At 41.6% G+C, this 144,179-nt stretch overlaps 10 protein-coding genes across 14 annotated transcripts in view; 6 read left to right on the top strand and 4 right to left on the bottom strand.

Annotated features, from left to right (window-relative positions):
* Positions 1-10,805: 10,805 nt before the first annotated feature.
* Positions 10,806-12,024, bottom strand: LOC306937903 (protein S100-A4-like). The gene is made up of 3 exons (XM_079521929.1): positions 11,904-12,024; positions 11,330-11,525; positions 10,806-11,013 (listed from the first exon to the last, which is right to left on the bottom strand). The coding sequence occupies exons 2-3, from the start codon at positions 11,486-11,488 to the stop codon at positions 10,867-10,869; spliced, it is 306 nt and encodes a 101-aa protein (XP_079378055.1). The 5' UTR covers positions 11,489-11,525; positions 11,904-12,024; the 3' UTR covers positions 10,806-10,866.
* A 2,135-nt stretch (positions 12,025-14,159) lies between these two features.
* On the top strand, positions 14,160-16,847 carry s100a10a (S100 calcium binding protein A10a). The gene is made up of 3 exons (XM_079522449.1): positions 14,160-14,292; positions 15,912-16,071; positions 16,550-16,847. Exons 2-3 carry the CDS (start codon positions 15,931-15,933, stop codon positions 16,706-16,708), a joined length of 300 nt encoding a protein of 99 aa, XP_079378575.1. The 5' UTR covers positions 14,160-14,292; positions 15,912-15,930; the 3' UTR covers positions 16,709-16,847.
* Positions 16,848-24,854: 8,007 nt separating this feature from the next.
* Positions 24,855-27,652, top strand: LOC306938266 (ictacalcin-like). Of its 2 annotated transcripts, none has more exons than XM_079522353.1 (3): positions 24,855-24,993; positions 26,646-26,794; positions 27,319-27,652. In XM_079522353.1, the coding sequence occupies exons 2-3, from the start codon at positions 26,657-26,659 to the stop codon at positions 27,460-27,462; spliced, it is 282 nt and encodes a 93-aa protein (XP_079378479.1). In that variant the 5' UTR covers positions 24,855-24,993; positions 26,646-26,656; the 3' UTR covers positions 27,463-27,652. The 2 variants fall into 2 exon arrangements, with proteins under 2 accessions (XP_079378479.1, XP_079378480.1); XM_079522354.1 differs by having other exon boundaries at positions 24,868-24,993; positions 26,649-26,794.
* Positions 27,653-30,345: 2,693 nt separating this feature from the next.
* snx27a (sorting nexin 27a) lies at positions 30,346-55,245 on the top strand. Its single transcript, XM_079523430.1, has 13 exons — positions 30,346-30,910; positions 36,160-36,391; positions 39,456-39,648; positions 40,793-40,857; positions 41,557-41,661; positions 41,890-41,968; positions 43,388-43,551; positions 45,290-45,379; positions 45,910-46,059; positions 46,861-46,989; positions 47,634-47,693; positions 47,852-47,900; positions 50,187-55,245. Exons 1-13 carry the CDS (start codon positions 30,582-30,584, stop codon positions 50,258-50,260), a joined length of 1,719 nt encoding a protein of 572 aa, XP_079379556.1. The 5' UTR covers positions 30,346-30,581; the 3' UTR covers positions 50,261-55,245.
* A 17,649-nt stretch (positions 55,246-72,894) lies between these two features.
* chrna11 (cholinergic receptor, nicotinic, alpha 11) lies at positions 72,895-96,462 on the bottom strand (the record flags this gene model as incomplete). Its single annotated transcript, XM_079523466.1, has 10 exons — positions 72,895-73,644; positions 76,418-76,527; positions 77,224-77,310; positions 82,107-82,301; positions 83,804-83,971; positions 90,180-90,259; positions 90,744-90,853; positions 91,147-91,191; positions 91,353-91,492; positions 96,411-96,462. 10 exons carry the CDS (start codon positions 96,460-96,462, stop codon positions 72,895-72,897), a joined length of 1,737 nt encoding a protein of 578 aa, XP_079379592.1.
* An 8,143-nt stretch (positions 96,463-104,605) lies between these two features.
* Positions 104,606-112,376, top strand: LOC306938027 (small conductance calcium-activated potassium channel protein 1-like; the record flags this gene model as incomplete). The annotated part of the gene is made up of 10 exons (XM_079522050.1): positions 104,606-105,487; positions 106,605-106,700; positions 107,324-107,614; positions 107,944-107,979; positions 108,333-108,454; positions 108,776-108,917; positions 110,195-110,305; positions 110,684-110,811; positions 111,070-111,139; positions 111,812-112,376. 10 exons carry the CDS (start codon positions 104,606-104,608, stop codon positions 112,040-112,042), a joined length of 2,109 nt encoding a protein of 702 aa, XP_079378176.1. The 3' UTR covers positions 112,043-112,376.
* Positions 112,377-112,486: 110 nt separating this feature from the next.
* LOC306938481 (small ribosomal subunit protein eS27) lies at positions 112,487-114,538 on the bottom strand. The gene is made up of 4 exons (XM_079522693.1): positions 114,460-114,538; positions 113,464-113,572; positions 113,232-113,342; positions 112,487-112,742 (listed from the first exon to the last, which is right to left on the bottom strand). Exons 1-4 carry the CDS (start codon positions 114,463-114,465, stop codon positions 112,714-112,716), a joined length of 255 nt encoding a protein of 84 aa, XP_079378819.1. The 5' UTR covers positions 114,466-114,538; the 3' UTR covers positions 112,487-112,713.
* A 226-nt stretch (positions 114,539-114,764) lies between these two features.
* Positions 114,765-120,710, bottom strand: lrrc71 (leucine rich repeat containing 71; the record flags this gene model as incomplete). Its single annotated transcript, XM_079522051.1, has 16 exons — positions 114,765-114,887; positions 115,200-115,291; positions 115,838-115,949; positions 116,043-116,069; positions 116,190-116,269; positions 116,369-116,447; positions 116,644-116,757; positions 116,962-117,036; positions 117,133-117,216; positions 117,488-117,647; positions 117,767-117,835; positions 118,761-118,835; positions 118,925-119,000; positions 119,304-119,411; positions 120,183-120,320; positions 120,632-120,710. 16 exons carry the CDS (start codon positions 120,708-120,710, stop codon positions 114,765-114,767), a joined length of 1,491 nt encoding a protein of 496 aa, XP_079378177.1.
* On the top strand, positions 116,695-130,751 carry LOC306938480 (14-3-3 protein zeta-like). Of its 3 annotated transcripts, none has more exons than XM_079522691.1 (10): positions 116,695-116,744; positions 116,980-117,051; positions 117,565-117,662; positions 120,061-120,104; positions 122,427-122,519; positions 124,967-125,287; positions 126,584-126,707; positions 128,746-128,909; positions 129,750-129,845; positions 130,004-130,751. In XM_079522691.1, the coding sequence occupies exons 6-10, from the start codon at positions 124,994-124,996 to the stop codon at positions 130,046-130,048; spliced, it is 723 nt and encodes a 240-aa protein (XP_079378817.1). In that variant the 5' UTR covers positions 116,695-116,744; positions 116,980-117,051; positions 117,565-117,662; positions 120,061-120,104; positions 122,427-122,519; positions 124,967-124,993; the 3' UTR covers positions 130,049-130,751. The 3 variants fall into 3 exon arrangements, with proteins under 3 accessions (XP_079378817.1, XP_079378818.1, XP_079378816.1); XM_079522692.1 differs by lacking the exon at positions 116,695-116,744 and adding an exon at positions 117,150-117,244; XM_079522690.1 differs by lacking the exons at positions 116,695-116,744; positions 116,980-117,051; positions 117,565-117,662; positions 120,061-120,104; positions 122,427-122,519 and adding an exon at positions 122,533-122,650.
* A 2,178-nt stretch (positions 130,752-132,929) lies between these two features.
* The window catches only part of LOC306938183 (polyadenylate-binding protein 1), a 16,810-nt gene continuing 5,560 nt past the window's right edge, over positions 132,930-144,179 (top strand). For both annotated transcript variants that reach the window (XR_013791684.1, XM_079522244.1), the window contains exons 1-7: positions 132,930-133,703; positions 134,673-134,866; positions 137,138-137,253; positions 137,820-137,959; positions 139,225-139,319; positions 140,322-140,459; positions 142,966-143,061. Coding sequence is in view for 1 of the 2 variants with exons in the window: in XM_079522244.1 (XP_079378370.1) it covers positions 133,511-133,703; positions 134,673-134,866; positions 137,138-137,253; positions 137,820-137,959; positions 139,225-139,319; positions 140,322-140,459; positions 142,966-143,061 (972 nt within the window). In the remaining variant the exon portion in view is untranslated. The remainder of the gene's footprint in view (positions 133,704-134,672; positions 134,867-137,137; positions 137,254-137,819; positions 137,960-139,224; positions 139,320-140,321; positions 140,460-142,965; positions 143,062-144,179) is intronic.

A 144,179-nucleotide genomic window follows, 5' to 3' on the forward strand; every position in this document is an offset into this window, starting at 1 on the left:
CAGTACCCCTGAAATGCATAGAAAACTGCTTTTTTGGCACAGCCATTAAAAAAAAATGGGGGTTCAAAAAACCCCACAGTACCCCTGAAATGCATAGAAAACTGCTTTTTTTTGGCACAGCCAATAAAAAAATTGGGGGTTCAAAAAACCCCACAGTACCCCTGAAATGCATAGAAAACTGCTTTTTTTTGGCACAGCCAATAAAAAAATTGGGGGTTCAAAAAACCTCACAGTACCCCTGAAATGCATAGAAAACTGCTTTTTTTTGGCACAGCCAATAAAAAAATAAAAAAAACCCCACAGTACCCCTGAAATGCATAGAAAACTGCTTTTTTTTGGCACAGCCAATAAAACAATTGGGGGTTCAAAAAACCCCACAGTACCCCTGAAATGCATAGAAAACTGCTTTTTTTTGGCACAGCCAATACAAAAATTGGGGGTTCAAAAAACCCCACAGTACCCCTGAAATGCATAGAAAACTGCTTTTTTTTGGTCAAATCGCTAGAAAGGTCAAAGGTCAAAAGGTCAAAGGTCAAAAGGTCAAAGGTCAAAAGGTCAAAAATCAAAACGTCAAAGGTCAAATCGCTAGAAAGGTCAAAAGGTCAAAAGGTCAAAGGTCAAAAGGTCAAAGGTCAAATCGCTAGAAAGGTCAAAATGCCACGATGCGCTTTTTTCATCGCTAGAAAGGTCAAAGGTCAAAACGCTAGAAAGGTCAAAGGTCAAAAGGTCAAAGGTCAAAAGGTCAAAGGTCAAATCGCTAGAAAGGTCAAAAATCAAAACGTCAAAGGTCAAAACGCTAGAAAGGTCAAAGGTCAAAAGGTCAAAAGGTCAAAGGTCAAAAGGTCAAAGGTCAAATCGCTAGAAAGGTCAAAATGCCACGATGCGCTTTTTTCATCGCTAGAAAGGTCAAAGGTCAAAACCCCCAATTCCAAAATCAAAACGTCAAAGGTCAAAACGCTAGAAAGGTCAAAGGTCAAAAGGTCAAAGGTCAAAAGATCAAAGGTCAAAACCCCTGAAATGCATAGAAAACTGCTTTTTTTGGCACAGCCAATAAAAAAATTGGGGGTTCAAAAAACCCCACAGTACCCCTGAAATGCATAGAAAACTGCTTTTTTTTGGCACAGCCAATAAAAAAACTGGGGGTTCAAAAAACCCCACAGTACCCCTGAAATGCATAGAAAACTGCTTTTTTTTGGCACAGCCAATAAAAAAATTGGGGGTTCAAAAAACCCCACAGTACCCCTGAAATGCATAGAAAACTGCTTTTTTTTGGCACAGCCAATAAAAAAATCAAAAAACCCCACAGTACCCCTGAAATGCATAGAAAACTACTTTTTTTTGGCACAGCCAATAAAAAAATTGGGGGTTCAAAAAAACCCACAGTACCCCTGAAATGCATAGAAAACTGCTTTTTTTTGGCACAGCCAATAAAAAAATTGGGGGTTCAAAAAACCCCACAGTACCCCTGAAATGCATAGAAAACTGCTTTTTTTTGGCCAAAACGCTAGAAAGGTCAAAGGTCAAAAGGTCAAAGGTCAAAGGTCAAAAGGTCAAAGGTCAAATCGCTATAAAGGTCAAAAATCAAAACGTCAAAGGTCAAAACGCTAGAAAGGTCAAAGGTCAAAAGGTCAAAGGTCAAAAGGTCAAAGGTCAAATCGCTAGAAAGGTCAAAAATCAAAACGTCAAAGTTCAAAACGCTAGAAAGGTCAAAGGTCAAAACCCCTGAAATGCATAGAAAACTGCTTTTTTTGGCACAGCCAATAAAAAAATCGGGGGTTCAAAAAACCCCACAGTACCCCTGAAATGCATAGAAAACTGCTTTTTTTTGGCACAGCCAATAAAAAAATTGGGGGTTCAAAAAACCCCACAGTACCCCTGAAATGCATAGAAAACTGCTTTTTTTTGGCACAGCCAATAAAAAAATAAAAAAAACCCCACAGTACCCCTGAAATGCATAGAAAACTGCTTTTTTTTTGGCACAGCCAATAAAAAAATTGGGGGTTCAAAAAACCCCACAGTACCCCTGAAATGCATAGAAAACTGCTTTTTTTTTGCACAGCCAATAAAAAAATTGGGGGTTCAAAAAACCCCACAGTACCCCTGAAATGCATAGAAAACTGCTTTTTTTTGGCACAGCCAATAAAGAAATTGGGCGTCAAAAAACCCCACAGTACCCCTGAAATGCATAGAAAACTGCTTTTTTTTGGCACAGCCAATACAAAAATTGGGGGTTCAAAAAACCCCACAGTACCCCTGAAATGCATAGAAAACTGCTTTTTTGGCACAGCCATTAAAAAAATTGGGGGTTCAAAAAACCCCACAGTACCCCTGAAATGCATAGAAAACTGCTTTTTTTTGGCACAGCCAATAAAAAAATTGGGGGTTCAAAAAACCCCACAGTACCCCTGAAATGCATAGAAAACTGCTTTTTTTTGGCACAGCCAATAAAAAAATTGGGGGTTCAAAAAACCCCACAGTACCCCTGAAATGCATAGAAAACTGCTTTTTTTTGGCACAGCCAATAAAAAAATTGGGGGTTCAAAAAACCCCACAGTACCCCTGAAATGCATAGAAAACTGCATTTTTTTGGCACAGCCAATAAAGAAATTGGGCGTCAAAAAACCCCACAGTACCCCTGAAATGCATAGAAAACTGCTTTTTTTTGGCACAGCCAATACAAAAATTGGGGGTTCAAAAAACCCCACAGTACCCCTGAAATGCATAGAAAACTGCTTTTTTGGCACAGCCAATAAAAAAATTGGGGGTTCAAAAAACCCCACAGTACCCCTGAAATGCATAGAAAACTGCTTTTTTTTGGCACAGCCAATAAAAAAATTGGGGGTTCAAAAAACCTCACAGTACCCCTGAAATGCATAGAAAACTGCTTTTTTTTGGCACAGCCAATAAAAAAATAAAAAAAACCCCACAGTACCCCTGAAATGCATAGAAAACTGCTTTTTTTTGGCACAGCCAATAAAACAATTGGGGGTTCAAAAAACCCCACAGTACCCCTGAAATGCATAGAAAACTGCTTTTTTTTGGCACAGCCAATACAAAAATTGGGGGTTCAAAAAACCCCACAGTACCCCTGAAATGCATAGAAAACTGCTTTTTTTTGGTCAAATCGCTAGAAAGGTCAAAGGTCAAAAGGTCAAAGGTCAAAAGGTCAAAGGTCAAAAGGTCAAAAATCAAAACGTCAAAGGTCAAATCGCTAGAAAGGTCAAAAGGTCAAAAGGTCAAAGGTCAAAAGGTCAAAGGTCAAATCGCTAGAAAGGTCAAAATGCCACGATGCGCTTTTTTCATCGCTAGAAAGGTCAAAGGTAAAAACGCTAGAAAGGTCAAAGGTCAAAAGGTCAAAGGTCAAAAGGTCAAAGGTCAAATCGCTAGAAAGGTCAAAAATCAAAACGTCAAAGGTCAAAACGCTAGAAAGGTCAAAGGTCAAAAGGTCAAAAGGTCAAAGGTCAAAAGGTCAAAGGTCAAATCGCTAGAAAGGTCAAAATGCCACGATGCGCTTTTTTCATCGCTAGAAAGGTCAAAGGTCAAAACCCCCAATTCCAAAATCAAAACGTCAAAGGTCAAAACGCTAGAAAGGTCAAAAGGTCAAAGGTCAAAAGATCAAAGGTCAAAACCCCTGAAATGCATAGAAAACTGCTTTTTTTGGCACAGCCAATAAAAAAATTGGGGGTTCAAAAAACCCCACAGTACCCCTGAAATGCATAGAAAACTGCTTTTTTTTGGCACAGCCAATAAAAAAACTGGGGGTTCAAAAAACCCCACAGTACCCCTGAAATGCATAGAAAACTGCTTTTTTTTGGCACAGCCAATAAAAAAATTGGGGGTTCAAAAAACCCCACAGTACCCCTGAAATGCATAGAAAACTGCTTTTTTTTGGCACAGCCAATAAAAAAATCAAAAAACCCCACAGTACCCCTGAAATGCATAGAAAACTACTTTTTTTTGGCACAGCCAATAAAAAAATTGGGGGTTCAAAAAAACCCACAGTACCCCTGAAATGCATAGAAAACTGCTTTTTTTTGGCACAGCCAATAAAAAAATTGGGGGTTCAAAAAACCCCACAGTACCCCTGAAATGCATAGAAAACTGCTTTTTTTTGGCCAAAACGCTAGAAAGGTCAAAGGTCAAAAGGTCAAAGGTCAAAGGTCAAAAGGTCAAAGGTCAAATCGCTATAAAGGTCAAAAATCAAAACGTCAAAGGTCAAAACGCTAGAAAGGTCAAAGGTCAAAAGGTCAAAGGTCAAAAGGTCAAAGGTCAAATCGCTAGAAAGGTCAAAAATCAAAACGTCAAAGGTCAAAACGCTAGAAAGGTCAAAGGTCAAAACCCCTGAAATGCATAGAAAACTGCTTTTTTTGGCACAGCCAATAAAAAAATCGGGGGTTCAAAAAACCCCACAGTACCCCTGAAATGCATAGAAAACTGCTTTTTTTTGGCACAGCCAATAAAAAAATTGGGGGTTCAAAAAACCCCACAGTACCCCTGAAATGCATAGAAAACTGCTTTTTTTTGGCACAGCCAATAAAAAAATAAAAAAAACCCCACAGTACCCCTGAAATGCATAGAAAACTGCTTTTTTTTTGGCACAGCCAATAAAAAAATTGGGGGTTCAAAAAACCCCACAGTACCCCTGAAATGCATAGAAAACTGTTTTTTTTTGGCACAGCCAATAAAAAAATTGGGGGTTCAAAAAACCCCACAGTACCCCTGAAATGCATAGAAAACTGCTTTTTTTTGGCACAGCCAATAAAGAAATTGGGCGTCAAAAAACCCCACAGTACCCCTGAAATGCATAGAAAACTGCTTTTTTTTGGCACAGCCAATACAAAAATTGGGGGTTCAAAAAACCCCACAGTACCCCTGAAATGCATAGAAAACTGCTTTTTTGGCACAGCCATTAAAAAAATTGGGGGTTCAAAAAACCCCACAGTACCCCTGAAATGCATAGAAAACTGCTTTTTTTTGGCACAGCCAATAAAAAAATTGGGGGTTCAAAAAACCCCACAGTACCCCTGAAATGCATAGAAAACTGCTTTTTTTTGGCACAGCCAATAAAAAAATTGGGGGTTCAAAAAACCCCACAGTACCCCTGAAATGCATAGAAAACTGCTTTTTTTTGGCACAGCCAATAAAAAAATTGGGGGTTCAAAAAACCCCACAGTACCCCTGAAATGCATAGAAAACTGCTTTTTTTTGGCACAGCCAATAAAGAAATTGGGCGTCAAAAAACCCCACAGTACCCCTGAAATGCATAGAAAACTGCTTTTTTTTGGCACAGCCAATACAAAAATTGGGGGTTCAAAAAACCCCACAGTACCCCTGAAATGCATAGAAAACTGCTTTTTTGGCACAGCCATTAAAAAAAAATGGGGGTTCAAAAAACCCCACAGTACCCCTGAAATGCATAGAAAACTGCTTTTTTTTGGCACAGCCAATAAAAAAATTGGGGGTTCAAAAAACCCCACAGTACCCCTGAAATGCATAGAAAACTGCTTTTTTTTGGCACAGCCAATAAAAAAATTGGGGGTTCAAAAAACCTCACAGTACCCCTGAAATGCATAGAAAACTGCTTTTTTTTGGCACAGCCAATAAAAAAATAAAAAAAAACCCACAGTACCCCTGAAATGCATAGAAAACTGCTTTTTTTTGGCACAGCCAATAAAACAATTGGGGGTTCAAAAAACCCCACAGTACCCCTGAAATGCATAGAAAACTGCTTTTTTTTGGTCAAATCGCTAGAAAGGCCAAAGGTCAAAAGGTCAAAGGTCAAAAGGTCAAAGGTCAAAAGGTCAAAAATCAAAACGTCAAAGGTCAAATCGCTAGAAAGGTCAAAAGGTCAAAAGGTCAAAGGTCAAAAGGTCAAAGGTCAAATCGCTAGAAAGGTCAAAATGCCACGATGCGCTTTTTTCATCGCTAGAAAGGTCAAAGGTCAAAACGCTAGAAAGGTCAAAGGTCAAAAGGTCAAAGGTCAAAAGGTCAAAGGTCAAATCGCTAGAAAGGTCAAAAATCAAACCGTCAAAGGTCAAAACGCTAGAAAGGTCAAAGGTCAAAAGGTCAAAAGGTCAAAGGTCAAAAGGTCAATGGTCAAATCGCTAGAAAGGTCAAAATGCCACGATGCGCTTTTTTCATCGCTAGAAAGGTCAAAGGTCAAAACCCCCAATTCCAAAATCAAAACGTCAAAGGTCAAAACGCTAGAAAGGTCAAAGGTCAAAAGGTCAAAGGTCAAAAGATCAAAGGTCAAAACCCCTGAAATGCATAGAAAACTGCTTTTTTTGGCACAGCCAATAAAAAAATTGGGGGTTCAAAAAACCCCACAGTACCCCTGAAATGCATAGAAAACTGCTTTTTTTTGGCACAGCCAATAAAAAAACTGGGGGTTCAAAAAAACCCACAGTACCCCTGAAATGCATAGAAAACTGCTTTTTTTTGGCACAGCCAATAAAAAAATTGGGGGTTCAAAAAACCCCACAGTACCCCTGAAATGCATAGAAAACTGCTTTTTTTTGGCACAGCCAATAAAAAAATCAAAAAACCCCACAGTACCCCTGAAATGCATAGAAAACTACTTTTTTTTGGCACAGCCAATAAAAAAATTGGGGGTTCAAAAAAACCCACAGTACCCCTGAAATGCATAGAAAACTGCTTTTTTTTGGCACAGCCAATAAAAAAATTGGGGGTTCAAAAAACCCCACAGTACCCCTGAAATGCATAGAAAACTGCTTTTTTTTGGCCAAAACGCTAGAAAGGTCAAAGGTCAAAAGGTCAAAGGTCAAAGGTCAAAAGGTCAAAGGTCAAATCGCTATAAAGGTCAAAAATCAAAACGTCAAAGGTCAAAACGCTAGAAAGGTCAAAGGTCAAAAGGTCAAAGGTCAAAAGGTCAAAGGTCAAATCGCTAGAAAGGTCAAAAATCAAAACGTCAAAGGTCAAAACGCTAGAAAGGTCAAAGGTCAAAACCCCTGAAATGCATAGAAAACTGCTTTTTTTGGCACAGCCAATAAAAAAATCGGGGGTTCAAAAAACCCCACAGTACCCCTGAAATGCATAGAAAACTGCTTTTTTTTGGCACAGCCAATAAAAAAATTGGGGGTTCAAAAAACCCCACAGTACCCCTGAAATGCATAGAAAACTGCTTTTTTTTGGCACAGCCAATAAAAAAATAAAAAAACCCCACAGTACCCCTGAAATGCATAGAAAACTGCTTTTTTTTGGCACAGCCAATAAAAAAATTGGGGGTTCAAAAAACCCCACAGTACCCCTGAAATGCATAGAAAACTGCTTTTTTTTGGCCAAAACGCTAGAAAGGTCAAAGGTCAAAAGTCAAAAGGTCAAAGGTCAAAAGGTCAAAGGTCAAATCGCTAGAAAGGTCAAAAATCAAAACGTCAAAGGTCAAAACGCTAGAAAGGTCAAAGGTCAAAAGGTCAAAGGTCAAAAGGTCAAAGGTCAAATCCCTAGAAAGGTCAAAATGCCACGATGCGCTTTTTTCATCGCTAGAAAGGTCAAAGGTCAAAACACTAGAAAGGTCAAAGGTCAAAACCCCTGAAATGCATAGAAAACTGCTTTTTTTTGGCACAGCCAATACAAAAATTGGGGGTTCAAAAAACCCCACAGTACCCCTTAAATGCATAGAAAACTGCTTTTTTTTGGCACAGCCAATAAAAAAATCAAAAAACCCCACAGTACCCCTGAAATGTAATGTACTATCACTGCACTTTAAAGGAAAGTAAATACAAACCAAAAATGACATTGAACCTGTGGACAATGTGTTTCTTTTATCTGTGTACATCCATAGTCTCTGGGTGCATCAGTGGGTTTGTTGGCTAAGGTAGAAATGTTTGGAACCAACAAAGAGCCACAATAGTGGGATTAGATAGATTATCAGACTGAATGTGAGAAGCGGTCCACTCAGTGAAATGGGAAGAATCTATGGTCTGGAGCAAGACTACAATAGTGGATAACTTTGTGGCTGAATATGAATGTAGATGAACAATACTGAACTGGTCAGGAAGTTTGTTTTTATTTATTTTTTGTGCTACAATGATAGATCTATATAAAATCAGAATATTCTTTCTTGATGCAGGAAAGATGATTCCTTGTTTTTGTACTGTACTCTATACTCTTTTTCCATTTTTAGAGAAATCACGATGATTCATAACTTGTCAAACTCACCCTGAGCCTGTCTACGTTCTCCCTCAAAACATCATGTGGTCCAGTGACAATGTCACAGCTTCTGAAATCAGCCACACTCTCGTAGATGTGCACCACTCTCTCCTCCGCTTAAATATCTGTTTGAAAAGTAGTCATTAACTACAAAATCATTGTTGTATATTCCTTTCCTTTCCTTTATTCCCTTCTGTTTATTAAATTAGTTTAGATGATTTTGTTTACATATTCAGAGATAAATTAAGTGAGACAAACAGAGTAACAAACAACAAAAAACAAAATAAAAGCAAACAACACACACACACACACGCATACACGCACACGCGCACAGACGCGCGTGCATGAAGAAAACAAGCATGAAGAAAACACAAATCAAGACAACAAAACGAAACAAGGAAATAATAGTAAAAAGTTTTAAAAAATCATTACATGATTACTAGTTAATGCTAAATATACTGGTTTAGCTAAAAGTTAACATGTCTGGCTGTTACTAGGCAATGAAGAAGAGAGAGATTTGTCATCCAGGACAGGCAATTCAGACACTTCCTCAGGAGACTTGGCACATATCTGAACACATTGATTTGGTGTTAGGAAAACAGCCGTTGCAGCCGCATGCCCTTGCTGACGTCGACCCCAGGCAGGGTTTGAACCCACAAACATCCGCATGAAAGGCACATGCTCTAACCACCACAGGCAATTCAGAAGAACAACAAGTCTGAAATATACACATAATCTCTCTCACGCATGCACACACACACACACACACACACACACACACACACACACACACACACACACACACACACACACACACACACACACACACACACACACACACACACACACACACACACAGAATCGAATAGAACCGGAATAGAATATTCTCAAGGTTTTACAGCAGCTAGGGAAAATGTTCAGTATGAAGAGAAGGTAGTGAGTGCATGCACATCCGTGGCCCACGTGCAACAGGCAGAAATATCAAAAAGAAGAATAGAGTCTGCACACTGCATGGTGATGTTGAAAAAGCTCCTCTGAAGTCAAATGTTAATGAGCAATAAAACAAATGCCTTTGTTCAGAATAATCATCACTGTTCATCTCTGTGTGATTGTTTACAGGCCAAGCAGTGTACAGTGATATTGGTCTACTTTTGTGGCGAGATGCAGTATATAGACAAACTCTGTTCTACATTGCTTGGATTACAGCCACTGTAAAAACGTGGGTTACATTATAAGTTATTAAGGAATCATATTCTCACTATACTATTCCACAATCTTCAAATTATAGTACCATAATGTCCTGGTGTGATGGGGACCCTCATTCCAGCTACTCCTCTCCCACATCTTTGAGTCATTATAATAAGGCCCACCCCCCTCCCAAATATGATGAGAAAGCCTGATAGCTCAAAATTGGATATATCTATTGCATAGATTATGGTGAATTATAGAATGTTGGTTCTTTTCTTTTCCTTAAGTTTTAATTATGCTCTTATCCAACAGCCTTTTTCATTTTCTCCTCTTTATTTTCTTCACTGTCTTCTCTTCTCCTTCATTGTGTTCCTCTTCTCCTACTCCTGTCAGTTGGTGGTCCTTCCATCACAAGCAAATATCTAGAAGACTAGCGAAAAGACTGGATTGCCATAAGATTTAATGTACACCTTCAAGCTCCCTGGAGGATGCACAAATTGCACACTACAGATTTTACAGCCATGACCTTTCATGACCTTTCGGTCACCATTAGGCTAACATTTCCAGTTACACAAAGGATATTTCATTTGAAAACATACAGTTTAGACTGCCATGAAGCTGCTCAATGCATTCATGCTCCCCAGAGAATGATCTGTATTTGACAACCCTGATTTCTCTAGAGTCTATAGTATAGAGTAGTCTAGCACCACCATAGGGCCAAAATGTCCACTTGCACAAATGCACACAAGATATCTCATAATAGTAAACTCATGACTAAGTTTGTATATGTAAAGTCATTACTGACCTTTTAGAAAGTAACTACTAGTTATTTTAACCACTCAAACTTTGTGTTAGCTAGTGAATCCTTATTAATGGGCAAATTAATTGATTGCCTACTTCCAAATTTGACATTTTTTTTTTCATTTATTTTATAGCAGGGCCTGGTCCCTCCATCTACCTGTAGTTTTTCTCAGTGGCAGCCAGAGGGTGCACTGGTTCTCAAACACTTGGTGGGGACCCATGTGGGTAGTGGACACGTTTTTGAGGGTTTTCATTATTATACATTTTCCAAAAACATTCCCAAAAAAGCTAATTCAATTATGTTTTCAGTAATTTCAGGAAGAAATAAAAGATAAATCAAATACATTCTATAAATTAGAAAACAAATGTTTAAGAAGTAGTGTAAATAGTCGACTATTGCACTTGAGAATGTTGTATAAAACATTGGAGCAAATATACAGTAGGCTATAAGGAAGGACCCACTCTTGTATACATATGGGATGTAATGGATGTAACAAGAAAATGTTGAAGAACTTACAATGTGTTATACAATTATATGTACTACGTAAGAAACGTTGTGTAGGCTATATTATACACACTGCCATAGAAAATGTCCCTGTCATAGCCTATAAGCTGTGACAACCAGAAAAGAGATAGAAACAACACAATTATAATTGATTTATTTTATTTGTCAACCAGTGTCAGCACGTACAATAATGGACTCATTGGTCAGCATTGCTTAGCAGCATCACGGTCACCCATACACTGATGCAGCCCCATAGCCAAACCGCAGATCATAGCGCAGTACTCCAGGAAGTCCACAGAGCCACTGCCATCCATATCCAGTTTGGAAAACGCCTCACAGGCGCCAGGCCCCTGCATGAATGGGGAATAAAAAAATAAAATACAGTAAATGTTGCATTCTCCATTATAACGTTTGACTAAGTCTCTCTGTTATTGGTCATTAATTCTGAGAGTGCTAAGCATGCTGTATTGTCCAAAACTTTACATTTTAAGCTACGCATACAGTACTTTTGCCAAAACTATTGTAAGAAGAACCTCTTGTCCTTATTTACTGTAATGCTATGCTGTTGATCTCCCTGCACCAATGATGACAAACAAATGCCTGACAGATGCATACCCTACTACACAGTGTATAAAACATTGCAAAGAAATTGAATCTGTGACTTACACCAACATGTGGCAGCTGTTCTGTCACAAGTTTTTTAAATGCTTCCTTCTTCAAGGTTGCATCTTTGCCAGTTCCTTCTGCATACTTATGGAACACTCCAGCCAGGGTCATCAGCCCACATTCCAGAGGAGGTATGGCTTTCAGTTTCTGCTCATCCATGTTTCTTTACAGAAAGGACCAGGTGGGTGATGTTGAGCTAAACACAACATTAAAATAAAAATAAAAATAAATAAATACATGAAAATGTGCACTTTCGGTACCTATAGGCTTACTTAGTGCTACTATTCTAATGCAAAACTATGCTGCACTGCCAAAAAAACATCTCTCAAAGACAAGGCCAGATATATGCACAGTAGGCCTACCTTCTGGAAGAAGAAAAAGTATGGCATGAAACTAAGTATAGGCTCTGTATTATTGTACAAATGAGTTGTACAATAATAGAGATGAGGAAAAACATGATTTTTAAATACTGATCATCATTGTTTTCAACCCCAAACAGATACATTGCATAATGTAATAAGAAATACAAATGCCTTCATTAATATTCATACATACTCCCAATTTGCTTTCCTACCTGTGAGATGAAGGTGAATCCAGCTAGTGAAGAGGAGAGAATGTGGACGGCATTAAATAGCTGAGTACCAGCAAAGACACCCTCCCACTATTCTCCGTTGACAACACCTCAAACCTTCACGTGCGTGCGTGCGTGCGTGCGTGCGTGCGTGCGTGCGTGCGTGCGTGCGTGCGTGCAAACAAAGGTTCTTGCAATGTCACACCCTCACGTGCACAGGTTGTCAGTGCAATAAATGCTTACAGATTTTAATACTTGTATGGCAGTTTATATTTTAAGTTGTACACTGCATGTATATTCTGATGGAAACGTTATATCAAAACGTTTCAGCCTGGCGACTGGGTTGTCTGATAGTAGGCAACTATTCCACAATCTCTGAATGCTATCCATAGAAGCATTTGAAAATGTTGCGCTTCGTGAGACTATCCTGATATAGTAATCATTGCTGTGTTTGTTCAATAGGGTGTCCTGTAGGGGGTTACACCACTCACACTAAGTTCAAACTTAACCCAGTTATAGCTTAAATGGCTTTTAGTATGCATACGTGGAAAAGTGGAGATATTTGACTAAATACACGTTTTCTGCAAGAACTTTCAAATGAATAATGAAACTAGTCCCCAAAATGACTCCAAGTCTTAGGAATGAATTATTTGGAGACCACCTGATGACCTCTCTTCCAGGCCAAGGCATCCATTAGAAATGGATTATATTCGCATCTTTGATGTATTTACAAACTGAACTCCCTGGGCAACCAGTGACCTCCAGGAAAGTCTGGATGGCAACCGAGGAAGGTCGGTGACGCTGGAAAGACAGCTGACCTCCAGGAAAGTCTGGCAGGGCAAGATGGCACCACGCAAACTACAGACCGTACAAATGAGCAATACCCCAGAGTCTCCAGAGAGTGACGAGAGACTCGATAGAACAGATTCAACGACAACAACTATGACAGTGACACAGACGCAGAGAAGGCTCCCTTGACTCAAATACACCAGAGTAAGGCCAAGTGTGGAAAAGGACGGACACATGCACACCGCACAGACGAACAGTCTGGTGAGACGTAGGAGGACACTAGGCAGGAGGCAAACCATAGTCCTAGAGACCTCTCAGTGCCTGCTGTCCCCCTGGAATACACAAGGCAGAGAGAGCTTCCTGTTGGTTCTGGCAGGAGAGAAAGGACAGCGGGCGGGTCCGCGCGGGGGGGTGCCCTGGGCGCGGCAGTTGCTGGAGTGTGGCCAGCACTGGTTTGCTGCACCTGGCCGGCAGGTTTCGATCCACAGCCTGTTGGCCGGGTGTGGCCTTCCCTCCCCGTGCTGGTTGTGCCTCTGTGATGGCTGCGCCCGGGGTGCCCCTCCGTGGACATGTCTATAGCTGGAAGCCTGGAGGAGAGGAGCAGTGACTTGGCCAATCACTGCTGACCCACCAACTGGAGAGTGTAGTGGTTGAGGGTTGAAACATACTAAGAAGGTTGGAGACCACCTGATGACCTCTCTTCCAGGCCAAGGCATCCATTAGAAATGGATTATATTCGCATCTTTGATGTATTTACAAACATTGTGTGAGTGCACACGCAGGATAGGATAGGATTTTCATGAAACAGATGGAATGATCTGTAGGCTGCCCTGAAGAGATGATAATGTTTTGGGTTGAAAACGTCAAGGTGTATAGATGTCCACTCTATACCCCACAAGGGGAAATCATTTTGCTCAGGTCAATACAGACAATTAAGTCGATAAATAAGACACACACACACACACACACACACACACACACACACACACACACACAATCACAGGAACTTGGAAGTGCATAGACCATTTGCATTTTATGTCCATAGTCCATTATAGGCCTAATAATCTTTATCTATATAAGTTTACAGTAGGCCTATAGTCTATACTAGATTCATGCTAGAGCTAGACTATAGGCTATATGATAGGGCCTATATAACACACACACACACACACACTGTACACGCGCGCAGCGCACTCACGCGTTTTGTAGGCATGTGATGTCTGTGGCAGCTAAATCACTGTGGTTTAGGTTGTTTATAGGTTTAGCATATATTGAATTATGACATTTAATTTAATCATCTGTAAAATAGAAGATACTACGTACGTTATATTGACAGACACGTATAGTTGAAATGGAATCAGCTTTATTCAAACTGATCAAATATGTTTAAGTGTCGTGATCGATATTGGCGGATCAATTAATGGGCATACATGTGTCTGACTCTGCAGTCTTTACTCTTTGCGCTAATAATCTACAAACCGTTGCTACAGTAGGCTACGTTGTCCAGGGCGGTGCCTAACTATAAAATACCGACGGCTGTATTTCCCAACTTCTGCATTTCAACGTCTCCTCCAGTCAGAAGTCAACTTCCAAACCTCGCACGGTAAGATTGAACATAACTGGTCTGTACTGTCTAACTGGTCTGAGTCTGACTTTGCCCCACGTAAAAATGTAGATAAGTAGGGTAGTTTAGCGGCAAAATAAATATAGGCCTTACATTAATCTCTAGCCCTTTCAACAAAGTGTAGGATACCCTCTGGCATTCTTTGTGGCAGTCAGACTGGCAGCGCACTTCAATTACTTAATCTTAGCCTACTTCTTTTTTTTGTGCGGAACATGATCTAGGACAAAATAAGGCTAATAAATCAATACTATGATGAATTGAAAACGGTGGAGCTTTATGGTGTCGTCCGTCCATCACAGTTTTTGTATTGAGTTGTTGCTTGAAATGTACAGATGTACTGTAATTCTGCAAACATAATAAATACTACTAATAATATAATAATATCAATCAATCAATCAATCAATCAATCACATAATACTTTGGTCCGGAGTCTCCGGACGTCTTACTTTAATAAATGAACTCTTCTCGAAAGTAGAAACTATAGTTCAAGAATGCATGCTGGGCAGTGTAGGCTACAAGTTTATTTCAGCGTCCTAATCTTATTCCTGTCTAGGTAATTTATTCTGAGATCATGTATCATTAATGGAGTGAAGTCCAGCCAGGTTACTGTAGTGTAGGTATAGGGACAAGGTGTGGCTGGTGTTTTTCAATGAATGGGCGCTGAGTTGACATGTACAGTGTACACACTACATGCAGGCACATTAGATGGATTGGGTGGATTGTTGTTGGATTAGCATTTGCGCTCTCTTCCCTCCTGTATAAGGTCATTACTCATTCTAGTAGAATGAGTAATGAACTTAGTGAACCAGGAGGGAAGAGGGAAGAGAAAATTTGGTAGAATGATTCTACCAAATGTTCCATCCCCTCATACCAATGATGACCCAGACACCCTATATTTTTCTCCTTAGCTATAAGCCTACTGCTGTTGTTATGTAAAACTATGTAGCCTACTGTTTGTCTGTAGGCCTATATTATGTGGCTTATAGCTATGTGTGTATTGGTATATGTATATGTTGTACAATTTACAAAACTCTGCTCTTAAAACAATCACACTCATGTGAAGTGAGCGGCTATAGCACAGCTCCTTTAAATCCAATTCTAACCAGAATTGGACACAGCTTTCCCAGTTATTAATTCCAGCTGTAGCCTACATGCACAACAATGTAATAACACTATATTCTCGTTCCAATCTCCATTCTCCACTTTGAAAATATCTATATTTGACCCAAGAACCCCTGACAATTAAGAGTTATGACCGCTAGCAATCATATGAATCCTCTCATTGAAGGACTTTAGGTCACGTCACAATATGCCCAGGGTGTTGGATTTGTATAGGCTCCCACTCCAATCCCTATAGGAGGATATAATGTACTATTGACAATGTTAATCATAGTTAGGGGATAACTATTTACTCTTGGAGGGACACGGCAGGGACATTCTCAGCATCCTCCACAATTCTTTATTCTGGGATGTTTGGAGGGTGAGCTGGAACAAAAGTAGCCTAATAGAAATATCTCTACATTTTCAACTTCCTTCTTTCTTTCACTACACTACTTCTGTCTCTCTGTTATCCGTATCTCTAATGTGTCCCTCTCTAGTGCAACCACAGTCCGCACCATGCCTTCAGAACTGGAGACCGCCATGGAGTCCATGATCAAGGTGTTTCACCGATATGCCTCTAAGGACGGCAAGCCTGGCACGCTTACCTCCCGGGAGCTCCGAGAGCTGATGGAGAACGAGCTCTCTGGATTCCTCAAGGTAAGGAGACCACCCCACCCCACGATGCTGCTGCTTTCTTACACTTTAATATGTCAAAACTGGAAGCAGACATTCTTTTTGTAGGGTGTGAACTATTCTTAGCGTCTAGCTCTGCTTCTACTGTAGATGTCTTTGAATATTAGAGTCATACGTCATACTGTGTGTGACTGACATCACAGGCTGGCCACATTAAGTCTAAAATCCACATTGGAACCACACCATTCCCGCATATGGATACCAAGATCTTTCAAAATGTTTTTTTGCAAGTTGTGAAATCTTGTCCAACACTCATTTTGTATTAAGCTGGTTTCCTCAATCCTCCATATTGCCTCACTGCTCATTGTACTGTTGCAATTGGTCATTCTCAATAAGAAAATGCCTGAATGAAAGTAGTCAAGTGTTAATATAAAGATCTGTTATTTACGGTAGTGACAAGTGGGCCAAGTTTAACATTCCCCTGTGTCCCCTCTGTGCCCAGTCTCAGAAGGACCCCTCTGCCGTTGACAAGATCATGAAGAATCTGGATGCCAATAGAGACGGTCTGGTAGACTTTGAGGAATTTGTCTCCCTGGTGGTTGGACTTTCGATTGCCTGTGAGCAGTGTTATCAGACGCACATGAAGAAGGGGATGAAGTAAACGATGAGGGGAGGAAGAGGAGATGAGGAAACATTTCAACTTTATTAGGGAAAAAAAACTTTACTTTATTTCAGAAGAACTTTTCTACTTTGTAAAGATTGCACAACTTCCCATTAAACAATGCTGAATGAGTTCCCAACATTGTGAAAGTTGTCTTGTGATTGTTGCATGGATGGGTGTGTCTTTGTCTGTTTGTGTGAAAGGTGTAGCATACATTTTTTGTTTTATCCACCTCTTGGTTTCTATATCGGCTTGAATCATTGATGTTGTGCCGTGCTGGTGAGAGAGACAGTGTGGTGAAAGAGACAGTGTATGTTATAATAGTAGGTTATGCTTATGCTGTATAGTAAATAATCCACTGAGTGTTACTGTGTTAGAATGGATACAGTACAATAATAAGGGTAATAATAATAATAATAATAATGTAATTAATGTAATAATAATCATAATAATAATAACAGAGTAGGCCTAAAGTAAACATGATTTGACCATGCACGGTACATACAACCTAAAGATCTAAATGTACCCTTCAATTTCTTGTTTATGACCATACTGTTTTTTTTTTAACTTTGTTTTTATTTTCCAAACAACAATCAAAACGTACATACATACATTCAAGAAAAACAAAAGCAAGACAAAAACGAAGACAAACCAGTACAAGGAACAAAACAAACAAGGACAAAAAGCAAAACACACTATTCACTCTTTTTCCCAACGTTTTTCAAATAGCTCCGCCTTGGTCCTCAGATTATAAGTAATTTTCTCCATGAGATATATTTCTTCAATAATTTCCATCCAGTGCTCCTCTCTAGGAGGGTCTGCTTTCAACCATCTCCTCGTGATGGCTTTCTTAGCTGCTATTAGCAATATTCTGAACAGGTATAAGTCCTCATGTCCTATCATGTCCTCTGATGTCAGTCCAAGGTATAAACTACGGGGTTCACGAATAATGTTATATCCCATAATTTTCTCCAGGTTCTGGTGAACACAGTCCCAAAATGCCTGCACCTTCTCACACAGCCAAAATATATGGGAGTGATTGGCACTCGAACACCCACACTGTCTCCAGCAATATTGCTGCTCTCCCATTTGTTTGCTTTTTATTTTTGGTGTAATAAAGAAACGACCATACTGGTTTTAAATGTCAAATGTTCAAATCATATACTTTACATTACTTCGAAACAATTTCCAAATTCATTATCTTTTTTTTTTTGTATAACATTTGGAAACAATTGCAACTTTAACATGGAGATGCACACTTCTCCGGTTAACGCTATAGAGTCTGTCCTCTGGGTGTGTATCAGAGAATACTGTGTGTTTAGAGAATGGCACTATCCACCTGTCTTCCATGCTGTGCCAGTGAGGTTTAAGAGGAGCCTCTCTCTGCCAGACTGATAAAAATCAGCTTATCACCATGCTCAGGAATCCTCACATGTTCACTGAATGACCACACCTTACATTAACAACTCTAGTATACTGGTCTCCACGTGTGTGAGTCTGGCTGCTGGCACACCAATTAATGCAAAGGCATGTTCAAAATATGTACGTATTCAAAATAATTTACGATATGCCATGTTTCTGTTTGCTGTTTTACTTTTAGACCAATCTATGGACTTTTTTTTTAAATTCCACTGTACTCAATCGTATTCAGCACAGTCTTTTGAATAACTGCGGAGAGTCTGAGTCACAGGACATAGCTGATGAGTTATTTGCAGATTGTTATATTTACACAAGGCCCCTTTCATTGTGCATGCTTCATGGTTTGGTGGAAGATGTTTGGATCTCTGTCTGTCTGTCTGTCTGTCTGTCTGTCTGTCTGTCTGTCTGTCTGTCTGTCTGTCTGTCTGTCTGTCTGTCTGTCTGTCTGTCTGTCTGTCTGTCTGTCTGTCTGTCTGTCTGTCTGTCCGTCTGACCGTCTGTCTTTCTCTATTTTCTGTCTCCCTTTCTCGTCTGTTTTACTGTATAGTGTATAGTATATCTCCCTCCCTTCATACTTGGGAAGGGCCTAACTATGTGGTCAACCAATGTTACTGGTTAAAGGCAAACATGGTGGTTGCTAGGATACAGTTGCGTGGGTGTGTGGATAGAAGGAAAGTTTCCATTTAATACCAGATTTACACAAGGGCCACGACACACCCTTGTGACACATAGGAGTGGTTGAGAATGTGGAGTTCCTATTTTTTCCTCTTTTTTCCTATTGAAAGGGAGTGTCTTAAAGGGGAATATACCTTTTCATTTGAGAATTCAATATATGTTATTCCGCATTATGTTCTAGTTTGGAAAAAGTTACAGGAACAAACTGAATTGAGCGTACAACATAATAATCTGCATTTGCAAACATGAACATGAGAATATATCCAAAAGCAATTTAAATACAGATGTCTGGGACTACAGTCTAACTCTATGATGTCACCGTTCAGTGACGTTCAATTAAAGAAGAAAATCAAATATTAAACATTACTCTTCATCTTCAAGTATTAAATATGAATTACTTTATGCAAGAAGCAAGCGCATGCTGTGGAATATGTATTGATCAATCATGCGTTCAAAATATGACTGACTGAAAGAATATGTGTCACTCTTTCACCTTCTTCTCTCTGAACACTAGATGTCAGGATTACATAAGAATGAAACAATATGTTAACAATACTGTCACAGGATTGAGGAACAGAATGAAAGCATTGCTATATTAATATTGTAATAATCCTAATTATTAACAAGACAATTATTCAACCCTGGGGCTGTTCAACGTTTTAAGCCATTTGAGAGCCTGCAATTGTTCAACAATGTTTTTTGATATAACTTCACTTTTCACATTTCTTTCAAATAATCCTAATTATTGTGCCATTGCAAATGTAATCAAATTATAAAAATTTAAAACAGAACCAAAAACAGCATAGGCACCTATATAGATATGTTATCCCTATTACTTTGTTGCTGAAAGTGGACGGAGGAAAAACAGAAGATAGACGACAGATTTGAAAGGACCACATTGAGAAGCAATGGTTATGTATTGTCAGAGAGGATAGTCTCTGCTGGCGCCAGCTTTCCAATTACTAGATTAAGACGTTAAACCAAGTGTGTGAATAGCTGCTATACAGAATTTGAAAGTGCAGAACATCCAAAAATTCCAACAAGCAGAAACACGTTACAATTTGGATAGCTTCCATTCTTTAAATAAGTGAACAAAACTGTGTCTGTATTCAGTCAAAATAAATGACCTTACACAGAATGTGTTTTTAATATAAAGGAAGGTTGTATTGTCAGAACATGTCCATTGTAACTACTGTACTTACTGACAATTGACAATTGCACTTGAAATTGTAATCTTTGCAATATTGAAATTTCTTTTAGGAAACTTGAAGATATAATTATACCCCAAATCTAGATGAGGAATGTGTGTCCCAAGCCATAATAATAATAATAATAATTCAAAAACCTAACTTTTCAGATAGAAATCTGTCTCACACACGCACACACGCACACACACACACACACACACACACACACACACACACACACACACACACACACACCTGGAATTGCGTCTTTTGAAATGTGATTATAGTTAAATTTAGTTTTTGTTTGGTGTGTCCAGATGTGAGGTGTCCCTTGAAAAAGACACACACACACGCACGCACGCACGCACGCACGCACGCACGCACCCACGCACACTCTTCTGGTTGCCATGGTGGAGATGTTTTTGCTGGTATATCAGCTCTTTTAAGGCATGTCAGCCGTGTGACTCATCAGGATTCTGAGTCACACATTGAACCACCAGAAGAGTAGAGCTGGAGGGGATGCACGCACCATCTGACAACCCTGAAAACATGAATAAACAACGGCTAACTTATCCTCATCGTTAGTTTGATTCATGTGCTCGTGTTGCAAAGCAATGGAAGTCATTGTGAGAGTAATAGCGCATTGTAACGATAATCAACTTTATTTTGAAAATAGCCAAATAGACAATCTCTCGACACCCCAGGTTGTGAGCTTGTAGATCTGCTATTTTTGAAAAGATTAAGATGACTTATGCCATATCACAATATTATTATATACAACATTATAGTCTCAGATCCTGATAATATCATCGACATATTGCCCAGCCAGCCCTAATTTCAAATGACTCTGAATAGCACACATTTCCATTCCAAGCGCTTCCTTGTCTCATAGGAGGAAGTAATCAATCCATGCAGGCTTCTGTGACAAATTTGTTTGTGATATGGAGTAGTGCTGGTTATGGTATCCATAGCAATAAGTGTCATCAGGTCTCCAATGACATTTACCTAATAATTGCTTATACGGTGTGGCTGTTAACACAGAAGCAGGGGGCTTATATTGTGTGTGTGTGTGTGTGTGTGTGTGTGTGTGTGTGTGTGTGTGTGTGTGTGTGTGTGTGTGTGTGTGTGTGTGTGTGTGTGTGTGTGTGTGTGTGTGTGTGTGTGTGTGTGTGTGTGTGTGTGTGTGTGTGTGTGTGTGTGTGTGTGTGTGTGTGCGTGTGTGTGTGTGTTTATGAACTGGATGCATAAGGATCCAGTTTACTTGTTAATATACAAACTATTTAGTTGCATAATATGTCTTCAGTCTAACCCTTTGCCCTCATAAAGATCCTCATCCAGGATAGTGGGTTATATAGTGTATATAGGCAATTGCATTGTACCAAGTTGGACTTAAGTTGGACGGGTAAACAGCAAGTTTATTGGATTCAATTCTATTTTAATATAGTACCAAATCATAAGTGCCTATAGTCACTTCACACACAAGATCAGAGATGCAATGTTTTCCCCCTCAGCACTTTGTTGACAGTAGCTATAGGAAAAACTCCCCTTTAATGAAAAAAAGAAAAGAAAACTGTTTGAGCAGAACCAGGCTCTAGGGGTGGGCGGCCAGAGCAGAACCAGGCTCTAGGGGTGGGCGGCCAGAGCAGAACCAGGCTCTAGGGGTGGGCGGCCAGAGCAGAACCAGGCTCTAGGGGCGGGCGGCCATCTGCCTTGTCTATAGCCTAATAGGAGGTAAACCCAGTTACAGGTGTTTTTTTTGGAGGTACAGCTACAGTGAAAACTGTGTTTTTTTTAAACTCTCAAATGAACTTTCTGGATTTTACTGTGTACTGTAGGACTGAAGTATATCCTCTTTGATGGATGATGGATCATTTTGTAAATATGCTGTATAGGTGAACAGGTTTCATTACATGTACCAATGGTCTGACTCTGGGTCATGTTACAGCAGCTGCTGAAAGCAACCTAATGTCCCTTGTTGTTTGTTCCACACATCACTATTCCCAAACCGTTTGGTGACATCCTGTTAGTGTGGAGAATGGAGATTGCATCTCAAACCAGCGAAACCCTACAGAATATACTTTGTTGATCAGAGTCCATTAAGGGGACTACAGGCCTGCTATTTGTTTCCCTACAACAAATATCTGATCTACAAGTTCACAACGTGTTACAACCTACAACGCAATAGGGCAAAAATATCTGCACACCAAATAGCTCCCCGCGTTTATTAAATGCAACAATGTTTTGTGCAACACAGGCTCTTCCACAGGCCTCTTGTCTGGTTCATGCAAGTTCATGCATTCAAGGGCTGAAGTCATGACTGACACTCATGACAGAGAATGATACAGTTTTTATACATCCCTGTTTTTGCTGCCCATGATGAACTGACTCATGCTGTTCAATATGTGGATAATCCTGCTATGGCAACAACTGCAAGATGATTCCACACAGAGAGCTATATCTTGCCACCTGTTGGAGAAATGCAGTTACAACATATTTGGCTAATAAGAATTAACTAATTGTATCTTACTTTCTGTCTCTATCTCTATCTGCACAAATGATACAATGCAAATTACTTTAAAGGCAAACGTAAACATCTCATTGAATAGCAAGAAAAAATAAAAAATAACTTCTAATCTCACATACTAGTTTTAACCATAGGTTAAAGGCTTTTGTCATTAACCTTCATAACCAACTAAATGACAGTGATTATAAAATGTAAGATTTTGTTTAATATTTAACCCATTTTTATGACAGGATAGGATCACAGAATCACCCAATTGATAAATATTATAGAATATCCAGTCCAGTTGGCCAAGTAGTCCAGGCGCATGCCATATATAGGCTTTGGCCTGACAGTGTGTCGCGTGTTCGAGTCCCGTTCATGATGACCTTTGCTGCATGTCTCTCTCCCTCTTTCCTGTCCATCTTCACTATACTATATCGATAAAGGCAGAAAAGCCACACAAAATAAATCTTAAAAAAAGGATCAAGTCCAGTGTCCAGTTTTGTAATCTGAATCAGATTTCTGTTATCCTATCTGATAAATTTAGAAAAACTGGGAAAAGGTCAGCCAGTGAGCACATTCTCTAGTAGTGGCAACCATAACATGCTGCTGTACCTACCTGTTCCTCTGAGCCTGCGTGAAAGGTAACTTGTTTTATACCCCAATTCCTGCCTACTCTTTCTTGAGTCCTGCTTAAAACCATGACACAGCTACTGAACAAGGTCAAAAGAGACTGAGAACAATATATGTCAACACAAGCTTAGTTACAGTTAGTTAGTTACACTGAATAATAATATTTTGTGTAAGAGTAATGTGAGATGGCAAAGAGTTACAAAATAATATTTAACTGTGCGTTTGATGAGATTACTTCTTGGAAAAGGAACTGTTAAATGACCCAAGGTGACATTCGACTGATAATTAAATCTGTTATTTGTATTTATTAACTGATTACAGAAATAATCTGGTATTTGATTTAGAACTATATGTTTCTGAAGAAAATGATGAGACTATAACGCAGTTTATGCTCAACATATAACCAGGACAAGCGTTCCATCATGGCCCGTAGCACTTGCTCTATAGCCCCTATAGCCCCGACGCCTTTTTCGGAAAAACGCAGCTAAAAATCAGCAGTGTGCAGCAGTGTGCAGGGACCTTTACTGTAGACTTAAGATAGCATTTTATACAGACTTATAGCATTTTTATGTAGACAGCACTAGCTGTAACCGGGCTGGAACCGGGCCTCCCCCAAGGGGGTGTTCCTGGGGATCTGGATGATGCGGGGACCCCCCGGGGACCCCCCACACGGTACAGCTGCACCGCTCACTTCACACAGGTGTGATTTTTGTTCTTGCTTAATGTAAGTCGCTCTGGATTAAGAGCTTCTGCTAAATGCCTAAATTGTAAAAATTGTAAATTGTAAGCGTGTGCGCAATATTAGTGTGTGTGGAACAGTGAAGTGGCAATCTGGCTGCTGGAGTTTTGAACAAGTTGTAATTTGTTCAGGTCTGCCTTAGTTGCCTGAGTATCATACCACTCTGAAACAGTGATCCATTCATTATATTATCACCACTAGCATCAGCTAAACTGAACAATAATAAGTTCATAAGTGAGTGTTTGCGTGAGAATGGGATGTGTGATATTTTCTTAAAGGGCCCCCATGAGAATAACTTGTGACCGAATCTAATTTTGCGCAAAGGAACCAGTGACTGTTGACGTTTCACAGGACATTTAAGTGATACTGCATGACACAGATGAGGTGGGAGAAATACCAAACACCAAATTTGGTCAACAAACTGAATCACCAGTACTACTACACATGTATTATTTTTGTAGTCCTGCAGAATGCAATTACCCTGGTGGTAGTTTACAATAACCCAGACTAAAGCATCCACTGTCTGAATCAAGATAGTTTTTGATAAATAACACCACTGTGTAATAATCCTAAAGGAATATGGCTTTTGTACATTGGAACCAGATCACCAATATTGAAACTTGGCCTGGAAGTTAAAGGAAAATATGAGTACAGTATTGTGTGCCTGTGGGGGCTGTATGGTGGTTCAACTTCTGTGTGCACTGTGTGTGCGTGTGTGCACTGTGCGCACGTGTGCGTGTGTCTGTCTGTCTGTCTGTCTGTCTGTCTGTCTGTCATCGGAGGATTGAAAGTGGGCACCTCCCATCACAGATGTGTATACATTCAACAAACAAAAAGAGAAACTATGAACGTTTGAATGAGCTACATTTATTAACGTATTGTATATTGATCATGAAATAACATAACAATGGGTTGTTTGTAAAAGGTTAAGGCAGGCAAGAACAAGGGTACAGAAAAGAGGGATGGCAAGAGGGATGGCAAGAGGGAGGATCCCTTCGAGATGAGAGGACCCTCTCAGAGGGAGGGATAAAGGGTGTGGTGGTGGTGTATAAAATATCCATGACGTCCTTTTCTCCACACTCTCTGATTTAACCTTCCATCCTTCATCATTCCCAACAAACCAGCCTTGGTGAGTAAAGAATGTACTGAATGTGATGTATTTGTTCTATTTGAATTACAGATTTTCAAAACTAGCGACTAACATTTCTGCAAGTCGGAACGTTTGTATAGAAGTTAATAATGTGTGTGCTTGTGTTAGCTTTTTGCTTATAAACTATTAGAACAAAACAAATCTCATTTGTCACTCAAAAGTCACTTGTGAGACTTATTGAGTGTTATTTGTGCCCGTAGTTAATGTAATCTGTTACATTGAATACTTCATGCATTTAAAATCCTGAATACATCACCCAGCTGTTTTCACTTATTTCAGAGGAGAGCATGCCACTCGGTTGTCTCAAATGATTTTATGTTTAATCACAAAATTACGTGGTTAAACTCAAAAGAATGTGAGAAAACTACAGCAGTCAACATAGCATTAGAGTGCAACAAGTAGCAACGTTACTTTTCACATTGAAAGAGGACAGCAATCGTGATTCCAATCTTGCTACGCTGTCCTCTTCTATGTGAGGAGGAGTTTAGAAACCCCCTTGACACCACAGTTTCCTCTCTGTACCGTGCCCTGTAGCGGATTAGTGTCATTAGTTGAGACGAGGCTGTGAGTGGAATCGGGCATTCAAAATATACTGTTCCAAAGTGCACTGTAAAATCACGTGTAAAATGTCACATTTACACTCTCAGAATTACTAATGGATAAATGAACACTGAGGATTTTACTTTGTGTGTTGTTAGGGGGAAGGACGTGGGCGGGGGGGTTGGTGAGCTCTGTTCACTTGTTTCCTTACCTGGCTTTGGCTGAACAACCGTGATACATGGGAGTGGTTGCCATGACAATGGCAGTCTCTCTGCTGAACCAGAGAACCTGAGATGCGTAACAGGACTGTAAAAGAGGCTGAGACCAGCCAGGCCCCGATGGAGACCCAGGGTTTATTTTTATCCAGCTCAGTGGAAACTCCAGAGATCACAAACAGAAAACAGAAGTGACGTTGACACCTGATTACTGCCTCAGCACAGCAACCAGATGAAAAAGAAAGTGCATTGAGCATTTCTCCCTTTAGTTGTATTCCCCACATAGGTGTGAATTAAACGTTGAAAGCAATTTTGCACATGGGGACAAAATAGCACCATGCACTGGTGATAGCACCAACACTGCAAAAAGAGTTTGTGAATGGAGTGTTCTCCATCCTCTGGAAACCTCTTTTCATGCTCAGAACAGATACTTTTTAGAGGCCCTTGAGCATGGCACGCAACTAACTGTACCAAAATGAAGGCCCACATTGCTGTGGTCTTATCTTGTAGTCAATATCCTTAATGTTTATTTTTTCCTTATTTAATTATGAGTTACCGAGCTTCCCTTTCAACATAGAGCTTGCAACCATAAACTCTGCCATGTGGCTCAATTTCACTTCTCACTTTCGTTTCTCATGGGATTTAAAGTTACAACAACACAAAATGAGTGCACCGCCCTTCAGCGTTTTAGCAATTTGACCTGATAATTCCCTGGAGACTGACAGGAATAAGAAAGAAAATATGATTAATAATATATTCTGTATAATATACAACATAGGTGACAAATACGGTATAAGTACCGTACTGAATGCATGCATCACAGTAAGTAACAATTTTCTTGTTTTCCCCTATTTTGTTCTCTGGCCTCCCTTGCAGCAGCCACCATCATGTCTGGGGTTCAGAATGCCATGTCCCTCCTCATCTCTTCCTTCCACAAGTACTCTGGGAAGGAAGGAGACAAATACACCCTGAGTAAGACGGAGTTAAAGGAACTGCTGCAGAACGAACTTGGGGATTTGCTCGGGGTAAGTGACCTCTCTGGTCCATTTCTACTCTGAAAAATCCTCAGTGTTAATTTAACAACTCAAAAGTGGATGAATTACGGTAATATTGAAGATGTCATGTCTAATGACACTGAACTAAACAGCAATAAACGTGTATGTACTGACACCTCCTGTATACCTAAATACTCATTTAATATGTATGCATTGTGTCTATAATTTCAGTTCAGTGTCTTTCACTGCCCAGTCCAAAATAGGGCATACAAAAGTATTGTTGGCGGCTAAAAAGCAAAGTACATTAAAGGGTTAATATTATAGTCATTAGTTAAGTGCTTTGCTTACAAAATAGACATTCTTTTGAAAATGAAATCATCTAGGCCAGTGGTACTCAAGGAAAGCGAAAAGGAAAGGAAAACATTTAAAAATGTTTTCTGCTAAGCAACTGAGCTGTGCATTTGTGTATAAGATGATTTGAAAATCAAATATTAATGTGAAACAAAATATCCTAAATGTCAGTCAGCTTTATCTGTTTGACCTCACTCTTGCAGAAGGCCACTGACAAGGCAGCAGTGGACAAAATTTTCCAGGACCTGGACTCAAACAAAGACAACACTGTGGACTTCAAGGAGTTTGTCACTCTAGTCGCCTGCCTCACTGTGATGTGTAACGACTTTTTCATCAAGAAGAAATAGAGCACTGATGCCATCTTGTGGCCATTATGGGAGCTACATAAGAGTGAGAAGGACAAAAAAGTCTGTTTCTTCACAGATCCTGTCAAATATTATATTAATGGTTCATTGAAAAGTACTAAAATACACATTTGAATTGAGTGTGGTGGCATAATTTACTGTAAAAATGAAACAATAAATGTTTAGAACTGGACTGGTACATTTCCTCAGTGTCATGTAATTAATATTTGTGTTGTGTTGGGATGCTTATTCTTTTTCCATGCCTTTCTCCTCCCTGCTTTTTCAACAAGCCCTTGTCTTTTGTCCTGGCTTAATTTCATTGTGGTACAATCCATAAGATGTTGCCTACAGCTCAACACCAACACAATGATCAGGTCTGTCTGTCTGTCTGTCTGTCTGTCTGTCTGTCTGTCTGTCTGTCTGTCTGTCTGTCTGTCTGTGTCTGTCTGTCTGTCCATCTGTATATCTATATGTTTGTGTGGCATTACTTGAAAGAGCTGTCTGTTCTTATCAAAACAAAAAAAATTATGCTGATTATGTAGTTCCATTGTCACAAGTAAACAAGCCAAGGGCTATAACAACAGTGAACACACAGAAATGGCTCTGGAAGTAAACATAAATGTTTTCCATGACAAAAAAAACAAGCAAAGATCTGTCAGGAAATTGGTCCGACTCCTGACAGATGTCAGGAAAACCAATACCATGTGACCATTTGTGATAAGATTCTTGAACACAGCATGCTCTCCACACCTATACATTGGTTTAACCCTATAGAACACAAAACCATCACTAAATCTGGGTATATTTTACCCAATGTAATATATTCCACTAAAAATATTTCTCATCACAATATATTGAATGGCACCATGGCACTGGATGAGTTAATATTTCATGACTTTTCACAACAAAATAAAAATAGATATCATGGGGGGCCAAAATCTGTGAAAAATGTGGGTATTATTTTAAAAATATTTCCAAAAAACAAAACAAAACAATATTTGGGAAGGAGAAGTCTCATTTGGTCCACCGATTCGTGGGACATGTAAGAATGGTCCAGTAAAAAAACAAACAAACAAACAAACCAAAAAAGCCCATTGTGGGTGTATGGGATTTTCCCCACTAGTCCCGATTGCACTAAACCCGGGTGAAATTCACCCAAACACCTGCCTGTAGAAAAAAACAGGGATGTGGGCAGGGAAACAAACCTACCTTCTATGATGTCACTGAGCATCATGATGATGAAGGTAGTCAAGGTACTGAAAGACCCACCCCCATCAGCTAAGTCAAAACACTATGAAGTCAATAAAACACAAGACTGAAGTATAGTTACCAGCAAATTATCAATGTACAGAAGTTCGCAACTTTGCATACTATACATCTTCCTATAGACTTCTCCTTCGGGGAGGGCCAAACAACCTTTTGGCCTGCATATATGTTAAAAACAATTTGAATATAAGAAAGGTGAAATATCATATAATTTTGTTGCAATCTCCATACACAGCCTTTGTCAATTGCACAAAAACAAAAAAGGGTACCTTACCATTGATAATTAACATTCAAAAAAGAGCATTAACATTAACAACAAGTCAGATCAAGCAGCTATATCAAAATTTGAAAACCTAAGGAGTGGTTGAATTAAAATAAATGAATTCCAAAGGGTTTGAAAAACATACAGTTATACATTATCAAAGCAAGTGTGGAAAAACTAAAAGTATGTCAAATTAAAGATATAGGCCTTGTAGAATAAAGGACTGCTGCTGTGTTGCAACATTTTTTTGTTGCAAGAATGCAAACAATTGTGCTTTTGCTATCAAATACCGGTAGGCCTATAGGCCTACTGTGTTACACACTATATCTAGTATCTATCCACACGCACACGCACACGCACACACACACACACACACACACACACACACACACACACACACACACACACACACACACACACACACACACACACAAAGCAGATTTACATTAAGCAAGAACAAAAAGCATGGCAATACATCACATACATAAAAAGTATAGTAGAAACATGCATAAGCTGACAGTGACAGTGGAATATCTATATAATGAAACACATACTATACTATCCCAGCAAGCCAAATGACGTCATGATAACGTTATGATGACGTCCTACAGTGACTCCGTTGACGTTCAGGACTAGGCCAGATCACAGCCCATATTGGGATGATCTTTATGTCATTTCCAGGACGTCTTCACCAGTTTAAATAATATAGCTTATTCTGGCCTCGATCGGACTCTCTGTGATTCATCCAGGGACATCCGTCTTAATGGGCAGAATTTATGTTGGTTGAAATCAGATGATATTCTGGGCCAGATCTGACTAGTCTTGGTTTGACTTGATCTTGCCACAATCGAGACCTCACTAATTCGTCCAGGTCCTGACCGTGCTTTCTGGGATACTATACATATACTATAAAGTGCTATGACTACATAAAATGCAATTGTAGTGCTGTCTACGTAACATGCTATAAGTCTGTATAAAATGCTATCTAAGTCTACATAAAGTGCTATCTAAGCTAAGGGCTAGGGCAAGTGCTACGGCCCCACACACACCGCACGCACGCACGCACGCACCGTTACAGCTCACAAATGCTTCTGTTTGAACATGTTCCCAGGTGGTTCAGAGCTTCTTCTTTCAGGCATTCTTAATAATACACTTGTTGTTAGTGTATTATGAAGTTAATGGTGCCATAGGGTTTTTTTTGTTTTGTACAGCATGCATGCATGGCTCTCATGACCCAGAAAGAGAGAGATGGATAGACACACAGACAGAGGCTGAGAGGGGCATAGAAAGAGGGAGGGGGAGGGAAGGGGGTGACTGACTGTAGTCGACTATCTCCGGATATTTTCGGCGCACGTCGCACGACGACACTCACCGTCGTACGCCGAAGTATCCGCCCTCGGCGAGTGAGCGGCGGCGGGTCTCGTGATGCGTCGGAGGGGCGGGTTGTTCACAGCGGCCAGCCACTGAGGCACACAGAGCACTGTGTTGTTTTGAATTCGCTAGGAGGCACCGACCGACCGACCGACTGGAGGAGGGGGTAGAGTAGAGAGAGGCAGGGTCCTGTGTGTGTGTGTGTGTGTGCGTGTGCTTGAAGATGGCGGATGTTGAAGGCGAAGAGATTCGGTCGGCCCATCACCACCCCTCACTGGCATCCCGTAACGGACCCGCCGCGGTGGGCTCGACAGTCGGAACAAGCACCGCAGGCCACAATGCGACCACGGTGACGTCAGGTCCACGGATGGTGAGGATCGTCAAGTCGGAGTCGGGCTATGGATTCAACGTCCGCGGTCAAGTTAGCGAGGGAGGGCAACTGCGGAGCATCAACGGGGAGCTGTACGCTCCCCTCCAGCATGTCAGCGCCGTCCTGCCCGGCGGCGCGGCCGACAGAGCGGGCATATCAAAGGGGGACCGGATCCTTGAAGTGTGAGTTTTTGCATTGAACGGTTTCACGTTCGTTATTGGCTAGTTAGTAAGCTAGCTAGTTAGCAACCCCCTCTACCCCTGGACTCGAATAGCCATTTTTTTTGCTATTTAAATACAAACGTTACGTATTTCTGCTGTCACCCACAACAAACTGTGCAGTTAGAATCATAGCCATGGCCATATTTGCCCAACCAAGTTAACTACCTGGCTTGGGAACGTCCCTACTGTCGCTGGCTGGCTAATCAGCTTGCATAAGTTGAGCAACACACGGGCTATGCATGCTGATTAGCCGCAGCCACTTGGAGCTAGCTAGCTCTGTGGCTAACTGCTTGTTTTGCGCAGTGACTGACTGATCTCAGCAGCACTGTGTTGACAGTGAGCACAGCAAATGAAACGTTGACATGAAGGTAAACGCTCGAGAAACACTATTGTGATGCGTGTCTGTTTGCTGTTTCAATAGTAAATGGAAGACAGAGGTGCTGACTGCTGAGGTCCATCAGCTGTGTGTGTGTGTGTGTGTGTGTGTGTGGTCATGTTGCTTGGGTCAAGACGACCAATGCACCTCATACCCATTATTAGACAGACTGTCCCTCGACCCAGAGACATGTAAAACTCCAGCTCTGGTCCATAGCCTGATGCAACGGCATTAAGGATATGGACCAGCGCTAGTAAAACCCTAATGTTATTTCTACTCTGAAAGTGTAAGTTTGGTTGCATTGGTACACTAGTCGGAGTTCCTAATGGCTCAATTCTAACGCCAATGATTTTACTGTGTAGTCTTCTTCATGTTGTTGTTGTTTTTGTTGTTGTTTTACTGCTGTCCATTGTACATGTTTTAAGGGTGGAGTTGACAGGCATGGCTGGACCCCAGAGACATGGTACAAAAGTGTTTTGTGCGTTGAGCAAGGACAGTGGCTCATGCCAGGGAAAGCCTATTCTTTATGAAAAACAAACAGACTTTCAGACAAGAGTGCAAGAATGTATCACTCCATGTAGCAAGATTGAGTTCATAACTGTGTGTGTGTGTGTGTGTGCGTACGTACGTACGTACGTACATACATACATACATACATACATACAATACATACACTCACAATAATGGAACACTGTTGATTTGCAGATAGTTTATTTATGACTTAAATTGACAAAGTGTTTTCCACCAAGGGCAGAGTTCGCGCTTTTCTCTGCATTTGAAGTGAGGGAAAACATTTATAGAGAAAATAACCTTAATTGTTAAATTTATAGTGATGGAAGGGCCTTGAGTGGGATTTAATGGATTGCTATTCAGTGTGAAATGGAACAGTCAAAAGGATAAACTGTTGTGTGAGTGACTGTTGAGTGAAAACGGCCACAGGCCAAACTTAGGTTAAAATGAGGAGGGGAGGAGGTAGAAGAGCACACTGACCTTCACTGAGGAAAGCCAACTTGCTGAGGCATCAAAAAGGCTTCATCCTAATGTTTTCTTCATTTTAAGAGCTAAACCCAAGTCGTATGACCTGAGCAGAAGTTTCCATGTCACATATTAACCAGCATGGCTGCTTGTCAAGAGCACAGAAATAGTGCTGAACCCAAGAAACTCGTCGGGTTGCCTATTTCACATGTCAACATAAATGTGACATATGTTCCTTGACCGTAAGAAACAGAACTATAGTATCTTAGCCTATTCTCGCTAATATGAAGGGAACAATCAACACATTTCTTGTCTTGTTTGAAGGGTGTGTGGCGCCTGCATAAAATTGCTTGTTTTTTGGTTTGGCCTGAGAAATAGAAATAATGTGTTTTTTTGTGCATTAGGCTTGGCGAATGAATTGGGGTAGGTAATTATGCTTATTCTGTGGGGTCTCATTGTTTGTCTCCCTTTAGTTTGTCCTAACCTAATTCATATTCCAACAACCTCCTTTTTGGCTGAATAGCAACTGTGGCTGTGTTCTGGCAGAAGTCCTGTTTTTTGTTTTGGCTGATAGTGACAGGAGGATGATGATGAGATCAGAGTGGCTGTGAGAATAATACCATGTCCCTTTTAATCTTCACATTGCTCTTCACCACACACAAACACAGTAATTATCACTTTTTAATTATTCACTTATACATGAATTTCCACAAATCTCCAGATTCACATGGTCTTCACTCCCATTTCATTGTTGACTTTCTATGCCGTCTTTTCCTACGCCTGACTGTTTGTCTCCACTCCCCTTTTCACATTGGGTATTGCTGATATAAATGAATAAGTAATGATGGAAACATGGCACATGGCAGAGAGCCCTACACTCCTTCGCCTCTCCTCTCTGCTCTCCTCCCTCCGTCTGTCACTTTGGTTCTCAGAGGAAGATTAGCAGAGACACCTGATGCTGCTGCCATCTGGCCATGGCAAAGTGAGCTAAGGAGGATTCTACTTGTAGCGGCTAGCCAAGGGATAGGTATCGGTATATGTCCGATACAGACCAAAACAATGGGTCCATAGTCCAATATGATCCATTGGCAAATCTTGATTCTTGATTCTAGCCTGAAACTATCCTAAATGCTTGTAGGCTTGTACTGTAGCATACTCTGAACAACAGGCTGTAAAGAGAAGTAGCATCATGTGTCATGTGATAACAATAGGCACTAGGCACTGAGGTCAGACATTCCTCTGAATCTTTGGGTGGCAGTTCCTCTTTGAGGGCACATAACCTGGATGTATGCATTATATATGGGATACTAATATATTAGTCAGATTGGAAATTGTATTATTGTTCCAATTATTACGAAAACAGCAGAAAATATGGTATATGTGCTTGTAAACATTGCATAAACACCTCCTTTGGCCTGACTATATAAATAGTAGTGGAGCGCTGCCGCTACGTCACATGCACACACACACCGATTAAAATAACCTCTTTAATATGTATGCCTTTTTAACCCACAAGATATATTGAATGTTGTTCTGTTTACTTGCATAATGGGGACACTTGTGTTGTCACATAATTTACCTGGCAGACGTCACCTCTGTAATTTAATTCATGATCCATTATCCAAACGTCCATTATCTGACTGCTTCAGAACATTAATGTCTTTACTCTGACTAGTGTCTAGTTGTCTTATTCTAATGTCTAGTTGTCTTATTTAATCTATTTTACTTATCAAGGAATGAATCAATGAAGGAAAGCATTTGATATTTGTTACTGTATTGTTAGGCCCTCAGATTCTATTAGGAGGAAGGAGGAAGAATACCTATTTACATTTGAAGAAATAAGTCCGGAACAAGTAAATGTTTTGCTACTGTCAGTGTCAACTGCAAATAAGCTAAATTATTGGGTATTATCAGCCACAACATGCAGATAATTTGGTTTATACTGTAAATTCAATATGGGTGCATAGCTGACTGTTGCTTTGCATAACTGCAGACATTTACAATTACAATCATACTGTTTATATTAACATTTTAACACATTTCCTTTCCTGCAGTTTTTGATAATAACATTAGGTTAACTTGTCAGCCCTTAGTCAGCCGTTATGACTGCTATTGCCATGGAGAGGGGTTTGTTGCCCTGCAGATTTCTTTGCTCTGATTTGAGAACTGGTACACATCTAGACAATCTCAAAAGGCTAGGCTTGACAGGCGAACTTAAACCTAAGCGTTTGTTTACTGCACTGGCTGCTACACAGCCTGGGACTAGTGCTGCCTAGATGCAAAGAAGTCCTTTAACCACGAAGGCTGGTCGCACCTGATCACTTGAAGCTCTGGCAGTGAAACTACTTAGACTATTGTATTGTCAGCGGGTGCAATATATCCTGTACAAGTTCAAGAATGTGTTTAATAGAACAATTTTATAGTTGACCACCATTTGATTGCTGGGGCTTGTGCACATCCACACAGTACACACACATCATGCTCTAATGATGCATATTCATGGTAGCAAACTTACTATGCAATCCAAATGTAGTCTTTCTACACATTTCTAGCATACATAACATTTTCTGTCAATTAAAATTGGAATGGCCTTTTTATGCCCAACACAAATCCTGATTCACACTATGGTCCCGGGTGCGCACTCGGGACCACTTTGCAGATGTTGTGGTAGTGTGAATGATGCGTACCGTTCCCGGGAGCGGATCGCCCAACCGTACCCGGGATCGCAATCAATTAAGTCTCGGATACGGATCAGCTAGGACAAACATACCAAGGGTTAGTCAGTGACGTCACTGTTAACATACCAATGATATGTAGGTGATGTCACCGTCATAAAGACGAGAGACAACGTTACATTGCGCTGTTTAAGACCATAAGCGCACACTTCTTTAGTTGTGTTGTATTGTTGTTATGTTATGTTAATAATATAACTCAAGACAACGTCTTTATTATTTGCTCTAAACTCTGAAAGTGACTCTTTTTCTGTGACATGACATTTTCTGTCTCCCAATAGTCCCATAGTCCACAGCGCCCCTCTGAGGCACATAAGTTGAATAAAGTGTACCCGGGTGCACCCTGGGCAAGACCTACACTGTAGAGGCTATCATTTGTTTGGGCGGAAGTTGCAGGATTTTAGCGGAAGTATCGCCCAAGGAAATTACGTTGATGCTTTACAAATCAGTTTACATTCTCCGCGAATGAAACAAGTGTTGTGATTGGTCGGGAAAATATCGTATCCGGGGGAAATAAATCTGATGGATGTTCCGGAGGAACATACCGCCGATAGCTTCTCTGCCCACGAAAAGAAAAGCCTGGTATTTGGGAACGGTTCGAATCAAACAGACTCAGTCCGTCTCATTGTGAATCCCCCATTAGAGAGATACAAGGCATTAAAGTATCTCTTGAAGGTTACGGGTTGAAAAAGGAAACGGAGCCCATTTGTGTGGACATTGTACCATGAAAGTCACATGTTGGCCCCTCTATCTCTCTGTCTTTCTATCTATGTAGTATTATGTATGTACTATGAAATGAAGCTAAACATCTGTGAGGGTCGGAGATACTCATGTATTTCAAAAGGGTAAGGCAAAACAAAACCTGGGCACTTTCTTCTGAATTCTGTCACCTGGGACTGTTGAAAGACTGCTGCTGTGTATGATATGCACTGTCCCTAGGGACACAAAGCATCGAGTAGGCTATGTATTACGCTTGGTGACAACATCAGAGAGACCACGATCAAACAGTCAACTATTGGAGGCTCTTTTTCATTTAGGCCAACTATGAACCAATAAATAACAAGGACAACGTCTTCTCTCACTCTTTTCCTACTCTTGTCACCCTCCTCTCTCTCTTTTTTTTCCAGTAATGGGGTGAGTGTGGAGGGCGCCACCCATAAGCAGGTGGTTGACCTGATCCGGGCTGGGGAGAGGGAACTGGTCCTGGCTGTGCTGTCTGTGCCTCCCCAGGAGGCTGATGGGCTTGAGGCGGGGGAGGACACCGCCATCCAGACTAACTATGACTACAGTGACAAGCAGGCTGTACCAATCTCCATCCCCACCTACAAACATGTTGAGCAGCACTCGGAGAGGTTTGTGGTGAGTACTGTTAGCCTGCGGTTAACGTATTTTTAAGATATAGATTTGGGCTAAGAAGGATCAGCTTGCCCCTATCGTCTGCCACCTGTACCGTCCATTGGTCTACTCTAGACACTTCTCTGAAAGAAAAATGTATATTGTTTATCACCCGGCGAGCATTCACCTGAACTTTGGCGAGATAAGAAGGGCAACGACGAGTATCGGGTGATAATTTATTTGACACAATTTATTCACAAACAAATTAAGACATTACGTTAATTGATTAACATGACTGTTAATGAGGCACTCTACCGTCTACCGGTGAAAGACATGGTATAGCCAAGGTTGGAGGGAGCTACCATTACCTGCCAAGCTGACAGTGAACATAATCCACCGCTTAACTGCTAATCAGAATATTGCGAACACAACATTTTTGTCATTTAATATTAATAATGAACTCAAAATTAATTCTGACTGTGGAGAAATGTTTTGTGCACATCAAGAAATGGATGTCCACTGGGATTCTCCAACATTGGGCCATGAGTCAGCTCAGAACACAGTTTGCTGCTGGCGTGTCTCGCGTGATTCGTCAAAGGTTGCTGTTTTCCGCTCTGTTTCGGTAACTTACTTTTGCCCGTTTCTTCCCTCAGCCATGAATGTGTGCGGATATCAACTGCCAACTTTATTTGTTAAAAGATTGAATGTAATTTATGAGGTTAAACAGAGTCTGCACAGTAAAATCACGAGTGTTCATTTAACTCTGAGACGAATCGATCCAAAGGGACCCTTGCCCATTTGTAACTCTGAGAGTGTACAAGTGGAACCGCATTTGTTTCCATTTGTACACTCACTAGAATTTCGCGGGCCTTCGGCCCGCTCATCCCAGAGTTGCGTTGCCCCGCGTTGCGATACAGAAGTCCACAGATACAGAAGTCCACAGTGACACGCGTTTTATGCAGCTGTTTTGTGTTGCAGCGCGTGCGCGCGCGCGCGTGTAGTGTTGTTGTTCTTATCCATATATGCGCCTCGGTTCGTCCCGTTTGTTCCACGCCAGGTGTCGACGCAGTAGTTCGTGCGATTTGCGTGTTTGCATTATTTTAACTGTGTAGGCATACCATATTCTGAATTACCAAAAAGAGGACACATGCGCGCGTGCATGTGGATGTGGATGTGCACATGCGCGTGCACGTCGTGCACGTCGTGCATGTGCCGTGCGTGGGCGGTTGTGTTAAATTGAGATGTCAAAAGAATCTAGAGCCTAACAATAAATGCATCAAATATGCTCTATATTAGTTATGTATTTATTTAAAGCAGTGGCTCTGAAAGGTGTGATCCAGGGACCCTCATGGTTCCTTGAGGGGGTTCCAAATGGACCCATTATAGGTCTGTAACTCTGAGAGTGTAACACATGGACCCAAATGGACCCTTACAGGTCTGTAACTCTGAGAGTGTAAAAATGTAACCAAATGGAGTCTTTTATAACTGTTAACTCTGATACTGTGGAAATGGAATGAAATGGGACTGTTATGGGTCCATTTGGTTTGACTCTCAGAGTTATGGGGGTCCTTGAAATTAAAAAGTTTGAGAACCTGTATGCAATGGCTTATCTGTTGTAAAAAGAGAGACCAGCCTATTCTCCAAACCATCATATCTTATGCTTTGCTAGGTTGTACAAAATAATATTGGGTCATTATAATTTGCAGGACTCACCGCGCGCACAGCTGCCTTGTCTGTGTTGACATGACATGGGCTTGCAGGACAGAACTTGTATTTGTGACAGACACATAGTTCCTTTGCAGACAATACAATGTGCTTCTCATTGGTCAGTCAGAAAGCTGAGAAAACAGCAGGCTACTTTTTCTGCATGTCAATGATGAGATAGTTCTCCGCTGTCTGTCTATCTGCAGACAGCGGAGCAGCCAGCGAGCCTTTCTCTGATCTGCGGTCGGGACCAGTGGTAGTGGTGTGAGCGTGCAGCGCATGCAGAGTTATGAAGAATACACATTCCGGGGTTGGGGCTGAAAGTCCACCTCTCAGTGTTTTTCCACTACGAACCATTGAACGTGCATTGTAATACACATTGGTGTGAATGGTCTGTGAGCGTAGCGATACACTACAGGCGATACGTGTAAAACCCCGGACATTTGAAGGTATTTATAAAACCACCCGGACTGGCCGGACAGGCCCCCAAAAGAGGACGTATGGTAAACTGTGTATGTAATCGCGGCGCTGTCCATGCAAGTTAGAATGAGTGTGTGTGTGTGTGTGTGTGTGTGTGTGTGTGTGTGTGTGTGTGGCTGGCTGCCCTGTGGTTGGCTGCGTGGGGATCGCCATGTGAGGGGGCTAGCCAATAAGGGCCCTGTGTTGCATGTGGAGAATTGTGTAGGTTAGTGTGTGTGGTGCAGCCGAACGGGGTGGTGAGAACATGAGGGGGATGTAGCACAGCAATCGGTGACCCCTACATTAAGCTGTGTTGCTCCCAAGATGCAGTGCAAATGCGTGTTGTAAGCAACCGTAGCCAATGGGAAAACAGGATGCAGTGTTGCCAGGTCTGCGAATTGTAAGCGAGTTGTAAGTAGCGTGTTGAATGGCATATTTTCTGGGCTTGTTTTCATAGACGTGGCAACAAATTAGGCGGGGGTGTCGGTGCTTGTGGCGTGTTTGTGTTTATTATTGATATTGATGTTGTTTGTGAGTGTGGACGGGAGGCGGCTCTAGTGGCAGTGCAATGACAGTTTTTACGCGGGTGTTGTTAAATGTGGCCGTGCGGCGCGACATGAGGAGATAGCCGTGGATCGACGCGGAGGGTAAGGCTGTGTCGTGTTAGTGTGTTGTTGCAGTGTGTGTTGCAGCGTGTTGCAGCGTGTCAGTGACGTAGTAGCTGGTGCCTTTTGTTCCTGTGCGTGCTTTTGGGCACATGTTTTCAATTGTAATATAGGATGGAGTTACGTTTTAAATTGAGGAGTATGTTCTGCTACAGAAGTGTCTTAAACCCATCCAACACCATCTTGCATCAGTATTTATTTACCACTCTTTCCTTCCACATAATGTCTCCACCCCTCTGTCTCTCCACCTGTGGCCACAGGTGTACAACGTATACATGTCGGGAAGACAGCTGTGCTCCAAGCGCTACCGGGAGTTTGCTATCCTCCACCAGAACCTGAAGAGGGAATATGCCACATATAGCTTTCCCAAACTCCCTGGGAAATGGCCCTTTTCCCTGTCAGAACAACAGCTGGATGCTCGGCGCAGAGGTCTGGAAGAGTACCTGGAGAGAGGTGGGACACAATGCATTTTATATTTGAGTGGTGTAAACCACTCCTACAACTGGCTTTGTTAGTTTACGTGTCTGTCTGTCTGTTTGTCTGTCTGTCTGTTCGTACCAAAAAATGAGCATGGTTGCTATGGTCACCCAGTTCACACGGGTGTGATTTCATTACGTCAGACATTACGTCAGACCACAGCTGATCAGTCTATATAAAACCTTACACAACTCAGTTCACACAGGTGTGATTTTCTTCTTTTAGATAGGCTGTCGTCTGGTTAATGTACATTGAAGACGAATAGCGGCTAGCTGACTGTGACATGACATCAGGTACAGCATGCTCAGGCAAACGAGCAGCAGACGTGACACTCTTTGCCTCATTGGCGACTCTCATATTTCATATTTAGACCTCAGTTTAGCGTCTCATCTGAAATATGGCATATCCTACAGCACAGTGTCCCCATCAATGCACTTGGGCATTGGCATATTTAATTTGGACCAGAGGGAAGACTGCCCCCTAATGGCCCACCAATACCACGTCCAGCTGCAACTGGTTTTCCAGTAGAAGGAGGGAATCTGCTATCCCAAGTACAAACCAAGCGCACGCCTGCTTACCTAGCTTCAGTTACTCAGCAGAAGCAGGGTAGGGTACATGCTGCTATTGGCTGCTCGCTTGGTTGCTATGGCTCTTCACATGATAAAGACAGAAGCACATAAATCACAGTTTGCAGAAGTGAAAGAGCAAGTATGTCACAATCCAAGGAAGGGGGGGGGGAGGGTTCCTTAAAGGGCTACTTCTCTGATTTCTTTTTCAATCTGTTGTGAGGAGTATGTGGAAATCTGACATAAGAACAGTGCGTTCTGCGCCCTGAGAACTCGACCTCCTGCTTACAATAAATAAATACTTAGGACTCGGGTTAGAAATAACTAGAGTATTGCAGTATTTACCTGTGGAATGTACTGTTTGTCTGGATGGAATGCCGTTGCATCTTGTCTGACCTCAGAAGCACAAATCATGAGGACACTGAACACTTACGACCTCTTCCTCCTCTTGCTTCTTACTTTATTGCTTTGCTTTCTCTCTAATCTGTCTCTCTCTGTCTTTTCTTTCTGTTTGGCTATCTCTTTATCTTTACTCATGTTTGTCTCTTTTCTAGTTTGTTCGGTGCGGGTGATTGGGGAGAGTGACATCATGCAGGAGTTCCTATCTGAGTCTGATGAGGTAAACTTGTGCTTTCTGTGCAACTGTATTTTGAGGTTTGTGATATTTTCTGTTTTAAAATTATTGCCAGAGAAGGTGTAACTATGCGGCTGGTCATAGTTATTTCTAACATCTGAGAATGTACAAATGGAACCAAATGGGCCCTATGGTGTCCTTTTCTTTTTACACTCGTAGACCCATAAGGGTCCATTTGGAACCCCCTCAAGGAACCTTAATAGTCCCTAGACCCCACTTTGAGAACCACTGTCCTAGATTTATTTTATTTATTTTTTATTACACACTATCGGATCGGTACAGAGGGACAGAAATGGGTCGCTGATGCGTTGGATTCACTCAGGTCAAATACACTTTGGAGGTTTCCACCAAAGTGTAAGTGGGGTTTTCTAGGCCAGATTTTCTGCACAGCAGCAGAATATATTATATAAGGGGTCGAATGAAAGACCTTTCCTCTTGAGTTGAAACAAAACACAAAAGTGCAGCCTCTTCCAATTTAGAATTTGCAGTAGTGATTTTCCTATTTTATCACGTAACACCCCCCCCCCCCCCCTACACACACACACACACACACACACACACACACACACACACACACACAGACACACACACTCTCTCCCATTTCTCTTTCACACGGAATCACATGCAAATCAGACATGCATGCTTCCTGCAGTAGCTGACTATGTGTTTTGCCTGGCTATGTAGAACTACAATGGGGTAACAGATGTGGAGTTGCGAATAGCCTTGCCTGACAAGACTACCATCTCCGTCAGAGTCCGCAAGAACAGCACCACAGACCAAGTCTACCAGGTACACCACTGTTGTTGATGATGCTTTCAACAACCCAGAGTACCATAGTTAAGATGTATAAATAACAGAAACATAATATAAGAGATTCAAGTCATTGTAAAATCTACATAAGTAAATACCAAGCAACTAAATCAACAAGTTTGATTGATTTTAAAATACTGAATTAACTGAATGTCAATACATCCCCTCTTTATAACAATTTGTTCTCTCCCCCTCTTCATCCTTTAGGCTTTAGTGATGAAGGTTGGAATGGACAGCATTATGGCCAGTTACTTTGCCCTCTTTGAAGTCATCAACCACTCCTTTGGTAAAAACTCTATATTTTATGTGTTTTTCTATATTTGATGTGTTTTACACACAAACATTTGGTCAAATCATTGCCCTGTCCTCCATATCATTATATATGTATACCCTTGCGAGACCAGCTGTACATCAGCTACATGTATAGCTACAGCTATAGCTATGTATAGTACAAGGCGGAGCATGTTGTGATTATGTTATATTTCCTATAACAAGCTTCCCGTGCTTAATTTGTTAGCAGCACACAGACGTCCTATGACTGGTAATAATATGTCTATTGAGCCTGGTGTCAGATTTCCCATTCCATTAGACAATAAAGGCAGATAATGGTTACAGTATACGGCATGGGAGTCCATTACTATCACTCTCATCAGCCCTAGGGATGGGTACTGTGAACTGGTGCCTGTTCCTGATTGGTCAGACACAAAATATCAATACGCTCCTGGACAAATGCTGGTGCTCTCTGTATTTGTCAAATTTACTTTAATGAATCCTACAAGCATTTCCCACACATTGCAGTGCCAGGGCGGGCTGCACAAGTATATTATTGGTCAGCAAGATATATTTTTGGAAACGTTTTAATATTGTTTTGTATCCGTCCGAGAAAACAATGGCATCAATAATCAATTAGCTAGCAGTACCTTAGCTCTACCCTCCTGTCTCTATACACAGTAGTCCAGCCTACACAGTATGACGTTAGAACTCTCCCCGGACCTGTGTAATTATTATCTGATTTAGTGGATTTGAATTCCACAAAGAAATGCTGCAACTATGTCAACAGTGGCTGAGCATGTTTATAGTCTAGAGATCTCATGACCCGAATGGACAGTCGCATTTGTATTGGCTAGTTGATAGCGGATAGATCCCATAGTCCAAAGAGATGGTTGTGGTGTAAAATTGATATTTGGTTGACAAGCAATGGCTGAGGTGTATCAGAGTTGTAGGTCTTGAGGCAGTTGAATTGGTCTTATTGACTGTAGCTCAGTTGACTACAGTTATATTTAGAGATAGCATGGATTAATAATTTCTCACAAAAAACGAATCGCATTATCTTATTAAATAATGTTTGCTTCTGAGAAGCTCAAGCATTAGTATATGTGTTGCATACAAGGCCGCTGGGTTGCAAGACAAATTTCATTGCAAGCTGACAATAAAGTACTATATCATATCATTGATATCTAATCGTGTTAGATAAAGTTTATTTTATTGATTGTAAGGAACCAGACACTACCAGACCCTTTATCTACTGTATATAGCATAACCAAATTAGTAATCAAAGAACTGTGAATTACTTAAGGGCATTATGTGGACATTTATTGCTGAATATCTGTATTATTAAACAGCATTGATTGTGGTATATCGATATCAATAAAATGCTGATGATTCCCATCCCTAGCTGCTCTTCATGGCTTATCTCTCTTAACAGTGCGGAAGCTGGCACCCAACGAGTTCCCCCACAAGCTGTACGTGCAGAACTACACATCGGCGGTCCCGGGGACCTGTCTGGCTCTCCGCAAGTGGCTGTTCAGCTCGCAGGAGGAGGAGCTGCTCAGGGACAACCCCCTGGCCCTGCACTACTGCTTCCATCAGGTATTTACTGTTGTTGGTAGTAGTTGGGGAGGCCTTGTGTGTGTGTGCGTGTGCGTGCACACACACACACACACACACACACACACACACACACACACACACACACACACACGATCTATAAGCAAACAATGCCTTGCATTGCAGTAGATTTGTTATTTTTTTAAACGTGCGCGCGCACCGTCCGTCAGTGTTCTCCTCCCTTTCTCTATAATGTACCCTACATTAATATGCTCTGCCAAAATTCAAGAAACTTCCATAATGACAATTTAAAGTGAATCCTACTTGATGCGACGTGCGTCCATTGATGGTAGCCTACTCCTTGTAAACTGAGTTTGAAACGTCGCCACGTTCAAAAACGTATCCAGCAAACCAACTCCAGCAAACCAGCGAAAAGGTTATAGTATTCCATGGAAGCAGATGGGATCAACACTTGCAAGCATATCATTTTAAATCCCTTTTAGAGAAGGTAAAACCCACAACATAAACCGGAGTTTCACTTCTCTAAGGAATGACATGAGGTATTATTTTTGCCTTGAAGTGCAGTAAATGTATTTACAAAGCTTTGCTTTTGTTGCCTTGAAAATCATGAAAGGCAGACGTTTTGGACCCCTTAATTAACAGGTTGACTCCATAAAACGCTTTACCCGCTATTTAATCAAATATTCTACGCTGCTGAGATTGTTTTATTACCTTTAGAGCATACGCTGAAGTATTTGCAGCTTTCAACAACAAAAATCCGGCGAAAAATGGTCTGTCAGCTTGTTATGATCATCAGCACCAGCGACCATGACAATGCGGAACGAAACCACAGTGCAGAGCAAGTTGTAGTCCAAACAACCCCCCCCGTCCACTTGCATAGGGCTCAATTTCCCAGAAGCCCTAGCAGCCCAGATGATGACTTGATTTCCGGTTTCGTCGTCATAATGTGACGGACTCGTCATCAGGTCCCAGATAAATCCCCTGTTTCTTTTTAATTATTTTAAGGGCTTGCACGCATCCGCCTGGGAGATGGCAGACTGCTGGGCGAGCCCTGGTGCTTTGGGATGGGGGTCACATCAACATATGGAATGAATTCTGTACTGGCCATATATGGAGCGTGTCTTGAGTGTACAGGGTTTGATGAGGTCAGATCAACAAATGGAATGTCAGAACAGAACAGATCTAAGGGTTTGAGGTCAGATGTAGAGTTGCTGGCCGGCTTCATATATGCAGATCTAGGTGATGATCCAGTCTTCTCCATGTATGGTTATCCAGGGTTAGATGAGGTCAGTGTTGTTTGTGATCTTCATATATGGAGATGGCCATATATGGTGACATGACATGACATGACGTGACGTGTCACGAGGCGTAATGTCACGAAGCGTGACCATATATGGAGGTGTGATGTCACGAGGCGTGGCCATTATATGGAGGCATGTTGTCACAAGGTGTGACCATATATGGAGGTGTGATGTCACGATGCGTGACTAACACACAGAGATGCAGGTTTTCATAGTAAATGCGACCTATGGTCGCAATAATTTATAGATATAATCGTATCAAATTATCAGGCTGATACTGGACTTGATTAAATCAAATAAAGAAGTTTCCCTGATACAAAAATCCAACACCAGGGATCTATGTTCTAAATACATTCACATCATGTGTACAATTCTCTAGTGAAGATAAAATAGCTTCAGCCAGCACTTGTATCACATGCTGTCCCTCCATCTCTCTCTGTCTTCTTCTCTCCGTCTAGGCGTTGGATGATGTGAAGAAGGGATTCATAAAAACGGAGGACAAGTCCTACCAGCTGCAGAAGCTGGCAGAGCAACGCAAGATGGCCACGGTCAGTCCCTACAGAACAGTCTTTGTTCAGGGAGGGGGATTGGGATGATGGCGCTGTCTAGTTTCCTCCTTTCCTACCACTGCTATCTACCTTCTAACCAGGACTGCAACTATCTACCAAAAAATTAGCATGGTTGCTATGGTCACCCAGTTCACACAGGTGTGATTTCATTACGTCAGACATTACGTCAGACCACAGCTGATCAGTCTATATAAGACCTTACACCACTCAGTTCACACGGGTGTGATTTTTAAATTAAGTCCCATAAGCCCTATTTATACTTTAGCATTAGCATTACGGAAAGCGAAAATAGCCCATCTACAAGCTTCATGAATTACAGTGTCATGTGCTTGTACAGTAGCTTGTACACTATTTTCGACATAACATTTCCTCCCGGAATGGATTGTTAAAAATAGCCACAGGGGGTTCACAGACACACTCATGGTTCAGAGTGAAGGTGCAGTGCAAAAGGAAGGCAAGTGAGATTGATCACGTCGGTTGTGTAATTGAAATGACGTGTGTTGTCACAGTACCTGAGCCTGTTGCGGGCGTGCGAGGGCTACAACGAGGTGATGTTCCCCCACTGCTCATGTGACTCCCGGAGAAAGGGCCACGTTATCACCGCCATCAGCATTCATCACTTCAAACTGCATGCCTGCACCGAGGACGGCACACTGGAGGTGTGTGTGTGTGTGTGTGTGTGTGTGTGTGTGTGTGTGTGTGTGTGTGTGTGTGTGTGTGTGTGTGTGTGTGTGTGTGTGTGTGTGTGTGTGTGTGTGTGTGTGTGTGTGTGTGTGTGTGTGTGTGTGTGTGTGTGTGTGTGTGTGTGTGTGTGTGTGTGTGTGTGTGTGGATACTGTAGTGTGTGGATACTGTAGTGTGTGTGTGTGGATACTGTAGTGTGTAACACAGTATAGGCCTACCGGTATTTCATTGTTCTGTTTGCATTTTTGCAACAAAAAAATGTTGCAACACAGCAGTCCTTTATTCTACAAGGCATATCTCTTTAATTTGACATACTTTTAGTTTTTCCACACTTGATTTGATAATGTATAACTATGTTTTTCAAACCCTTTGGAATTAATTTAATTTAATTCTTTAAAAATGCTGAGTTTATATTTGTATCGGGAGTATACACATGTATTTCTTATATGCCAGCGAATCGACAGAAAATAATTCAGATGCATGTTTTATCATTGACTAAACCAATTGGTCCGATTCACCACTTTGTTGTACAATGGTTGCATTGAAAAAAGTGAAAATGGCCTGCTATTTTCACTTTAAAAACAATATATATATATAATCGTTCAATAATTCTTATCAGACCGTTTTGCACCAGGAACCTTTGCTGTTTTCCTTTGTGCCAGTATGAACCGGCAATGTACAGGACACTCGGTTACGTTTCCTGTGTGACTTGTTGTTCATTGTATCTTGAGTTGACTGCATGGATTCTTTTCTTAACGACTCTCTTCTAACCCTCAGAACCAGGTTATAGCGTTTGAGTGGGGAGAGATGCAGCGTTGGGACACAGACGAAGAGGGCATGGCCTTCTGCTTTGAATACACCAGAGGAGAGAAGAAACCCCGCTGGGTTAAGATCTTCACTCCATATGTAAGTCTGACTACATCTCCTCCAGTCAAAACAACATGCATCATCTCATAAATAACTGTGTGTGTGTGTGTGTGTGTGTGTGTGTGTGTGTGTGTGTGTGTGTGTGTGTGTGTGTGTGTGTGTGTGTGTGTGTGTGTGTGTGTGTGTGTGTGTGTGTGTGTGTGTGTGTGTGTGTGTGTGTGTGTGTGTGTGTGTGTGTGTGTGTGTGTGTGTGTGTGTAACATTTTCAGATACAATATGCAGTGTTGCCCTTTGCCAAGTAATGCACTGTGCTTGTTTTAAGTTGCATTGAGTATTTGCTGGGTGGGGTTTCACAGCGTTGGGACATTGCAGTCTTTTGCAGATAGTCCAAGGGAGGTTATCTGTCACAGTCAAGTGTACTTTGTCAACTTTCAATTCCTTTCCTGTGATTGTCTTAACCTCCTGGCCCTCTCTGAGTCTCTTGAGTCATGTTCCAATGCTAACTCCACCCGCCTGACATGTAGCAAAAACTGCAAGATTTAGTGAAGTCAAAATAAGTCTGGTTACTATAAAAACAGTCTTTTTGAGGGGATAAAAGTTAACAAAATTAGCATAAGTTGCTGGATTGGCATTGGTGGGTGTTTGTGCTATATTGAAGTCATTGTTCTGTCTCTTGCCCCCAGTTTAACTACATGCACGAGTGCTTCGAGCGGGTCTTTTGTGAACTGAAGTGGAGGAAACAGGTAGAAACCACACCTTTCCTTTTTCCACCCACGCCAAGTCTGAAACGCTAAACTTAGTTCAGACAGTTGGGCGTTGCGAACATGATAAACCTCTAATATTTTGTGTGTGTATCAAATGGATGGCTGGGAGTTAATTTGTCCTCATTCTGTCTTGTCAGGTTGAAGAGGAGGCATCTGACAAAGACAACAAGAACTGCAGTAACAATGGTGAGACGACAATAACTAATGCTCGAATGTCCCATGTTTGGGATATATCTCATAAAAAAAATAAGTGTGTGTGTGTGTGTGTGTGTGTGTGTGTGTGTGTATATATATATGTATATATATATATATATATATATATATATATATATATATATATATATATATATATATATACATACATATACGTGTGTGTGTGTGTGTGTGTGTGTGTGTATATATATATATGTATATATATATATATATATATATGGGTCTTATAAACTTCATATATTATACGGTACTATGAGGAAATGGTCTACTAGACCTAGTTAAACATTAACTTGTGACTCCTACTGTGAAAGGGCAAAAGGAGAACATACTATAAATCCTCAGTGTTCATTTAACTCTGAGCGTGTGCAAATGGAACCAAATGTTCCATTTGAGTTAAATGAACACTCAGGATTTCACTGTGCAGTTGTCAAAGTGCACGGTTTAGCATTTCTATTAAACAGAAATATCCGGGACATAAAGCATACACTACTTCCCATGTCAGCTGCACATTGTTTCTTTAAAGCAGCATTGTGCAGTAAAAAGGCTGGCTTCATAGTGGGGCTGTTCAATGTTTCCACATGGCATGATTTCATATGTTAAAAATGTATGTTAAAAATGAAAAGGGAGGACTGGCCGGCAGACGCTTGTCGTCACGCTCGTGTTACTTACTGTCCCAATGCAGCTACGCTCTAATATGGAGTGTGTTGTCTAACATCGATGTGTCGTCATACATACACAAACAAATCTTTCAGCTCCACATATGGGCACAAAAGAGGGCATGCTCATATGGGCATATGCTGATATCAGCGATAAAAGATACAAGGACTGACATACAGAGATCCGGTTGTCCAGACTCAGAGCCACAGATCCAACCACTATGCCCACATATGGTCATGTCACTCATGTGCGTAGCCTTCCGAACTCGGTGCGCAGCGGCAAGGATGGGCGAGGGCCAAGCGATGTTGAGTAGTTTGGATATCCAGTTGTCCGAACTACCGGTCCAACCAATATGCCCATAGGACACAGGTAGACAGATACAGAGATCTCCATCGTATGTCAGAAGATAAAATGATAAAATGACACGGACAGTAATGGACGTGCCTTTGTTTGGCAATTCAGACTCGCAGTATACTAAAGTGTAATGGGAGTTAATTGTCCCCCATGGTCCACAGCGATGGTATCACCCTGAACAGTCATTTTAATTTTGAGTACCCCCAGTTTGATATGTGTTTTTAGATCACGGACCCCCATTTGATACGATCTTTTATCTCTGGGACCCCAATCTACAGTGTAAAACCTTCATTGGTAATTTAACGCAGAGAATGTATGGATCCATTTGTTTCCTAACTAAAACCCTTTGAAGAACCCCTCGAAAACGAAATGCTGCATGCATCTCAAGGGATCTCCAGTGAAATATCAAATATATAAATAACGGTAACAGACAAAAGTGCTGTGCAGATGTGATCGAGACCACCTCCACTATAGGTCCACGAGGCAGTTGATACAAGAAGGTCCCTTTAGGCCAGAAGAATCAGTGAATAACCTTGGGAGTCATAGAAACCGCATAGAAACCGCAAAGATCATCCCAGAGACATAATTAGCAAAAGGCACTTGAATTGCGAAGGACGAAGACAGGCATCTACAGATAGAAGGCAAAGGCAAGGACCTCGGCATTTAGTGACACCGAAAAGAATAACTCTCAACCTCCCAAGAATAATGAATGCACAGCGATTCGTCTTGGTGTCTGGTGCAACTTTCATCAGTCTGTAGTGCACTTAGTACGTATATCGATGCATAACACGCTTCTAAAGATACACTCAATTATGTTTATATACAGTGTACAGTTCAAAGGGATAGTGTATGATGCACTATTGACAAATAAGGCGAGGACAGCGGCCTTGATTAAATGTACAGAACTGTGTCTCTGTGACTTACTATACATACAATACTATTATACATGTTATCCTATACCTGTAGTCCTGTATACTGTTGATAGTCAGGAAGCATTGGAGCCTCGCTTTCCAAAGTCACTGAGGCTGTTCAGGTTAATTTATTTGTTTGTCCCCAAAGGGTGATTTGGTGTGCAGCAAATCATAACAGGCAGACACACGAATCACATAAAACACAGTAAAAAAAAAAGAAGAACATGGTACACATAGAAAATAAAAACAGGATGGCAGTTCAAGGTTCACGAGCAACAAGGAAGAGATTCACACAAGATGTGTTTTCACTCCCCAAAACCGTCTCTCTGTGTTCCAGAATATCAGCAGCCTCTGTTGGAGACTCAGCAGAAGGCATGGCGCCACCTAGGGGGTGAGATTGCCACATCCTAATAGAACAAAACCAACCTTCCGGTCAACATCCCAACTACAATTGGTCCACTCATGCCATCACAGCCACAACAGAGAGCGCCCATCGACAAATCACGGAACTGCCTGACTGACTGAGGTGATTCATGACCCCCACTCCCCACAAAAACCTGGAAGCGATCAATTTGAATAAAATGAAAACACAGTAACACACACCAATCCAGGGAATACACAGCAAAGAAATTAAGGAAAGTTCAAAAGAAACATTCATGTCATTAACTAGATGTCCATTGCGTATCTACAATTGGTCAGTGGTCAAAGTCAAGGCATCGCCATTTTGGACAAAAGAAAGGAGCATCTCGACGACGCGACTAGCTGACGCAAAATGCCACCTGGTGACGCCGCCCACACCCATTGTGTTTGTGACAGCGAGGTGTGTAAACAAGGATCTGCTCTGGCCAATCACAACGTCCCTCCAACTGTACTGAACTCAGACGGATGTTGGAGAGGACTGGGGACAGGAAAGCAGCAGGGGGGGGGGGATACTAAGAAAGGGGGATTACACTATTTTCAGCGATATGGAGAGAAGCGTAAGCATTATTTACACTAATGCTGGACATTAAGAGAAGTTTTGTTTTCTGTTTATGGGTATAAGTGATGTCATGCTGTTCCTGTCATGAAGAATTAAGGCAACGTAGGCATGTGGAACTTTCTGGAAAAGCATAAAGGGGTATAAGGGAGGGGGAATGACGTTGGTCACTAATGCTGGTACACGATAGCTACTTACTGGTAGGTTGCTTTACAAGTCACTGGCAGGTTCCCAACCATCACTTGCAGGTGGCATTCTATTGTAAAAATCTCGCTGGCTTCAGGCAATGGAAATAGAGGCTGACATGAATGTGCCAGCCCACACTGGCCAGTGGCCCAGAAAAGGTTTCTTTACCACCCTGTTAATATGCTACGCTTAAGAGATCTGCTCATGATTACTTAGAGATTAATATAAGAGCTATGATAATTTCCTTGATCTCACGGAACAAAACGCTAACTGAATTCTTGCTCCATTCGCTCTCCCATCCATTCACCTTTTCTCGCTAATCTCACGTGCCGGTCCAGAGTGATGTCTGTTGGCAGTCCACCGCTAACAGCTTGGACATTTATACGCCCCTTTGTAAGTGTTTTATTGTGGCGATTCATTGTGGCGATTCAGCAGAACTCTGGAGCTGAGAGGAAACGGTGTTCGTCATTGAGACACAGTCTTCCGTCAGTGCAAAGGGAGTGGGGGTGGTTTCCAAAGGAAAGGTCATCGCGTTAGAAACCCAATCTTAGTGGAAAGCTACACATTATATGTCAGAGTTTGACAGATGGGGTTAAGAGATTTTATTAAAGTATGCTGAACTGCAGTTCCTAGAGTGGACATAAGAGTGCAGTAGAGTTTAAGAGAAGTTTGTGTGTCAGTATTGAGCAGCTGAAAGGAGGGGCTGCTTTGGGATGCTTCCTTTGGTGCTCCCTTTGGCTGTGTAACTCACTCAACCAAGCATCACTCCTCTGCAGTTTGACTGTTAACCCTGTAAAGCATTGTTTGCCAAAAATACCATATTTTCAGTGAGTTATCGTTATACGCCTGGAAAACATTGGTTGCTGGCAAGTCATACGGTCTTGAGACAAAGTGGTGGTGACAGATTGTGCACGACACCTGTGTGTATATTGTTGACAGTGGAGAGTACTGCAAGTGATCCTGTAATCACGGCCAAGATCAAGTGACAGTCTGTTGTCCCTCTCTGCACTTAAGGCTTTCAGTATTAGGTGTGTGTGTGTGTGTGTGTGTGTGTGTGTGTGTGTGTGTGTGTGTGTGTGTGTGTGTGTGTGTGTGTGTGTGTGTGTGTGTGTGTGTGTGTGTGTGTGTGTGTGTGTGTGTGTGTGTGTGTGTGTGTGTGTGTGTGTGTGTCAGACATGTGTGTGTGTGTGTGTGTGTGACAGACATTATGTTATTAATAACTTTATAGCAGGGTCAGGGTTGTGATTACGTTATTTTTCATTTATTGTGTGCAATAGATTTCTCCATCAGATTTTTAGGTTTTGTTTTATTTTCAATCATGTTTTTATCTTCAATTTTAGTATTTTGTTTGACGCTTACAGGTTTGTTGTTGGTTGTACAGTTTTCTGTAGACCTACTTTTGGATAGACATGTCTTTAGGTAGAAATTAGTGGATGTAAATGTAATAGGCTAGGTTTAATTGATTAAATCTTATTTAGTAGAATAATTGTTTACACAAGGCACCATTTAATTAAGATGATCTTGTGTTGAGCTTGCCTTTTAACAGTATGCATAAAAAACTCCAAATCAACCCCTAATCAACAGAGAACTTAGATTAATATTTTATCTATTGGAGCTTGAGCCGAATGCGAACGAAAATAAAAGCCTGGGTAGCTCCTGTAAGGGTTGTGGCCTGATGGGCTGTCAACACAGCAGACAACCAGGGCGCCAACAAAGCTTTAGCTAAGCAAAGCGTTCGATGTCCTTGTCTCTCACATCCCACAGATTTTCCTAAACTAATGGGCTGCAAGGGAAAATGAGACGATAATCATGAATCAAATTAGCGAAGGAGAATATTTTCTTTGTACCATTTGAGTGTGTCCCTCACAAACATGCCTCGACTGCATGAAGACTACGGCTTCATCATGTAACCATAGTGAGCAGTCATTTAGCGAGTAAACATAACCCTATATTCTTCGTTGACCAGGGTCCCCCAGGGGTCTATACTTGTGAGTTTGTTGACCTTTTAATACACATGGACATGTTACTGTGGTATTTGTGGTCTACAGGCTGGAAGATGCGTTGGCTAACCTTGCAGACATGAATACCCCAGCAGTTATAGGAAGGCTTGCCATCAGAAGATGTTTCCCTCTTTGGGTGTAGAACCTGCTTGGCTGAAAAGGGCTGTATAACTCATGGATCACTTGTGTACAACCAGTCTTGCCTTTAGAGCAAGGAAGCTGCAGTTTCTCAGTCGTCTCCACTAGGGTGGCACTGTCGTTATTCCCTGCCAGGTAACCAGAGAATCTGTGTAATATAATTACAATAACACGAGTTCTGCTATGTACAATATACTGTATAGGCTTAATTGTGGGAACAAGTTGACACTGCATACAATACAAGAGACTTGTATTTCCTCATACATATAGAATGGACAATTCCATCTCCAGGCCGGGGGCATGCTGGATATGCAAATCTCACTACTTTTCATTTATTCTGAAAGTGATTGAAATCAGTCCTGACTCCTAACCTTAAAGACAAACTGACAACTCAGTGATTGAAAGCAGTCCTTACCTTAAAGACAAACTGACAACTCTTTTACCCGTTTTACTTATTTATTTACTTGGCATTTGAGTTAATGAGTAAATCGTTCCTAAGTTTAGTTTCTGTTTATAAATTATATAAACCTACCAGCTAGGTTCTAACTTTGAACAACCTTGCTCTGTCTTGGCTAGTATGTATGTGTGTTTAATTATGTATGTGTGTTAGTGTGGCTTGTGTGTTTCTCTGATGCGGTATTAGAGCTGAATTGGACTGATAAGCTGTCATTGTGAGGGCCAGGAGCTGAAGAGATGTGGCTGTGTGTGTGACAGCAGAGACGGGGACAGATACTTTTCAAGTTGGGAACACCGCTATATGTCGTTAGCAACATAAATCTAAATGGGTTAATGGCAGACATTCACTTTTAACTCGCATTGCTCTCCTCCTTCAGCTCTGTCAGCATGACACACACACCTTCATCCAGTGTTTCTACATAGGCCTGGGAAGTAGGAAGCCGTATTTGGACTTTTCTGAGCCTATAAAGCTATGGCTGAAACACCAAAGAACAGAAGTGCATAGATATACCACCACAATACACTCTTTCTGCCCAGTCAAATGTATTCCATGAGTAAGTCAAAACTATTTACAACTCTAAAACAAATAAGCACAAACGATTACCAAAAGAAATGATGTCATGTTACAAGAACACTCCTAGCTCCAGCCTCCAATAATATTTTCTTTCTTTAGTTTCTTTTGTTTGTTGCTCGACTTGCTCTCCTGCTATCTTACCATGTAAGGCTAAAAACCATGGACTGGAAAAGTAAAGAATGTTTCAAATGGGGGATGTATAGGCTCCCTAATTTTCCCTGTTCCCTCCATACTTTCCTAAGTGGATTTGTCTCTACCAATGTATAACAGACCACAATATTTTGCTATTTTTTGCATGGCCGTGCAATGATTGTGTCCCCCAAGGAGAGGCCTCAGGCAGACGACATTGAGGCACATAACTACAGTGTAGTAGCAAATTGCCCGTTCTCTGACACCAACAAAACGGCTGCATCAAGATAGAAGTGCTGTGTGGACATGCAGGGGAGAGCTCCCTGCAGATTCTGACAAGCAAAGTAATAGCCAATTTAGAGATAGATGACAAGATAAGAATGGGAGGTCTTCGACCATTAAGTGTTTTTTTTGTCAGTCATAAAAGGAAAGGTGGTGGCAGAGATGGCGTATGTATGTACATTCGTATGTGTTGGCATGGCAATATTCTGCTCCTCTCCAGGTTGGTCTCCCATTATCATGGGGTGGGGTGGGGGGGGGGTTGCCGTGGCAGCAGCACAACATCAGCTGAGCATGCTCAACCTGGTCTCTGTTCCCAACTCATCGGCAGACTGACGACTGACTGACTCACTCCCTTCCTATAATGTATTCAGAGCAAGTGCTCCCCTCATATACTTGATGTCTGTTTCTGTCCCCGTGGCTCTGCATCTCTGTGAATAAGCATCACACAGTTTGTCTTCATGCATCCCCTGACTGCCGCAGGTGCCGACTCGCGAGCTGGCTTTCATTCATTTGAAAACGCTCCGCGCTCGCAGGTGGGTATCCTGCGGCAGGTGCAGTTATTTTTACTGTCAGCGGTGGACTGTTGCAGCTATTGCTGAGGTCATTGTCATAGTAACTGGTGCCGGAGCAAACCCTGAGAGGACTAGGGTTAAAACAAAAGGAATAAGAATGCTGTTGTATGGCAGCCCCCCTACCCCATTTTGTTCAATGTGCTACGCCGCTGCCCACCTGCACTTACCATTGAAATGTCCTTATTGTCAATTAAGATCATAAACGAATTATGTTGTTTTTCCGAACAAGAATGTACTTTAAACCCCACCACCCACCAGCGTGTCAAGTGACATTTACAAGACCACTCAGCCAGTCTTGTTTTCTTATGAGTGCAGCTTGACACTGTTCCTTGGGTCAGCCACCACATTACTCTTGGAAACAATGCTTTTGTGTAGGTTTATATGTTCGTCACCCTCTTGAACCCAGCTTCAAGGGCATTCGCTGTAGGCTTTCCCGTTGGAGCTGAGGCGCAATACACGACTAACATGGAGGATGGATGTAAGTGCTGTTTTATAAGTGTTAGCCTTTGTGTAGATATGATTAATTTCTGTATGTTACGTTTCAGACCAGCAGGGCTTTTTCACCGCAAGTAGGCAGTGGCATTATATATATATATATATATATATATATATATATATTAAAAAAAATGACTTAAGCCTTGTTTGTCTTTGTCTTCAGCATAACTTGTAAATTATTGTTTCAAAATGAATATATGCTTTGGATAAAATGCACTCTTTGTTTCTCTCTCTGACTGACTTTAACTTAATTTATTTGAGCAGAAATGATTTTAAAAATAAAATAGGGGGAAATCTTATTGTAGTGTCCTAGGGTCACTGTCTATCATTAAGTTTGTGTCTGAGTAAAACGGTTCTACAGGGGAGGAAGAGTTACTGTAACTACACATCTACAAGTCAAGCTTTGTAAAGAAAAACAAAAAAGAGAAGCAGTGTTGCATTTACTCATCAGTCTCAAGACATGAATTAACACCTGATACTGAACTGCAAAATGGAGAGTTTTATATCTAAAAGAATAAATGAAGGTTTACTAACCAATGTAAGAAAAAATAAAATATAAAAATACAACCCAAAAAAAAGTTTGAAAATGTCATGTAGAGTAATAAATTGTAACATTATTTTAAATAAAGTTATATATTGAAGAACAAAATGTTTGCTGTCATGTCATATACTACATATAATGAATATAAAATATGATTGGTCTGTGAATTAGTTCTGTTGTATTGTAATTTCCACGTTGCTAATTACACCAGTTGGTTTTGAAGAAAGGCTTGTTAGAGGTTGTCATATTGATAAAGCACTCAGGTGGTGCTTATCAATGTTATCGATCTGTCCGTTCCACAGAGACAACACAGGACTAGATCTCTTCAAAGACTGGCAGTGATGATGAATGCTGTAGTTAGAAACAACACGATTGGGTGTTTCACAAAGAAAAAGGTAAAACTAATGGGATTGTACTGCCTAAAATCGTAGGTTATTGTAGAAAATTTGAACACTCTATCTCAAAGTCTTCACTGTCAGTTATAGCGAGAGTGAGAATGTGTATACTATGTGAAATAAGTTGACTATCTGTTGCTGTCAAAGTATTGTAAGATGGTTTTATTGGCAAAGAGGGGCAGATCTATATTTTATGCATGGGACATGAGCTAGTGGCATTCAAGCAAATGAGATTCATGGTGTGTAGTGATAAAATGGACCGTTGAAAGCAAAATACTAGACTGGAATAACGAGGTCATGGTGGCATTTATTCTTGATTATATATAATTTGAGACATTGTAAGGCATTTTTCTTAGACAGGACGTGGGTCACTAAGGCTTTGTGCATGACACAGAACAAGCCACACTCAAAAGCCCATGCATTATGCTTTCACCCCAGCCCACTGAACCATCGCAATACTTTATGCGGTGCCAGGCTATATGCAATGGAAATTGCTCAAAGTAAAGTGGGGTATTGATAAAAGCTACCTGCCAAATGCTGGAATTATGTCTACTTAACCATGGTCCTGGACACTGAGATAACTGCTGGTTTTCGTTCAAGCCAGCTATATTTTCCTACTACTAGTTTCCTTTCCTGCAGCAATGCATGACACTCACTGTATTGTGATCTTATTTTCTTTGTTTATTCATTTGTTAGCATGGTAACGGTAACATTTTCATGAAACTTGGAGGGAATGATCAGTAGACTGCCCTGAAGACATCATTATGTTTTGGGGCTGAAAAGGGCCTTGGTCAAATCAAGAGAAGCAGTTGTTTAATTTACAAATGGAGCACAAGTCCCCACAGGACCAGAAAAACACCATTATTCCAGTTCCCCAGGACCGAAGTTGAGAAACACTTTGCCTCTTTATGCCTTAACCAAACTTAATTTGGCCTACTTTCTCTGTCTGTTTCAAAGATAACCAAACTTGTCTTGGGGGAGTTCTGTTTCAGTCTAAAACATTGACATATTTGCATATTGAAAGCCACTGGAGAATTCTGAAATCTAATCCATTTGTGGCTGAAGACAAAACGATTGCATTTCTAATGAACACAACAATGAGTGCTGAATGAGAGCTGATTAATGACAAGCATCTTTAAAGAGGCTATTCACAAAAAAAGTATCTTATGGCTGTTCATTACAATCAAGTGGGACATGGGAGTCTCAATTAATTCAAAGCTGTTGCCCTTGAACTCATACCTGAGAGGTTACTATAGAGACTATAAGAAACATTTTGGCTTATCACACTGAAGTGACTTTGGTCAATCCATATCTTACTGTCACTCACTTGAGGAAAATGTAATATACTTCGAGCTGGCAAATTTGGATGTGCTTATTTATTCCTTATACTTGCCAACCCACATTTGTAATAGACTAGCACTTGCTTTAATTATCTTGTCAATCTGCAGTGGACTGTCGACGTTTGAGGCTCTCAAGTGTTAAAGTGTAACCAATAGTTTGACAGTCAAACTATTTGTCTGCACTTGAGACCCTCATGAAATCCGTTGGTCCATCCATCCATCCATCTGCAGCTGCTTATCCGTAGTCTGTTCGCGGGGGCAACAGCTCCACCAGAGAGCTCCAGACATTCCTCTCCAGAGCAACATTAGTAACTTCCTCCTGGGGGGTCCCGAGGCGTTCCAAGGCCAGTGAGTCGATGTAATCCCTCCATCTGCGCCTTGGTCTTCCATGAGGTCTCCTCCCAGTGAGAAGTGCATCGAGGACCACCCTAGGGAGACGCTGCTGCTCCGATTTGCCGGCTGATCTCCTTCTTCGTCCTCCCCTCACTCGTGAACAAGACCCCGAGATACTTAAACTCCTTCACCTGGGGTAATGCCTCATTCCCTACTTGGACTGCACAATCCACCAGTTTCCTGCTGAGAACCATTGCCTCAGATTTGGAGACGCTGATCCTCATCCCAGCCGCCGTACACTCAGCTGCGAACCGGTCCAGTGAGAGCTGAAATCCGTTGGTGAAAAAAATGCATAATCCTTTATAACCCCTGTTTTCTTAAATGTATTTAAACATCAATCAATAGCAATACAATCAGTGTGGACAGCAAACAATATCTAATCTATTTTCAGTGTATAGACTACATATTTTCTCTATTTCCATCAGATTTCTTACATTGGGCTGGTTCCAAATTCCGCCCAATAGGCCTATCTCACAGCCCCCTTTCCACGCCCCCTTCCGGTAGCTAGTGGTGTCATTTAACATTAGCATTTACACGTTTTTTTCTCTGGAGAATCTAAGTACATTTCCTAATGTAAAAATGTGACAGACCAATATTATTATGAAGCAAACAATATGGTAAATCAGCTCGAACAGATAGAACAAACCTTACCTTGAGAAAACAAAAGTTGTAGACTTCTTAAATGACCTCTGTTAACATGTAGTGTCTATGGAGTGACGTCACGCTATCACCACTAGCTCCGAAAGGGGGCGGGGAAATTCTGTGAGATAGGCCTATTGGGCTACTTGTTATTGGGCTTTGGGGGGGAAATAGCATTGGGTGAGTAGGCTACATTAAGGGGGTGGCCTGGTTTTTAAAATATCTGGCGGATTGTGTAAACCTCATCTCGTCACAATGTCACCAGGTGTTCAGTGTTCAACTTCATATCCTGTCTAGAGCCCGCCTATAGACGTTATTTGGCTAAAGACACAGTCACGCACTGACTCCGTATCCACTCTAGAGTCTAGACCGGACTCTGTTTATCCAATATAGTGACAGCCTGGACAGGGCAGGAGATGGACAGTTGGACACCTCAAGTGTCTGTTTACCACACAGCAGAAATGCCAAGTCTCGCTGTGTAGGCCCTACCGAGTGTCCAGTGTTTTGCTATAGTAGCCTAGTTGGTAGTAGTTGCTGTGACAGCTGGGCAATATAATAATACCGTTTTATTAAAACATGACCAGAAACGAAGACTTCCTTATATGCCTGGCGGGATAATATGCACAATGACCTGGCTAGATGAGGAGAAATGCAGGCTATTAGTCCATCTGGCGTGTACCGTGTAGCCTGTCGGATAATGTAAAGGTAAGTCAATTTTAAGTTTTTCGCGTTGTGTAAAGCATATTATTGCATGTAAGCAGAGAATATCATAAAAAGAAAAATCTGCAGCTGGTGTGTGTGTGTGTGTGTGTGTGACTGTGTTATGTTATGTTATGATATGATTATTAATTATAAAGGGATATTTCACTTGCAAACATATGTTTGGGGTCCACAGTTTTTTAAGTTGCCTACTTGCTTTATTCAGTATTTAGAATGGATAGTCGATATTCATTTATCAGACACGCCCCCTTCCAAACCCATTGTAACACCTGTGTAGCAACTCATAATGTAACCAGTAAGACGCTCATCATTGTGATATAATAAAGGGCGAGGTTGTGCGTCATTGTGATGTCAGAACAGGCCAGCTCCATATATGGAGATCTAGGGTTTCCGACTTACGTGGATTACAGACATAAAGAGACTTGGTGCATTTATAGATAGATACTAGAGTGGTGCCCGTTGGGCACTGGCCTACTTGGAACGATACAAGTTGGAAATGCATTCCCCACCCAGTTATTACTTGCGCGAGCATAGCGTGCGCAAGTACTGTTTTCGGCTGCGTATGTTGGTGACACCCTCGGCCAATCAGGGCGCTGCGTGCGTACGTCGGTGCGTCGCTTGGCCAATTAGAGGGCGAGTTGGCAGCTTTCTGCATATGTCGTGGTCCCTTTGACCCTTTGGATCGCCTAATGTACTAACAACTAACATCCATAGTACACTACAAAACCCAGAATGTTTAAATTAACACTCAGGACTTTGCAGTGTATGGCGACCACAGGAGTCCACGTACTACACATGGTCCAGTATTGGCAGAGTTTGGCACAGAGTCAGACACTGCCATGTTAGAGATTGATTTACCATTTGCCTCACAATCGTTTGGATGGCTTGATAGTTATCCATATATTATTGTTTATCATTATTTTGTGTGGGTTCATTTCGGGTCCCGGGAGGGTTTTATTCAGTGCTCCTCTAAAATCTTCCAGTGACCCAAAACTACTTTCTCTCCTACATGTGCAGGGAATAACTGCAAATACAAAATCATAACCTCTAAGAAAAGATGAATTACTGCACACAATAGTCAACACTGAAATTGATTAAAACACATTTCATTTGGTGGCAAGGAAAGACCTTCCTCAAGATTGCGAAATTTCATTGCAGAGGTAAACAATGTGTGCATGCAGGAATTCCATTTTTCAGTATACAATGGGGTGCCACTCTGCAGACCAAAGCAATAAAGCGTGTCTTGCAGAATCCCATTGTCCATGCTTCCACAATGACATTCTGTTCCAGATCAATAACTGTCCAGACTCACGGCTAACCTTTTCAGAAATTCAGAAAGTCTGCTTCAAAATCCCCCCATGTCTGTAGGAAACACAAAATGTTTAGAGGCCAGGAGCAATATTGGCACATTATACATACGGTTAAATGACGTATAGCGGCTATACCTATACCTATATACATACACTATAGCCTATTCCCCACCAAAAAATAATAATGACACTTTGATGATTACATGATGATGGAGATGTTTACGTTACAGCACACAAATTTGTGCTCACACTGCTATTAAATACTATGACAACACACCTTTGTCGCAGAACAAAATCACTAAAGGGGCTTTGGGGTTAGACAGTAGGTACTTTGAGGACACTGACACTGTTGCCCATTTTATTTCGCTTTAGTTGATACAGTGGGGAAAGAAAAAAAGGCATGCAACATTGCAACTATAGAGTACCGAAGTCCTGATGTTACTCCCACTACCCCATGGCCATGGAAGTCCTGATGTTACTCCCACTACCCCATGGCCATGGAAGTCCTGATGTTACTCCCACTACCCCATGGTCATGGAAGTCCTGATGTTACTCCCACTACCCCATGGTCATGGAAGTCCTGATGTTACTCCCGCTACCCCATGGCCATGGAAGTCCTGATGTTACTCCCGCTACCCCATGGCCATGGAAGTCCTGATGTTACTCCCACTACCCCATGGTCATGGAAGTCCTGATGTTACTCCCACTACCCCATGGCCATGGAAGTCCTGATGTTACTCCCGCTACCCCATGGTCATGGAAGTCCTGATGTTACTCCCACTACCCCATGGTCATGGAAGTATTTTTTCTATAGAAATTCTCCAAAATTCAGTGCTCAATAAGGGTCATAAATTGCCGTTGTAGTCAACATATTGCAAATATACTGTATGGTAGTCATCAACGCTGAGGCACTATTGCTGTGGTTCCAAGTCCACAGTGGTGTGCCGTGAGACATGTCCAGTTGTGTCTTGGTATTTTGTGACGACCGTTGACCACACATTATTATTGCAATTTATTATACAACTAGACAAAATAATATTCATTCGTATTTTATTGAATATATATTAGTACTTTCTTTGCACTTTTTTGCACAATTCTTTTTAACCACTTTTTTCAATCTGGTATTTCTATTTTGGGAGACACATCAAAATGGTACTTCTACAAGGTCACAACGTGTCGCATCGTGACATGTGAGATTGTACTGTAGCTATGAGTACATACAGTATGAATACAGGTGTGCCTTCACTGCATTGAGATTTTGAGTTGCCCCTTTGGTGTGAGTTTACTTTGAATACCACTGAAAATTCTGCAATAGTGCACTACACCCAATCAGAAAAAAACACCAATTGTGAGCTTGTAGATCGATTATTTCTGGCGTGCGAAACCGCTGTACGACTAAGTATGAATTTGGCACGACTAAGTATGAATTTTGCATGACTAAGTATGAATTTGGCACGACTAAGTATGAATTTGGCACGACTAAGTATGAATTTGGCTTACCGTTATGTATGTGAGTGTGCATACGTGGGTGGGTTCATTGAGAGAGCAAGGGCAATTGCTTTAAAAGACAGCTCACAGATATAGATACAATAAAAATGGCCTACAAAGGCTGCGCGGTAATCAAACTAGCAGCTCCGCAGAGCCGAACAAATAGAATGCTGTCTGCATCACTGCTGCTGAGGTCATAATGCTCATCTCGTTAGAGCTGTCCCATGGTACCGTTTTCTGCTGACTGCAGGTCGGCATACACACCAGCTCGGCCCGTGCTGCGTTTATCTCTGTGCAATTCATCAGCCAAATGCATTCAGATGAAATGTTTTCATTCCCAAATGTGACATATCAATTTAGCTAAATAAATGAAGGGAAATAATTATAATATGTACTGTATATCAATAATAATAATACAACATATTATTATTATTAATAATAAAAATAATAAATCATACGTGAAATTGTGTGACGTCAACAATTTTGTCAGTTACCGTGAATAGATATTTTTTAATTTGGATAACTTGTAATTGTCAATAGAATTTCCTATGAGCTGATTCATGTTTCTACTTGCACAGGTTGGCTGCTATCACATTTAATTAGAATGGAGAACCTTTATTCTGTGGGCAGGTTTCTTGGGGCAAAGAGGCACAAGGGAGGCAAGTAAAGCTGCTAATAATGTTCCACTGGGATGGTCCACCTCTGGCAAGATGACCTACTTCTGCCATCAAGGTCAGAATTACTGTAAAGCCCATGGCCGCAGAGAGCAGTTACCTAACGGCTATAGCAGAGGAGAAACTTAACTAAGTCAACAGAAACTAGGCCACAGTTGGTAGATTCACTGAAGTCTCCAATCCATATTTTTTGCTTTTCCATCCAGGCAGCATTACACTTTCTGTTGCTGCGTGCGAGGTTGATTTCTGATGGGTGGCACCCTGGGCTGTGTAGGTCCTTTATATCAGGGGTTCTCAACGTTTTTGACTGGGGATCCCCGGAAATGCTTTGGCCGTGTCTCGCCAGCATCAAATGTCTTTCTGCCAGCAGGCCAAGGAACACAATCCCGGAAATATCTGTAAGCAAATGACATGTGTGAATTTATCATGTCAGCCGTAAGGAAATCCATATTTGGGCAAGACTGACATCAACAATATGCTGTCAGAGACTCACAGGGACGCCACAGACATGCTGTTATTTTTCATACCACCATTCCGCTTATACTTCACACTACCAATTCTACTTGGCCAGTAATATTGGCCTAGTAAGTTATTAACCAATCAGTCCTATCTTAATATGAAAGATAAGGGGTGTAAATGTTAATTGACCACCAGCAATACAGCCAGGCAAACTTTGACATATTGTGGTGGGTGGGGTTGAGAGTCTGCTCAGGACATATTGTGGTGGGTGGGGTTGAGAGTCTGCTCAGGACAAACGCCTGGTGTCCACTTAACCTTTTGACCCAGGCAGTCCGTGCTGGCTAAATGGTGGTTGCTACCCTGAATGAATGTGGCTCGGCAGACTTAATCAGACTTAACGACGCTTCCCCAGGTAGGCCTGGCTGAAGAAGAGAGAATCAATCATTGTCTGGAGAATCCCATCTCTCGCTCTCTCGCTCTCTCTCTCTCTCTTCTCCCGCACACATCATTCCTATGTTCTCTCTGTTTTTTATTCTTGGAATCTGTTTCATTTTAAATTCCTCATCCTCTCTCTCCCTGTCTGTCTCCTCTGTCTCTCTCCCTCTCTCTCTCTCGCTCTCCCTCTCTCTCTCTCTCTTTACATCAGCTGTATCGACCATTGCTTCGGCCCCTGGTAATTAAAAGGCATCGATCTGATCCAGCAGTAGAACATCAGGGATATGGTCTTACAGTAGAGCAATGAGATGCTTTAGGAGGAGGCTGGGCTTGTGTGTGTGTGTGTGTGTGTGTGTGTGTGTGTGTGTGTGTGTGTGTGTGTGTGTGTGTGTGTGTGTGTGTGTGTGTGTGTGTGTGTGTGTGTGTGTGTGTGTGTGTGTGTGTGTGTGTGTGTGTGTGTGTGTGTGTGTGCACGTGTGTGTGTGCACGTGTGTGCTTGCGTGCGTGCGCACATTTGTGCATGCCTGCTTTAACATGCATTTGTACACGCCTGCTTTAACATGCATTTGTGCATGTTTGAAGGATGTGTTCAGGCTGGATCTCATTTCACTGTAAGTAACACAAGCATGCATTTTGCATGCATGAACTGTTTGTTGTTTGAGATGGATCTTTTTGTGTCCTTTAAATGTAATGTGTCCACCAGTATTCATTTGATTGTTTGTACAGATGATCCGTGTGGGCGTGACGGGATTGCAAACGAGTAATGAAAAAAGCAGGCGCACAACTTATATAGCCACGATGCAATGCAGGTTTAATTAAACAAACACCCTAGTTTTGACCAAACAGTCAACTGCAGTGTACAACGTATAATGGGATATATAATGTCATTTCACTAGATTTATACAGGGGATGGAACCAAAGGTATGTGACCAAAATAGCAATTTAGGGGAAAGTGTGCCAACACGCCCATGACCACACCTCTAGGCGCAAATACTGGTTTCGGCAAAATTGAGAGCATGTGACGCTGGACCAAAATACCATTAAGGGACAGAGCAAGCTCCTATACTATAATGGAGCCCATGGTGTATTGTGTGTTACAAGAAAAAACATTGGGAATATGTATCAACACACCATCTTATTATAAAATAGTTGTAATAAAGAGAATAATGTCTTGAATACATCACGAAAAATACCTAATATAATTGTAGGCAGGCAAAGTCGGTTTACAAAGCCAGAAACCAAAAGATTCCTAGCTGCTTAAGAGAGAGAATGCTATAGGAAGTAGAGGTGGAATCTCAAAGGTAGATTAATGTATACGTTTATGATGTGCAAATCACAAATAAGTCCAAAAATATTTGATAAAAAATTATATAGAAAAATTAAGTGATAGAAAAACAATCTCATTTATAGAATGCAAAAATACATTAAATAAAGCAGTTAGGAAACAGAGAGAGGGAAGATGTGTAGGCTAAATTGTGCTAGATCATAATACACTTTCAAAAGTTAACATTAAGGCCATTGCTGGCAAGGAAATGCTTCTCTTGTCAAAAGCATACTGTCAAAATCACCTCTTCTAGGCACAGGTAGAGGTAGGTCTACTTTCTCTATACAGTATGTAATGGACAGTGATGAAATGTGCTGCATTAGGATAATGCCAACGGGTGTTTTTAATAACACTGAGTGACTCCTCAAAAAGTATTCTCACCAAGCAGAAAATTGAGAGATGCATTAGTCCACTCTGACCTTCCTCTTTCAGTTATCACACCACAACGTACACTTGCCCCAGTCACAGAGGGAAATTATAAATATGGTGCTTGTGCTTAATGCAACAGCAGATTAACATGTACTGTCTTAAGTTCAAACACCCCTATTCAGGCCCCCCCAAAAGAAAACACCTTAAATATTTAATTATTTTTTTAGTGCTATGGACTGCATGTGCAAATAAAAAACACCTTAACACTTCCTAAGGTTAATATGATCCTCAAATCAATATTTTAAATATGTTTTATTTGCAAATGGATTTATTTGCACGTATATTCCATAGGGCTGGACCACACATGGACAAATGACATCAAGTTGGGATAGGCATCTCGCTTGAGTACGAGATGAACGTTTTCTAAAATAAATACAATATTTAAGGTGTTTTTTATTTATTTATTTTAGTTAAAGAGGGCAATTATAATGCATTAAAGCATATAAGGCTTATTAGCCCTTTAAGACACGCTTAGCAGAATATTGCTCTAAGTCTAAGAGATATAAAAATCCTCATGTTGCAGCACATTTCACTGATGCTGGTCACTCAATTTCTGCCCTTTACACACTGTAGGAATAGAGAAGTACCTGTCACTAGAAGAGGAAGCAATTTCGACAGTATATGCTTTTCGATTTTGTTTCTGTAAATACCCTTGCACCCAATGGCCTTTTAATGTTGTTGACTTTGATTTAACTTCCTCTAACAGTATAGAGATTATGCCTAGCACAATTATTCACACATACCCCACTGTATCTCTGTCTATTAACCGCTTTATTTAATCAACTTGTGATTCACAATTTATTTTCAATTTATACAGTGTGTGTGTGTGTGTGTGTGTGTGTGTGTGTGTGTGTGTGTGTGTGTGTGTGTGTGTGTGTGTGTGTGTGTGTGTGTGTGTGTGTGTGTGTGTGTGTGTGTGTGTGTGTGTGTGTGTGTGTGTGTGTGTGTGTGTGTGCGTGCGTGCGTGCGTAATTAAACTGATACAAATGGAAGTAGAATGTGAGGGAGAATGCCTAAAAGAACGGGCTTGAGAAGTGGCATTCTTGGGGAACATTTGTACATTATTAAGTTAAGGGGAAAATTATACACACCTCAATACATACCTATAGTACTATATATTGTAGAACTGTAGCTTATATACCGTATATAACTATACACCCGTAAGTACACGCGTCGGGTGTGTGTGTTTGTGTGTGTGCGGCCATGTGGAAATGTGCCGGATTAAAGACAGAACAGAACATTGTGGCACAAAGGACTGACCAAGTCGCCTCTGTCTTGTGCCAGGGTATGATGAATCTGTGGCTCCATACTAGCTTATCAGCCGCTTGTCATCCTCCTGCTGTTTCCTCCTCAACCTCCCGTTCACAACCACCTCTAGATTGTTGTGGTCAGCTCCTCACCAGCTTGTTCAGTCCCTTGTGTTGATGTTACTCCATGAACTGATCATGGCAAAAAAGGAGGACAATGACTACTACTACAGACTGGTAGATCATTTGCTGCAGCCTGTTGCACACATTGAAGGCCCTGAGGAACAGCTTGAGTTGTCGGTGCAGTCCAGTTTATTGTTCATGTGTACTCACAGCAACTCATCCCCACAGATGGTGATGTGCTACTTGGTCCTTCCAATGTTGAGCTGGAGGTGGTTGTTGTCACACTTCTCAACAAAGATCATCACCAGGGCTCTGTACTCGTCATCATCCGTGATGGAGTTGATAATGGAGGAGTCATAAGAGAACACTGGCACATCTGACAGACTGCCCTGCAGGCTGCCGGAGAGGTACCTCATAATCCAAGGCCACCTCTGTTAACTTCTGAGCTGGCCAGCATGGATGGATCGGTGTTGAAGGTGCTGAAGAAGTCAAAGAACATGACTCTCACACAGCGCTGCACGGCCTCTCCAGGTTGTGTGTAGGCTCTGTGGAGCAGATAGATGATAGCATCATCCACACCAATTTTGCCTGATAAGACAACTGCAGGGGGTCACTCACCAGGGGCTTCAGATACTGCAGTGCAGGACCAGTCGCTCATAGAGCTTTGTGACTTCATGTAGTCATTGAGAGCATGCAGCATCCTCTCCTGGACACCAGTTGGAGCACCTTCAGCCTCAGCAAGTGGTTGAAGATGTGGGGGAATGCTGCTGCCAACTGGTCTGCACGGTATTAAAGCGGGTTTGTTATTGACTCTGGTCTTAGCTTCGATGTCCAAATGAAGAAAACAGTGCAAGCAAGCAAACTGTGACCAAAGTGACATTTGCATTTCAATCTACGGGAAAGACAGCAGAAAATTGTGAGGATAAACAAGAGCAGCTCTGCATCAGGTATACTGTGTGAGAATGTCCATGCAGGACGTGATCAGCAATAACAGTCATAACAGTCAGTCTAGTTTAGTACTACAGAGAGGGATGCTATTATAGGGTTGCAGTGCATAAAAGATAAACCCCTCATTACAAAGACCAATGCACAAGTAAGTTATGGTCAAGTGTAGACAAGTGGGCAAATGTGTGGCTTTCACCAAAAGACCGGTACAGTGGTTCAGTGGCTATGCTATGCAGTGGGGGGCATTTACCTGGCATGGTTTGGGTCCACTTGTCTCTTGTCGCAGCCACAAGATCTCAACCCAATTGAACACCTACGTATGGGAGATTCTGGACCGAAGTGTTATACAGCGCTTTCCACCACATCATCAAAATGCCAAATGACGGAATATTGTTAGAATGGTGTTCCATCCCTCCAGTTCCAGGGACAGGCGCATTGAAGCTGTTCTGGCGGCTTGTTGTGAGTGACCCAGCACCTTACTATAGACATTTAGTCGTTTTCCTTCTATGTGTCACCCGTCTGTGTATGCCTGTATTTATTTCACCGTGTGCACAACTGCACATTGTGGTGTCCAGTGCACAGCTTGGCATGTCCTACGACTTTCTGTGAGCTTGTCCTTTGTGTACTGTATATAACTTATCTATCTGAGACTACAGTTCTCTAAATATTATGTTTTGCAGTGGTGCCATCTCTAACTGAGACCTTGCTATTCTTCACACACACTCAGTTAGCATGAGGCGTAATAATGCGCTGCCAGTCGAGTCTAGTTAAACCTCCCATCTGGTGAAATATCTGAAGCCGACCCGAGTGTATTACCTCCCAGCTCGCTTATTAGGCGAGTAAGGGAAAAACAAACAACTGATTGATTCTGTGCAAGTGTGCATACACAAGCCCAATGGCAACCTCCCACCCACCCACCCTCACTCACAGATACACACACAGGGGATGTTCTCGCACGCACGCACGCACGCACGCGCGTGCAGACACACACACAGGGGATGTTCACGCACGCACGCACGCACGCGCGTGCAGACACACACACACACACACACACACACATTTTTTACCTCATCTACTCTCTACTTTTATTCCATCTGAGTGAACACAGTAAATCTGAGTGCTCTGTGATTGCTAGCACTGCACATTCCACAACCTCACAAAGAGATGGAGTTAGCCTCTGAGATGGGGTACGCTTTGTCTCAGCTACAGAAGAAATTCTAAAATTCCAACCGTAAGAACACAACAATACAAAAATATAACCATGGCTCTTATAGTAGCCATGGTCTGACACACTGACACACAGAGAGTGACTCTGTGACACGCACGCACGCACACAGGCACGCACGCACGCATGCATCCATGGATTACTGTTGCACGATATACAATAAATTCAAATAGTTGCACGAAGCATCTGTCTCTATATGAGTTCTATTTCTACAGTACATATTTTCCATTGTGACATGATCTAGTGTGGTGGCCTTTCATATGACGCCGTGACTGAGTTATGCTTGTCTGAGCGCCCATCTCCCCGCTCCCGTGCCTCATAAATCCATTGAATTACCCAGCATACCCCTTCTCTCCACCATTAGCCCCCTCACCCCCCACCCCTCTTCCCTTCTTCCTGAACGAGTGATCAATTAAGGTCCTGTCCAACTCACACTGCGCGTCAGCACTTTCTCTCTCCCTCTCTCCCCCCCCCCCCCCCCCCCCCCCTCTCTCTCTCCCTCGCTCTCTCTCACACATATTTTTTCTCTTCTTGTTCGGGTGTCAGCCCAAAGACTGTCATTCAAGAAACATAAGGAGGCACACGAGCAATGGTAGGAAAAAAAGAAGCTCAGAATCCTTTATTTTCAGGATGAGAGATGCTCTTTGTACAGATTTGAGTGTGCGTTATGGGGTTGTGCGACTCCCTACGTGGGATGGGGTTGTGTGTGTGTGTGTGTGTGGGGGGGGGGGGGGGGGGGGGGGGGGGGGGGGGGGTGTACTGTTCCACCTCAGTGGAGCCTTCACAGGCAGGTTAGAGAGAGAAAAGACACAGAGCATCAGGAGGGAGAGGTATAGAGAGGCGATATACAGTATTCCCACAGCACTCCCCACGTCTCAGTGGGATAAATGGATTGGTAAATACACTGAGCAACCTTGATATATATATATATATATATATATATATATATATATATATATATATATATATATATATATATATATATATTCCCATACCACAGATGTGAAGACACTTATGATGAATTTCACAGTTAACGGCTCTGACATAGATTTGACAGCATGTCAAACTCATTGGTACAAAGGTAATTTTAGGATTTTGCTGAGTCTCTCCTCTTTCCTTGTCCTTGTTCTCCTAAACAGAACCCGAATCCCCTCACCCCTACCCCAGTGCAGTTATAGAGTCCTTAACATGGAGCTCAGTGATATCACAGAGTCTATTAGGATCTGCCAGATTCTATTAGGCCACCACTCAGTCGGCCATTATTGGTGCGGCCCTCAATTGTAACACAGTTACCAGCCATTACGCTGTTTTATTACAGGTTAATTGCAGTTTCCGCGGCCGAGATAAGCGCCCGCTCCTTCTGGGGCCCCGCTTTGAAGGAGCCTCCCAGTGTTGGCTGATTGTTACAGATTGACACTCGGAGAGAGATAAGGCTGTGGAACGTTGGAGTGGTGCTCTTGGGGCAGGGCGGAGGGACTTCATCTTTTTAAGAGGTTTATTTGCCTTAAGGGTTATCCAAGGCCTTTGCCATTGGCAGCGGTCATTAGGCGGATAAAACAGAATGATACATGAGGTTCCTTTTATGTTTCCCGAAGTCTTCTGTGGTATTGTATGATCGTTCTCATCCACTTTGAAAATCTGCACATTTGTACCCACTGAGCAAGCAAGCTTAGTTTTGTTTTGTTTTGTTTTATTCTCTCAACGTCTTTGCAGCTCCATCAAACTCCTTGTTTGTCACGCAGGACAAACTATTTTTCTTTGCACCTGCATTTCTTTGCTTATCTCCATACAATCCCCGCCTCATCTGCGCCTCGCCAATGCCCCCCCCACCCCCCCCCAACCGTTTAAATGATAGACTATTCCCTCAGCCTGTTTGGGGATGTGCGAGTCAAGGACAATCACATCGCTGCAGGCAATAAAACAGACTTGTATGTCTTATTTATCTGCTAGCTGGGTCTGAATTCGTTAAAATCGTGCACTTGGTGACAAGTTCTTGATTTTTGGTATGGTGTTAGGGATGGGCATAAGGTTTTCAAAAACCATCGCAAACGAGTTGGGCTCGCCCCCTAGTGGTCCGTTTGCAATGAATCTAATATTAAATGGGCCAGTATATGGTTAAAAACCATAATAATGGATCAAATAAAAAATTCAATGGATTCTATTAGTATTGGGTGTGCTAAATAACATACTAAAAATGTAGGAAAAAATAACTTCTGGAAAGGCATCATTTTCAAGATTGCGTCCACAATAGCTGCAAAATGCCTATAAAGCTTGGATTTAATATGTAAAAAATAATAATAATAATTGATAAAATAGATTTTCCAATGGATTCTATTAGTATTGGGTATGCTAAATAACATATAAACATTTTAGGTGAAAATAACTTCTGGAAAGGCATCATTTTCAAGATGGCGTCCACGGTGGCCTCAGTAGCTTAAAATGCCATACAAAATCATAACAATTATGCACTTGGTGAAAAGTTTTAGATTTTTGGCATGGTGTTAGGTTTTCAAAAACCATCGTAAACGAGTTGGGCTCGCCCCCTAGTGGTCTGTTTGCAATGAATCCAATGTTAAATAGGCCAGCATTGGATTCATTGCAAACAGACCACTAGGGGGGCGAGCCCAACTTGTTTGCGATGGTTTTTGAAAACATTATGCCCATACCTAACATCATGCCAAATATCTAAAACTTGTCACCAAGTGCATAATTGTTATGATTTTTTATGTATTAAATCCCAGTTTATAGGCATTTTAAGCTTACTGAGGCCACCGTGGACGCCATCTTGAAAATGATGCCTTTCCAGAAGTTATTTTCACCCAAAATTTTAATATGTTATTTAGCATACCCAATACTAATAGAATCCATTGAAAAATCTCTTTTATCAATTATTATGGTTTTTAACCATATACTGGCCCATTTGATATTAGATTCATTGCAAACAGACCACTAGGGGGCGAGCCCGACTTGTTTGCGATGGTTTTTGAAAACCTTATACCCATACCTAACATCATGCCAAAAATCAAAAACTTGTTGATTTTGGACGAATTCAGACCCAGCTATGCTCTATCTATCTACTTGTCTCTTTCCTCCTCTCTCCCTCTCTTAATATCTCTGTCACTCCAAGGGCTCCAATCCTTATCTGTGAAGGAATTGTACTGAGTTCTTCTCTTCTCATTGCCCCTCTCGCTCATCTTTGCCTCAGGTCTCTGGGAAAGTTTCTAATTAACCATAATCCATTTCACCTTCTCAAGGAGCTGATAAAGCCTTGCTCCTTCTCCTAACCTCATCAACGTTTCTTCTATCTGCATCTTCGTTTACCTTTTTTCTCTTTATCTTTCAATTTACCATAAAGCTGTATGCATGGCAAGAGGGAACCATTTGTATAATAATTTTTTGCCATTCTCTGGTCCCTCACAAACAGATTATAGTCTCCTTGAAAATCGTATTTTCTTGGATGCTGGCCCACTCCATCTCACAGCCTAAACCTAGTTTCACACCCTCTTCAAATCTCCCTCCCTCCCTCCCGCCTTCCCTCCTTCCCCTGTTTTCAAACGTAGTCCTTGGAGACTGCCTCCACAAAGTTGGGCGCGGACATGAGTATAGAGATGGTGCATATGATGTTGAATATACTGAACGCCACCAAACACAAACGATCGATTACAGCAGCCGCAAACTTCCACTGGTCAGCCATGCTCTCCGACTCGTCCTGCTCTCTGAAACGGTCTGCCATGTAGCGCACCTCCTCCAGTATGGCCTGCAGCTGAGGGTCTCCCAGCACGCCGGCCGAGCACCCGCCTGCCACCCCAGGCCCACCGCCGAAGCCCCCGCCGCTTGACACAGTGCTGCTGGGACATGGACACCCAACAGGGTCCATGTTAGAGGTGGGGGGTGGCGGGGAGCTGCAGAACTGGGCAGGTAGGTGAGGAGGTGGGCTGGCCGCCATGCGCAGAGGTCCCGTCGAGATGCTGTTCCTCTGGATGTTCTCCTGGAGGAGCGACGGCTCGTCCAGGCTCTGGAAGCCCAGGTAGAGCAGGTTCCCGTTGTTGTTGGTACTGGACTGGGAGTGGAGGTGGGGATGCCCCGAGAGGAGCGGGCCGGTCTGCTGGAACGGAGTCAGGTTCTGGGGGTGCAGCGGGTGAAGAGTGGGGTCCGGCGGGTTGGGGATGCTGCCGCTATGGGAGCCGGATGAGCAGCGCCGCAGGTGGGGGGCACAGGGTGGCCGCTCGGGGTCATCACCCTCCCCCGGACGTTTCATGCGCAGGAACCACGCCACCCACTGCAGCAAAACAAGTTGCACCTGAGAGAGAGAGAGAGCGCAGAAGACATGGGAAGAGGCAGGGAGGTAGAGAGGATAAGGGTTTTAGAAGGTAAAAAGAAGGGAGGGAATGAGAGCAGGAAAGGAAAAGACCACCCACGTCCATTGAACCTGGCATCACGCCATCGCTACACTTGAGCCTAATAGCCCGCTCCTGTTGATGACTGAGTCTGTGGCTGGTGCTGGTGGTGGACTCATGCTTAACATAACAGTAATCCTCACCGGGATACACACAATTAATGTGCCTCTAGCAAAAAATACTTAACTGATCTCTGTGCAGTTTACTCTTTCAGTGCAGGAAGGCTACTTCCTGTAAAGCCTGATTTAAATACAAATAGTGGTATTAACAGAATTGAGTGGCAGGTTACTGCGGCATGACGGTAATGGGATTATAGCAAGGCTTAAAAAATCGGGGGCATTTAGTCAGCTAAATATTAGAATATCCTCTGGCAAGGAGCTGGAAATTGCAACGTCGTTCCGCTGTCTGAGCTATTTTGTTCTGCTCCGTTTATCCAAAAGTGTTCTGTTCTGTTCTGTTGTCATGGCGAGTTCTGTTCTGTCATGTTCTATTCTGTTATGTCCTACTCGACATGTTATTTTCTGTCCAGCTTTCTCTGTACAATTACGGTATTTTCTGTTTTTCTGTTCCATTTTCAACTTATCTTGTAAGTATGTATGAATGCTCCTCTACCGAGATTGGTCAAGTCCCCTGAAATGGCACATTAGCCTCACAGCGACCAGATGGGTGTCTGGCATGTAATGACTATTGTCCAGATGACTTCTCAATTACCCCCCCAGCCCCCCCCTCCCCCATGAGTGTTCATTAGCCAGGTAATAGTCCCTGTTGTTGCTGTTGTTGTTTTTGTCCGGTGTGCAATTATGAACTGTGCTGGTTCAATATCGTCTTCTGGACCCCATCAATTAGCTTTTTAATTGGCCACTGGGTTGTCTAAATAGGGCCATTTATCAACAGAAAGGCCTTGCAGATGTGTCAATCTATACAGCATCTGCTCGTATGTTTTCTGAGCCATGAAAGATTTGATAAAACGTTCATATTCAAAATAACTTATATGTACAGTTACAGTATGTCATATAATTTAGTTTTATTGTAACGCATATTTGCATAATTTGTGATAAGCTGCAAGCAACCAGTTCTCCGTTTGTGCTTGACTGTCCTTGATTGTCAGAGTGGCTTACAATAGCTGTGTGGTCGCAGCTAGAAAATGATGATATTGTCCTCAGAAAATGTTGCCTTTTTGCAAGGAAAGGTCTTAAAGCTGCTATAAGCAATAATATGTCAAAATATGAATGACCTTTTTATTTTTTATTTTTTTTGTATTCAGACAGCCAGCAATGGGTAGAACGCTCCCAAAAAAATTGTCTCTGTGACACATCTAGGGGCCGCAATAGGCCTATCTCACAGCCCCCTTTCCACGCCCAATTCCGGTAGATAGTGGTGTCATTTAACATTAGGCATTTACACTTTTTTTCTCTGGAGAATCTAAGTACATTTCCTAATGTTAAAATGTCAAAGACCGATAATAATATGAAGAAAACACAATGGTATAACAACTCAAATAAGTAGAATAAACCTTACCTTTACAAAACGGTAGTTTGTGGCTTGTGAAAATACCTCTTTTAACATGGAAGCCTATGGACCGCAAAAAAAATAACACCACTAGCTCCAAAAGGGGGCGTGGAAAGGGGACGGGGAAATGCTGTGAGATAGGCCTATCTGCATTCAAAGATGTTCCTAGAAGCTTTGTCATTGGTCGAAAAAAAACCCGGTTGCAGTGACTAACCAATCAGGAAGCAGACAGGCAAATCGACCAATGACAAAGCTTCTAGGAAAATCTTTGAATGCAGATTGCGGCCCCTAGATGTGTCACAGAGACTACATTTTTTTTGGGAGCGTTCTACCCATTGCTGGCTGTCTGAATACCAAAAAAAATAAAAATAAAAAGGTCATCAAAATGTGGACATATTATTGCTTATAGCAGCTTTAACGCAGACATTGATTTGACAATGTTTACTCTTATTCCACTTGTTTTAGAACAAAACATGTTGGATGCTCTTTTGAAACTAACCATACTATCTGGCATTCAACACAAGACACTGCTAAATCTGGAGGGTGAAAAGAGTCAAGCCAAATCCACCCACGGAGGTTGCTTTGAAAATATACTCCTGTGAAAGTCAGATGTGCTGTGTTTGATGAAGACACTGAAGTATGCAGAGAGAAAAAAGCAGAGGCGGTGATGACTGAGAGACGTAAAGTTACCGAAAATGCCAGAAAGGTAGAATCATGTTACTATGGTGCAATGGAACTGATGGGATAACGCCTAATATGTAATAACTTAAACAGAGTGTGTGTGTTTAAGCTAATGAGTTTCAGATAGTTGTATTAAATGATTGATGTGGCTGGTACTCCACATGACATCATCTATCATTAAATATATATTACGCTTTTTGTTCCTAAATGAGGCATCCCATCACAAAAACAAAATGCAGCTTTCTCTGACAAAATGATTGATTGTACCAATGTAAAGGAAATTATGTCACATCTTAAAGGGGCGTACCAAAGGGAACATTTGATGCTTAATTGACATAAAATGGCACTTTTAATTAATACTTTTGACATATTACATTGAGGAGATTCGGATGATTGTGCTTTAAAACATGCAAGTAATTGGTTTGTAATTAACTGTAGGTAAAGGTAATTACAAATGTAATAACGTATAATGAGCTCCAGCCTTACCCATTTGGGCATATTTGTTCCATTGGGGTCATGATGGTGATACTGCAAAACCAACACTGTAGCAATGACTGACATCCCTACGATGACCATAGTGCTGGCAAAGTACTGGCCTGGGAGACACGTGGAGATGGAGGGAGGGGGGAATAGCGTTAGGCTGCATCATAGGGTAAGTGCATCATTTAATAAGTAAGAGGCATCTTTAATAACAAGTAATGCTAAAAGCGCAGCTCTGAGCTTCATGACTCTGCGCTTTTTTGCCAGGGAGTTTTTAATAGACAGAATTTGTGTCCAAAGGCACAAAGATGGCATCGCATCTGTCGATGGCTCCAGTTTGCCTGCTAAACCTAATTTGTAGCAGTGAGCCCATGCGATTTATTTACCCAATTAAGTTTAAGGGCAACCAGATGGCCAGAATCACCCAGCCTCAAAAAGCAGTTCATTTTGACACCAAGCAGGAGCAATTAGTTCAGGCACATACAGCACATGGACGCACACATGCATACGATATCCCTGCTGTTGCGTGGATGAACTTTGTATCTCCAAAAAGTGCAATAATTTTTAATTACATAATTTTCACATTCAAAATGTAAATACATGGATTATATTTAGCTGTATAATACATTTTATAGGTTTATTTTATGGGTTAGATGTAATGAAACTTGCTGAAGCCATAAAGGACAATTTGCCAAACTTCAGTTCAATATGTCAATCACAGAAAGGTTAATCCAGGTTGGGTTTCCTTTGTAATCCAGCAATATACAGTACACTCACACACATTATACGCAAACTCGGGCACGCACACATACCTATAAGAGGGATGGAATCAGAAGTCGCTGGCATAATCTCCGCCACCAGTAACATGAATACAGTAAGAGACAGCAACACTGTGATACCTGATGAGAGAGGGGGGAGAGAAGGGGTTATTGAGGACATAGGGAAAAGAGGGTAGGACAGAACAGAGAGATGGAGAGTGAAAGATTACAATAAATGAGCCCTCACACTGTAGCCAATGTTTTGTTAGGTCATTTATAACCTTGCATCCCACACTTGCTTACACCCACGACAGGCCTGATCAAGGTTTACGCTCTGTGCACGAAGCACTTTCCCACAAACAACTAAATGTGTTCAGTCAGTGTTTTGACAAATGGTCAAACCAAAGAGAGCTGACTTCATATGATTAGATTAGGCTCGATTTATTTGGATGCAAATTAGTATGTGTGACAGACTAATGCTTGCTAAGTAAATTACTTATGGATATACTTTTTACACTACAACCAGTGTCCAAATTGCATCCGTGCATGTACGTGCACAGACTCACACACTCCTGCACTCGTTGTACAATACACAATCTCCATTTCTCTCTCTCCTATACTCACACTCACACACTCTAAACCTACATTAGCTCCATCTTCATATATCCTCTCTTCCATCCATCTCACTTGCGTCACAGACCAAATTTTAAGAGTGCTTTCTTGGCATAACTGGACTCATTCAAAAGCACTCAGTTACAGATCTGTCAAACGCACAAGCCCCCACAGGTCAAGAGATAAAATGAATTTCCGATTGGGGTATTTTTTTCAAAATTAATGAGTGCTTCTTTTGGAGGTTTTGTCTAGAAATTGAATTGAGAGAAAGGATTTAAATGTAATTGCATACTCCTTTGCTACCAGTGACTGTCCCCAACCACACACCCCATGGACCCAGACACCTGGTCGGTCACTGTAACTCGTCCATCAAGTAGTGACACAGTATATTCCTGGAAGGCAGTATGTAAGCTCTCTCTCTCTCTCTCTGGCTAATCAATTCCTAGGCCTTAATTACATCAATAGGTTAATTGGCCGCGTGTGAGGCTTGGCATTTTTTCCTGTAGCAAAAAAAAGCTGTGTAATGCATCCTGTATTTGGGTTAAAGATATGCTTTGACATCACTGCTGCGCTGGCACGGTTTCACCAAGTACTCTCCATGCAGCCCTACCTCGACCTCTTTTGGTAATTTTCCTGCGCTTTCACTTAGACCTGAGTCTAATCGTATTTGTAATTAACTGAGTGTTTTCAGCCTTGCTTGTGGTGAGGTCCATGAGTCCATCCGTCCAACTCTTATACAAAACAAGATATGATTAGAATAGATCCCAAATTAAACTACTGGCTGGGGTGTGATAGAATTTGCTGTGCACCGTCATGCTTCCAGAAGATGACACCTTAATGGTTTTGGTGACTCTCCCCGTCATGCTTCCAGAAGATGACACCTTAATGGTTTTGGTGACTCCCCCCGACCTTTAATCTAGTGCCACACTTTAGACCAAGTTTCTGATTGAAGAGCAGCACAACCTCTCACAATGCGATACATTGTGATCTTGTAGATCTGTCTTTTGTTTATTTTTAACATATATTTGAATATATTTAAACATTTTAACAACAATCATTTATGGGGGTCCCTGGCACGAAATATTGTCCTTGACATGAAAAGGTTTGAGAACCATGGCTCGCTAGAGGGACAATTTACTCTTTGATTGATTGATGATTGATTTTAGATTAGAATGAATAGACCCTATATTTAAGACGTGGATACTTCTATAATACTTATATTGATATCCTCTTGCATGTGATTCTCCAATAAACCTTATTTGACAAAAATAAATAATTCATAAAGGTCCTTGTAGAATGCTGGCTTATTTTTTTTTAAAAGGGGAAAAAACGCTGGAAAATGCACACACAAAAAAACAGCAGTCTGCAAGAACCTTAACCCATGGTTAAAACAAATGAAGCATTGTGTTAGTTCATGCAGGACACAGGAGTCATATGCCTGTAATCAGCTGTCAGTCTGCTGTGCTGACTGAGTACATGTTAATCCACACATTTCTGCGCACAGCAAATTCTCAGAACAAGGTGGTCCATTGGAGTATGGCTCCCTCCGCAAAGCTTTGCCACCCCAGCCTCCACCTTTCTAGTTCAGAGTTGCATGGCCAAACCAAAAACCAAAATGAAATGTCTTGCATGCCTCTAAGGTTAAACTGAAATTCAATTTCTTGCTTTCAGCCAGCTCTTGTAGACCTGTGAGGGGTTTCTACATTGTACATAGCTGACTTAGCTCAGGGAGCATCTGAAGAGTGGAGCCATCAGCGCCAAGTATCCTTCTACCCTAATGGAAAGGGGGTACACAAGCACATTTATCCGTTCGCCTTCTCCTACCAAACCACTCCGTTAGCACACATCTCTCCATGCACAAAGAATCCTGCACGCCACCCAAATCCATATGCACTACATCGCTTCCCCACAACTGCCATATTTACTGTACAAATATGACTTTTGTCAGACACACTGTTATTGCGCAACATTTAACTGTGATGCAAATTACATCACACAATCCACCTTCCCCGCCCCCTCCCCTTTTCACTGCACACACACACACACATACACACACGCGCACACACATACACAGGGCGCAGCAGTACGGTACAGCATAGCATGCTACAGTACAGTACGGTACAGTACAGTATGATACAGTATAGCCCTGTACACTAGGTTACAGCACAGTACAGTACTGTACAGTTCGCTACAGTACAGTATGGCACAGTATGGTACGGTTCAGTACAGTACAGTACAGTACAGTATGGCCCAGTTCAGTATGATATAGTGCGGTACAGTATGCTACAATACGGTACAGTACGGTACATTATAGCACTTTACAGTACAGTACAGTACAGTACAGTACAGTACAGACTACAGTACAGTACAGTATACTATTCTCGCTAGGTTGCCACATTTGCAACATCCAAGCAACTTGGTATATAGAAGCATTGCCACTTGCCATGCTTGCCTTTATCCGGAAATAAAAACAAGCAAAACAAAAAATAGGGCCACTCAGCCAGGTTGCCAAGTTTGCACTTTCCAAACAACTGGGTATATGAAAACATCATGGGTTGCCATGTTTACTTTTAAAAAAAGTAAAAAAACAGTAGGCCTATTGCCCTCCCGCTATTGCCTTCTTCCCATTTGTGACGCGTGGCGCTAGGATGAGCGGGCCGAAGGCCCACGAAATTCTAGTAACGGTAATGTGTTTGCAATAAATGGTTAAATCCATGGCAAGATTGTTTCTGACTGAAATGGAAATTATTTGCAGCTATTATTCTTCCAGGTTTGCGTCTAGTCCCTTCCAAAGTTTCACTTTGCTGTTTAGTAGTCTGCAGCATCCTTTCCTCTCTCTCTCTGCTACCACCCCTCTCTTCATCAGTCTTCTCTTCCTTCCCTTATGCTTTCCCCTCGCATCCTTTATCCATTTCTCTCCCATCTCTCTTCCACTTTGCTGTTTTCCCATATCCATCCATCTCTCTCCTTCCTTCCTTTGGCTTCAGTTGTGTCCCTTCCCTTCCGATCGTTATATTTTGTGCCGTTACTGCCGTAAGGCCTCTCCACTCCAGCTGCAAACCCTCTTCCTCCACTCTTTCATCTCCCTGCCACAGTCTTCTACTTGAACCTGCAGTCTGGGACTTGTTTTTTTAATGAATAAAACATTATTTTATCCAATCTTTATGGTAGAGTATGTTAGTACAATACAGCACATCTGCAGTGGTTGTGGTCTCCCTACTCTTACATTGATGAATTTGGCAATCGATGAATCATTGCAATTGCTTCTCTCCATCTGGAGAGTGAGGCAAGTCAAAGACATAAAACGTACAGATTGTAGCTTTAAGCAGTTAATTACATTTGACTTTATTTAGGGTGGTTTGCGGTGTGCACGTGTTCTTTTTCAGCAGATGCACATGTAACCATTTGGATTTGAACCCAGGTCTTGGGAATCCAAACATTTTATGCTCAGCCAAAGGGCAGTCCCCTTGGTCAAGATAAGGCATCTATGCTACTACCGGCAGGGCTACTTTCTCCGCCCCATTGGGTATGTTGCTACAGATCACAGTCACATCAACAATTTAACCTTGTTACCCTGTGGAGCCCTCATTCAATGCCATTTTGATTATGCTTGCCTTGCACCACTTGGTTCTCCAACATCTCCATGTCACTAAAAACTAAGTTTCAGACCTCCCAAAACAAACTGATACGAATTACTTCTTACTGCCGTAAGCCTGTGACCCACCTAATTCCAACAATCTTTGCTAGTTTGGGATGGCTCAGGGTAGAAGACAGGGTTAAGCAAATATGGAACCATGGAATGAGATTGGTATTCAAGATACTCAAAGGGACAATGTCCTAACCTGTCTAACTACTTCTCGAAAGTGAGTGACACCCACAGCCACAACACTAGAGGAGCAACCATGATCTGGTACCACCAACCTTTAGAATAATTATGGGAAAATACGGTGGCGTGGGTCACCTCAAATAACAGATCTACAAGCTCACAACATGTCAATACATTTCCATGCATGTTTTGGCTGTTCACACAAACAAATCTGATTTGAATCTGGATAGGCCAAAATATGATTTGCTGCCAGTCTGAACACAGCTTAATAGTAAGTCACATTACCGCCTTGTATACACTTAAGGCTGATGCTCTTATACACAGCTTATTCCAACAAGAACAACATTTTAGTTCTAGAGTGCCAGCATTTCAAAGAACCACTATGTAGTAGTATATAGAGTAGACATTGACCATGAGTCATGACACAATAAGTGGCAGGACAAGGAATAGGAGACATGATGGTAAGAAGTTTAAGTGATGTTGTCCTTGGTCCACTCACCCAGTGAGATCTTCTCTCCAGAATCTGCAGGCAAGACGAAGATGAGGAGGGTCATAGAGGACAGCAGCACACACGGGATAAGCAGGTTCAGGGCATAGTAGAGGGTTCGCCGTCGGATGGATACGACAAACGTGACATCAAAGTAGGGCTCCTTACAGCAGTCGTAGAACGCCTCATTCCTGGTGCCTGGAACTCCTGGATGTAGACACAGGGAAATCCAAGGTTAAAACAACACAAGGCAGAGTATATATAGTAAGGGCATGGCCTTCCTGTTCAATCTTTAGTTATCAATAGTACGTTGTAGGTAAGTCACTAGCTTTCCAGTTTGTGAATTAAGCACATCTGTATTTAGAAACATTAATACAGATCTTTCAAATTTAATTTTAGCCTTGAAATAGAATGAACATATCCTAAAATCATCCAGATCAGTCAGCTGTAGCACAGCGATTGTTTGAATGACAACCAAGTTACCAACTAGCATATTCCATCACTTCCAGGTTAACAGCTGATAGGAATGTTCCTCCTGGCCACCCGCTTCCAATGTTATCAACCGATAATCACCAGTATTTTCTTATTAAGACTATGCAATAGAGTAATATGGACATTTCCTACATACTGCCTACCGTGAGTAGACAACTAGGAAACGGCAAAGTGAAATTACTGCCGCCGTAGTGAAAATATCATGAAACTGCGCTATACAACAACTTCGCTTTATGTTTACTTACGTGGCCGGTTAAGACTGAGCTTAGGGATAGGGTTAGAGTTAAGGTTAGATTTAGGGTTAGTAGTCGGACAACGCGCCAAACGCGACGTTGGACAATGGCTGACAACAACGTCAATATGTAGGAAAAACTGGCTCCATTGCATGGTCTTGATAAGGGCTGATGACGGAGATTAAATCATTTGATAACATCCAAAACATAATGTGTGTGTGACATGCTGTGAACCATCCGACAGCATTGTTGTTTCTAAATGCTGCATGGATTAAGAGTGTTGTGATTGCCATTTGGGACTGCATTGCTCTCAATTTGGAAGGGCATGCATGACAAGTTAATGCATGAGTGAAAATAAACAGAGAAAAGCGGCGTAGTGCCAGAGAACTTTAAGCCCAGGATACATATTGAAACGAAGGGCAGGGTAATCAATCCAGGATGGTGAAAACCAATTTGGTGATTCTCGGTTGTGTCAATATTTTGCACAGCCCTTCCCTGCACTGACAAACAACTGGCTGCTTGTGGGCAAATTAACTAGTGGGGTTCATGTCCTTTTATAAATACTTAACAAAACTACAAAAGTGCTTCACAAAGACAAAGTCAATCACAAGAAAAACATTGGTGTAATATAAGTGATTCCTTCCAGGCGGTTCTTGGCCAGGCGTGGTTCTGTTTTGTGCGCAATGATTGGTCTGCACAACAAATCCTGTTCTAATCTAGACAGCATGACCTTTGTCCATGTCGTAAAAAAAGGGGTACTGGGGCAAAGAAATAGGAAGGAAAGGAAAGATATTCCTGACATTTATAATAAATGTTGAGTTGCTGGTTATACCATAGCCCGGAAAATATATTAATGACATTTCAACACGATGGAGATACTCAATGTAGTGTGACTTATTGCTCAAATGTAAATGGAGAACAGCTGAACACAGACATTTAACGGACCACCCTGTCCGTTCACCCCTACACACACACAGTACACACCCACTAGGTCCCACTCTCCATTGTGCATATAGCCTGAGATATCAGCTTCATTCATCTGAAGGTCCAGCAACCAGCCGTCATATGTCCAGGAGCCAAACTTCAGCTCACATTCCTGGCTGTCAAAAGGGAACCAGCGAACATCCACATTGCATGTACTCATGAAGATCCCTGAGATAGATGGAGAGAGAGAGAGAGAGAGAGGGGGGAAGAAAGATTAAACAACAAAAACTATAGAAAATAAACACTTTACTTAAAGGTTGGATGTATAATGCATTATAATCACATTTATGATGCATTATAATTCACTTATAATGAATGTTTACAATTATGCACAACAACTTTTAACAATGTTTATGAAGTATGATAAGTTCTGGTCATAATGCATTATCAGCTCAGCAGAACAGAACATTATAACTACCATAGTCAGTTATAAAGTGTTCCGCTGAGCTTATAATTATTTCTTTCTTTTTTTCACCCTCTCTGACCTCAATTGCACCCAAAAAAATGGAACTTTGAACATTCAGTGTATTGTCTGTGGTCTGGGGTTTTATGAATAATTAGCCTAAAAAAGAGCTCTATTTGCCTGTGGACAGTGATGTCACCATCAACTAATCCCGCCCTCTTTCCTCCCCCCTATGCTTCAGCCCCCCAACAGTGACATACAGTATGCTGGCAAATTGTTATTTTTTCATTGCAGCTCAAAAGAACACACAGAGAAAACCCCAGTTTTGTGTAATTGAGGTCATAAAACCTAAAAGAAAAACACAAAATAAAAATCAATGAAAATGAATGTCATGAAAGCTTTAAGTAAAGTGTTACCAAATAAACTTTCCAAAAGTTTCCAAATGTAATGAAGTAGAAGTTCTAATCACGCATCCAAGTAAATACACAAAAAAGCCAATCGCTTTTATTGGATATTTGGCCGCCATCCACTTCCTGTTTCAGGGCCGTGTTTAAACCTTCTCTTCTCTGAATCTAGGCTGCATCTGTGGTGATTGAACAGAACGCGGACGTTCTGGGCTCATTTCTGATTTTATGCTGCATTGCGGTTACAATATTAATGCTTCTGAAGAGAAATAAAGTTTAGTAGACAAACAGACTTTAAGTAATAGCAGATTTTAGAAACGGAAGCTGGATTGAAAACGCAGAGGCGTAAACGGCACTTCCGCATACTCTATGACTATGACTAGAGGTTTCCCAAGGCAGGTGGTATGGCCCGTAGCACTTGCCCTAGCCTAGCCCCTTAGATAGCACATTATGTAGACTTAGATAGTATTTTAAACAGACTTATAGCTTGTTACGACAGCTCTAGAATTGCATTTTATGTAGTCATAGCACTTTATAGTACACATGTATAATATATTATATAGTATAGTATGTATAGTTTACATAGATACTCCACTGTTACGTTCTTAGTTTACGCATGCTTCATGATAACTACTTTTTTATATATGTGATGTATGCCATGCTTTTGTTATTGCTTAATGTAAGTCGCTCTGGATTAAGAGCGTCTGCTAAATGCCTAAATTGTAAATTGTATAGAAGTATGTGTTTGAGATGTCCGCTTAAGGCAAGTGGGTAAGGTAGGTTTCACATGTCCTCTATGTCAGTGGTTCTCAACCTTTTCAGGCCGTGACCCCCCCCAAAATAATCATATTTGAACTGGGGAACACCCTGAAAAGCACTTGGAATTGTTGGAGTTGAGACATTACATTTAGTTTGACTCGGTTCCCAGATAAATATAGTAAAAAGAGACGATTTACAACATCTCGCGTTGTGAGCTCATAGATCGGCTATTTTCACAATTTTTATGTCTTTATTATATTATTTGACAATTTAGCCAATGTTTGACCAATTTCTATAGTAGTTTGTTGATTCTTTTGTTGATTTCTTTTTTTTTTTTTAGATATTACAAATGTCTAAAAATCCTTAAATGTCACTTTACTGTCATCTGGGGACCACCCCAAAAACTCCTGTGGGGACCCCCTGGTTGAGAACCACTGCTCTAGGTGGTAGGTAAATTATACTGTGCAGAATCCTTGTGCTACACAGAAAAAACAAGAGTATTTACTATTTCACTATCTTATGAAAACCAATTTTCTGGGTCTGATTATCTCTCCTGTCCCCTGAGGCCATCTTCTAAATCCTAACAGTTTTCTGAGAAACCTCTGTTTCTATGTCAGTGGTGCGTGGGGTGAGATGGAGAACGTCTTGAGCTTTGATACGTTTGAAGGTTATAGTAGTTGGCTGAGGTGAAAATGAAGTCACTGTCAGAGACATCCTCCATACGAAATGAGATAAAAGGGGAAAAAAGCGTATAAACAAGCTTGCAGCGATGTTGCTCACAGCAGTCAGATGTTCAGTTGGGAAAACATAAACTGTATGTACAGGATGAGGTCCCGTTGATCTGAGGAGGATTCAACATTGCAGCTCTGAAGTGAGACACTCCATGCTGCCGTTATTAGATCAGTGCCTTAGAGCATAGCAGTCCCTGCGAGGTCACCGGAAGAGAATTCACCATTCATTTTCCCATAGACGTTTAGACGGTATTTATTTAAAGACCTGTAAGCCTCGGACAAAGCCATTGGCCGAGTTGACAAATCATGACAATAAAAATTTTTTTTTGGATCAAACAGATAATTAGAAAGACGAAAAAATGACAGGGTACAACACTTTTTTGTTGTTTTTCTTCTTTCTAATTATTTGTTTGGTCCAAAAAATTTAATTTAAATAAATACTTTAAATGTCTATGGGAAAAATGAATGGGCAATTAATTCCTGGTGCCCTCGTCATTCTGAAAGGGGGCGGGACTATGTCAGTGGCTCTCAACCTGTGGGTCACATTCCCCAGGGCGGTCTCCACATGATTTCTTTTTTTGGGGCTTTTATATACCGTTAATACCTTTCAAATATAATATAAGAATGAGGAATGAAGTGCTTATCAGGGTGGGATGGGTCCCCACTCCTCACTTCAAATATGATTATTTTGAGAGGTCACGGCCTGAAAAGGTTGAGAACCACTGCCTTATGACAGTGATTCTCAACCTGTGGGCCACGAGGGTAATCCAAGTCGCCCCCAAATTATTGCTAAAACACTAAGATTTTAATAATAATATAACATTAATATAAAATAATAATGAATAAAAGAATCATGGTATTTTTTCTTTAAGACCTTGAAAAAAAGGTATCATAAAAATCTTTATGATACCAATTAAATAGAATCTATACTATGGATAAGTATACTATGTTACGTACTTCTATTGATTGAAGAGCAAAATCGATACCAATTGGTCAGATGGGTGGGCCATAAACACTTTTAACAATTTTAAAGCAGGCCCCGATCTAGAAAAGGTTGAGAAGAACCATGCACTGCCTTATGTAAAACCATCACCTTAGACCTTATTATGCAGTCAATTGCACTTTCACACAATGCACGCACACACGTTGAGCATTGCAGTAATTACCGAAATGAACAAATCAAGACTATTGAGACTTCCAGGTATACACGGGATCAAAATGCCAAAGCGAATCTAACTCTCTCAAAGACATTCATTGTGAGGGAAAAAACATATGAATCAGCTTGTAGAGGTGAATGGAAATGGACAGCGGAAAAGGCAAATTTGAAGAGATTATCCAGTACGATGCTTTGAGCAAACAGGGGCCTGCAGGCACAAATGACAATTCCAATGCGCTAACTACTGGGGAGTGGGAACCTGACCACACATAATTGCCAGAGTCAAAAAATAATTCAATGTCACAAAACAAAATGCAGCAATCTCTAAAAATCCAGCTACTAATCCAGAGCCTTTATAACAGCTTGCCTCCCGTCCCGTATAATTACTCCCATTAGGAGCTCCTGAGGCACTACCCTGATTAGCTAAAAGCAGGATTTTATCTCCTTTTGCAATACACAGCACTGCTGCGGTTTCCTATATGTAGCCTATATTTTAGCAACTCTACGCTCCCCCCTCCTTCTCTCTCTCTCTCTCTCTCTCTCTCTCTCTTTCCCTCTCTTTCTTTTTGTCTGTCTCCCAGTGATAAGTGATGATAACCATGAAATTATTCCCTTAAAAGACAACATATTTGCAGCTGCAGCCAACTGCAACCATCTCTCTCTCTCTCTCTCTCTCTCAGCTTAGTTTACCGCAAACTTCCTAATTCCGTTACTCAAGAAAACAAATTCTCAAGAAGAAACTATCTCTTGTGGGATTCACAGACTTTTTTCCACCCCAAAACACTCCAGCTCTCACCCTAGAGGCACATCCTCTCATCTCCAGTGACATAATTAAGCAGAGCCCCAAAATAAAACACAAGACAGCACCTTCAGACCCCCAGCCCCAGCTACAAAAGCAGCTCCCCAAAATGATAGCACAAAGCAGCCATCAGCCACCCGGGAACTGCTTCTGAATTATTCACCCCAGTCAGTTCATCTGCTCCATGCCTGCCACGCAGCTCCCTGTGGCCTTTCTTCTCTTGACAATACCAAGGCCAAGAGGACTTCAGTAATTGCGTTCAGGCTTTTATATGGGAGGGCCCTGGCTGGGTTGGTAGACGGGATGTATCGCTCTCCCACACAACCTATATGGCTAAATCCTTTTCTCTCCCTCTGTTGGTGTAGTTAATTCGCTCTCCCTATGCTCCTTTCACCCCCTTTCACTTTCTGTCTCTCAATCTTTCTTCACATCTCATGCTTCACCCTTTTCTCTTGCTTTTTTCTCCCTCTCTTCTACTCACTCACTCACTGGCTGACTGCCTGCCTGCCTCACTCACTCACTCACTCACTCTGATCTATCTTTCTTTCTTTCTTTCTTTTTCCCACAATCTGTCCAAAGTAGACATCTGTCTGTCTACTTTTGTGCAGTGTGTTATGAAGGGAAGACCCATTTAACCCCCCTCTTCCTCCTCCTTCCGTTTGTTGACTGATCTACAAGTCAACAATCTAACCGATCTAAATCACAGCATCAAGGAACTGTGTTTACATTGAGCAGCGCCATGTGAATAAACATGGCCGCCAAAGGAAACCGACAAGGTGATCTTTCGCAGCTTGCGCTACGTGACATACATCCAATTCTTTCAGACTGGCACATGAGATTGCATCAAAGAGCGTTCTTTAAAGTGAATGAGATGACTTAAGAGAGTGTAAAGAGAACCCCACAGAGAGCCGTAGCTTGCAGAGGCTTCACAGCTTTTGCCTCCGGGCTACGAAAGGGAAGTGAATACTTTCTAATCCTATTTATAGATGTAAGATGGCTCATCGGGAATTAGAAAACAGTAATATAGGATACAAGATATACTGTCATTGCTTCCTCAGTGCCGACCTCACGCCGACCACTCGGTGCGGCGGTTCTTGTATTCTTTATTTGTTTTAGAACAAATAAGGTTAGAAATACGTTTAGGGTTAGGAATAGTTTTACTGGGGTTAAGTTTGGGAATAGGGTTAGGTTTAGGCATAGTTTTACTGAGGTTAAAGGAGAATTCCATGCTAGAAGGCTTTTTTACCTTTCTTACCTTTCTTTGTAGTCGTTACGTCCCCACCAAAGAGGTCCAGGTGTTTTTTTGTGCAAAAACTCCTTATTGGCTATTTCCCCTGCCATAAGCCCTCAATGAATTGCATTGAATTGAATGGGAATTGAATGGGACTATGGGGTGTTGTGATAATTCGCTATTTCCATCGAAATAAGTAGTAAAATGTGTGCCGCTTGGGATATTATTTACATTATGAAGAGAGGATACTGTATATACAAAAAAAAGCGATGGATTTTTTGAGCGATGGAAATAAGCGAATTAGCACAACACCCCATAGCCCCATTCAATTCCCATTCAATTCAATGCAATTAATTTAGGGTAGGGGAAATAGCCAATAAGGAGCTTTTGCACAAAATAACACCTGGACCTCTTTGGTGGGGACGTAACAACTACAAAGAAAGGTAAAAAAGCCTTTTAGTATAGAATTCTCCTTTAAGGTTAGGAATAAGGTTAGGTTTAACCGTTTAAGCATAATTTACTTAGGTTACTTTAGGAATACCAGGCCGTGCAGTTCCGCCAGATGTACGCCCGGGGCGAGTTGGTAAAGGGGCGAGTTGTTTGGTATTCTTGTCTCCACCATTGTGTTACCTTATGTCTAGTCTACCCGTGTAAATATACCTGCTTGTTTTGTTCTTGGATAAAGGAGCTATATAAATGCACACTTCAATTTGTACTGTATTGCAAAAAACCCAGGATAGTTCAACAGAGAGAAAGAGGTAGAGACAGGTTGATGGATGGATGTACAGTATTGTTTAAACAACTTTTCCTTCTCTGCTACCCAGCAGCGTCTGTGAGCAAAGTGCAGTAAACACACATGGATGATGGAGGAGAAGAGGAAGATAATTCCTCACCTGGAGGTAGGTACTCTGCATATCCACTGGAATTGACTAGAACATTGGTCTTGAAGGTAGAGTCAAAGTCATCATCTGCACTAAGGAAGGAGAGAGGAGAAAACTTAAAGAACACTACCTTCTGACATTTTCTCTGTTTTCATATATGCAGAGTAAAGTAGCAAATGTGTGTAAGAACATTTATTAGAGTATGTACAGAAAATACAGTACTATAATGTATAAAAAGTGCAGCACAAAAGTAGTTAAAATAGTCAATCTATAAGCTAATTGACTATTGCCTGGGAAACTTCTGGGAAATCTTTAAAAATCTATAATGACATGCTCAAAATAGGGATGCCAGGTTGAAAATGGGTTTTATATACCAATTGAAAGTATTAAAATCGGCAACTGTGTGTGTGTGTGTGTGTGTGTGTGTGTGTGTGTGTGTGTGTGTGTGTGTGTGTGTGTGTGTGTGTGTGTGTGTGTGTGTGTGTGTGTGTGTGTGTGTGTGTGTGTGTGTGTGTGTGTGTGTGCGCGCGCGCGCGCGCGCGCGCGCGCGCGCGCGCATGCGTATGCGTGTATTACCTGTTATACAGCAGGATGTCTGGTGTCCAGACCTGGTCCGTGGTGAAGCGAAGGTTCTTCACTCCAGGGTGTTCAGTCTGGTTCCACTTGAGGTAGTGGTCAAACCAACTCTATCAGATACAGACAGGTATGGTACACTTAGTCTCTCCACAGCTCTTAGATCATTGAAATCAAACTACAACAAATTCTGCCCCCTTAGAATGACTTAATTTCCGATTTCTCTCCATGCAGGTTTGCTCAGTTTTTAAGTAGATAGGCCACAAAGCTTTGTCTACCTGTAATATAACATTTCAGATCAAGTAAAAGCATGATTTTTACCCCAGCCAACTGGTGTTTGATAGTCTTAGTTCCTACAAGAGCAATAATATCCCACCACCACCATCACCACCACAGCTGGACTTACCATCCGCAGCCACATGTTTGTAGTGAGGACTTGGTTTTTCTCGTCCTAGAAGACACATTTTCAAACATCTTGAGCAAAACCTTCTTTACGTGACAAGATCAAGTAACATTAGAACTGAAGAAAGAGCATAAATAGCTGTGCTTACACTTTAACCCACACATCCAGAGAACGTTGTGCGAACTGCAAAGCCTAAAGCGAACACTTACCACATCCATGATCTGTATCAAACTCATTGAGAAGAAGACCTGCAGTGAGTGAGAATCATTGGCCACCGGACGTTCCATCCGGTTGTAGTCCTTCAGCAGGTCCTTTAGCAGGCTCCTTTGGTGAGGGCCTTGCAGCGACACTGCATGGGAGATGGTTTTACAGCTACATTTGTGTAGTATGACTTAGAGTTGCATTTCATACATTTAGGTCATAGTACTCTGTCTTCCCCTCTAGACTGGGCCTGAGTTGGCTCTGTAGTTGGACCATTTTTGCCGTCTAGCGTCTACACCAAATCTCGTTGCCAAAAATAGCCGATATAAAAGCTCACAACCTGTCACAACACTAGTGTTCCCCCCAGAATATGGATGGTGGGGTTAAAGTGGTTAAGAGTACAAGTGTAGAATAAGCTCATATTTGTAGTTCACCCACGTTGCCAGCAGCCAGTGGTAAGGTACTAAGGGCCAGTGCCATCAAGCTCAGACAGTGTTCCTACGATCCTAAAAAATATCATGCAAGACAAAGGCCAATACTAGCGGAAAGAATAGTGGTACATACAGTATTATTATTAATTATTATTATTTTTAAATCATGATAAGGGCACATTAGCGTGACGTGATGATGTGGGAGATGGCATCTGTGGAAAAATAAGGCTCGGTTCGGATGATCCCGTGAACAGAACATTTCAACCACCTACTGTAAAAGAGGAGTTTCATATCCCGTAGACATTTATCTGAACCACTAACTCTCACATTCACTCACAAACACAATCACCCATGTGAATTATATTTAAATTCTGATCTTTAGCTGTTTCCATGGTAACAAGTGGATTGTTACCACAACAATAATACCACAGATAAAACACAATAAAAAGAGGCAGGGTCTAACTAGAAATGCACTCTGTCGAGCTGCCAACGTGTGCTTTCCACACAAGTTAGCCATGAATGGCCTACTTGTGCGCGAGCAGAGCGCGCAACTTATCTCTGACTCTTGTCAACTTACCGTCCCTCCCTCTATAAAATGTAACAAATAAAGATGAAACCCATAAACAAACATTTAAAATAAAACTTATACCAATGGAAAACAAAATTCCTTTCCTATAACAATGGGTAAATAGAAACGGACACTATCAGCATCCATGGACTCTTTGAGGGGCGCCAGCCCCTCCTATATACAGCTTTAATGTTTGTCTTTCAACGATGCTCTTTCAAAACGCCATAGAGACAGAGAAATGTAAAAACAAACATTAGCACCCGTTTCTTAAACAAACATTATATTGTAATTGATGTTGTAAGATGATAAGAGCGCTGACACGGGTGTGATTTTTAAGTTATATTTAAATTTTTAGACATAGTTACGTCATCAGCCAATCCCTAATTGGCCGAGCGACGCCACCAACATACGGAGTCAATTATACAATCAGTCGAGGGGCCAACTCGCGCTCTGATTTGTCCGAGCGACGCCACCAAAAATACACAATCCCTGATTGGATTGGCTGAGCGACGCCACCAAAGACAATACACAATCCCTAATTGGCCAGGGATGCCACCAAAAATTCACAATCGCTGATTGGCCGAAGGAGTCACAGACATACGCAGCCGAAAACAGTATTTGCCCTCTGCTCACGCAAGTAATAACGCACATCTTCATCATCACGTAGTCATCTATGACATCACATCAGTACTGTGACGTACAGTAAGTACTGTGACGTACAGTAAGTACTGTGACGTACAGTAAGTACTGTGACGTCTGTCATCTCCATTTTTGGGCATGGTTTCAGCCCGATTCCACCATCATTGACCACCGTTTTAAAAAGTTAAACATTGCAAAAATTGTGAAACAGTTACTTCATTGGCCTACTAACAGCATGCACCAGGAATTTGGCACTGGTCGCTATAGTGGTTTGCGAGATTAGACCCTGATTCACACACGCACGCACGCACACACGCACGCACGCACGCACGCACGCACGCACGCACACACACACACACACACACACACAACACAACACAACACTCTACTAGATGGCTCGGCCCATAGGAGCCATGCCGTAAAAAAACAAATCTAAAACCATACAGCTATTAGACAAAAGAACGTAAAAATATATTACACCCACAAATTAGGTTCCTGCACTTTCCAGTCACATACTGTATCTATCCAACAGAGAGAGACAGGGACAATCAAATAATATTTTACATTTTGAGAGGAAGGCTGATCTCCTACAACCATGTAAGCACCCATTCTCTATCTCTATTTGCACTGACATCCATGGTTTCAAGAACTCAAGGACAAGAACACGAGGGAAAGGTGAAGCTAACCGTGATGGAACATTCACCGTTAACGTACGGAATGACAGACAGTAATAAAATATCTCTTAAAAAGCAGTCTTTAAAAGGTCATTTTCAGTGGAATGTCTCTTAGTTTTTACATCTATTCTATTTCTTACGTGATTTTGTCTCTTCAGTTCGGCTCTTCTATTGCAATTAATATGCCTTTGAACATAGTGATTTAATCTGAATTAGAATCAGAATAGTTCTATATGTCATATACTGTAGTAAGTAAGTAAGTAAGCAAGTAAGCAAGTAAGCAAGTAAGTAAGTAAGCAAGTAAGCAAGTAAGTAAGTAGTGACATTCTCATTCTGTAGAGTTATGCTAAAATGGATGCATTTAGGGAGAGTGTGGCAAACAGACTCAAAAAGGCTCAAAACCATACAGCTAGTAAAACAGAATTAAAAGCTAACAGGAAGTCTCCTCAGTGCATAATTGCTATTAATGAATTTATTATAATGTTTGTATGAGATGTCCTCAGGCTAACTACACACTGCGTTAAAGGAACAGTGTTATGTAAATCGATGAATAAAAATTCTTTTGGAGTTTATAAAAAGAATTATACGCTCTTGTGAAGTGTGAATATACCGTACTTTATTGGATTATCCTGCATATTAAAAATTAAAACCATGCTAGATGGTCATAGGCAGCCAGCATGAAAGAGGATGTATTAAATCGCCAGCAACTGAGTGTGAGAATGCTGCTTCTGCCTGCTTATTTCTAATTGGTGGTTCTATACAGATGTGTGCAATTGGCGTGAATAGAGAATTGCGGAATCAAGTGGAAGGTAGAAAAACTAAATCTATTCAAAGGTACCTTCAACAATTCTACTCACTACTACGCTATATAATTGCTTTTGCAAACCATGTAAGCATTTTTGGTTTTGTTTGTTTGTTTGATTGTGTGTGTTTGTGTTTGTTTTCTACCAGCAGAAGGAAAGCTCAAACTGTCATTCTGAGAGTGTTGTAATAATAATAATAATAATAATAATAATAATAAGGGTAATAATTATAATAATAATAATAATAATGTCCTTTCTTCCGCAATCTATCAAAACACATTGTGTGTTATATAATTATTCTCTCAAATACCTTCATGAAAAGTTAAGAATGTGAAGAGTTCAGATAAGAATGCGCTTGCCATCTACCAAACTATCACAATAGTTTGGTAGACATATACTATTCGGCCTTACAAAGCCAAAGTTCAGTAACTACATAAAGAGTCAAACTGATAAACAAGGTTTTAAGTGTTTGGCCAGCCAAATGTTTTATTGCAGTAATTGTATATCTGTTCATGAGATAATTGTTTAGTCTCCAAAATCATGTCACGTCTGTTATGACCTTTGAGACAAATAAATACAGGAGCTCACTGCGTCCAAAAATGTATTGCACTTTGGCTTTGTAGGGCAATATATATTCTCAATTCAATATTTGTCAACAATAATATACTGTAGTATAGCCTATACAATGAAGTAATGAACACAAGAAGACACAAAGACAAAATATAAAGGTGTGTGTGTGTGTGTGTGTGTGTGTGTGTGTGTGTGTGTGTGTGTGTGTGTGTGTGTGTGTGTGTGTGTGTGTGTGTGTGTGTGTGTGTGTGTGTGTGTGTGTGTGTGTGTGTGTGATTAGTAACTGAGTAAGTAACAATAAAAAGCCAAACCCAAAATAAATACCCCTTAAAGTACATCATTTTACTAAGAGTAATCTCTCCAATGACAAATGGACATACAGTTTTCATTCCATGCTAAAAAACTCTGTTCTTCCAGCCATCCAGCCATATTGAGAGGTGTGTGTGGCATACAAATGTAGTAGATACAAAGGTATCTACTAAACTACACACCTATGTTGTAAAATTACAGTCTAATCCCTGTACAAAATGGTGTGGATATAGTCGACATCCCCCAAAACTTTCTTAAATTCCCTTTGAACTGACTGACAGAAAATCACAATAGGGCACGAGCACATAAGCTATGAAGAAGACATACCAATACTATTAAAGCTGTTGTAATGAGCCTCTAAGCTCCGCAGCAGAAAGACGTTCACTACACCATGACGAGGGACAGGGTGCACAGGAGAGCAGATCCATAAATTCTATTCAGTAGAAAGGATGTGTTTGCCAGAGCTTTTACCTTCTACAGCTGTCTTTGCAAGAGAAAGACGGTAGCTAGATGAGGGCAGAATTGTTGCAAAAGTGTTGATCGCAACAGCTTCAGCTCCTCATATTTACGGTATTTATGTACTGTTTTATGTACACGGGAAGATCCAGTGTCATTTTAACTCTGAGAATATAAAATTGGACCGTCTCCATTCGGCTTCATTTTTACACGTTCAGAGTAAAATGTACACACTATACTAGACATACTGTACCTATAATTTATTTAGCTTGCGTGATTCTTGTGATGGAGGAGGGTCATCAAGTGTCAGACACCCGGCTCATGTCAGTGACATGCAATAAATACCCAATAAACATTCTATGAGTCAGCCTTGATTTATACTTTTGTGCGTGCTGGTGTTGCATGCTGAAAATAGCAGATCTACAAGCTCACAACGAGTCACCCTTGCTGAATGAAGTAATTCCGAACCTTATTTATTTTTCTATTCCGGCTCATTCCGCTGCCTATAGGTCCCATGCAGCGCCTGGACAGAGTAACAACAACAAACAAACAAATGCAACAAAAAACTAAACCCCAACAACAACATGAGTGATGGAGAGATGGGCAGATGGCTCACCGTGGATCAAAGAGAAGAATCCAGAGAGGAGCAGAGCCACCGAGGACCACATCCTGATGGGGTTAGCAAACAAGAGGAGAGGAGAAGAGCTGAGAGCAGAGCTGGTATGTGTGTGACGCACACACTTGTGTGTGCGTGCGTGTGCGTGTGCACGCGCGCGTGTGTGTGTGTGTGTGTGTGTGTGTGTGTGTGTGCGTGTGTGCGTGTGTGCGTGTGTGCGTGCGTGCGTGCGTGCGTGCGTGCGTGCGTGCGTGCGTGCGTGCGTGTGTGCGTGTGTGCGAGACCAGGGAGGTGGGGTGGAGTGTATGTGGAGCTGAAGAGGCAGGCTGGAGGATGAGGCTGGATTCAGGAGCCAGGAAATCCCCCCTCCTGGTCCTGGTCCGCATCCACGCAGCAGCAGAGGGAATGAATGAATGAGCTTCTCAGAATGGGGGAGTGTGAGAGGAGAGAGAGAGAGAGAGAGAGAGAGAGAGAGAGAGAGAGAGAGAAGGGAGGGGGGAAGGAGGGACAAGAAAGAAAAGAGAGATGCTGCTAGTGGGGTACGGAGCCTTCTCTCTCTCTCTCTCTCTCTCTCTCACCCATACATGCACACTGTCAGTAGATTGCAGTGAGTGAGTGAGTGAAGGGGAGGGGAGGGGCAGTGATTGATTCAGTCAGCTGCTCATGTGCTACCCCACCCCCTCCCCGCCCATCATGTCCCCCTGTCTAACTGGGAGGTGTGGCTACCCAGCTAGGGATACTAGTGGGAGCTATGAAATGTCAGCAATGGAGACATTAGGGAGGCTGGAAGGACAAAGCCATATCTATCGCCATCCATCTATCTACTGTATACATGCTATTCATCCATCCATCCATCCACACACACACACACACGCACGCACGCGCGCACACACACACACACACATTATTGCGCTCTATCTTAATTAGATATAACCTGGTGTTGTCTCTACTCATAATTAAATGGGATGTGGTTGTTTCCATTTCATACATGATACTTCGATACATCGAGTTAGAGTACGCCTTACCATCACCACAAATCCCCTGCTGTTTGTGTTGTGATCTGTGTGTTTCGGTGATAGGCCTACATGGCTCAAAGAAATTGCATAGTGATGTTCTGAGATGTGATAACACCAAAGTGGTCACACACAGTTGGAGCAGCAGACAGACTGTGTGTGTGTGTGTGTGTGTGTGTGTGTGTGTGTGTGTGTGTGTGTGTGTGTGTGTGTGTGTGTGTGTGTGTGTGTGTGTGTGTGTGTGTGTGTGTGTGTGTGTGTGTGTGTGTGTGTGTGCGTGCGTGTGCAGCAATGAGTCAGAAATTGGGCTGGCGCGCTTGTGTGTGTATCAGTGCACACACCAGCGTGTGTGGCACACAGTGGCAGCTTACTCAGTGTGTGTTAGGCATTGAATCAGCATCACCAGATGGACTCCAGTCTAATTGAGAAAGTGCTGGGCTCTGCAGGAGGGCCCAGGAATGTGCATAGTTAAACCCCACTCCTCATTCCTCCTCACGGCGAAGTGCTGATGCAAGGACAGGGCCGGGGAGAAACTGAAGGAGAGAAGAGGAAGAGAAAACGTTGGGACTGTATAATAGATTACCCTATTACCGGTGCTGCCCTTCGGAATCGCCCTGCTCGTAGGGAGCGCGTCAGACATCCCCAGTGTTTTGGAGTTGCGGTTTCACGCTCTGGTGCCACCGTGCAGGCTGGAGAGCGGAGACACAAGACTGGTTGGTTAAACGAAAGCACCAGTTAAAGGATGGGGAGAATAAAACACCAGCCGCTGCTGAACAAGGAAGGATAAATGGTGTAAGCCTGTAGGCCTAATAATGTGTCGTCCTGTTGCTCTCACCTCAGAGTGCAGACTGACTCTGCATTTATCTTTCGGTACAGGCTCTAAATTGAACTTACGCCTATCTCCGGGGCACATAAGAGAGGAAATGGAATGTCCTGTTATGCACTCGGTGCAGATTTGATATCGTGCCAAAACCAGAAATCATAGCGGCTCATTTACTGTAAATAAATGCATATTGGGAAGCACTGGGGCGCGAGTGACATCTGGTGGTGTCTTTTAGGACTGCATTGTGGACAGGTTTAACAGCTGGAGCTAAGCACCACTGACAGTGATGTTGGCGAGGGGGGGGCGATGTGATGGAGCTAATTACAGGAGGGAGGATTCAGGGAAGTGAGCTAAATTAATGGGAGCAGATTATGAGTGTTGACAGTCGATTCTAATGAGAATGTTCATTATCGGGACGGGAGAAGACAAATGAAAACATAAAACGTCAGTCAGGCTCGAGATAAATTGTTGACGATGACAAGGGATGTTTGTATTTATTGTATTGTTTTGCCCTACAAGCTACAACATCTAAGGCCTCATTCACACGTATCAAACAAATGTTCTGTGCTCTCTCTGTGATTAGTGGCTGGCTGCCAGCAATGCAATTCCAATGAAAGTCACATGGCTTGACCAAACATTTGTGTATCAAACACGTAATGTTTGTGACTCCCATATTGGAATTGCATTGTGGCAGCCATTAATCACACAAACCACCACAAAAGGCTCTGGTCAGGCTCTGCCAGTGGGTCTAATCAGCCTAAATCCCCTCACCTGTGCAATTTCCAGCCTCTGCCTCAGCCAATTGATTGCCATGGCAACCCCCACACCTGCCAATTGATTACTTAACCAGTCCGCTTTTCACAGTCAGTTTGCAGCATTCTTCAGACACAGGCAGACAGACGGATACAGAGATCTCCAAGTGGGACACAGACAGACAGTTAAAATGGGTGCTATGACAACAGGCATTGCATACTAGATCTCCATATACAGTATAGGCACAAAAGGGACACAGACACATTGTTAAAACTATGACAACGGGACAAACTAAGTTGACAACGGGTTCCCAAGTTGCATCATTCTCAAGTAGGCTGGTGGCCGACGGGCACGTACAGGTCTAGTTTTTAAAATGATGACGGCGATGATACAAGGACAATGAGCACTTTGAGCAGCATGGTGATGATGATGAAGATGAAGATGATGATGATGATGATGACGATGATGATGATGATGATGATGATGATGGGAGAGGAAGTGATTAAAGAGGACCTCAGACATTACATGGATGGACAGTCTGAAAGTCCTACCAAGAGAGGAAGATCAGCACAAGTGGGCATAACATTATAGCAGTGGTGGTGCATGGTGGCGGTGGTAAAGTGCCCAGTAGGGCCCAGTGCCATTAGTTTCCTGTCTAGTCTGAGAGTTGATGGCTGCCCCCTGACAATGCAGCCATCTGTCTGTGTGCTGCCGCTGTGCTGTGTGCATTTAATTACTCCCCTGATTGGATTAGGCATCCCCGCCTCCATGCTGACGAGCGCCCCCTCACTTAATAGGGTTTGCTGTCGCCTAAAGAGAGAGAGAGAGAGAGAGAGAGAGAGAGAAAGAAGAGAAAACAAAATTAAAGCCCACACGTCCACTTTTCTCTGTGAGTTTTCAGAGTAGACTTCGGAGGACGCACGTCAATCACTATCTCGTTCTGTCGTTCTGCGTTCTCAGCCAGTGCATGTCTGCTGACTGTCTCTGGACATCACATTGAGCTTGTAGTGGTGAACGTCTTTGACAAGAGATGAGCTGCCATTCAGGAGCCAAACAGCATGACACTCAGTTCTTCTCAAACAGGCACTGTGGTAATTGGATGGAGGATTATCCCTTTCTTGTAATGGAATGTAATGTAATTATGTAGCAAAACAAGTGTTTCGCATAGAAAAGACAGTTTGTGGCATTTGTTACTGGTTGCCACCGGCCCACTTGGGAACGATGCAACTTGGGAACCTAATAATACCCGTTGTCATAGCACCTGTCTTAACTATCTGTCTGTGTCCCTTTTGTGCCCATACTGTATATGGAGATCTAGTATGCAATACCTGTTGTCATACCACCCATTTTAACTGTCTGTCTGTGTCCCACATGGAGATCTCTGTATCTGTATGTCTGCCTGTGTCTGTAGAGTGGAGTGGTTAAGTAATCAATTGGCAAGTGTAGGGTTGCCATGGCAATCAATTGGCTGAGGCAGAGGCTGGAAATTGCACATGTGAGGGGATTTAGGCTGATTAGGCCCACTGGTAGAGCCTGACCAGAGCCATTTGTGGTGGTTCTGGAGAACCGTGGGTCCGACCGACTCGATACCGTCGATACCCTGCAGGGGTGTGGAACGTGTGTGTCGAATTTGAAGTCGGTGGGGCAAATGGTTCTCGAGTTACGTGCATTACAACCGTACACACACACACGCAGACAGAGACGTGGCGCATTTATAGTAGGATACCCGGGCCTAGTCTAGTCCCACCGGTCTCAAATCATTAAATTAGCATTTTATTTCATGTTATAATATTGATAACTGTAGTCTAAACTTTACAGTGGATTGTTCTATGTAGTCTCAAGACCCTAATTATTAACATTAAATGGTAAATGCTGCATTTATATAGGCCCCTATAGCGCTTTTATCCAAAGCCTCTAATTTACAATGTGCATTACATTCACCCATTCACACACACACACACACACACACACACACACACACACACACACACACACACACACACACACACACACAAACGCACACGCGCGCGTGCACGCACACACACTTGCTCATCGAGAGCAATTAGGGGTTCCATGTTTTGCTTAAGGTTCTTAAGCCCAGGGCTTAATTATAACCTGGGCTGTCAATTTTCTTTTCCCTGAAGAAATGAACAAAGTCGCTGAGCCTCTGCTGTATTGTGTGTGCCTCTGGATTCCAGAGCCTCTCAGCATCTGTCTAAACTCTAATGTTCTAGTTGCTGGGGACCGTTAGTTATAATTAATTTTACATCTGGCTTGTTTCTATGACAGAAAGAGTGTGTGTGTGTGTGTGTGTGTGTGTGTGTGTGTGTGTGTGTGTGTGTGTGTGTGTGTGTGTGTGTGTGTGTGTGTGTGTGTGTGTGTGTGTGTGTGTGTGTGTGTGTGCGTGTGCGTGCGTGCGTGTTGCATTTCTCTGTTGCGCTCCCCCTCCACCTCTCCATTTCTCCCTCTCTTCCTCTATCTCTCTCTCCACCCCCCTCTCTCTCCCTATAAGTACATGTTGTCTTCAGCTTATATTAAAACCTTTCTTTATCCATGCACCATCCTGTCTGTGGTGCTTGACCTATCCCCCCTCCCCTCCCTCCCTATCTCTCTCCCTTCCTTCTTCCCTCCCTCCCTCCCTATCTCTCTCTCTCTCTCTCTCTCTCTCTCTCTCTCTCTCTCTCTCTCTCTCTGCTCCTTGGTGGGTCCTTCCATTTAGTGGCAGAGCACTGTTATCTGGAGCCCCATCTGTCACATGGATTTAGATAAACAACGGTGAATGTCATTGTTATGACTTTAACCACACACACACACACACACACACACACACACACACACACACGACACCACACACACGACACCACACACACGACACCACACACCACCCTGCCCCCGTCCATCTCTCTGTGCATATTGTCAGGTTAAAGGCGTGACATATTTGATATTTCATAAGCTCATAAGTATCAGATCTGTGACTCCCCAGGCCTTCTTGATTAATCTCGAATACTAATCTGCCGAATTGATATTGAAAGGCCATCAGTTACTGTAGAGTAAATAGGATCCGGGAGCCCGTCCAAAAAGCCTTCTTTGGAACACAGGCGCCCGTTCCTGATTGATGCAAAGATCACATTGAATATAATATAATAATGTCATGTTGTCTATTTATTACACAAACTTCCATTACGCACACAACACACGTGCATTCAGGTGCACACACACCTGCATATATTCACATTCATCCACATGAATGTACAATCATGCACACATTCTCATAGATACTACACAGGTGCACACAGACAAGCGCGTGTACATGCAACACACACAGGCGGATGATGTCCTGTGTCTGTAAGATAACACAACATCTGCATCTAGTGCATGCAGTCATTAAGCTCCTAGCTTTAAGGAGGACGTCGCACCATAACCGTGGACAAATGTGTATGCAGCAAATGCAGGAAAACAATGGAATAAATTCCTTTTAAATGCAATGGATATCCATGGTCGTTCAACCTTATGCGGATTGGAGTTCATAACCTCTGTTTAAAGCCGTGGGAGGGTCAGTGTCATGACGTGGCTGATAATAATGGATTGCCGCAAAGATCATACTGAGAGACCAGAGATTTGACTCATGGCGTTCTTGGTTCAATTTACTTTCTGTCAATATGCACAGCATTGTTTGTTTATTTTAATCTGAGTGGGAGTAATTTTTCTTCAAAAGGGGTTATTGGTGTGTGTGCGTGTGCGTGTGTGTGTGTGTGTGTGTGTGTGTGTGTGTGTGTGTTTGTGCATGTATGTATGTGTCATCTGTGGTTCAGAGCAGGCAGAGGTGATCTTTCGTCCTTACAGTGGAGTGGTTCGATATTGGAGACTGGATTGAGGAGTTCTACTTAAGGTAAGACCAAAGAGAAATCAAATATTGGGCAAGGCAACACGCTCTGTGGGACTCAAATACTCGACGCCTTTAAAGAAAACATGAAAGATATAGCTCTAAAGACTCAAGAGCTGCCACTGTTTTTGTATCCTGGAGTGGTTATGATTAAATGTTCATGAGTATGAATATTTAATAGCAATGTTGAGGTCAATTAGGTTTTATACAAACTCCTTCAAGATAACTTCCTTCTGTTCCATTACTCTTTCTTTCTTTCTTTCTTTCTTTCTTTTTTTTTTCTTTCTTTCTTTCTTTCTGTCTATCTTTCTTTCTTTCTTTCTTTCTTTCTTTTCCCATCAATTTAGTCATTTCCCAATCTGGAAACCAATCGTCAAAAAAAGTGCCCTCTTTTGTCTTGAGAGACTAGTTATTGCCAACCCCCCTTTATGTATAGTCCCCATGTTACTGTCCCCGACTACTGCTATTGATCTGGGGAGGGTATAGAGCGTCGCAGTCCCGCCTCCTACCCTGGACCAGGAAATGAAACCCAATGCATTTTCCTCATAGACATTTCTTAAAGTATTTATTTAAAGACGGTTACGCCGCGGACAAAGCCAACTCGAGTCGTGACAACTCATGACAACACAAACAATATTTTGGACCAAACAAATAATTACAAAGAAGAAAAACAACAAAAAAAGTGTTGTAACCTGCCGTTTTTTTCTTCTTTCTAATTATTTGTTTGGTCCAAAATATTGTTTGTGTTGTCATGAGTTGTCACGACTCGAGTTGGCTTTGTCCGCTGCGTAACCGTCTTTAAATAAATACTTTAAGAAATGTCTATGGGAAAAATGCATTGGGTTTCATTTCCTGGTCCAGGGTAGGAGGCGGGACTGCGACGCTCTATAGACTCCTCTGGTGCACAGGGAGTCACCATGGCAGCCACGTCTTTGCACTGGACAGTGAGAAGTGACAGTGACATAATGCATAATGCTTGTAGAGGAACGTCCGAACGCGCCAGTTCCACTCCCTGGGTTCTCAGTTGCAGATGGGTTCTCAGATTGCTGCTGAACAGGTGCAACGACGACCCTGTAGGAGGCACTAGTGCAGCAACAGTCAGAGCTTGCCACCTGTGTGACCATGGACAGGACAATTGTATTCATTGGCGCTTCAGACCAAGCCAGAGGCTTCATTACACTTTATTATCTTCCTAAAAAAGTGACATTATCCATTGTACAGATCATGATCTATATATTATTTAAAATGCAAGTATCAGAATCAGCTTTACTGTCACATCACAGGCTTACAGGTGTAAACAGATGGGTGTAAACAGAAGAATATACATGTATATACATATACATGTACAGTACAAATATCCCAGATATTCATGAGAATGACAATGGTATGAGTTATCAAAAGGCACCATCATGTAATAGGTTTATGATAATGTATTGTATTCTAAGTACCGGTAAGTCTAATTAGATTCAAGCTGTCAATCCAATGAATTCATTAGAATCCAACTGCAGCGCATTGTCTCAGTTTTGACTTTTGCCGGGTTTCACTGCCTCGCCAGCCTTCATCTTACTCTCACCATATGTCTCTCTCTCTCTCTCTCTCTTTCTCTCTCTCTCTCTCTCTCTCTCTCTCTCTCTCTCTCTCTCTCTCTCTCTCTCTCTCTGCTCCAACCTCTATAAAACTACAACAGATTTGGTGACTCATCACCTATAAAAGATTCTCCACAATGGAGCCCTCCCCTTCTATGAACTTGTCAAGTGCGGATGGAGATGAGGCAGAGGACCAGAGGCCCCTCCTCCCTTCCAGAATGATGCCCCCCCATCCGACCTGCCCTCCCCAGTGTGAACTACACCACACAGTCCAGACGGGGGCGGACCATGCGCCCTGGCTGGACAGAACACAGGTCGTGGCCACCACACCATTATACAATGGCCACCTTTATCATGTCTCGGTCTCCTCACCTCAAGCACACAGGACGAGAGACAAGGACAGAAGCATGGGCAAGGACAGCCACAAGGACAAGAGACCCGATGGGAAGAAACTAAATCGTGGACACGGTGAGCGTAGTCAGTTATTCAAATGTAAAAAGTCAGGTGTTCACGGGATGCAACAGGAGAACATCACTTCCTTCACTGACATTCCCATGGCACCCTGTGGGACTCCTTACATGGTGTCCCGCAGGTCCCACCTTGCTCACCAGAAAGAGAAAGGGGGATTTGCCGGAGACGGCAGGGGCTGGAGATCAGGCAATGTTCCGAAGGAGTCGCGTGACCGACGGGCTCTTCCGGAGATCATAATCAGCAGCAAAGACGATGACCTCCAGGGCAGCGAGGCACTCCTCTCCCACCCAGATTTGTCCAAGGCCAAGAGACCGCTGCCAGGAGACCAGTACACCAGCAGTGCCACTGTCGGTCCCAGTCTAGAGCCAAAAGACGGCAACAAGGATGACCAGTACTGGCAGACCCACGGCATCGGCAGGAGGCTGATCCGCAGAAGAGCCCTGTTTCAGAGGAGACAGCTGCTGAATGACTGCGCCCTGGCGGTAGGGCTCTTCGGGGTGGTGGTCATGGTGATGGAGACCGAGCTTTCCTGGAGTGTCTACAGCAAGGTCAGAACCATCATGGTGTCAAGGATCAGTCAGTTCGTCAGAAGAGACTGAAAGGGGGAGACTTAATCATTTTGATAGTGATGGTCCTCAAGATTATTTTCAAAGATCAAAGAAGATCTTTGTTGTTGCTGACGTAGGCACATATTTCGTATAGTTATTTTTACTGTCAGCTGCTTTTTTGGGCCAAGACATCTTTTCTCATCTCTATTCAAAATATCTAGCAAACTCACAAAATAGAAGAGATATGTTTTTGGTCTTCCACTATAAAGCTGGCCTTCATTATGAGAAAGCCATACTGGAAAATTATTTCAGTGGATTTCCATCTATCAGCTTTTGCGCAAGGATTTATGTCCATAATATCATGTTCACTAAATCAAGGAAGTGCATTATCTAAATGGAATACATGTGATTGAAGATTAACAGAATGCAGGATAGGCTAACAATGTCATACTGATATCATAAATTCAGCTTGCTAATGGTAAACAGCCATCGATGGCACTGTATAAGATACTCATTACATCATGTGTCCGTGTATATGCGTGTGTGTATATGCGTGCGTGCGTGCGTGCGTGCGTGCGTGCGTGTGTCAACTGTCAAGGTTATTAGAGTTAAATAAAACTCAATTAAAAACAAACCAAAGCTAGGTGGAACATATTTAAACTATAATAAAAGACTAAAACACAGAATAACTGAAACAAAATTGTGTACTTAGTACCGGTATTTACACAACTAAAATAACAGTTCATTTAGTCACATTTGATGATGTTGTTTACTGATACTGGGACATCTATAACTCTATATGATTGAGTTAATTGCCTTCAGAAAGAGTTGTGTTTGTAGCGTAATACCTATACTCATACTGTACATACCCACCCACTGAGAAATAACCTCCAGATTATAATAACAAAACTGAAATAAAAACTAAGCTAGAACTAATATCTTTTAAGCAATAAAAAAGAAACTCGCAAACCCACATGTGAATCTAACTAAAACTAAATGAATTGAAAACAAAAAAGGATTAAATAAATGCAAATCAATAATAACCTTGACATGTGTATGTGGCGTGCATGTGTGTGCGGTGTGAGCGAGCGTTCACCTGCATGTGTTTTCACCACAGAGCTCCATCTACTCCCTGGCTCTGAAGTCAGTCATCAGCTTGTCTACCGTTATCCTGGTGGGCCTCATTATCGCCTATCACTGCTGTGAAGTGCAGGTAAGAGATGTCTTCATATTCTCATGATCAAATGTGTGTTTTAACAACCTTGTCCCCGGTTGTTAAAACGTGATACCTCAGCTATCACCAAGCTCATGTCTCAATGCCAGATTGCTACACAACTCTCAAAGGGTACTCACACCGGGCTGGTTTGTAATAGTCTGAACTTGGCCGTTGTTGGTTACTGTCACGTCCTCTGACGACAGCTGTCAGTCCTTGTTGGTCACTACCATGTCCTCGGACTCTGCCATCAGTCCTCATTGGCCACTGCCACAAATAGCAACCCTCTTATATTCTTCTGTATGACACAAAGCTTGCTACCAGATTGTCTGTTAGGTTACCAGAGAGATTCTTTAGCAGGTCTAATGAATGCTAAAGAACACTTAAGTTAAACCCTCTTTAGTAAAGAGACTTGGTAAACTCGACCTGAGTTGGCTCTATACTATTTGGCACGTAGATATCCGATCTATGCGCAAAGCTGTGTTTTGAGCTTGTAGATCTGCTATTTTTGTCTAATGTTCCCCCCTTAGAATATGGATGGTGGGGTTCAAGACAAGTAGGTAAAGATAGCCTTAACATCCTTACCAACAAAAAACATTCATCACCTCATCCTCATTTCACAGCTGTACCTTCTTGATAGCGGCGCGGAGGACTGGCGCATCGCCATGACGACAGAGCGGCTGACGCTGATTGCGTTGGAGCTGGTTGCGGTGGCGGTCCACCCTTACCCAGTGGGTCTGCTGGTGTACTTCCAGCCGACCTCCCAGCGGGCCTCGTCACTGTCCGAGACGGAGCTGGAGATCGTGCTTGCCCTGCCCATGTTCCTGAGGCTGTATCTACTGGGCCGGGCCGTGATGCTACACAGCCGCCTTTTCACGGACACCGCCTGCCGCAGCATCGGAGCACTCAACAAGGTCAGAGATCAACCCTTACAAGCTCTGTGTTGAAGTTAAAATCCACCGGCATTGGGAAGTACTGTGTGATGTGAACGGAAAATATATATAAGCATATACTTAAAGTCTTGGGAACTGCTTTTTCAAAAGAAAATTGGTTTTGCAGAACCTAAACATTTGAAGGCAGAGCTTCATTAAGATGAGGCTTTGGGACAGCATTGTGTGATGCATGTTTCAGTTAATAACTTTGAAATTGGGCACACTATTTAGTCTGGGGTTCAACTCTTGAAGTTTGGAATCTTCCTTTACTAAGACCCTTTTATGTACATGTTTTTATGTCTTATGTCTAGGTGGGCCGAGAGGTCATTAGAGGTTTGAATCTCGAGGTGTGACCATCACATTGTTGCTCCCATGGAATGGACATTCTCTGTCTATCGTATATCCTCCACCTTATTGTTTTACCACTCTCTTCCTCTGATGAATCCACCCCCTGTAATCTCCCATCCTCTGTTGGTGCTTTTTAAGAGTGACGAAAATGACTGACCTTTTGCCTCCCCCTGCAACAAACCTCCTGTTGTGTTGAGCTGAAATAGGCTTTCGTATCCCTCATCTCATCTCCTCTGTATTATGTAAAGATAATACACCAGGTAATATACTCAAATACTGCATAGTTAAAAGTGGGTACTAATAGCACTGTTAAAAGTGGGACATGAGTGATTGTGTCATATGTGATCTCTAGATACACTTCAACGCCCGCTTTGTGGGGAAAACACTGATGACCACCTACCCTGGCACTGTCCTGATGGTTTTCAGCATTTCTCTATGGATAGTGGCTGCATGGGGCTTACATGTTTGTGAGAGGTACAGTATGTGGTACAGTACAATACAGTAGAAATACTTTACTTCTCAATGTATATACTAGACCAGCTTACTCTGGGCACCCCAGTATGGTTTAAGTCACTCACTATGTACTATAATTAGCTTTGACTTTGTGCAACTTTCAATTGGTATAAAGAAAAGTGAAAAATACATTGCCCATACTGTTATTACTATAATGTACTACTGTAACGTTACTGTTTACTGTATTGACATGCAAACAATCCCAACTCAAAATAGTAGAGTGATAGCAAGCGCAATATGTGTGGTCAATAGACTATTAGACTATAGCTCTTTATCCCGTAGACACCACAACTACAAGGACCTGAGTAGCAACTACATGGAGGCCCTGTGGATGGTCTCCGTCACCTTCCTGTCCATTGGTTATGGAGATGTGGTGCCTCACACCTACTGTGGTCGCAGTATCTGTCTTCTTACAGGAATAATGGTAGGCATAATTTAATTTAAAAGATGGGCCATTTCACTCACCTTAATTACCTTTTCTCCCTTTATTGAGCTAAATAGAAGGGAAGCAGAGAGGGAGACAGCACAGCATAGTGGAGGCCCACAGGAGTGCAGCCTAAAGCCAAATTTATAATCATAGACATAGTCACATGATGGTATTGCTCATTGCTTACTTTCAAGCTAGCAATACAGAAAGCCAAATTGACTATAATTTATATTTTATAATTTATAATAAATAATTTATAATTTATATTATTTATATAATAATATCTGGAATTCTTTAATACTGAAATATAGCGGTAAATATCTATAGAGGCTATGTGCCTGACAACATTGTACCTGGAAGTTATGCAGGAACGCCTACTGAGTGGCAACAACTTTCTGACCTTGACAGCCCATACATCCAAACAGAAAAGTCCTGCTATCTGATTGTATTAAACAACATTAAACTCTCCAACATTGCTGGTGTACAGAAAGATTGCAACGTTTTTGTTTCATAAAAATCCACCATAGACAATGAACTACTCTCTATCAAATATTTCCGTGTAGGTGATTATTTGCTGCCTCCTGCCTTATCCTTGCGTGCAATTTAGAAACAGGCGGTACGTACGAAGACGAAGAACCGAAAAGTGATGCATGTGCAAACTCTAGTTAGAATAATCCCAAGACCTAGCTCAGGACAAAATACAATGAAATGCAATAGAGGGTATGCGCATGACAGACATCATACCAGGCACCTTGGCTGGTAATCCAGTCTGGCAGTGTGCTGCGGGTTCGACTCCCGATCCCGACGGCCTTTACTGCATATCACCCCCCATCTCTCTCCTTCCCCTCTCTTCCTGTCAGCCTACTGTCTATCCCTCCATAAAAAATGTAAAATAAAGGCGAAAGCCACAAAAAACATTAAAAAAGACTACTGAGCTGAGAGGCAAAAAACTACTTTCTGGCCTTGACAGCCCCAACAGTCCTATCTAATAGCATTAAACGACAGTCACATTAAACAACGTTTATTTGCCACTCACTGTAAGCATGTGCATACCCTCTATTCTCCAGGTTGGCGGAGGGTGTGTAGAGCTCAGGCTCACATTAGATAATTGACACATGGGGTGAAAAATGGGTTACGAAATCGTGGAATAAAATGTATACCCTCTATTCTAACCATTGTTTTCTTCTCATCCATCTCTCTGTTTTCTTTCTATCTCTCTCTTACACACACACACACACACACACACACACACACACACACACACACACACAAAGGGAGCCGGTTGCACCGTACTGGTTGTAGCTGTAGTTGCCAGGAAACTGGAGCTGACCAGGGCAGAGAAGCATGTCCACAACTTCATGATGGACTCCCACATCACCAAGGAGGTACTGGTTCACACCTGACCTTATCCAGATAGATACAGTATATATAGATAATACATACGGTATCTAATCTTAGAGGATGCACACTACAAATGTATGCCTGATTTATAATTGGTTGCGTATGGACATTTCCCCTAAAATAAAACTTTGGGTGGTGCAACATTTGTGCTTATGCTCTATCCTATTTGGTGTTATGACAGGTCAATAACCTGTGGCATTTGCTTACCCTTATTCAGTACAGCACAGCAATGGAAAAGAGATGTTTGTGAAACTCTAGCATTGCATGATTCACCATTATGCTATTTTGCCAATACAGTAGATGAAGAAAACAACGATAGCCTGCTAAAAACATGTTTGTTTGATGTATTCTTTCCTCCACAGATAAAAATTGCAGCAGCAAATGTGCTGCGAGAGTCTTGGCTTATCTACAAACACACTAAGCTGTCAAGAGAAAGAGATCAGACCAGAGTACGCATGCACCAGAGAAAGCTGCTGTTGGCCATCCACCAGTAAGGAAACTTCTGCAATTGTAGAACTGTCAAATTGACCTCTTACATACCGGTAGCCTATATTTAGTGTCTGTCCAGCTGTCTCGACATCACAGTGCTCAAGTCTTCGATCCTTAGGTATGCGGTCAAGTGCAAGCCTGGCTAAAGTAGGACGCCCCTGCCTTGCAGAGTCCCTAGGCACTTTGGAATTAACATCATGTCCTGTGTTTTCGATATCAAACTGTAGTTTTCATCAAATACTACCTGTGTGCTTTTCAGCTTGCGGAATGTTAAGATGGACAAGAGGAAGTTGGCAGACCAGGCCAACACACTAGTTGACCTCTGCAAGGTGAGCCTTGTGAATCAACACGTTATCTGTATTACACAGTCACCACAGAAAGAATAAAAAAAACATACTTACATTGTATTTTATCTATCCCACCTACACTAGGAGCGTCATTTGTGGTTCCAGGGCATAGCAATTGCTACCCCTTGCTTTTAAATTTAACCTCAAATTAAATTATTTTATACATACAGTACTACCTCCACCTCTGAATGTTTTTTGCTGATTAATCAGATTTTAGATCAACACTTAAGACACTTGTTTCCTTTCTACAACCATACATGCATTAATAACTTTAAAACTGGCATTTTAGTTTTATTTTCTTAGCCTATGCAAGCTCACAATGCATTGTGAGCTTGTATGTGGACCACTTCTGGCTCTAGTGGTCTCTTTTTTGCCACGCTCGTTTTTGAGGGGCGCTAGTCCCTCCTATGTCCAACTTTGAGGGTTTGTGTAAACACAAACATTGAATGGCCATTTTTGAGTGTTTCACAAACATTTGAGGACAAAAGTGAGACCGCAAATTGTGACTGGCCAGAATGAGATGATGTATGATAAGAGTGGCCCTCACTTCACATGGGTGATTTTTAATTAATTAATGAGGCCTCTGACCTAGTACACAAACAATACTACCATTAAATCATTACAACCCCCTTCACTAACACGTGTTCCACTCAGATGCAGAACTTGATGTATGATGTTCTGTCGGAGGTGCACGGCTGCCGTGGGGACCTGGACTCTCACATTCACAGCCTGGAGAAGCATGTGGAGGTTTTGAGCGAGGGCTTCAGGATCCTGATGCCACTGCTCTCCAACACTCTGTCCACACAGAACTCTTCCATCCGTCACCTCCTCAGGGAAAGGGAGGGGGTGGTGGAGAATGCTAGCATGAACGGGGGTGACGGGTAGATAGTTTGTAATTTGCAACCTGGAGAATTCTCAAGATAACTTACTTGGAGCAGTGAACCTGGCTCCAATACTCAACGGTATATTGTATACCAGAACATATAGGCTCATTTTCTGTAGCAGAAAGTCTTTGACAGTGAATTGAATTAATCTGTGCAAATTACAACAGCTATCCAGTTATTCATACAGGACTTGCTTTCAACATTGTGCCATCATATCCAGCTACTTGACATGTGGGGAAAAAGTAAATAGTGTCATCATGGACTAATGGAAATGACTACTACATCCAACTGCCACGTTTAAAGTCTGAAATTACTTTGCTGTAAATTTGTACAGACAATACCATTGTTAATTTATCAATATGAAAGCAATAAAGATTTGAAGACACATTCTTCAGTACAACAGAAAAATCACTTCCAATTTAGCACAGTTAAAGAAAACACACCATTAATTTAGCCAAAAACAACACATTTTATTAGGAAAGACTGGGCTGGAGGGTGGAGTTACAGCAACAATCAATCTATCTGAACAAAATACATCAGCATTACAACTGGTCTTGTTCCGGAACGATGCACTGTGTCTTGGAAGTGTCATTGACCACCAAGTTGAGGGGTCAAAGATGCTGATATCAACCAATCCAACCACTCCTCTCCCGGTTCATGGCCAAAGAACAGCTAGTGCTGCTTTCTCCTGAATGAGCACCCTGATAGACACAATGAGAGTCAGTCAGATCACTGAGAACAAAGAGGGGCATTACTGAACAGTAGACAAATACTGGGGAATGTGAATAGAATGCTACTGATGTAAGGGTAGCACTTAGCAGTCATATGCACGTGATTTGTGTACATGCCAGGTGTTTTACCCCCTCAGGCCGCACACCCATTTTTGGCTTCTGTACAGTATGTACAGTATTCAAAAATGTAAACAATTTGAGCTGCTATATAAATATTTGACATTTTTCAGAAAGCTTAGGTCAGGATATAGAGGCGTTTTAGAATGTGCCTCAGGCCTAAATGGGTTAAGTGATTGTAATCTATAAATTGACTGTACTCAATAACATTGAACATAATACACCGGAAAAACGGCAACATAGACAGCCAGCACCATACAGGGTTTTCAGTTTTCGAAATAGCTTGTGTTGAACATTGAAAGTTACAGATGTAGTATACATCTTTCAGAAACGGATACTGACCCTCTGTGAGACGTGCTTTGCCTCCAGTAGGTTGACAGAGGACTGTGGAGCAGCCCACACACAACACCACCGTCTGGGCATGGCTGAACACCGTAGTGATCTTGTAGCATCCTGCAAAATGACAAAAAACACCATCAACTGGCTGTAATTGGCTAATCGAAGCTCCAATGGCCACACAATTCATCTTAAGTGTTCAGCAAAAGTGTAAATTCATTGCATTTAAAAATGTTACCTGGACATTTGACGTCCATAAAGTAAGAGTTGGGACTCTGGACGAGTCTTTTCTTCTTATGCCTCCTCTTCTCCTCCTCAGGGCTTGGGTGCAACAAGTCTTTTGCGAGCTGAAAAAAGAGAAAAAAACATTATTGAAAGGGCTATCAGTGATCACCTAATGTTTTGATGGCTAAAAGCTACCCAGAACGACAAGTGCTTTTATTGTATCCTTCAGCCTCAAATTGCTGAATATATAGGCCTACAGGTTTTGTAGCAATTGTAGAAATATCAAGACCTTAATTGGCGACTGTTTGACCAAATATAAATAAATATATTATTATTTTTTAAACATTTTGTAAAGAATAGCCAATTTAACACCAAGGTGACCAGTGGCCACTTCCTTAGTGCCCACACACATATCCCGTTACCGCAGGAGACAGCTGCAGGGTGCTGGTGTCACTGGTCACCCACGCCACGCACCTAAATTACATTATTTAATGCTATCATCGTGGTCGACTTCATAGAGACTGGTATCCGTCAACAACAAGGTATACGATATAATTTCTCTTTGTTGTAGTGTGGACCGTGATTCGGTAACGTTTAGCATCATTTTAGTGTAACACGTTTTGGCCTACATTTGGAGCACTACGCAGTTTTCATCCACGAGCTAAACCGTGTAAACGGACACACTCGTCAAACGCCAATGTTACAATAAATGTAAAATGACCTCTGCCAATTTTGAAACTTGTCAACTTTAACACATTGCGGCTCGTTAAATTAGCTATTCAGCTGTCTCCATGTTTTGCGCTATGTACGCAGCCATCTTGTATCACAATGCGCTCCCAGTGCGCTCAGAGATTGTATTTATAATACCGGGACATGGACTGGGGCAATTTGCTTAAAGTGTACAGCAGTCGGAACGCTATTGTTTTATGTACACATATAGCGCAGTAGATGACACTAAAACCTCGAATAGTTGATAAAAAATCTATATTTCTATCGCTCGTGTACTCACTGGCATGTTGGCGAGGAAGTAGCCGTTGCCGAAAAGGAGGCTGTACCGGAAGCGCGGGGCTGATATCGGCGCATCCTTTGCGCCGGGACCGGAAGTGGGTTATTAAACCAAACGGGCAGACATTTTTGTAAGGTCAAATACAAAATCAAACGAATGTTTTAATGCAGCTATGTATACAACAAAGAACTTTGGCAAATTAGAAATTAATCACAACACTGCTTACATAACATTTTTTGTTTTATTTTATTACTACACTTTCAACACAGGACATGGCAGGCTATAATGGACAATCCTATTCTCAAATATTATGCAGACTGCCCCTCCTCTTCAGTTTGACTAGCAGCAGTATTGTTGATGAGAGGATCTCGTTGTTTCATAATCTCCTGTATCTTTATATAGGATTCACAGTCTGGAAAGAAGTGGTTTCTCTGCATGAGATGGAGAGAACAGAACACAAATCAAATTGAATGTTGACATGTTGAAAGTGTAGACGATCTCACTGCATTTCCAACAAACCTAATCCTTGCTCAAAGTTAAATTATCAATTATGTTGCCACAGTGTGGTAGACTACTAGACTACATATAGGCCTCGCCTATACAGTAAAATCCTCATTGTCAAAAATATGCACATTTCTACGGAGCCCCTGAATGGCCATGCATTCAAAAAATATTTTATCTCGTCCGTACAAGATATTATCTTGTACGGATTTTATGTTGACTGACTGGCTCTGGATACACACCTGGAGAGACAGACGGAGGAGTCCTCCTCCCTCAGTCTGCTTCTGAACACATGACAGGAACAGAGGCAACGAACGCTCTGTTAACCTGTTTCCTACCAAGGCCAAAGAAAGACAAGAGACAAAGCTTAATAAATTATTTTGTTATGTTAACCTGTTGTTTATTTTTATTTGAACATATATTGCTTATTGGTTAAGGATTTATTTTGTTGATTCGATTCCTTCCTTTTTTTTTTTTTAAAGATATTTTTTGCGGCTTACGCCTTTTATTGGTTTTTGAAGGGACAGACAGTAGGCTGACAGGAAACGGGAGAGAGATGGGGGAAGACATGCAGTAAAGGCCGTGTCGGGCTCGGGAGTCGAACCCGCGGCACACTGCGACTGGATTACCAGTCGGGTGCCCAGACGGTTACGCCACCGCCTGAGCCTCGATTCCTTCCTTTTACTTTATTCTGTTGCTGCCAGACAGTGCTGATCGAGCTGTCCAACTTGAAACAAAACCAACAAATTCTTGACATAGGCTAGGCCTATTATACACACATTATGTAATATTGCCAAACCGTATTATTACACATGTATTTATTTATTTTACTACAAAAAAACTTATTTTATGTTTTATTATTATATTTTTTTTAGTATACCTGCCAGGTTCAAGGAGGCAAGAGCACTGTTCCCCAACAGAATGACTTCACCATCCTTGTGCTGCACTGATGGCTCCAGCAGGGGGCTCACAATCTCCACCATCTCCACCAACTGGCATACAGAGACACATGATGGAGGTATAGAAACTGTATGTATACGTGTCACTTAGTATATCAATATGTCTCTTTAAAAATGGAGGCAAACCTTATTCAGAGAAGCACTTGTCTTATCCTGCAGATTAAGAAAAAGGCATGCAAGCAGGAAATTCAAATGTAAACGTTTGAGAAACTTAATGTGAATATTCACTGTTAACTCAAAATGAGTCTATTGACTCAATTCAATAAACATAACCTCTTGCTCAGACATTGATGGGTGTTTCTCTTTGGCCCCTGACTTCCCTGGTTTACCTCGAGGTACCTTGGCATCAGAGGCTGTAACACAGAGGAGTACGTAATGATAGGGTGAATAACAAATGCCCGTTCAGAGAGCTAGCCTATAACACTGATGGTAGTTTAAGTACATTTTATTACATTTCTTGGTAGATTTTGGGTCCTCTTTCTTTGCTCCTGTATGGTTGCCAATCAATTTCTCGTCTTTTTTGGGCATTTCCTGTAATCACAGTATCACACAGATCTCAGCCAGTCTTTCTTTACAAGATGTTCAGGGTCAGATTTTGTGGAGAACATTTTTAAACAAAAGAAGCATGGAATAACAGGAACGTGATGAGGGCAACACACCAAACTCAAGCAAAAAGGATGTCACCATTCGCCAAAGGCAATTACATAATATTTTCTACTTTTGTTACCTTTTTTTTGGATGTTCCCTTGTTCCCCCCCTTGCTGATGTTGCCACTCAGAGAGGTGCTGCTTTGGACTGAAGGAGTTTGGTCAACTGGAGACTGCTCAGGTACCAGAGACGGCTGCAGAAATAGGAGGAGAAAATACGTGCGTGCGTGCGTGCGTGCGTGCGTGCGTGCGTGCGTGCGTGCGTGCGAGAGAGAGAGAGAGAGAGTCTGATTTCCACTGAAAGCCTGATTTATACTTAATAATTGAATATAATTGAACTTTATAATTGAAGCATAAATTAGGCTTATATCTGTGTAGAGAAAAAAAATCCTACTTACAGACTGGTCTCTTTCTAGTAGCAACTTCCTCCTCTCCACAACCTCTGCGTGAGTTAGAGAAAATGGACCGAGTATCTACAAAATCAAAGGGTAAGTGACAGAATGAAATAAAACTGTATACCAGTATAAAAAAAAACTATAGAGAGATAGAAAGAGAGAACTGACACTCACTTTAACTAGATGAGCAGCCCCTGTGTCTCCAATCCAGTTGTTGGACAGAGACAGGCAGAGCAGAGCCCGGTTCAAGCGCAAACCCTAGGACACGATAGAGAATGACTGAATGGTACGTTGACAACACGTTCAGTCACCGGCGCACCGCAGTTAAACTCTATATACTTGGCCCCCTAATGTTTCCCTTTACACAAAATGTCTTTATCGAAAATAACAAGCTCACAATGTGTTGTTGTGAGCTTATAGATCTACTATTTTTTCTGAATGATTGCATATTTTCGCCGAATGTTCACCTGTTATGTCATGCCCATTCCATTGATGCTATGTGTGAATAAATGTACTCAATGAGTTGTACCTCTGCTATATGTGCAGCACCTTCATCACCAATACAATTGAAGGCCAGGTTGAGTGATATGAGGTTCTTGTTGGCAGATCTAGTAGTGGAGAGTGCGGACCCAATCAAGGACGCCCCTTCATCTCCTAACCGGTTGTTCCGCAGTGACAGATGAGTGATGCTGATGGCCAAACAGGTAAAATAAGAATTTAATACAAGAATAAGAGAGAGAGAGAGAGAGAGAGAGAGAGAGAGAGAGAGAGAGAGGCGCACTAGTATTGTGTCCATCCCAGTACTCACGCGCTGTCTTGAGACAGTAGAATGTGGTAACTCTGCCTTGGAAGAGGGTTTCCCTCTAACACCACAGACCTGGAACAGTGAGGAGTATTGGAAGGAGATGGATAGATAGTGAATGATAAATGTATCTGATTAACAACTCAACCTATTGTGGTGTATATCTCTCAATGTAATCTCTGAGCCTGGCACCCAAGCTCATTTCATTGATCCTTCAAATACTAAGTATAGTATTTAGTGTGAGTGCGAATCCCTTGACTCTTTCAAAACCGCTCTCAAAGGGCACCTACGGACGGCTGCAATTCGAAACTGGCCCCTGTAAAATCGGAATCCCTCAAACACGAACGCAAGGACAACACAAGAGACGGTCGCGGCCACACAGCCAACTCAAGGTATGGCCACTGAGCCGAATTGGGGACCCAACGCAAGGACAACACAAGAGACGGTCACGGCCACACAGCCAACTCAAGGTACGGCCACGGAGCCGACTTGGGGTCCCAACGCAGCTCCTCCAAGGAAAACAAACAAATTAACGGAGCTGAACGTGAATCCCCCCCACCGCCCACCCCTTTTTTTCCCCTCACTGTATATGTTTCTTTTCCCTTTTTACCTCCTTTATGATGAATTCCTGTCTATAGAAGTGTCTATTTGTACGTCTCTAAATGTTTTGATGATTTGAACATTGTGGACCCTATTGGAAACAAGTGTAATGCTTAATTGGGTCGTCCACTCACAGTTAACAGCCTTTGTATTGAGTTTGTGCTTGAAATGTACTGTAATTCTGCAAACTGTTAATAAATTCTTCAATCAATCAATCAATCAATGAGATAGTTTACATGGTGGCCTGGTGGGGCCTACCAACAATGAATTTACTTTATTGTCCCCATGGGGAAACTAGTCTTGCTGTACATGAAAATAATAAAAACATCAAACAACACAAGGTATTTATGTATAGCCTACTAAGCCGTTTGGACTGGCTGTGGATGAATTAAGCAATCACCTGAGGTTGAAGCAGAGAGACATTGTGTTCTTAAGAGAGATCACCATTTGATCTGTCAGTCCAGTGCGCCACAAACTGCAACATAATGGGCAGGGTGATACAACTATACATACAACATCACTCCTCATAGCAAAGGTACATATGTAGCCTATGTTATTACTCACTGCAGGCTCTGTAGGTTGCTCAAGAAAGGAAGTGTCTTGCTCAGTACTTGACCTATCCGTGTGTCGACTTTCCAACCTGTATTTGTGAGAAAATGTTTTTTTTTCTCCCTTTGTCTATTAAATGTAAATTCGATTCAGTTCTGTAAACATGTCAATTGGCATACAATCATTTAAATGAGAAAACAAAATACATATGTCAAGATCAGAAATGGCATTTCACTTAGATAAATTCATTTGTTCATATATTACATTACAGTCATTTTTTTTATGTTCAATCTAAGGTGATATAGTAACATAATCTGTGTTTTTTTTAAGGCAAACCTACTAATTGAAATCCAAATGTATTAAATATGAACTTAAATGTAAACAAAGTTCTTACCAAGGACCTTGATGCCCTTGACACTATGAGGGTCTTCATTCTCCAACTCCACCTGAAGGTGTGGCTTAGGACACCAAGAGGAGGTCTCCATGTGGGACTGGCTGTCCTCTGACATTATGGGTTGTTAATGTTAAAATTAATTAAAACTGTGTTTAAACACACAGCTGAAAAAAATCGTCATAGTATTATGATGTACTGTGTGTTAAATGATAGCACATTTAAACTATTCTATTTTGGCATGCTTTACTAGCTGTGGTGATCTATATCATTTTTGAGGGGCGCCCCGTCCTATGTCCAGCTTTGAGGGTCTGTGTGAACACAAACATTGAAGACAAAAGTAAGGACGCAAATTGTGATTGGCCAGAATGAGATGATGTATGATGACGTATGATGATAATCTCCCCTCACTTCACACATGTGTTTTTGAGTGGTGTAAACCACTCCTACAACTGGCTTTTGTGTGCAGAAAAAAATTAGCATGGTTGCTATGTTCAAAATAATTTCTGACGTAATTAAATCACACCCGGGTGAACTGGATGACCGTAGCAACCATGGTCATTTTCTCTGCACAGAAAAAGCCAGTTGTGAAATCACATCCGGGTGTGATTTCATTACGTCAGATCAGAGCTGATCAGGCTACATAATACCTTACCTTATTTCATTACGTCAGACATTACGTCAGACCACAGCTGATCATGCTATATAAAACCTTACACCACTCAGTTCACACGGGTGTGATTTTTTATTTATTTTACAGGGATGAGTTTTACAGCAACATCCTGATTCACATGAGGGACTGAGGTAAGAGGAATACGTTGAGGTAAGAGGTAGCATTTCTGATCTAGTAGCCTATGTCTTTTCTGGCTAGAGAAGGTTTACCCATGGTGCCTCTTTCAGTTGTTGGAGAAGAGGAGGATGGGCGCTTGGTGCAGATAACTGCAGGGCATTCTTTCATTCCCAGAAGAACACAAAGCTCAGGGAAATCAGTTTTCAGGTTGCCTGAGCACTGGTAGTCATCTAAAGGAGATAGGGGAATGGAAATATGGAATAGTGTTGTTCAATGACCATACCCTCAAACTGTCGAGGATTACAACCTAATTTGTCTTTAGTCTTACAACAGGCACACAGGCATGCAGTGTTATAGCAAGTAGGCAGGCTACTTACCGAAAGTCAGGGCATTTTCGTCTATAGTTAGTCCTAACAACAAAGATGCCATGCCACAAGGTTAGCCGAACCGTCTCTCAACTGATTTTGTTTTAGAATAATGACAAAGCTGACTGTTTTCTAGCATGCTTTTGAAAGTTATTTTATTTTATTACAGTACTTACCTGTGTTTTTCGAAGGATCTTCAATTCCAACACTGCCCTTATCTGATTTCTCCTTTTTCTCTGTACGTTTTCTTGACATCTTTCCGTCAAAAACCAAAAAGATACACCTTACTGTTAGCTAGTTTAGTTAGCAACATAGGCATGCTAACTACTGAACACCTAGGAGTCTGTGAGGTTGCTATGGCAACTCTTGCAAACACAGAGACTTCAAGATTCTCCTTTTAATTTTTATGTAAGTTTCTCCATTTTATGTGGGTCAGGATTAAGAACACACATCCATGATGTCCAAAGGAAGGCTCAAACTTTATTATTATTACAAATTGTTGTTGTTATTACTAGGCCAGTGCAGTTGCAAATGACGGCAGGTGAATGTCAGCAATATGGAACTAGTGGTCATTGTAAACATTATCATAGTACTCAGATGTATGATGCCAGCACAGGGATCTCATATAAGGATATACAAATCTATATACTTGGCACAGCAACTTAATCGATTGGACGGTGCCCAAGATACCTGGGACAGTTACCCAGATACTTGTCATGCCAGTTAATTCCACATTTCTGAGCTGAGCTGAGCTGAGCTCCGCTGTGGTGGGAAGGTACGCCTACTTTCCCCCTGTGTAACCTGAGCACCTTATTTTTATTAATCTATTAAAGTTTTTATTATTTTTATCAATTCATTTATTTGAGTTGGCCCCAACACTACCCTGACCCTGTTGCCCCCTCCTTTCTCTCTCTCTCTATGCCATATTATGGCTTCAAGCTTTCTCTGGGAACATATGTTGCTCCCCCACAGGAACCTTCGTCCCCCTCTGTAGTGGTTTAATTATGGTTATGTAAGCTAGTTAGTGAGCCTAGCAAGTGTTGACCAACACACCCATTATTAACTTTATTAGCTTCAGCCTGCAGCTGCGTTCAACTTGTTCTGACATGTCTGTGAAAATGGTATATTGGTTGCGATATATATAATGATCCAAGGCTGCCTGCGACATAACTTTGACTAAACTTACTATGATCCTTTCATTCTGGTTAAGGATAAATAGGTATACTAAGTTCTCGATCCCTATCTAATGTTGCACTGCTAAACCTGCAGCTCATAATATAAGGGAGCTTGTTTGGCTAACTCATTAAAGTCAGATTTATCCACAGTGCATAACGGTTTTAAATTAAAATGTTTATGCACTATGAATGTTTTAAACATTTTAATACGTCCTCCATTGCATTAACATTTTAATTAATCCACAGTATACAGATATGGCATAGCTAAACTGCATGGGCTAATTATTATAGGTCACTTGCAGTGGTTCTGAATGTGGGGGTCCTATAAATGGTGTATATTTAATGATTATCCATTATTGTTGCTACATGTACAAGTCATAACTCTGTGGTACAAGTACACTACACTACAGCGATAGAACATACAAGAATGGCTATTTTACTCTATTCGACAGTAGGTCTATGGGCCAAATGACACAACAAGTCTTGATACAGTTGTTGAACAAGACAGTGTTCCCAGAGATAGGCTAAAAATACTATCGGTTCTACGGATAAATATAGTGAAAATAGCTGATCTATTGGCTATTTCACAGTTGTTTGTGATTATTTGAAAATTTGGCCAATGATTGATCAGTTTTTATATAGTATATTTTGTTGATGACTTTTGATGCAGTAATGCTCTTTTTCTTTTCTTTCTTTTTGAGGTATTAAAAAGTTCTTAAATTGTCCCCCCCCTGGGGGTTCCGACCCACAGGTTGAGAACCGCTGGCCTAATGTATATCATTGGTGTGTTTGAAAGGTTGATGAGAATCACTGCACCAAGCCCCCGCCTTGCCAGGCCCCCGGAAGTAGGAGGAGGCATATGCTACATTCCTTAGGTGCTTCAACAAAGGTGAGGGTGTGGTGTGTTACTCCCAACCTGCAATACTGAGCTTATAAATCTGGCTCGGGGTTTATAGCTATATTTTTTAAAGGGAACGATCTTACAACCATCTGTATACAACTATCTATCGTGGACTAAAGGTAAGATTGAAAGCTTGCAGTAACTGAATAGTTTTTATGTCAAGAGTGTCCGCAGAGCAGAGCAGGAAATGTGGTAGGGCTACTATTCACTGCCAACTGATCAAGTGCCAACTATCACTTTTGTAATCATTCTTGTTGCTAGCATTATTATACCTTTAAAGCAGCATTATTATAAGTAATAGTTTAGTTGGTCAAAACAACAGTAGACTAATGTATTTCTCCCCTGTATTTAGTTGAAGACAGTTTATGTAAAAGTAGAATGTGGTGTAGCATACCATAGCTCGGCTCAAGATAACATCTAATAGAAAGGGTGACGTGATAGGCCTATATGCTATGACAGAACTCTTTCTTGTTGGACATAAGCTGCATAATGTCAGATCAGTGTAGCCTACATTACAATGTAGGCTACACACATTACATCTGCACAAATACCACATTCAAACTTTTGTGCGAGAGTGAGAATTACTTTGAAACAGATTATTGCTTAAGGAACCCTTTGGCAGTGCTAGAATTCGGATAACATTTTGTTCTTCCCAGAACATTTTCTTCTTCCCTGAACAGCCATATAACCTGTACTATACTGTATGTGTGTATATGATATGAGTACGACTATGTTGTATGGCCTGGCTCAGAGTAAACCCTTATTTGTAATACATGAACAAAAACAAATACATATAGAACTTTCTTGTAAAAATTGAAAAAGAAATGCGTACATTTAGGAATAAATAACAATTCCTTTTGAAATTTCAATTAATAAAATAACATAAATTAGTATAATACAATTTAATCGAACATACAAACGATACATTATTATCAATATAATAATCAATCCTTTTGACCATTTTCAAAGAAATAGCAGATCGTTGTTAACTTACAGTAGATCTGCTATTTTCACATAACACCTTTGTGCATGAAGTATAAAATAGGGCTTACATGGTTAATCAATTTGTTGATATTTAAACAAATATAAATGAACACACTTCTCAACTATTAGATTAAAAGTATTCAATATAATAAATCACATTTGTGTGAAGTGAGGAGCGCCCACTGTATTAACATTGACCACATGACGAGTTACGTTGTCATTTAGTGCCCTAAACATTAAGGTCCATAGATTTGGCTGGCAAACGAAACAAGTGCTCTGAAAAATGGGTTACAAAATTGTGGCATAAAAAATATTTTAAAAAGAATCCATAGATTTGGCAGGCTCTAAAGTGCTTTAAACAAACATTAAAAATCTCATAGACAATTTACAGTTTAGGCATTTAGCAGACGCTCTTAATCCAGAGCGATTTACAGTAAGTGAGAACAACACATGGTAATAGCACATGGCACATAGCAGCCAATGTACTTGGCTGCCATGATGTAATCTTCAAAAGCCATGCATTGGGGGGGCTAGCGCCCTTATTGCTAACAACATTATCGATAGTTGCAGCCATAGGAGGCCTTCGCTATGTTTCACCAGTTTCAATGGAAACAGGCCTCCACCCTCAGTGGGGCCTCTGACTGACTGCCAGGCGTCAGTCAACCCCCCGGGCCCCCGCCACCCTTGGCCCTCTCACTCACTTGCTGCCTTGCTCTCTCCCACAATGTTAAGTTACACCTATTTCCTGTTAACCTGGGTAAAATGTGCAGCATTGGGAGCGGAGACACTTTATTGTGAAGGGACGACAGGATGAGGAGAGGTGTTGTTGCTGCGCAATTGTTGAGAGTAATGGCTGTGCGCGATATTGAACAGTCAAAACTATTTGTATCAATACGCCTGTATCAACAGAATAAAATTGATAAATGATGTAAGTCGTAATTACATGATCAGTGCATAGACTCCCATACTCCAATCAAGCATTTCAGACTGGTCCTAATTAAATTCCAATACTTATATTGGTATCGGAACAACTCAGAGAAAGAGTTTTTGTATTCATTTAACTGATATTGGACTTTTATATTTGCATTATTTTATACAATGAACTCCTTCATCTATATAGGAGTTATACTCATAATAACCTTTATATTGTGCTAAATTGCAACATTTGATGTCCAGTCCTTCTCTTACTTAACAGACCTAATGTTCTTCTTTTAAGTGGTTTCACTTAAAAATGTTTCAAAGATCTTGAAGAACTTGTTTATCATAGTTCGTCCAATCCTCCCAACTTCCCTGACCTGTTTTTCTGGTTTAACCCCCCAGGGCCCCCACCCCACCCTTATACACCCACCACTACGTTATGCTTATGCTGTCCTGTTTCTTCATACATGTCCCTGCCCCCTTCACTGACCTGTCCTGTTTGCTGTGTCCTCTTGTGTGCTTCTACTCTTTAGTCCTTCAGCCAACGACAGTAGGAAACCATGGCGGAAAAGGCAGATCTGATTGAAAAGGCCAAGCTCGCAGAGCAGATGGAGCGCTATGAAGACATGGCCGCTTTGATGAAGGAGTTGACTGAGCACAACTCTGACCTCGAGGATGAGGAGCGCAACCTGCTTTCTGTGGCCTACAAGAACGTGGTGGGAGCCAGGAGGTCTGCGTGGCGGGTGATCTCCAACATGGAGTTGAAGGCCAAGACCCCTGAGAAGAGTGCGCTGGCAAAGGAGTATAGAGGGACGATTGAGAAGGAACTGAGGGAGCTCTGCAATGATGTGCTGGTGAGGAGCTGGAGGGGAATGAAGCAATTGGGGAATTTGGGGTGGTGTGCAGGTTGATGGGTGGTGTTTTTTTTCTTTTTAGCTTATGAAGGAGGGAGGCGAGTCATCAATATCTAGAAACACAGACTTATGAAGGAGGGAGGCGAGTCATCAATATCTAGAAACACAGACTTATGAAGGAGGGAGGCGAGTCATCAATATCTAGAAACACAGACTTACCAAATGCTGTATTAAGCGAGCCTGAGTTATTGTGCACTTATTTGGACTGTTCCATGTGAAAAACAGAAGTGAATGAAGCCACCCTTGCCTAAATAGGTGTTTGGCTTACATACACAAAATACATACATTACATACACAAAATACATACATTACATACACAGAATACATACATTACATACACAGAATACATACATACATACATACATACATACACACACACACACACACACACACACACACACACACACACACACACACACACACACACACACACACACACACACACACACACACACACACACACACATACATACATACATACATACATACATACATGGCATACACTTATTTGATTACAAATATTACTGGCACTACCATATCAAACTAGATATTGAGAGTTGAGACTATTCTAGAAGGCCAAATACTGGTTGGCATACTGGTTGTTCAGTTTGACCCACCATGCAGAAAACAATGAGTTGAGAAAACAGGCTTGAAAGGTGCACTTCTGTGGACTCTAACATTACACCTAGTATGTTGTTCAGCTCTGACATTTATTTCAGAAATGCAGTATGAGAAGACTGAAGAGTCTGCCTGCATGTGCTATTAACTCACATCTGAGATCTCAGATTAAAACCTCTTAAGAGATAGCCTTAACAATGCACATAATGGCAAACACTATTGCACATACTGCAGGAAACTTTATTGTTCCCACACTAGAAAATACAATGTTTCAGGCATGCCTGAAACAGTGAAACATTCATGCCTGAAACATGTGTGAAACAATTCAAGTAATGTACAGCAATGAAAGGAACTAGAATACAAATGGCTTATCACTGTAGAAACTATTGTGTAATAAGAGTGCGGTGCACTAGTAGGTGATGAGCAAACCAAGCATGGCTCATATTCCTACTGGTGCCTCAAGGCCATTTTATAAACACTGAATTGCTCAAGAAAGACCATTTCTATCAATTCATTCAGTATAAAGCGCTCCAAGCATAGATCATAGATCAACTTAAGTTTTATGTTCAGGTGTTGTTAATTTAATTTAATTGCATATACTATCCTCTCCACCTATAGAGCCTACTTGACAGCCACCTGATCCCCACGGCAGTTCCTGCAGAAAGCAGGACTTTCTACCTGAAGATGAAAGGAGATTACTGCCGCTATTTGGCTGAAGTGTTCACCGGAGACGAAAAGGCTTGTGAGTCCAGTAGACCCCTGTTTCTTCTACACATACACATACATGCCACATCATTTCCATTCTATGCCAATATTTAAGAACATTGGGAGGAATTAACCTAATCCAGGGCACCTTCTAACAAAACTTTTCCTTGACGTTGGCATGTCTGTAAAGAGATCTTGGATTAAATTGAACCCTATTTGCCGTGTAGAGCTGCAACTATTGACAATCCGGACGATCTGTTTATTGCTGTATCGATACAGCAATAAACGGTATGAATTATCTGGGTAACGCAGTGTGGGATGCACACGCAGATTAGACACACCAACAGAACGACATGCTGAAACAACGGTCGGACATGAGGTCGAACATGTGCTGCTCCGTGCTTGCGGTTAGGGTTAGGTTAGGGTTTGAGGTAGGTTGTCAGTCTAATGACAGTCGGACCAATAGTATGTCTAAACTACAGCCTGTACTTTGCAGTGTTGCCAAACGTACCTCTGTTTAACGTTATCAAAGCCCCCCTTGCAAGTTGCAATGCACTCCCTTCTCAGACCCATTGTTAGGATGGACATTTATTTTAATTTAAAGATCTCTGTGGGCCTGAAAGTGCTTTATTGTATTTGTTTAATCGAGATATCAATATATCGATATATATCGTATTGTGGCCTCTGTATCATGATACATATCTATCGTGAGATTGCAATCAATATCCACCACTAGTACAGTATATACGTGTGTGTGTGTGTACTGTAACCTAACTCTGGTTGATTCTTTTTCAGTTCTTTCAATAATACCAATTGGTATCGTTGTTATTATTGCCAAAATACCCCAATATATATTTCTTGGTATTCACTGTTATTTTGAGCAACCAGCCAGCACAAACCTACCAGCAGATGTATGCCTGAGAATGGGCTCTGCAACTTTGACACAAGGTCTGTCTGTGGTACCGTTCTGATCAAATCTGGCCTGTAAATCTCTGGAAGCAAGCCTATGGTAAGGGAACCGGACATCTTATCTTGGGGTGTTGTTGTCATCCTGGGACGGCCACTTCGCAGTCTGTCTTTGACTTCACCAGTCTCACAGAACTTGGTTTAGAAGTTTGGAAATGGTACCTGGGCCTTATCCTGAAGTGACACGTGGCATCTCTCCATGGGGGCAGTGTTGCTGCTTGGAACATACACACACTCAACAAAGTTCCATGCTCAGGTGCCAGTCATGCTGGCAGGTCGCTCAATATGAGAGTGATTACCAACAGTAGCATATTGGGGGATTTTGGCTTTTTTTTCTTTTATCTACCCACATCCCACACGTTTACCTGTGTTGCTCATTCCGTGATTTCACGATCCTTACAAGTGGGGGGTCAGATCAACATGGAATGAATTCTGTACTGGCCATATAAGGAGCATGTCTTGAGTGTACAGGGTTTGATGAGGTCAGATCAACATATGGAATGTCAGAACAGGTCAGCTCCATGCATACAGTATATGGAGATCTAAGGGTGGTAGCAGGGACATTCTCTTAGTCTTGAGTGTACAGGGTTTAATGAGGGCCCAGGTATGCCCGGCCCTTAATTTTCGGGCCTGTTGAGAACTCTAGTTTTCGCGGGCTGCCGGGTGTGGCTGCACTAATAACTTTGGGGCAGGCCCGTCTAGAGTTTGAATGGACAGGTGGGCCTGTTGGGAACTCGTCTAGAGTTTGAAATTTGAATGGACAGGTATAAGTCAAAAGGGAGACATCAAAGAGGAAGGATGGATGGGGAAGGATCAACATATGGAATGTCTGAACAGGTTCTGAAATATATCCATATATGGAGATCTAAGGGTTTGAGGTTTGAGCATCCATATATTGGCTTAACTGCGACAGTCGTATTTACTATGACATCAGGGTCTCCACATCTCCATCCCTGATGTCACATGATGTCACGAGACCTGGGCACCATATATGGTGCCCGACACACACTGGTGCCCGACACACTGACGGGAAATGCTCGATTCCATAGTCAACTGCGACCTTCGGTCGCAATAAATCTTTATATTGCTAATGTTTCTTTATTTTTCAGCCATCATTACTAAATGCCAGGAAGCTTACCAGGCAGCATTTGAAATCAGCTCCAAGGATCTGGAGCCTCTCAATCCCATCCATCTGGGGCTGGCGCTCAACTTCTCAGTGTTCTATTACGAGATTCACAACTCGCCTGAGAAGGCTTGCGAACTGGCCAAGAAGGTAGGAGCTCACTTAAGCTGGGTGATACGTTGGTTTCCTGTTGAATTGTACTGGGATTTCACCATTTTAACTGCGAGTGATACATAAAATAAAGGTTGTGTAATGTTAGTGCAGTGATGTTTGCTTATAGAGGGGGCTGGCCCAACTACAGGCTTTGCATACACAATCCTGTTTCCGGAAAAAAGATCTCAATACTTGTTCTCAAAAATACTGTTAAGAATTCACAGTGGATCGACTGGAGTTTTAATTTACAGTCTAGAATAGGTCCCATTGCCCGTAGGGATGATCGCACTGATAATGTGGTTGGTTGTTACTAACAACTTTTGGTTGTTACTAACAATGTGGTTGGTTGTTACTAACAACTTTTGGTTGTTACTAACAACCAACCACATTATCAGTGCGATCATCTTTTGATTTGATCAGTGGTTGCCTAACAACTTGTTAGGCAACCACTGACTGATCAAATCAGCTACCATTAACACTAACTGCTAACACTAACTGCTCTATGTAAAATATAGGCCTTTCCTGATGAAATGTATTGTAGTTTAAGCTACTTTTGCAAATCAACTAAATTCTGATTTGGATACCACTTGTTCAAATAGTTTGGGCCAAATCTTCCTATAGATCACAATCAGTCTCATTGCACTTACTTACTTACTTACTTACTTATTGAATGAAAAAAAAAACATTGTATTCAATATTGCCTCATATCCCAAAATTGTTGCTCTTGTTTCCTCAATAAGCCACCCAACAGTATTTCATCACACATGCTCTCACTTGTAGTGGATTTCACAAAATATAGTTTGGGAGGTATTGACAGCGCAGTGTCTCTGTCCTCAGGCCTTCGATGATGCCCTCATGTTGCTGGACTCCCTCAAAGACTCGTCTTACAAAGACAGCACCTTGATCCTGCAGCTGCTTCGAGACAATCTGACGGTGAGTATACACTTCCGTCTGCATACATGTCACATGTATGCAGTACACATATACACTTTGGTGTTTGCCTCTGACATATCCTCACTCTGTCAGATGCAGTAAGTTTGTCTGTGGTTCTCACCGTTTGCTTATTCAATTTTCCCCAACTTTTGTTGCAGCTATGGACATCAGAAGGCCAGGGAGAAGCTGACGAGACGGAGTAGGAGGCATATAATAACTGAGTTGCAATCTGTCTTTAAAAAACAAAAGTTACAAAACCCACACACTTTACTGTACCTCTCACCAGCCTACTTGATAGGGGAAATGTTTGCTTTGTATCCACTAGACGGTTCTTGGGTTCACTTGTTCAACTAAAACCAGCCACAATGTAACATTTATATTGTGTTACTAGCATAAAATGTAAATCTCTACAGTTGAAAAGAATGTTTGAAATAGTATCTTCGACGCAAGTGTGCCATATGCCTGAGGTAGCCTGTTTTGAAAAAAATAATCAGCTGGACTCACAGACATGTGTTTACAAACAGAGACAGCTGCCAGATAATTCTGTTGTAGCCAAAATAACCCCTCAATGACATGAAGAGAAACAATACAAGCCACGGGTAAACATTGAATGTTCTTTTAAATGAGACCTCTGTGTTATCAATGTGTTCATGCACCTGCATTTGAGTGCAGCTCTAGGGCCAGAGAATGGGATAATTTGAATGTTTTCATTTTTTTTAAATTTGAAATAGTTGATGTCTGATCTGCCTGCGATTCTCCAAGCAGTGAATATAAAATCTCTCTCCAGACTCAAATCAGCCTACAAGCCCACAGTATTGCTTTCACATTTACTGGAAGAAAACAACAACAACAACATACTTGTTATAATTAAAGCTTTAAATGTTACTATACATGTAGAGCACATTTGATGATTCTAGGCCTCATGAAATCCCTTTATGGCACATGAACTTTAAAAAACATGTATGGTCTTCAAAAATGATATCATGCTTTTAAAAAATGTGATCTTTCATAAGATGAAAGATTTAATTGAACAGCAGAAATGTATCCAAAGAGCTGATTTAGGAGCAAATGTATTGTTTTGCAAGGTGATGTTAGATTCCAACTTTTATCTGTCTAGTCATCTCATATGTAAGTTTCTTTGATCTGCCCACAATACCATTTTCTATGGCATGGCCTCCTCCAAGGGGTGGGCAATGTGATATCTAGTTAACATACTGCAATTTTTATATTTCATGTTTCTTTGTTTTGTTTTTCTGTCTGGTATTTTTGTATTTATGCATGTGATTATAATCCAGGTAGATACAAACATATAGGAATGCAGTCCTATATGTTTGTATCTACCTGGATTATATTTGTTTCTTAATGGTGGCAGAAGGGGTAAAGGTGAAGAGTGTTTTAGGACAGGCAAGTTATCATGCACCCAATGATTTACAGCTGTGTATCTGTATGACGTATTTCTAAATATGTACATACCCAGGAAAAGACAAATAAACTAAAAAAGACAAATACATATGAATTAAAACTACTACTCTGTAGGTGGCAGCTTTGCCAGCATTTTATACAAAGTTTTGCCATTTTTGTTTAATGAGTTTAGACTTGATAAAAAATAAAAACAATAAACCATTGATTCACATTTATTCAACTTGAAGTGCATATTTATTTGTTATTTCACCTTGGTTGTTTCAGTAATAGAAAGACATTTTACAGTATCAGTTAAAGGACCAGTTCGCCACTATAACAAGTAGTCCTTTAAGTGTATGTGTCTCAGCTGTTTATTAGGCCAATTAGGCATATACTGTATCTTTGTGCTCTACTCTGTCTGTTGTGAAGGTTTGGGAGAAATCCATGACTCTTGTTTTTCTCTTAGTTTATATAGGCTGCAACAACTATAATGCTGAGTAAATTCATCAAAAATATGAGAACTTTTTATTACAACTTACACATACATGCAGGCACACACTGCAGTGGATAATTGTATGTCTTAGTGCCAGTGGTGTATTAATTAATTTGGTCTGTATTCCACCACCATACCATGCTGGGAAGGAAGTGTATTGGCTGCTCTTCACTGGAACATTCCCCTAGCATTCTGAGCATGTGCCCAGGGGGAATTTAACCAAATACAGGAATGGACTTGGCAGGGGACACGTTTGTCTGAATGTTCCGTTTACGACAGTCACTAAAGGTCCTATATATCAATGTGTAACAAGTAAGTAATAATAACTTACCTGGTCACTAGTCTGTATTTACTATAGAAAACTGAAGGCAGAGGGATAAGGACACACAAACGAAATCTTCGGCTGGAATCAAAACAGGGATGTTGGTATTATGTGATTAATGCACTTTCCAATCATTATGGCCTGATCTAGTAGGCCTAGTGTCGCTCTAATCTGACGTTCTCACCAGCGAGAAGTGTCAATCTTAACTTCTGATACTTAAATCCAAAATAGTACTTAAAGTTCATTTATGCATCAGTCAGGTTATTGTAGGTAGTCTATAGTGCAAAGTTGTGTGTCTTCTATAGTATATATTGTGAATTTGTGACCTATTTTCTTCTGAATGGGAATCCTTAGTGTACAATGTAGGCCTATATGCCCTTAGTACCTTTTGAGATAAAGTTGCATATTCTATTCTCAAGAAGAATCCATTAGAGAATGGATTATAGGCCTATAGTCAAATCAAGTCAAAAGTTATTCACAAGAGAATAACTTTTGTTATTCAACAAAACTACTGCAAGTTGCAGTAGTTTTGTTGAATAACAGTTGCAGAATAACAGTTGCAGTTATGCAGTCTGCAACTGTAACAAAATAACCGGTAATAATTTGCAAACATTTGGGCTGCCTGCAGACAACTTGCCTTTTCCCCCCCAGTCAAACTGGAATACTTTAATAATGTATAGTGCGTCGTACGACGGTGGCGCGCTCCGAAAATAGCAGATCTACAAGCTCACAACGCGTCGCCGACGAGGCACGTTGGGAGCTTGTAGATCTGCTATTTTCAGGCTCAACACGATTGGTCCACGATTTGCGTGACGTCTGCAGCGGTATATATGCAGCAGCTTCCACGCTGCATTCCCCCTCAACCCCGGCTGGTAGTGCTGTGAGTGCGTGTGTGCTCCAGAGCTGAGCTCGCTCGGCACACGTTCTATAAAAAAAATAAAAAAATAAAAAAAACATTAAAATATTAAAAACGCTAAAAAATCTTTCCTTTCTTTCTTTTTTGATTATTTTGTAACTTAAAAAAAACATCGGTGAAGCTGGAGTTAAGAAGACCCCTGGAAGAAGCCTGCAACCGCACAAGAAGTGGCAAAATATCGACGATTTTTTAAAATCCACGTTTTTGTTGCTGGACAAGAAGCAAGGCCAAGTGGAATTGTTTTAATTTTGTGTATTTTTAGCCAGAATTCCTGTCGACTCGTACCAGGCCTGTAGTCAACATAACTCTTAATACAGGTTTTATTATTGACATTTGTCTTAACGGTGTGCTTTTTATTTTCTTTTTTAAGAAATAACATTCCAGCTGTCAACTTTAACGATTGCGAACCATCTGCATCGTTAGGCGGTTAGAGAAAACAAAACATTCATCCTTTTTCGTCTGAACTTTTCATTTGAGAGATCTCAAGTTTTCTCGCCCCACCACCACCGGGTCGGTCGTTCGTTCAAGTCAAAATGAACCCCAGCGCTCCCAGTTACCCCATGGCGTCCCTGTACGTCGGGGACCTGCATCAGGATGTGACCGAGGCCATGCTGTACGAGAAATTCAGCCCGGCCGGAGCGATCCTCTCCATTCGGGTGTGCAGAGACATGATCACACGGCGATCGCTCGGATACGCCTATGTGAACTTCCAGCAGCCAGCTGACGGTGAGTGTCGCAAGTTATAAGAACTGCAATGCAAATGATAAGCCAGTTTTCGGATATGACAGACAGCCGGGAGTGGGTGACAAGAAGCATGAGGCTAGCCTCAATCCACCATCGACTGTAATAAAACTCCACGTGACTGCGTCCGACATATTGTCGGGGTATTGCCTAATTTATTTATACTGTGTAGTCCGACGGTGTCGCTCGCCAAAAGGAACGGATCTACAAGCGAATGCGGCTCGTTTGTTGGTTTGTAGAACCGTTATTTTTTGCCAAGCGACAACCTACCCAAAAGGAGTCACAAGACGAGCTCAACATTATTGTAACTAATAACAAGCTGTGTTGTTACTGAGATCCACACACTATGGTCAGTTTCAGCAGAGTCATGCTCATGCCAGGTTAAGAAAGACGTGTACTCTGACATGCATTGAGAATTATCCCCAGGCCAGATGCAATGCTAGGTAGTATTGCCTCAGCCTATAGCCCTAGAATCGTCTGCATTGAGTGCATTCCATTGATAAGAGAACAGTGGTCTGCATTTTGTGTCCTGGTTGGCTTGGGTGTGTTTATCAAGATGGATCTCTACTGAGTCATGTTGTGTTGTCATGCATCGATGGTGTTTATTCTGGGCAAATTTTCAATTATACTAGTACCACGCAATTCAGTTTGCACTGTAATGGTACCCGAATAACAGTTTTTTTCCTGTAGAATCCAGTGGTTCTCAGACATTTTAATTTCAAGGACCCCCATGACTCTTAAGAGTGTATGAATGGTTCCATCTGTACAATCTCAGACTTGTCCCAGACCTTTGGAACCCAAAAAACCCTGAGCCCTGAAGCATACTTGAACCACTGATATGTAATACATAATTAAATTAAAGGTGGATAAAAAAAAACACACATTCCATTTGAACACTGAATGTTCACAAGTTGATTGGAAGTTCTTTAACAACTCATGTCATGTCCTTCTCAGCTGAGCGTGCACTGGACACAATGAACTTCGATGTGATCAAGGGCCGACCTGTACGCATAATGTGGTCCCAGCGAGACCCCTCGTTGCGAAAGAGTGGCGTTGGCAACATTTTCATTAAGAACCTAGACAAGTCCATTGACAACAAGGCCCTGTACGACACCTTCTCGGCTTTTGGCAACATCTTGTCTTGCAAGGTAAAGGACTGAGGGTCACATCTCCAGGGATGAAGGTGAACCGTCAATAGGTGTCTTGTAGTGTTGCTTTGCTATGTTTTGCATAGTGTGTCTGACATCTGTACACTGTGTAAATGACAGAGTACGCATGGCAGCATATGTCAAAATGTATTAATGGTAGAAGTGTAAATATAGAGTCTGCACACTGGATCATGCCCTCCCAGTGTATTTATTAAATGCCACCAAGGTGACATTTCAAACTTCTTTGCTCAGACTGGAGTGGAGATGCTTGAAACATCACTTTGGTGGTTAATCAAGTAAATACTAAACACTATGGAGCATGATCCAGTGTGCAGACTATATATTTTTGAGCCCTCCTATATACAGGTTTAATGTTTGTTTTTAGTTCAATGTTTGTTTCAAAAACGCCATTGACAAGGGAAAATGTACGTCATGTCACATTTATTTTTAATGGCATTTAATGTTTGTGTTGGCACCGTTTGTTTATCACCATTACATCACCTAATCAACATGAGTTAGACTTTAACATATTAGCGCCCCTCACATCACACAGGTGTGATTTTCTTTAGGAAACTATTCTAGGTTAGAGTCCTACTTTATGCCCCTCAAAGCACTTGTGTTGCTAGATGGGTGTTTATTGTCACCCTGACATTTCACATGTAGTGTAAAGTTGTACAATGTGGATGAAATATCATATTGCAATTGTTATCTTCTGTTAGTAGAGTAAAGAGGACAGTTTTTCATAATGAATCCACCCATTGAATTCCTCACCCAAATAAAAGGAACTATCCAAAGTCTTATAGAGAAAAAATATCCTTTGGCACAATAGAGGCCTTTCATGTTTAGAATGACCATTATCCATGTTGAAAGAAGCCATAGTAGCTAGCTACCGTATGTGGCTATGTGCAAAACAATTTCAGCCTGTGTGTTTGTGAGATATCAACATAAATGAAACATTGAGATCACTGGTCCTTGTAAACCCATCACAGTCACAGCGGAACAGTAATTTCACGCTTTTACCTAGCAGAAATTAGACTACCAATGGTTATAGGCAGCCCTGCTGGAAAAGTAACTATTAACATTCTGTGCAAGGTCTAATGACTATTGCTAATCCTGTTATAGTGTCTTATGAAACCTTTTTGCTAAAGACTCTCAAAAGACTGCAGCTTTGTCAAATTCATTGGTACCTCCTCAGTGGGTTGCATTGGTCCAAATGGCTGCAACAGTGATACTGTAGTTCATGGGCCTTATGGCCTTTCAACATGGAAACTGGGGATACATATTGACTAGCCCCTCTTAGAACCCTCGTAAAAGGTTTCTGACATTTGGATGTTTACCTTTTACGGAGGGTCCCTTCTCAGTTGTCGCCCGCAACATGGCGATTCTGGGATACAGGCGGACTTGGCCTCGAATATGTCCTTGCTGCGCTGTTTCAGTGATGGTTATGTCTCTAAAGAAGCATATATCGGCAATAGGAGACAATGGAGACAACGGAAACTTCAGCGAACGGCGCAGAAGCCGTTAAGTATGTAACTTTGTTAGACCGTTTTGGCAGCTCTGACATTCTCTCTTCCTCACTTCCCATGTCCCGCCTCCCGAGCGCTGGCTGGCTAGCTGCACGTCCTAGTTACTGCCTCTGATTGGCCGACCGCATACATGCAGGATGTTTTTCAGAGCTGCCAAAACGGTCTAACAAAGATTAAAAATACTTAACGGCTTCTGCGCCGTTCGCTGAGGTTTCCGTTGTCTCCTATTGCCGATATATGCTTCTTTAGAGACATATAACCATCACTGAAACAGCGCAGCAAGGAGATATGCGAGGCCAAGTCCGCCTGTATCCCAGAATCGCCATGTTGCGGGCGACAACTGAGAAGGGACCCTCCGTAAAAGGTAAACATCCAAATGTCAGAAACCTTTTACGAGGGTTCCGAGAGGGGCTACATATTGACTACAGACAAAACCATTTGACTTAAGGTGACAAAAAATTTGAAGTTCTCCAATCTGCATATTCATTAGACGAGGAAGCGCATTTTTGTGTTTGCAATTTGCATTGTGTTATTGGGTTATTGATGAGCAGAATTGAGTTTGTTTTTCCATTCAACCCCACCATTCTAATAGGAACTTCAGTAATAATCAGTAATTTCAATTCTGTAAAATGACGTATCATTCACAATTGTTCAACTTTTTAGTTGATTATGTGTGAACCCAGCCATTGCATTGGCATAGCATGTGAATGTGGCTTATAGTCGGCATGTGTCCTCTTTTTCTAAGGTGGTTTGTGACGAAAATGGCTCTAAAGGCTACGGCTTTGTGCATTTTGAGACTCAGGAGGCAGCCGAACGGGCCATTGAGAAAATGAATGGCATGCTGCTCAATGACCGAAAAGTGTAAGTGTGTGTTTTTAACATTGTGTAACCTGTCTGTAATTGTGGGAAATGATGCTAACTTTATTTTTGTGTCAAGAATTGTATGGAAAGAGCTTTTAGACTATGTGCAGCTAGTTTGTGTCTCCCTTGGCTTCAAATAACATACACCATTGTCTCTCTTGGGCTGAAACCGTGTCCTGTACTTTTCAGGGATTGGAAAAAAGAACCCCTGTACCAATGCATAAAAGTTCTTTATTCATATTTATAAAATATACAGATACACTTAACCACATGCAACCGGTTGTCCCTATTTTGGGCATGTCATCATAGGTGAACTGAAAAGCTAATCTGAAAGTTCAAAATGTGTACTAATTTGGCAATTGCTTAATATAAGTGTAAAATAGGCTATTAACAATAATTTATGAAAAGAGAAAAAGATTAACTATGGAGGTAGTTTTATGCCAGACAACAACAATATATCAAAGCTTTAGCATGAACTGCAATGCGAGTTGCTTGCTGCTCTCGAATGTTCTCGTGCTAAATGATGACCTGACCTAATTGGCTTCTGATGTCCTTTTTAAATGTAGATTTGTTGGCCGCTTCAAATCTCGCAAAGAGCGCGAGGCTGAGCTAGGTGCCAGGGCCAAGGAGTTCACCAACGTCTACATTAAGAACTTTGGTGAGGACATGGATGACGAGAAACTGAGGGAGGTCTTCAGTAAATATGGTGAGTTAATGCATCACTTAACAATGCCATTAATTCCCTCACTCAAACAAAGGAACTAGGTCGCATATTCCCCAAAAATATGAAAGCCTCTTTATAGTCTCTGTGCTGAAATGCCTAAGCATTTTTCTATTATGATGGGAGCCAAATGAAAAAGTGAAATTTGAGTATTTTGTCTGCCTTGACCTGAAATTTGAGATGTGCTACCGTTTTTTTTCTTTCAATTTACGTTTTATTGAATTTTAATCAAACGTACATGTAAACGAAACGACTGACAATTGACAATACATACAACCGAAAAACAAAACGAGACAATAGACGTACAATACACACAAGGGGCGATATCTGCCTCTCTTCTCTATTGATGATCATAATACATAAGTACCTCAAACAGGTGCATATACAGGTTAAACAGGTTTAACTGAATTTATACAAAATCAGGTCTTATGGTAGAAACATGAGTAATCCATCTAAACCAGTTATCTGTGAAGACTTCAACTTGACCTCTAAAGCTGAATGTAATTCTCTCCATAATAAATATACTATAGATTAAATCAATCCATTCATTTATATTTGGTATAACATTTTGTGCTATCGTTTTTTCATATTTTTGGGAATATGCTCACTGGATTTTGTGTAAGCACTCCACTGACAATACCATTGTTGAAGCCCAACCTCTTTACAACAAAGGAACTAGGTCTTCATAGAGGAAAAATGTCCTTTGGCACAATTGCTAATACCCTTATTGTCTTATGAAACCAGTTTGGTAGATGGTCAAAAGACTGCAGCTTTGTCAAATTCATTGCTACCACCTCAGTGGGTTGCATTGGTCCAAATGGCTGCAACAGTGATACTGTAGTTCATATGGGCCTCACATCCTTTCAACATGGACACTGGGGATACATATTTTCTACAGACAAAATCATTTGACTTAGGAACATGACAGAAAATGTGATATCCCCTAGGTTTTCTTTGTCCCACTTGCTTTTTAATTGTTTTTTTTAAACCATCCTTTTTAGATTGTTTTAAGCAAATGTCTTTAGTCTGTACTGTAGCACAATGTTTCTTTCAAATGTAAAGTGCAATATAAATACTTATTATTATTATTATTATTATATCATGTGCTATGAAATTACTTTTGTTGATATTGCATTGGTGGGATGCATTTCTGATGGAATACTCCATTACTGAGGTCACACCACAGATAGTTTATGTACACGATAAAAGGAAAGGTAAAACTCACTATAGGGTGTCTTCCTGTCATTTAGGCAATTCAATGAGCATTCATGTCATGACTGACGACAGTGGCAAGTCACGAGGATTTGGCTTTGTGAGCTTTGAGAATCACGAGGATGCTCAGCAGGTAAGATACCAGGCAGCCAACGTACTCTACTGTAACACAATTTAACTCCGGTTCCCAAACCATTCGATGCCAAGCACCCCCAAGTAGCCAAAGCTTCTGGCTGTGACCCCCCCCTATAAAGAGGTGAACATAGACAATATAGGCCTACAAGTTCACAATGCATCACACTGTGACACATTATGAGCTTGTAGATCTTCTATTTGAGCTATTTCTGAAAATAGCCATTTTTACTGTAATATGACTGGTTTCACTTTTGAATAGGGATGTCCTGATACACTTTTATCGTTCCCGTGTTGTGTTTATAGCTATTAGCTATATATCTTGTGTTGTGTTTATAGCAGACTCTTCACTCAAATGTGCACTTGCAGTTCTGGCAACTCGAAAGCAAACTCCACATGCCCCAACATTTTATTTACCCGACATATTCGCCGATACTGATATGACAAATAAGGGCCGATACCAATACTTTTCCGATACCGATACAGTATTGGGACATCTTTACTTTTGAATGTCCAGAAGTTATATATAGATGTATATAAATAACTGCTCAAACTTCACAGCAAGAAGTCTACCTGCTAAGCTCCAAACAGTTCAGATGATGCATAATTGCCGATGTTGTTAATAAAGTCAAATAATGACAGATACGGTATATAGGCCAAGCCGATATATCGGTCTGCCTCCACTTAGGACCCATATCTGGCATAGAATGTTGACTTGGGACTGCAGCTTGTCAAATTCATTGCTACCCCTTCAGTGGGTTGCATTGGTCCAAATGGCTGCAACAGTGACACTGTAGTTCATGGACCTCACGTCTTTTCAACATGGACGCTGGGGATACATATTTACTACAGACATTTACTACAGCATTTAACGTAACAGTTAGCATACTGTAGTGTATTTTGATAATCAAACAGCAACCTGTTCAGGTGATGATAAAGCTATGCGTAACCGTTTCCTACTGGTAGCCCACAAAACCAGCTGAGTTTGTTTTGTCTGCTTCAGGCAGTGGATGAGATGAACGGGAAGGAGCTGAATGGCAAGCTGATCTACGTGGGACGTGCCCAGAAGAAGGTGGAGCGACAGAATGAGCTCAAGCGCAAATTTGAGCAAATGAAGCAGGACCGCATGACTCGCTACCAGGTCAGTTTGGATGACGGTGTCTTCCTTTACATATATACGCAATAGACAACCGTCTGGATGGACAATGCAGTAGTGCACAGTTTTCAAATACCACTGCAGTGATATTGAAGATTCTGACTGGTTCAACAAGTTTAAAATGTATTGCTGCCACACAGGATGTTGGTGGTTAAACATTTTAAGCTTTTTGGAGCGTGACCAGTTAAAATAAGTGTTAAATAGCTCTATGTAAATAATTCCTATAGTGTTTAGTAACTAGAAAGGTCGCAATTTAAAAAAATTGCAAAGTGTGGTTGCCGCAGTGGCTTACATATGCCCCTCCCACTAATATTGCCAGCCAATTACAATGTCACGTCACCCCTGAGATCATGCATAAGTAATTCGGAGGGGATTTATCCCCCAAAAATCATGTTTTTGCGACAAACGGTTACATTTCTCGCATTTTCGGCGCCCCCTATGGATGAAAATAGAATTGCTTTTGGTACTTGGTTGATTGAACCACCCGCGACATGTGATTCAAATTTGGGATGGATTGGACATTTTGTTCGTGATTTATGGCATTTTTTATAAAATAGGCCCCTCCTACTATCTTCGGACAACGATTACGGCCGAATGATACGCACTATCAAAATTCCGCCTGTGGCGTTTTCATCGGAAAGGTCCAGAGATCATGTGTACCAATTTTTGTGAGATTTGGACAAAATCTGTAGGAGGAGGAGCAAAAAGTGTGTTTTGGAGAAAATTCAAAATGGCGGAAAATCTATCATGACGCAAATGGGCGTGGCCTATATGGGAAAAAATGAAAGTGAAAAAATAATTTTGATTTTACGACCTACGGTTCAAGAGTTATAAGCCAAAACGTAAAGTGGGCTGTTATAGCGCCACCATGAGGCCGACTGATAACATTATAAGTTGATTAATTTTAGTAATTATTATAAACCTACCCTCCAAGTTTTGTAACTATAGTGCTTACAGTCTCTGAGGAAAAAATACTTGAATGTGAGAAAATGCGAAAAATCGCATTTTCCCATTCATGTCAATGGGGAAATTCTATTCACTAATAAATTCATATCAATTAAACTATACAACATTTCTCTTAAAAAAATACAAGCACATCCTTCCCGATGAAGCCGGTCAATTTGAGATATGGCTCAAGTGCGTACAGTCAAAACTGTGGGAGGAGTAGCACATCAAAAAAAAGGTTACTCCAGTGGAAAAATAAAGTGTTCCAATTACAATAGTCTGGTTGCCCTTTAGGGCAACCACACTAACAAACCCTCTCAGGTCGGGATACCAATTTTATCCAATTAGGAAAACTCACACAAGATATAGATTAAATAAGTGGCACTGGAAGCATTAACACAAATCAATGAGCAGACCAATTTGAACTGGAACACTATTGAAGCTGATACATGGGTACTCTCTTCTGATTGGCTGAAATTGGCAACCTAGATGAAAATGTATTTTCTATTTAATAAAGAACTGGAGAGACTACTGAACAAACACTATACAGCAATGATTTCTATCAGACAAAATATAGTGATTTAACCTTTAAAAAAAAGTTTTAACCAGAAAATATTACCCTACACTACCTTGGCGATGTGCATGCTTTTTCATTTTTTTATATTGAAACTATCAAAACCTATAGAAGAGTAGCTTTTAGTCATTTCTTAAATTAATAAAATAATATCAGACATCCTTAAGGTGGCCTTACACTAGCCGATTTTTTTCAATCTGATAGCACCACACACTACAGGATAATCGGAGCGGGGCAGAGCAAATATCAAACATTCTTGATATTGATCGGGCCGATCGCGCTTTGAGCGGCCCCGAGCAGATCGATTGAGTCGGGCACCCCCCGAGCGTCAAAAAATGCCCGATTATCGGCTAGTGTAAGGCCACCTTTACTTGTGAAGTTGTGAGGCGACAGGGCTGGTTGACGGTTTATGCCAACTGAATTGACATCCGTAATCTGGAATGGTAAGAGTGATTTGTTTGTTTGGGCCTTTCACCACAATTCTTATAGAGCCCGACAAATGCCAGATCTTTGGTTCCTAGTCTTAGCCCACCGACTACCTACATTTTGACCGGTATTTTGTCAAAATGTGAGTAGAGAATTAAAAAAATAAGAATTAAAAAAACCATAAGTGGTTAAAAATGGGGATACAAAGTCTGCATAGTTCGATACCGATTGTTGCGAAGGAAGTCAAATAATGGCAGATACTGTATATCGGTAGACCGGTATACCACCAGACCGATATCCATATCTAGCATAGAATGTTGACTCGGGACTGCAGCTTGTCAAATTCATTGCTACCCCTTCAGTGGGTTGCATTGGTCCAAATGGCTGCAACAGTGACACTGTAGTTCATGGACCTCACGTCCTTTCATGGACACTGGGGATACATATTTACTACAGACAGAAGCCTTTAAGTTGACGTGACAGTAAGCATACTGTAGTGTAGTGTATTTAGATTATCAGATGTGATGTCTCCATTTCTGTGTTCAGGGTGTCAACCTGTATGTGAAGAACCTAGATGACGGCATTGATGACGAACGCCTGCGCAAGGAATTCACACCGTTCGGCACCATCACCAGTGCCAAGGTACAGTAGGACCTTGAACCCCCATGAAGAATGTCTTATGTTTGAAAAGTCACAAGCCCCACACACACACACAATTTTGTAAAAAGAAAAGTTGATTATAGCAGAAATAACGTGAATTTTAAAACTGTTTTTAGTATTTAATATCATATGTCCCTCAAACTTTATTTCTAATGGTTTGAGCCTCAATCACCACTCTGATATACCCAGTAATGGCATTTCTTTTTGCCTTCTGAAGCAGTTTTAGCTGCAGTACCACACTGTCCTGAAGTGGGGGGTGCTGTTGTAATCCAAATGTGTATGCAATTGTTTTCCTCCGCCACACCCTCACCCCAGATACTCCCCTCCCACATCTTTGAGTAATTATAATACTGATGTCTAAAGTCAAACATAGGCTTGTTTCCATTCCATGTCAGCTTGGTTCAATTAGATTTGACTTATGTATTTATTTGGAAGATAAAACGGACAGTGGTGGAAAGTAACTAAGTACATTTAATTGTGTACTGTACTTAATTATAATGTTGTAATAAAAGTATTTGTACTTTACTTGAATATTTCCAATACTTTTACTTCACTACATCTTGGATACAAATATTGTACTTTACTCCACTACATTTGTTTGAAAACTTTAGTTATCAGTTAGTTTGTAGATTTTGATTATTTCAAAACAATTCAGCTCTATATACATTTCGTCCATTTGAAAATAGCATATCTACAAGCTCACAATGTGACGAATTTCCCCTGGTAGAGATTTGGGGACCGGACTGTCCGCCGGCGCTCCGGTGAGAACCGGGTGTGAAAGTCTGCGAGTGAGGAACAATGGCAGACATTGCAAACAAAATCAAAACTTAAGACTGAAGATGGGGACGGATTATACAAAGTAGGGCGACAGCCCTTACGTAAATCGTACGACCAAATCAGATGAACCATTTTTACATATAATTTACATAAAATCCCATATGACGGCCGGGCTACACCAGGCTTTTCGCACACGTTTTGTGTGCTTTTACCCTAAAACGCGAACCCCGCGTACGTGCACTTAAAATAGAACTGGACCTAAATGTGCGCGTGTGTGCGTATTCGCGTAACGCACACTGAAAAGCCTGGTGTAGCTTGGCCGT

This window comes from Electrona antarctica, assembly GCF_951216825.1.
Source record: "Electrona antarctica genome assembly, chromosome: 15".
NCBI classification, from domain to species: domain Eukaryota; kingdom Metazoa; phylum Chordata; class Actinopteri; order Myctophiformes; family Myctophidae; genus Electrona; species Electrona antarctica.

Excerpts from the sequence above, each read along its gene's own strand:
- LOC306937903 (XM_079521929.1), bottom strand. The coding sequence starts at position 11,488 with ATGGATGAGCAGAAACTGAAAGCCATACCTCCTCTGGAATGTGGGCTG. Across the intron at positions 11,014-11,329 it reads AACAGCTGCCACATGTTGGT|GGGCCTGGCGCCTGTGAGGC; the intron begins GTAAGTCACAGA and ends CCATTCATGCAG.
- s100a10a (XM_079522449.1), top strand. The coding sequence starts at position 15,931 with ATGCCTTCAGAACTGGAGACCGCCATGGAGTCCATGATCAAGGTGTTT. Across the intron at positions 16,072-16,549 it reads AGCTCTCTGGATTCCTCAAG|TCTCAGAAGGACCCCTCTGC; the intron begins GTAAGGAGACCA and ends CTCTGTGCCCAG.
- LOC306938266 (XM_079522353.1), top strand. The coding sequence starts at position 26,657 with ATGTCTGGGGTTCAGAATGCCATGTCCCTCCTCATCTCTTCCTTCCAC. Across the intron at positions 26,795-27,318 it reads AACTTGGGGATTTGCTCGGG|AAGGCCACTGACAAGGCAGC; the intron begins GTAAGTGACCTC and ends TCACTCTTGCAG.
- snx27a (XM_079523430.1), top strand. The coding sequence starts at position 30,582 with ATGGCGGATGTTGAAGGCGAAGAGATTCGGTCGGCCCATCACCACCCC. Across the intron at positions 39,649-40,792 it reads GGAAGAGTACCTGGAGAGAG|TTTGTTCGGTGCGGGTGATT; the intron begins GTGGGACACAAT and ends TCTCTTTTCTAG. Across the intron at positions 41,662-41,889 it reads CCACAGACCAAGTCTACCAG|GCTTTAGTGATGAAGGTTGG; the intron begins GTACACCACTGT and ends TTCATCCTTTAG.
- LOC306938481 (XM_079522693.1), bottom strand. Across the intron at positions 113,343-113,463 it reads TATGGACGTCAAATGTCCAG|GATGCTACAAGATCACTACG; the intron begins GTAACATTTTTA and ends GTCATTTTGCAG. Across the intron at positions 112,743-113,231 it reads CAAAGCACGTCTCACAGAGG|GGTGCTCATTCAGGAGAAAG; the intron begins GTCAGTATCCGT and ends TGTGTCTATCAG.
- LOC306938480 (XM_079522691.1), top strand. The coding sequence starts at position 124,994 with ATGGCGGAAAAGGCAGATCTGATTGAAAAGGCCAAGCTCGCAGAGCAG. Across the intron at positions 126,708-128,745 it reads CACCGGAGACGAAAAGGCTT|CCATCATTACTAAATGCCAG; the intron begins GTGAGTCCAGTA and ends TTTATTTTTCAG. Across the intron at positions 129,846-130,003 it reads TGCTTCGAGACAATCTGACG|CTATGGACATCAGAAGGCCA; the intron begins GTGAGTATACAC and ends CTTTTGTTGCAG.